The 132,822-nt window shown below is 46.5% G+C and overlaps 4 protein-coding genes and 5 non-coding genes across 13 annotated transcripts; 7 read left to right on the top strand and 2 right to left on the bottom strand.

Moving 5' to 3' along the window:
* Positions 1–9,014: 9,014 nt before the first annotated feature.
* Positions 9,015–18,568, bottom strand: SNRPB (small nuclear ribonucleoprotein polypeptides B and B1). Its single transcript, XM_045981771.1, has 7 exons — positions 18,445–18,568; positions 15,337–15,488; positions 13,085–13,196; positions 11,056–11,208; positions 10,421–10,559; positions 9,966–10,091; positions 9,015–9,294 (listed from the first exon to the last, which is right to left on the bottom strand). The coding sequence occupies exons 1-7, from the start codon at positions 18,445–18,447 to the stop codon at positions 9,284–9,286; spliced, it is 696 nt and encodes a 231-aa protein (XP_045837727.1). The 5' UTR covers positions 18,448–18,568; the 3' UTR covers positions 9,015–9,283.
* A 32,416-nt stretch (positions 18,569–50,984) lies between these two features.
* TMC2 (transmembrane channel like 2) lies at positions 50,985–111,555 on the top strand. Its single transcript, XM_045980555.1, has 20 exons — positions 50,985–51,018; positions 51,537–51,581; positions 61,448–61,769; positions 64,775–64,927; positions 73,692–73,782; positions 75,797–75,878; positions 76,188–76,294; positions 78,290–78,388; positions 81,041–81,183; positions 83,063–83,210; positions 86,383–86,571; positions 89,378–89,557; positions 91,060–91,209; positions 93,270–93,398; positions 95,911–95,978; positions 96,791–97,030; positions 103,978–104,103; positions 106,959–107,037; positions 107,892–108,009; positions 111,338–111,555. Exons 1-20 carry the CDS (start codon positions 50,985–50,987, stop codon positions 111,553–111,555), a joined length of 2,721 nt encoding a protein of 906 aa, XP_045836511.1.
* A 9,667-nt stretch (positions 111,556–121,222) lies between these two features.
* Positions 121,223–126,882, top strand: NOP56 (NOP56 ribonucleoprotein). The gene is made up of 12 exons (XM_045980974.1): positions 121,223–121,285; positions 121,484–121,573; positions 121,939–122,053; positions 122,977–123,138; positions 123,304–123,502; positions 123,863–124,050; positions 124,128–124,279; positions 124,454–124,554; positions 124,913–125,061; positions 125,295–125,416; positions 125,604–125,741; positions 126,437–126,882. The coding sequence occupies exons 1-12, from the start codon at positions 121,283–121,285 to the stop codon at positions 126,809–126,811; spliced, it is 1,794 nt and encodes a 597-aa protein (XP_045836930.1). The 5' UTR covers positions 121,223–121,282; the 3' UTR covers positions 126,812–126,882.
* LOC123927357 lies at positions 122,747–122,814 on the top strand. Its single transcript, XR_006815440.1, has one exon. It is a non-coding gene; the product is annotated as a small nucleolar RNA SNORD110 (small nucleolar RNA).
* Positions 123,616–123,746, top strand: LOC123927348. The gene has a single exon (XR_006815432.1). It is a non-coding gene; the product is annotated as a small nucleolar RNA SNORA51 (small nucleolar RNA).
* On the top strand, positions 124,617–124,702 carry LOC123927356. Its single transcript, XR_006815439.1, has one exon. It is a non-coding gene; the product is annotated as a small nucleolar RNA SNORD86 (small nucleolar RNA).
* LOC123927346 lies at positions 125,130–125,200 on the top strand. Its single transcript, XR_006815430.1, has one exon. It is a non-coding gene; the product is annotated as a small nucleolar RNA SNORD56 (small nucleolar RNA).
* On the top strand, positions 125,463–125,533 carry LOC123927345. Its single transcript, XR_006815429.1, has one exon. It is a non-coding gene; the product is annotated as a small nucleolar RNA SNORD57 (small nucleolar RNA).
* On the bottom strand, positions 126,876–132,079 carry IDH3B (isocitrate dehydrogenase (NAD(+)) 3 non-catalytic subunit beta). Of its 5 annotated transcripts, XR_006815309.1 has the most exons (13): positions 132,002–132,075; positions 131,797–131,877; positions 131,590–131,688; positions 131,367–131,487; positions 129,406–129,466; positions 129,197–129,329; positions 128,959–129,092; positions 128,765–128,867; positions 128,522–128,668; positions 128,191–128,285; positions 128,004–128,064; positions 127,125–127,327; positions 126,876–127,009 (listed from the first exon to the last, which is right to left on the bottom strand). XR_006815309.1 is itself a non-coding variant. In XM_045980979.1 (12 exons), exons 1-12 carry the CDS (start codon positions 132,047–132,049, stop codon positions 126,929–126,931), a joined length of 1,152 nt encoding a protein of 383 aa, XP_045836935.1. In that variant the 5' UTR covers positions 132,050–132,079; the 3' UTR covers positions 126,876–126,928. The 5 variants fall into 5 exon arrangements, 4 of the variants coding, with proteins under 4 accessions (XP_045836935.1, XP_045836933.1, XP_045836931.1 ...); XM_045980979.1 differs by lacking the exon at positions 127,125–127,327 and having other exon boundaries at positions 132,014–132,079; XM_045980977.1 differs by lacking the exon at positions 127,125–127,327.
* Between the last annotated feature and the right edge of the window lie 743 nt (positions 132,080–132,822).

Below are 132,822 nucleotides of genomic sequence, written 5' to 3'. Positions count from 1 at the left end.
GAGAAAGCCCCCAGGAAGAGCCCACTCCCCACCAAGGCTGAGACCTCACTTGCTGTAGAGGACATGCTATGGTGAGCACATCTGTGGAGAAGTGAGCTGTGTGCCTCTCTACTGGAAGTTGCTGGAAATCTGCCCTGTCAGATGCAAGGGAAAGCCATTCGTGGCAAGGTATCTCCCCAGGGGCGCTCTTACAAAACCGCGGGAGACAGGTGCCCCAGGGAGGCTGCTGGCCCTGGCTGATGGCGGGGGGTCGCAGGAGCCGGCGCTGACAAAGCCTTCCTCCGTGCAGAAGCTGGTGCTGCCGAGACCACCCGGGCTGTGGGAGCCGGGCCCCAGAGAAGCAGTGCAAGCTGCAGGAACCCGGGAGAACTCACCAGAGGCGGAAAGCAAGCCCTCAAACCCTGCCGTGTCTCTCCAGCGCCCTCTGCCGACAAACCATGACATTGCGCCCCTGATCAAAAGGCAATAAATGGGTAACTGGCGCCGAGACCTTGTTGATGTTTTGTGAAAAATAAAGAGCGCTCCCACCTGAATGCCTTTGCAGTTGCTGTACCCCCTACCCGGGATTCTTTTTGTCCATCCCCAAGCACACCTGCCAGGCTTACTCCCTTATTCCAATAGGTTTCTGCTCAGACTGCTCTTTATCAACAGGATCGTCACTGATGCCCTAATTAAATAGCCGCACTCACAGCATTTCACATCTCCCTTCCTGATTTACTTTCCTCCCTAGCATTTGTTACCATTTGACATAATATATTTACATGCATATTATTTACTGTCCATCCTCCCTTCTAGAATGAGGTTCATCAAGTGCAGAGAATATTTTGTTCATTCTTATACCCAGTAGAGTTGAACAGAACAGTTCCTAGTACACAGTAGGCATGCAATAAATACTTACAGAATGAGTGAATGAATGAGTGAGAGTAAATTAGGAACATACAGAAAGAGAAGGGGAAAAACCAGCCAGGGTCTCCTCCCCTAGACACCACCGCGGTCAGCATAATGGGAAGTTTCTTTTGCGATTTTCCCAGATGAAAATTTCATTTCCATTTTTATAAGGGCTTAACATGCATACAGAAATATATTCATATCAAAGGTGTGCATCCGTGAAATGAGCACTGGGTGTTAGCTGCAACCAAGGAATCACTCAACTCTACCTTTGAAACTGCTAGTACACTATGTTAATAATTGAATTTATATAAAATGCAATTTTTTTTTAGAAAATTGTGCAGTTTGCTGAATTCTCACAAACTGGACCCATTCAGGTAACCAGCACTCAGATCAAGAAATGGAACATTACCAGCACCCTAGAAGCTCCCTTTATGCACCCCACCCCCCGGGGTAGCCATAATCCTAAATTGTGGAAGCGAAGATTAGTGTTTGTGCTTTACATGAAGGGAATTACACATCCTTGTCACCGGACATTTTATTCAGAAGATTCATCTGTATTGCTGGGAGATCTTTCATATTCTTTGACCTGCAATATTCCAACGTGTGAGTATGCTACAATTTGTCTTTCATATCTTTCAAACTGTGTACTACCGTCTATCCATTTTCCTGATGGTGGATATGTAGGTAGTTTCCAGTTTGGGCTATTACGGATAGAGCTGCTATATACATTCTTGCATACATCTATTTGTAAACAGATGCCCAGCATTTCTGTTGGGGATACACGTAGGAGTGGAAATGCTGGATCATAGGACATGGCCATGTTCAGCTTCACCAGCCAACCTCCCCACCACCCTACGCCCCAGGGACATTCTCTTCCATTCATGTCAACTAGCCTTCCCTGACATAGCACGTGAGACGTGCACAGCACCACGCAAGGCCCTCACCATGAGGCATTCTGGAAACAAGCTCGTTCTTTCTTTGATTTCATGCAAAGCACTGTAACTGGGCCACTGGGATGAGATGGACAAGCAAACCATATCATAGCAGCAGACAAATCCTATAATTATATAGACCTTACTCCTGAAAAAAATATTCTAAGGTTATATTCAAAAGAAAAAACTCTCTCTTTACAAAGTTAGGATTGAAAGGCTCAAGAATAATAATAATGGCAAATATTCACTGGCTCCTTCCTTTGTGCTGACCTTATTATGTATATAGCATCATCTAATCTTCAGTGAGGCACTCTTCAATCACCCTGTAATCCGAAGCCCAGCTTCTTGTGTGTAAGTTTGCTGACAGTTTCAAGGCCATTAGAAAGCCTGTGGGTTCCCCTCCCTTAGGCACCTGGGGTCCCTCTCAAGGGCCCCTCAGCACAGCCCCACTCCCTAAGCACAATAAAATGGACCAGTCACCTCTCCCCGCTCTCTCAAGCCATTTTCAGACCTGCTTAGGAGCGTGCCTGCTCTGCCCCCAAAGCCACTTTATGTCAACAATAAATCTTTTATAATAAAGATACAATAAATCTTTTATAGCCCCTTGATGAAATGTGGAAGGTCATCAGCCCCCCTATCCAACCAAATTTGGGGGGTGTGGGGGGTCAGTATCCCAACAGGACAACACTCACATCTTACAGATCAGGAAACCAGAGCCTAGAAAAGTTATTTCCCATCCATTCATTCAACAAATGCTGAGTGCACAGAGCCATGGGGAAACAACAGAGAGGGATTTCCTGCGCTTGTCAGAGTGGGGAAGTCGCTCACAGAAAAATAAACGTAAGCTTCTTTGAAATGTATGAAAACATCACCAGCCTCTCTTATAATTAAGTATTTACTAATTAAAACAAGAGGTGCTTTTTTATTTTTTTTTTAAGATTTTATTTATTTATTTGACAGACAGAGATCACAAGTAGGCAGAGGCAGGCAGAGAGAGAGAGGGGGGAAAGCAGGCTCCCTGCTGAGCAGAGAGCCCCATGTGGGGCTCGATCCCAGGACCCTGGGATCATGACCTGAGCTGAAGGCAGAGGCCTTAACCCACTGAGCCACCCAGGCGCCCCAAGAGGTGCTTTTTTAAAACATATCAGATGGAACAAGATCTAACAATGTAACAATACACAGAGTTAGCAAGGATGTGAGGAACAGACCCCTACACACATACCCTGTTATAAATGGTGTAAGATGATACAGTTGGAGAGCTATTCACTTGGTGTATCTAGCAACATTTTATTTTATTTTTTTTTAAGATTTTTATTTATTTATTTGACAGAGAGGGATCACAAGTAGGCAGAGAGGTAAGCAGAGAGAGAGAGGCAAGCAGGCTCCCCGCTGAGCAGAGAGCCCGATGTGGGACTCCATCCCAGGACCCTGAGATCATGACCTGAGCCGCAGTGGCTTAAAGCGGCTTAACCCACTAAGCCACCCAGGCACCCTATAGCAACATTTTAAATATCCCTCATCTTCCTCAGTAATTCTACTTTTAGAAATTTGTATACATCATACAGAGATGTGGCCCCACAGCCAAAGAGGGGCAGGGCTTGACACTTTCTTCTTTCCTTAAATAAAGTGTACTTTATTTCTGTATGGGTCTTTGTGGAAAGTTAGAACAATACAGAAAATGAGGAATCAAAACTACAACCCACAATCCGAGCACCGGCGCCAGTCTGAGCTCATACATCAGCGGTTCCCTCCCTCCTGACGGAGCAATGCTGCCTCCTGGTGGGCTTTCTTTCTTTCTTTCTTTCTTTCTTTCTTTCTTTAATTCTTTCTTTCTTTCTTTCTTTCTTTCTTTCTTTCTTTCTTTTTTAAGTACATTTGGGAGGGGGGTGTGGGGTGGGAGGAATGGGGTGGCTGAGTGACGGACGTTGGGGAGGGTATGTGCTATGGCGATGCTGTGAATTGTGTAAGACTGATGAGTCACAGACCTGTACCCCTGAAACAAATAATACATTATATGTTAATTCAAATTTTTTTCTTTTAACTACAGATTGATGAAATTTTTTTTAAATACTGAATTTTTTAAACTAGGGAATGTGCTCACATGGTTCATAGTGTAAAAGTTCTAAATGGTATACAGTGGGAACTTCCTTTCCTGTTCCCCTCAAAGTAGATTTCCTTCTTTAAGTAGATTTCATTCTTTAATGAGCTTCCTATAATAAAATATTTTTGAAAGAAACAAGCAGAATACATAAACCACAGAAGAGTTTGCATGTGGGTCTGACCAAGCACAATTTGGATTTCAATTAGTTTTGAGCAGACAGTATTTTTACCTTGCTAATCACTAGGAAATGCATGACTACATTTTTCCTTTGTTGAGGAAAATGTGTATTATTTGTATGGTGAAAGAAGAGTCCATGCCTTTCAGCTCAGGCTAAGAGTACAAAATTCTTTTGGGTCATGTCTGACAAGCAAATGGGAGGCTTCCCGGAGAGGTGCCCCAGCCCTGCTTTACAGTTTGCTGCCCTGCTCGGGACATAGGTTCCTATGACATTGTCTGAGCCAGCTTTTCAATCTTCTGCCAAAAGCTGCCGCCAAGCTCACCTCCCTGATGTCCTTACTCCTCAGCCTTTTCCCCTGCTGAAATATCCTTCCCACAGTAAAAAGCCTTGGTAAACCTCTTTACATGAAGAAACTCTTTTTTTTTTTTTAATTAAAAAACTCTCTTTTCCCTTCTTTCTTTTTTAATTCAGGTGAAATCCCTTAACATGTAAGTAACTACTTTATTAACTTGAACGGTAGAACTCAATTGCATTTAGTTGTATTCAATATGTTACATGATAACCAGCTACCCATCTCTAGTTGCAAACCTTTTTTCATCACCACATATAAACACCATATATCCACTAAGTAATCCATCTCTATTCGACCTTGGCCCTGTCCCCATGCCCCAGTAACTTCTAATTCGCTGTCTCCATGATCTTACCTATTCTGGATGTTTCAAATAATAGAAATCCTATAATGTGACCTTCTGTGCCTGGCTTCTTTCCCTTAGCACAGTGTTTTCAAGGTTCATCCAAATGGCAGCATGTATCAATATTTCATTTCTTTTATGGCTGAATAATATTTTATTGAATATCATATCCCACAGTTTGTGTATCCATTCACCCACTGATGGACAGATGAGTTGTTTCCACTATGTGGTTTTTATGATTAATGTACTATAAACATTCACATACAAGTTTCTGCATAGACATAGATTTTGATTTCTCTTTGGGTATATACTTAGGAGTGGAATTGCTGGATCATATGGTATTTCTATGTTTAGCCTTTTGATGGACCGCCAAACTGTTTTCCATTCTGGCTGCACCATTTTATATTCTTGCCAGCAATGCACAAGGGGTCCTATTTTCCCACATGCTTGCAGCCAGCAGTTAGCCCCCTCTACCCAGCCCTTATTGTCCATGATAGCCATCCTAGTGGGTGTGAAATGGTCTCTCACTGTGGTTTTAATTTGCATCTCTTTAAGCCAGTGATGCTGAATCTTTTTCATGTGCTTGTTATTTATGTGTAGATCTTGTTTGAAGAAATCTGTTCCATTCCTTTGCTTTTAAATTGGGCTATTATCAGGGCTCCTGGGTGGCTCAGTGGGCTAAAGCCACTGCCTTCAGCTGGGGTCAGGGTCCTGGGATTGAGCCAGGGTCGTGGGATCAAGCCAGGGTTGTGGGATCAAGCCAGGTTTCTGGGATCGAGCCCGGGATCAGGTTTTGTGCTCAGAGGGGAGCCTGCTTCCTCCTCTCTCTCTCTCTCTCTGCCTGCCTCTCTGCCTACTTGTGATCTCTGTCAAATAAATAAATAAAATCTTTTTTTAAAAAAGTGCTGGGGCGCCTGAGTGGCTCAGTGGGTTAAAGCCTCTTCCTTTGGCTCGGGTCATGGTCCCAGGGTCCTGAGATGGAGCCCCGCATCAGGTTCTCTGCTCAGCGGGGAGCCTGCTTCCTCCTTTTCCTCTGCCTGCCTCTCTGCCTACTTGTAATCTCTGCCAAATAAATAAATAAAATATATTTTTTTAAAAGTGCTAAATTGGGCTATTATCTTTTTACAGTTGAGTTGTAAAAGTTCCTTATATGGTCTGGATATTAAACCCAAATCAGATATAGAATTTGCAAATATTGTTCTCTCACTCTGTAGGTTGCCTTTTCACATTCTTGATAACATCCTTTGATGCACAAAAGTTGTTTCATTTTGCTTGTGCTTTTGGTGTCAGATCTAAGAATCTATCACCAGACTCCAGGTCAAGATTTACCTGTTTCCTTCTAGTAGTTTCATCGTTTCAGCCTTCTATGTAGATTGTTGATCCATTTTGAGTTAATGAGTGACGTATGGAGCAAGGCAGAGGTCCAACTTCATTCTCCTGCACTAGTTAAATCCAATTGTCCCAGCACTGTTTGATGAAGAGACTTATTCCAATTAAAAGTTTTAGCACTTGTCAGACAAACCATAAATGACTCTTAATCTCACAAAACAAACTGGGGGTTGCTGGGGGAGGTGGGGTTGGGAGAGGGGGAGGGAGTTATGGACATTGGGGAGGGTATGTGCTATCGTGAGTGCTGTGAAGTGTGTAAACCTGGTGATTCACAGACCTGTACCCCTGGGGATAAAAATACATTATATGGGGGCACCTGGGTGGCTCAGTGGATTAAGCCACTGCCTTCGGCTCAGGTCATGATCTCAGGGTCCTGGGATCCAGCCGCATCGGGCTCTCTGCTCCGCGGGGAGCCTGCTTCCTCCTCTCTCTCTTCCTGCCTCTCTGCCTACTTGTGATCTTTCTCTCTGTCAAATAAATAAATAAAATCTTTAAAAAAAAATACATTATATGTTTATTAAAAAAAAAAAAGGATGAATACCCAACTTTTGTAGCAACATGGACGGGACTGGAGGTGATTGTGCTGAGTGAAATAAGTCAAGCAGAGAGAGTCAAGTATCATATGGTTTCACTTATTTGTGGAGCATAACAAATGACATGGAGGACATTGGGAGATGGAGAGGAGGGGGAAATTGGAAGGGGAGGCGAACCATGAGAGACTATGGACTCTGAGAAACAACCTGGGGGTTTTGAAGGGGCGGGGGTGGGAGGTTGGGGGAACCAGGTGGTGGGTAATAGGGAGGGCACGTGTTGCATGGAGCACTGGGTGTTGTGCAAAAACAATGAATAGTTACGCTGAAAAAATAAATTAACTAAAGAAAAGTTTTAGCACTTGTCAAAAATAAGTTAGTCATATAAGCAAGGGTTTATTTCTGGATTCTTAATTCTATTCCATTGGTCTGTATGTCTATATCACACTTTGATTACTGAAGGTTTGTACTGGGTTGTAAAATCAGAAGCGTGAAACATCCAACTTTGAACATTTTTTTTAAAGATTTTATTCATTTATTTGACAGAGATCGTAAGTAGGCAGAGCCAGGCAGAGAGAGAGAAGGGAAGCAGGCTCCCTGCTAAGCAGAAAGCCCGATACAGGGATCCATCCCAGGACCCTGAGATCATGAGATGGTGACCTGAGCTGAAAGCAGAGGCGTAACCCACCAAGCCACCCAGGCGCCCCGAACATTTTTCAATATCAATTGTGCTAATTGGGGCCTCTAACAGCTTCATAGGAATTTGGAGGATCCACTTTTTTCTTTTTTTAAGATTTTGTTTATTTATTTGACAGACAGAGATCACAAGTAGGCAGAGAGGCAGGCAGAGAGGAGGAAGCAGGTCCCCTGACGTGGGGCTCAATTCCAGGACCCTGGGATCATGACCTGAGCCGAAGGCAGAGGCTGTAACCCACTGAGCCACCCAGGCGCCCCGATCCACTTGTTTCTGCGGGTGGGGGGAAAGCCATTGGTATTTACACAGAGATTGCACTCGATCTATATATACATCATCTTGGAGAGTATTGCCATTTTAATATTGTCTTCCAACCCATGAGCAAGAGTGGTCTGTTTAGAGTTTTTTGGTTTTTTCCCCCAAGATGTTTTAGTTTCAGTGTACAAATCTTTCACCTCCTCGGTTAAACGATTCCTAGGTATTTTATTCTTTGGAATGCTGCTGTAAATGCAATGATTTAAATCTTTTCAGATTGTTGCTGATGTAGACACACAATTGATTTCTGTGTGATCCTGGACCCTGCAACTCTGCAGACTTGATCAGCTCTAGTTTTCTCATGGGTTCTTTGGGATTTTCTCTACATGGTGAATTAGGTCCAGTTTTACTTCTTTTCTAACCTCTGTATCTTTGTGTAGTTACCAAATTGTTGTGGCTAACTTCTGGTACAAGGGTGAACAGCAGTGGTTAAAGAGGGCACCTCCATTATGCTGGCTGTGGGTTTTTCAAATAAACCCGTTCGTCATGTTTACAAAGTTCCTTTCCATTCCTAATGTGCTGTTTTTAATCATGAAGGGTGTCAGAATTTCATTGAATGTTTTCTCTGCATCTATTGAAACGATCATGTGGCTTTTTCCATTAATGTATTCCATTATGCTGAACCACCTTTACACACTCCTGAAAAAATTTCTAACACTTCAGTACAACACGTTTTTAAGGTCTCCTTTGCTTTAGAACTGACTTGCCCCAGACAGTAACTTCAGAGTAGTGTCCGCTTCGTATTTCTGTACCCTTGGAAGCTTGATGTACTAAGTACTCGAGTACTGCTCAGTGACCATCTTATCCACTGAATGTAGACTTTAGGTGGAAGAAATCATGGAGATCCACAATTCAAAGGTTAGATTATATGCATGTGTGTGACGCTGGGAGAAAGTTATACGAAAACTGTTCCTCTCCAAGTGTGACTGGTTTTCATTTCCAGTGTCTGCCTTCTACTTTATCTTATGAAAACGAGTATCATCTGAAGTACTGCGTAAGAGGCTATCAAGATGAGTGCCTTCCAAAGAAGATTGCCAATTCACAACCATCACCAACACTGCATGAGTGTTTACTTCAACAAACTAATCTTTGCCAGTTTGATATGTGAAAACACCTCATAGTTCAATTTTGTGAATTCTCAGTATGAAGTTGTGCATCTCTGCGAATGTGTAGTAAAATATTTTATAAGGGAAGCAGCTGAGATTAGCACTAACTTTTCCAAGGCAACCTTTCTTAACTCTATTAAGCACCCCATTATCTAAAATTAAACAGACAAGCCAAATACACTTAAATATTCTTAAGAGTTTATTATAAACTAGTTTCACAGGCCACAGGGAAGTAAAAGGACTATGTACAGCCTTACGGGAAACAGGCAAGGGATCTGAGGAGGGCCAAGATGAATCTAGGGCCTTGGTGGGCGCATTCCCAGGGGAGGGGGCCCTGAAAGGGAAACCAGACAATCCCGTGAGACTCTGAGAACAACGGCATAGCAAACGAACAGGTCTGTGGTAGTCGGGCCCGCGCCTCTGTGGAGCTACTTCCATGACTCTGTGGCCAAGGGTCAAAGAAGGCCTGAAGTAAGAGTAAGAAGTTTAGTCAGTGCCTGATCTGCAACTCAAATCCCCACCCCAGCCTCCCACACACAACACCCCCCAAAAGTCACCAAGTGATCAGAGGGACATAACATAACTAGGGACTTCTATGGTAGGTATGGGTTCCTATGCTTATAAAACATAAACAAAAAAAACCCAAACTAGAGACACAGGGGTCACCCACTATGCCTTGGTGCAAAGAACAGCAATCTGGGACACAGCTCTTGGGGCCCGTTTCCTTATCTATAAAACAAGAGAGCTAATCTACATCAGCATTTCTCAAACTGGATTTAAATAGATATATATAAATAAATAGTACAGCAAAACCCAGGGGCCCCTCTTAATTACTAGACATTATCAAACCCAAGGGCATAAGACAATTCTGGGACCCTTGTTGGGGACTTTCAGAATGTATTATTTCACAGTTCCCTGGGTATAGGACCACTCTAACTGCTCTAAGAGGGAGGGAAGGCTGATTTTAAGAAATCCTTTTTCCCTCTTTCCTTTGTGGACAAAGTTGTCCTCTGAGAGTTCACTTCCCTCGGTTTAAGGCCTAGAAGCCCAGAGGGTTATGGTCAAAATCAAACCTTCCCTCCAGTTCCCATCCCAACATGCTCTAAGGGAAGCCAAGTCACTGCTGCTGGCACTTACCTCGCATGCCCGGGGGAGGGGGCCGCATCCCCGGCGGCGGCATGCCCATCGGAGTTCCTCGTCCAGGTGGGATCCCCATTGGGGGACCCATAGGAGGCCTCATGCCTGGTGGTGGGCCCATCATGCCTACAAGAGAAAAGACCCAAGAATACAGCTCAAGTGTCTATCTTGAGAAGGCAGCAGGAAACACAGCAAAGCTGTCCACCAAGTTCTGAGACAGATGGACCATTCCACCCTCCCAGTCTCTCCTAAGAAACTGGGCCTTGAGCCAGAGGTGGGGCTCCATTTGGCTCTTGTCCAGCTAGTTCCATGGTCAATCAGCGAGGCTGGATCTCAGAGTAATCCTGCTTAATTACACAAACTCCTCATCAGTTTCAGTCAACGTTATGTCTCATCATGAATCCAGCTCAGGCATCTCCCATCAGGTGGCCATGGTCTCCTTATGGGCTCCTCACCTGGAGGCGGTGCCCCCCGGCCCATAGGTGGGGGAGGACCCCCACGGCCGGGCGGGTACTGGGTCGGGGCCCCCGCAATGCTGGCGGTGGCAGCAGCTGCAGCGGCAGCCACAGTGCCTCTTCCTTGCGGGGTCATCACCTAAGAGGACACAGGAGCCAAGTAAGCACAGGACAACGCAGCATCTCTTCCTCACAACTCGGAGCAGACGCCCCACCCCCTAAGCTACAACTCGCAGCATCAGGCTATCTGAAACCACCTGCCAGAGAAGACCAAGCTTGCATGCTCATTCCCATCTTCCAGGCCTGAGCTGAGGTGGCCCAGTCCAAACGCGAGACGGCCTCCGCACTGTCAGTGTAACTGCGAACAGGCTGTAAGACAGCACAGCCCCTTTGCTGTCATGGAAACATTCTGCCCCAACACCTTCTATGCATCTCTTTACTTCAACAGCAACAAAATAATTTACAATGTTAAGTTTTCCTTCTCACTTGATTCTGGAACTACATACAGAGCATAATGAGATACTGCCACCCTGACAGTCAGAGGTCGGTTGTTCTGGACTCTTCCCAAACTGTGGGCCCTCTCTCTATCCTTCATTTTAACCAGGAGAAGTTGGTGCCCTTCCCCAACTCCTTACCTGTTGGGACGGCCCACCAACGCCTCGGACTGGGCCTGCAAGTCCTGCAGGAGCCTGGGGCATCGGAACACCAGCTGGGATTCCTCTGCCAGCAGCCCTGCCGATCCCCGGGCCCCCGGCAGCTCCAGCAAGCGGCACTCGGGCAATGCCAGTCTAAAATATAAAGAAATACGCTAAAATGCTGGGGGCCTAGAGAATCAGAAGTACACTTTGGAATACCACTGCCAAGACAGCCCCTAAGATTTATGGGGCATCAAAAGACCCATACACGTTAACACCATTCCTCTTCCACCCAAGATAATGTGTCTGTCACTCCTACAGCAGGCTAGAGCTTAAGAGGAAGTCCAGAGATTAACACACCACAACTCAACCTATATCCACTCCTATGAAAATTAAACCAACAAAAGGACAGGGCTCCATTCAGAAGGGTATAGCAGACAAGAGCACTTGACCTGGCCTCAAAGAGAAATGAGGTCCAGTCCCAGCTTTGACTCTCACCTGGAAGGTGACAGTGGGCAAGTAATCCTACAGCTCTGGGACTGTTTCCTCATCTGTAAATGATGAGGTTATGACAAAACCAAATGTGGTCATGAAGACTTACAATGATTTATGTAAGAGTAGTGTCTTCTACTACAGATCCAAGAGTTATAAATATAGACATATGCTTTAACCAAAAAATATGGTAAATTCCTTGCAGACATTTGTAACTGGAAAGGCTTCAATGTAAAAGTCCAAAAAGAAGGAAATGACTAGGATAACTACTCCATCATCACTTAAGACAAAATTTTTAACATTACTTTTAAAAAGTATACCACAACCAGAAAAATGTATACAATGTTAAGTGAAAAAGTAAAATAAAGTATTGCATACATATTATGCATTAAATAAAAAAAAAAAACCCAAATACATATGTGGTCAAAAGTAAAAATAAGATTATTCCTCTGATGACAATGCCTTAAAATGAAAATATGAAAACCTGGTTAGGTGATCTAAAGTCTGTTCTATTTCTAAATGTGGGCTGGTTTTTATGGAACCAAGAATGCCTGGGATCAAATGCCAGCTTCGCCACTTAATAGCTAGGACACTCAGGCATGTTACCAAAGCCCAGTTTTTTTAATCCATTAAGTGGGAATAATTTATCTCAATAAACTGTTTATAAGGAGTAACTAAAATGTTAAAGTGCTTGGCACACAGCAGATGCTTAATAAATATTAACCATTATTCTCTAACTTTATAAAATATATACCTTCTATTATTTGGACTTAGGATTTTTTTTTTTTTTTTTTTTAATTTGAGAGAGTGCTCATGAGTCAGAGAGGAAGAAGAAGAGAGAATCCTCAAACAGATTCCCCAGTAAGTGTGGAGCCCAACACCGGGTGGGATCCCAGGACCCAGAGATCATGACCTGAGACAAAATCAAGAGTTGACAGCTCAACTGACTGAGCCACCCAAGCACTGCCCCACAATCCAGCATTTTCAATTAATGTTCATGAGCCCTTTGGTTTCCTGATCCTTTCTTACGAGCTCCCCACTCCTTTTACAAAGATTTATTTATTCTGAGATAGAGAGCAAGTGAGCACACATGAACAGGGGTGGGCGTGCAGAGATGGCAGAAGGAATCTCAAACAGACTCCCTGCTGAGCATGGGCTGGGTGTGGAGCTCAATCTCACAACCCTGAGCTCCTGACCTGAGCTGAAATCAAGAGCTGGATACTTGACCAACTGAGCCACCCCGGCACCCCTTGCAGTTAAGAGTTTTTAAAGTCCAGCTAGAATGCCATCACATTAAAAAATGACCAGATGGCCACAAGTACCTTTTCTCCTGACTCACTATGTACATCAGTGATAAAAGGTTCCCCATCTCTACTTTTACTCGTGGGATAACCTCTTTGAGATTCTATTATCTGTAAAAGGAAGACAAAAATCAGAGGACGCCTGTGAGTAATGCAGTGAAATGCAGACAACCTAAGGCAGAGCCTGGCTCACAGCAGGGCTGCCCCCCTTACACTGGCCCTCTGCACGGACTTACATCTTTGGGAGGAGGTCCCTCCACTGTCATTGAGACCAGGTTTTCCCCCCGAAGCAGCACCAGACCAAGGACTCGCTTCTCTTCTCTTTCTGCTTGTTTTGAGTTCTTTGGCCTGAGGATGGGTTTAGGAAAATAAACAAGCAAGCATTAGAAAAAGGGTAATGCTCCCATTCACCTGTCTAGGGGCCTCCAAGACTTGTTTTACACTGTATCTCCCAACAAATGGTACAAAAACTTTCTCTAAGCTCCTCTGGATAGTCTTCACAGGCTAAACTCATTACCCCTTAGTGGTTATCTTCCATGCCAAGGGGATGTGCTGACCAAGACACAGGACAAGAATTAAGAAAGCCCAGCCCTGGCTCAAATGTTATTCCATAACCATCGGGAAGGCCTTTCCTTGGTCTAGTCTTCTTTGACATTACCCTACTCCCTCCCTTCAGCTTAAGGCCTTGGCATGTGAGGAGGCAGTCTGAACAACTTAAATCCACTGAACCCCTCAACCCTCTTGTACGCAGCATCCTTCCACTACGGCCCTTACCTCACCAGAGAAATAGAAACAGTGAAGGAATAACTACATGGAAAGTACAACTCTGTCCTCAAAGCACAAAAACAGATGTTCCCAGTGCAATTACCAGAAAAGGAGGAACAAAACATAGAGCTGACCTTTGAACAACATGGATTTGAACTATGCGGGGCCACCTGCATGGGAATTTTTTCTGATATGGTACTGTAAATATATTTTCTCTTCTTTACGATTTTAATAACTTTTCTCTATTGTACTTTATTGTAAGAATACAGTATATAATACATGTCACATAAAAGACACGTTCATCTGTTTAGGTCATTGGTAAGGCCTCCGGACAACAGCACGCTATCAGCAGTTCAGTTTGGGAGAGTCAAAAGTTATACATGGATTTTTGACTGTGTGGGGCTGGTGCCCCATCCTCTGGGTTATTCGAGGGTCAACTGTAAATGTAAACTGGGAAATAAAGTAACTGCAGCAAGACAGGGGAAGGGGAAAAAAAGTCAAAACTAATATTCTAAAACTAGAGCAAAGACAAAAGGCTCTGATTTTTAAAAACTTAAAGGTTTCCTTTTAATGGTATTTTTTTATATTAAATTAAAGGCACTTTTCTATGGGTAGACATTTCTTCCTTTTCCCTTATCTATATTTTTTTAAATAAAAGCATTTATTGCTCTTTCATAAAAAACAAATGAAACAAACAAACAAAAAAAAAAAAAAACCACACACACACACACACACACACACACAGAAAAACCCTTCTGGGTATTTAAATCTTTCTGCATATACTTTTACGTATTTTTAAAATATATTTTCCAATAAACATTTTTAAATTATCAGAATAGTTTCATTAAAAAAACAACAACAGGAGAGAACCATCTGGAATAGTTCTATGCTGATCAGCTGGCCCCTCTTTAATGTGTCCCTGGCACTTAGCCATCCCTACCACATCGTGTCCTGTACTTCTTGACCTCTTGCCACAAAAAGAAAAGGACAGCGCTCAAGGGAATCAGAAGGAATTCAGAGCTGCCAGCAACATAACACGGACCACTGGATGTGGCAGAAGAGCTGAATGATTATGGAAGTCACATAACTTCTCTGGGCCTCAGGATGCCTTGAATGTAATATGCACGGAGAACTATAGCCCACATTTTTAAACAGGCCAAAAGCTTAAGATCTGTGAGTCTTAAAACAAGGGAGTTATCCAATAATGTATGGAATTGTAGAAAAGTAGAAAATATCTCCAATTGTGTCTATAAATGCCAACAAAAATCACTGGCCCCAAACCCACACGGGAAGCTGAGCACTTACCCTGAAGAGGGTCAGAGGCTTCTTAAAGCAGTTCAGACCAGGCTGCCTTGGGAGAGCCCTTTAGGCTACAGCTTTACAAATAGGCAATGAGGCCAGAAAACCAAGCTCTCCCCCCTTACACACCTGTGGGGAGAACATGAGAGCCCTTTACCCCAGTACCCAGGGGCAGACAGAGTCAGAGAAACAAAAAGTCTAGCAGCCCTCCTGACAACTTGCACTCAGACTAGAGAGCAAGGCTTGCCGGGCTAGCAAGGAAGGAGAGTTCTTAGAGTCCACTGTCCCCTCTTACATCTGCCCTCTGACACAGGGGAGCAAACCAAGGAACCAGCTAACTACATCACCACCTGTCACCCCGCCCACCCACCCAATCCACTTCCCTCAAAACTCCCATCCCACCCCCACCCAGCCCACTTCTCACTTGATCTTCCTGAACTCGTCACAGTCACAGAGGATCAAATTCATATGCTTGTCAAAAGCCTTGAAGGTGCCGATGAAGATGCGGCCGTCTTGCAGGATGCACCTCATCCTGTAGTCGATGTGCTGCAGCATCTTGCTGCTCTTGCCCACGGTCTGCAAGACAAATCAGCAGGATGAGACCAGCTCTTTCGGACCTCTGTATCACTGGTCCTTCCTGAAGACCAGCTGTGGCCTTCTCCACCACATGCTGTCTATCGTTCTCACGATAGATTCTCAGCTCTGGCTTCTGGCCACAGCCCTTCCCCAGGAATTCTCCCACATCAACCTTCGTTCGTTCAGCCCTAACCTCTGCCCACAACTGTTATTTCCTTCCTTTAAAGTTGTCTTTTTCGGGCGCCTGGGTGGCTCAGTGGGTTAAGCCGCTGCCTTCGGCTCAGGTCATGATCTCAGGGTCCTGGGATCGAGTCCCGCATCAGGCTCTCTGCTCAGCAGGGAGACTGCTTCCCTCTCTCTCTGCCTGCCTCTCCATCTACTTGTGATCTCTCTCTGTCAAATAAATAAATAAAATCTTTAAAAAAAAAAAAAAAGTTGTCTTTTTCATATTAAAACTACCTGTGCCTGTGCTGTGTCAGTTTCAGGGGTGAGGGTGTAAAGTGTCTCTAAACTAATCCAATCCCCCCCATACCAGAAGAACAATCTGCCACTGTGCAGATTACAGGTGACTAGTGCTGTGACACCCACAGCCCATTTAAAAGACCAGGTGAAAGAGGAGCTGGAATGATTGGCAGTAAAGATCCAATCAACGAGAATTTGTCAACAGAAAGGAGCTGATCAGCTTGGAGGTAAGGAGAATGGAATCCCTAAACCAAAAATGTTAGTGAGCCTCCAAGACTACCTTTGGGTAGGGAAATCTTCTGGCGGCCAGGACACTAATCAGTTTGAACTCATGATGGTTTTTAAGAACATATATAACTTGGGAAACATGGGTGGCTCATTCGGTTAAGCAGCTGCTTTCGCTTGGGTCATGATCCCAGTGTCCTGGGATCAAGTCCCATATTGGGCTCCTTGCTTGGCAGGGAGCCTGCTTCTCCCTCTGCCTCTGCCTGCCTGTGCTCCCTCTCTCTCTGGCAAATAAATAAAATCTTGGGACACCTGGGTGGCTCAGTTGGCTAATCCACTGCTTTCAGCTCAGGTCATGATCCCAGAGTCCTGGGATCAAGTCCCACCTAGGGCTCCTTGCTCCACAGGGAGCCTGCTTCTCCCTCTGCCTGCCTCTCCCCCTGCGTGTGCTCGATCGCGCGCGCTCTCACTCTCTCTCTGACAAATAAATAAATAAATAAAATCTTTTTAAAAATAAAAAATAATAAAATCTTTTAAAAAAAGAACATAAATAACTTGGTATCTATTTCTTTATCAATCCAGCAACTTTTTCCAACTTGTAGCCTGGCTTCCAATGGAGCTTTGCTAAAAGGGAGACTAAATAGATCTCACAACGCAAGTTGTCAGGCGCCTTTGACAGTTATATCTCTCTAGAAATAAACAACCTGACATTGACTTGTCCATCAGCCTCCCGTCAGTGTGATGGGTGTGGGCCGATCATGACCCATCCAAGCGCCTTCTCTGTGCCAGGCACTGGGCTTGCTGTTCATCTCTGCGGGCTTGGACAAGAACAGGTTTTTGAATCTACCAATGTGTGGATCAGAACCTTGACTGACACCCTGGAGACACAGGGTATGTGGTTCACTCTCCCTCAAATGACCACGTTAACTGGCTTGTAATCACACAGCTTCTGGCCACACAGATGAACCTTTACGGCAACATTTACTGGTCTGTCCACCTTGTAATAGCTAAGTTTTCCTGGGTGCTCCCTGTGTACCAGGCACTGTGACAAGCACTAGAGATCTCATTTAATTCTAGAATCAGGCTAACTATTATTCCTATTTTACAAATGCAGCCTCTGAGGCCAGGAGAGGTTAAGTAGCTGGCCCTGTCTCACAGCCAGGAAGCTGGGTTGGAACGTGGACAGACTGAATCCAGCCAGCGCATACTCTTCCAACCAATCCCACAAACAATTCCCTGCTTTCAGTTCACCCAACACTACAGAACAGAATGCTCTTTCTAAACATCACTACGTTCATGTCATGTTACTGGCTCGATCCTTCAATGGCATGCCTCATCACCAACAGGATTAGGTGGCATGTAAAGCCTTTAGAAACCAGATTCCTGCCAATTCCTCCCATCTCTCCTTCCACCCCTTCATCCATCCCTTCCCCCTCCAGGAACTTTCAACAGTGCTACCCTTCATGCCTTGTTCTTGTAGTCCTTCCCATCTGTAACATTCCCTTCCATCTTCCCTGGGAAGACACCTCTAACAATATTTTAGGACTCTGCTCAGGAATCATCTACCCCAGAGAGCGCTCCTGTCCCGCCCCTCCCTCGCCGTTACTTTTACGTAATGCTTAATTACCACTCTGGATTACGGTATCTGTGTCCCCAACCAGAAAGTGAACTGGGTGAAGGAAGGAAGCATTTCATTATGTAGCCCCAGTGCCTGAAAAGTCAGACAAACTCATACACAAAGGCACGCTCAACAAATGAGTTGCACTCTTCCTCCAAACATACTCGTTTCCCCTCCCATTCCCTCCTCCCGTCTACTGGACCCAAGCACTCTCCCTGGTCTCGTCCACAAGTCCTCCCACCTTTCTCGGCTACAGCTCCTCAGACCCTCACCTCGTTTCACAAGTCCTCCTGAGGCTCTAATGCCTGCTCCGAACCCCAAACACGTATTTATTCTGCAAAAGTTTACTTAGTGCCCGTAGGATCCCAAGTACTGGGGCTACAGCGGCATGAAGACCCGCGGTTCTATCCTCGCCACCACCGAGCGACCCCGGCCTCCGTCCCTCGGTTCCAGCCTTCCGCTACCCCACCCCGCCGAATGGCCGAGGTCCGGGTCTCCCTTGCCCAGACGGGGCGGCCGCGGCCCGGGCCTTCGCCGCCATGAGCGGCCAACCCACGACCTCCCCTCCCCCCAGCCAACTCCCGATCAGTCGCGGTCCGCTCTCCACGACAGACTTGGAAGTTCCCGCGCCGCCAGCCTGCGCCTCCTCACCATGGTGGCGGTTCTGATGGCTCCGATTCCCGCCGGATTCCCTTCGGCCGAGGCCTAGACGCCCTCCCGTGCTCCGCTTCCCGCCGCCGCCACCGGAAGTGCGGCCGCGGATAAAATGGGGTCGGGTAAAAGCTACTTCCGGCCCGGCGTCGGCTCTTGAGTTCCGGCCAAAATGCGGAGCTGTGAGCCTAAAGCCCGCGGGGTCTTTGGGGGCGGGGCTAACGTCAAACTGAATTTTCCGGAGATACTCTATCATCTTCTTAGTTCCAGTTCGTCCCCGTCCCCAACCCGGGCCCATTACCTCTAGGTCATCATCTCCCGCCACTCTCCCCCGCCTCTCCTGCAACCACTATCCTTGCTTTTCCGCGAACTAGCTTGTCGTGCTCCTGCCTTAGCTCCTTTGCATTCGCTGTTGCCTCTGCCTGGAATGCTAATCGTCCAGCTATGTGCACGACTCATGCCCTCACCTCCTGCAGGATTTAAGCTCAAACATTTTCCTACCGAGGACTTTGCTGGCCATCCTGATTAAAACTGCAACCTTCCCACCCGTCCCCGCTTTATCTTTCTCCTTAACATTGATCCCTAATACACTGCATATTTCTGTTATTTTATTACTCCTCCCATTAGAATGGAAATTATGAGGGTGTTAATTTTCCTTTGTGTATTTTTCGTTACAGCAATGCCTGGAACACTGCTTAGCAAAACGTATTTGAATGAATGAATGAGTCAATCAACCAATGCCCTCCAATCCTGGGAATTGTGACTACTACCTAAATGCTCAGGAATTTCAGATTCATTCCTCTAACGATGGGCTCCTCATTTATCTCGTGGCCTTTTATCTCCAGCCGCCTGCTTGAGCTGGAGGTCCAATAAATTTAACATGATGAAAACTGGATTCCTGATTGTATTCACTCTTCTTCCCAAACCCACTTCTTACCAGCGTTCCCCGACTTGGGAGTTTCTCAGGTTAAAAAAGCAAAAAAGCAAAATGACAAACTTGGAAGCATCCTCGATTCCTCTCTTCCTCTCCCATCTCATAATTCACCCATCAGCCAGTCCTGTGGACCTCACCTACAAAATGTCTTGAATCTGACCGTTGTCCCTTGCTACACTACTACCGTGCTCTCCTAGCCACCATCAGCTTGTCAGTTTCCACAAACAAGAAAAAGGGGGTCATGAATTCATCTGGCCTTTGTTTGGCAAAGTGTTCCTGAGGTTCAGTCTAGATCAGGGCCTGGGAAACTTTTCCTGTTAAGGGTCAGCTCAGATAGCACTTTAGGGTTTATGGGCCACATGGTATCTGTTGCAATGACTCAATTCAACCATAATAGGCTGAAAGCAGCTCAAGAGAACATAACAAATATATGGCTGTTACAATAAAACTTTACAGATGCTATTCTTTGTTTTTTATTCTTTTTCAACCATTTAAAATATAAAAATCATTCCTACTCCACAGGTCTTACCAAAACAGGTGTCAGGCCAAATTTGGTCTTCAGACCTGTAGTTGGCCATCCCAGGGTCCAAACCATTGTATTTCTGTGTCTGAGTTCACGGCCATAGCCCCAGCTAGTATTATTAATAACTTTGACTTGCACTGTTTCTTTGGCTTGTCACTGGAGTCACTGAATAAACGCAGGTACAGAGTTCATGTCTTTGCCTTCATACAGAAGTTATATACATGCACATTCACTTCTTTGTCAATCTGGGTCCGATGAGGAAACAGAAACCACACAGTGATTTCAATGGGTAACTTAGCATGAAGAATGAGTATGCAATGGTAGGAGAGTAACTGTACATATTGAAAGAAAACCCTCAGCAGGAGAGTACTCAGAAGGGTAAACGTGGAAGGAAGGCTGCCTCCCTAAGGCTGGGGTTCAGCCTTCATGGGAGAAGACGTGGTTCCAGTCCATGGGATGGTGAAGTTGCAGGGGGAGTCCTCTGCACGGGCCAGAGCCGATCTATAGTCATCAGGCACACCAAAGCTAGGAGGCAAAGTCACAGAGGGAGTAGGATGTGCACAGGGAGCCAGGGTGATGTTGACACAAAGCACATACTGCATAGTATCTGCATCCAAAGGGCTGCAGCAAACAGACCTCTGGGGCACGAGTGGAGGCTGATGAGCTGGTGAGCAGAGCTCAAGGCACTGCCCTAAGTGCCCTTGGAAATGGACACTGGAGTGCTGCTGGAACCTGGTGCTCAGTGCACAGTTTGAGATAGGGCAGCTAAGAGTGGCTGTTGTGGCCCCAGTGGCCCATACATGCAAAACTAAGGAGAAGGTGTGGGAAACAGCAACCAGCAACCAGGTGTACAGGATCAAGGTCAAGTGATCTGCCTGCCAGCCAGCCCCCTAGGGCCCTAGGGTGTGTGTCCATGGGGCTGAATGGAGGGAACAGAAGTGACCTGGGCTGGGACTCTGGGATCCCGATTAAGCCACCACTGTCTGAGTGGAGAGCCAGAGAAAACATGGTGGCCAGTCGGTTGGAGAAAGCTGTGTCCTGCAGGCACTTAGCATGGGAAAAAACTGCACTGGCCGAGGAGCTTTCTAGTTCTCAGAGGAAGCGGGAAGTTGGAGAAAGAACTGGTGAGTAGCAGCAGCAAGAGTTTTATGAAGTCATCTCTGCCTCGGAGTCTGGTGAGCAGGGTGGCTGGGACTGCCCCGGTGATCTATATTAGCAGGGCAAAGCCTGTCCCTGTGTATCACCTGACTTTGCGAGATCTTCTGATCCTCGGCTGTTGCCCCAACACTCAGAGAGGGATGTTCTTATCTTTTAGAACACTGGTGGATGGAACTCTAGGAATCTGGCTATTTTTTACCAGGATTCTAGAATGTCATATTGCAACCTGTCCCAAACTTCTCTTTAAGTGCATGCTTGGCTAGTCTCCAAAACAATTTCTAGATTAAAATTAATGAATAGGGTACAGGGCTAGACATAAATCATCTTTATATAAGGAGAACATGGATTTTTATCCTTTATACATATTAGGGAAAAATAAAAATAGCGTAGCATGGTATTATATTACATTTCCATTAGGAAAAGGATTATGCGAGGAATCTCACAGCCAACGAACAAGGGCAGGTATATGGCTAGGTTGTCTTGGACCAGTGAGCAGAGGGCTGATGGAGGGGGTCACTAGGAGGACTGGACTGGAGGAACGGAGGGCTGAGAGGACAGGGTATCAAAGTTGTGTTTAGGGGTCTCTAGACCTATGAACTGACACGGGGGATAGCTAAGAAACCCAAAGTCGTGATTCATGGCTGGAGAACAGTTTGGGCATGGTTAAGCCTGAGAGGGAGTGTGGCTAACAGGTCCCTGGAATCGGAGAACGTGAACAGACCCTGGAGGAACAGTAGTGCTTCCAAGGGGGTGGAGAGGAATTCAACAGAGACCTGAAGAGAGTTTGGAAAGAAGGAAGGAAGGAGACCCTGGGAAAGGAGCTTTCCCAGAAGCCAAAAGGAGATCAGTTAAGAGAGGCGGCAGCCCTCCAGTGCTCGGGGACCTGGGAAGCCCTTCCCTTCGGCTGACATGTCTTCAGAACCTGGGTTGTCCTCCTCGCATAGAGGTTCAGCTTCCTCTATAAATCTATTAGATTGATTCGGGACTTGTTGTTTCTCGAGGGCTGAATTCATGTAGAAAATCCAGATTGTGGATTTGAATTCCTTTCCAGACAGGTACGCAGCCTGCGCTTATCAAAAAAGGTTTTATGGGATGCCTGGGTGACTCAGTCATTAAGCATCTGCCTTCGACTCAGGTCATGATCCCAGGGTCCTGGGATCGAGGCCCACAGCGGGCTCTGTGCTCAGCAGGAGCTCCTCCCTGCTTGTGTTCCCTCTCTTGTCGTGTCTGTCTCTGTCAAATAAAAAAAATCTTTAAAAAAAATTTTTTACTAGAACAAAAGAAAAAGAGAAACTGGGAAAGAATTGGTGTATGAAAATAAAACAACTAGAACATTCCTGGATTACTTAACTAAAGCCTTCTACATTTTTACTCCATCTGGTTACAAAAAGGGGGAAACCGGGGTCTCTGTAGTTGAGCGTGCCACCTTCCCCACCGTCAAGACTTCTGAAGGCCCCTCAGAGGTGAATGAGGCAGAGTGGTCTGCGCCAGCAAGTCTCTGTCCCCTGAAGTCTGTCAAGAAGATGGCAGGATAAAGCTGCAGCCACGAGTCTTCCCTGAGTGTGTCCTCTGGTGCCAGATGAGGCTTCACGTCCCACTAAAGCCTCCATTCCTGATGGATACTGAGACGTATTTTCCCATCCTTCCTGCCCATCCTTCCTGCACATGTGGAGCTTCCGTTCTGTATACTCCGGGGTTTGTCGAGGGGTGACTTACGGCTAAGACCCTGCTCCCAGCTCCTGCACACGTAAGTTGTCTCAGAGTAGATTCCCCGAAGACAATGAAATGGAGACTTGACTGGTCTATTGGGGAGGGAGGGTGAGACCTGGCTGAGAAAGCAGCCGGATTGCAACCCATTTGCAACCAAGAAGTCAGTCAGTCCGATGGGGACCTCTGGAATTGGGACAACCCTCTGGAGTTGTCCCAGCTGAGTCAAATGTTGAGGTTTTGTTCTCCCCAGATCAATGGGTCACTGGCCAGGAGCTACCTGTTGGGAAGGGGCAGTTCTCTGTGGCTGCAAGTCCTAGTGGGGAAGGCGTCTGTGAAGCCTCCAGTAGCAGTCATATGGAGCGGCCGGGGTGCCAACCCTGAAGAGGTTCCGTGGGCAGAGCTCCCCGGGGTGTCCACATAGGGATTATCCTTATGGTGTGTGAAGAAAGCAGGCTGGACGCAAGAGTCTTGCCCACACTCCCAGCAAGCAGCCAGCTCCTCCCTGAGGGCGCACCTCGGGGCCCCCTGCCTGCCTGTTTTTCTGCTCCCTGAGGTCTACCAGTTTCCTCTGAACCCAGGACCTGTCTCCCAAGTCTGCCACGGGGAGTCGGTAAACGCGGATCGCCCCACCCGCAGTCCCTGCCTCACACACAGCACTTCCCACCTAAGTGCATCCTTTTTGTGCAGTGAGAGTTGCACTTCCGGCTACCGAATCACCCACGTTCTGCATAGACAAGGCTCCTCTCCTGAAGGTGCCTCGAAGCCTGAGGAGGCCCCACACGTCTCTGAAGCTCTACTCACGCGCCACACACGGATAGGGATCCAACCCATGTGGCTCTCTGGTGCACGACGAGGCCTGGCTGATTGCTCAAGCCCTGGCCAGGATCCCAGCACACCGGAGGCTTCTCGCCTCATGGTATCCTATGACCTGAGCAGAAGGCAGAGGCTTTAACCCACTTAGCCACCCAGGCACCCCTCAAACAAGTTTTAAGAGGTACCATGTGGGCATCTGGATGGCCCAGTCAGTTAAGCATCTGACTTCAGTTCAGGTCATGATTTCGGGAGTCCTGGGATTGAGCCTGGAGTTGGGCTCCTCACTCAGCAGGAAGTCTGCTTCTCCTTCTCCCTCTGCCCCCTGCCCACCTTGTGCTCTCTCACAAATAAATAAAATCTTTAAGAAAGAAAGAAAAAAGAGAGAGAGAAAAAGAGGCACCATGTGGTCCTATCATTGCTCTTTGCCCTCTTGTTTAAGAACCCCATGACTCAAATGAGCCTGTTCCTTTTGTCTGAATTCCAGAACCGAGAGAGCTGAACCACACCTAAACTGAGACAACAGTTGGTATAGGAACATTTGCCATGACAAGCCACCAAAGTTTGAGATGGTTTGTTACCACAGCATTACTTAGTCTAAACTAACTCAAAAACTCCCCCTAGGGGATGCCTGGGTGGCTCAGTCATTAAGCGTCTGCCTTTCCCTGGTGTGGGTGGGGGTGGGGGTTATGATCCTGGGGTCCTGGGGTCCTGGGATCGAGCCCCCCCGCATTGGGTTCCCCCCTCCCCGGCTCAGCAGGAAGCCTGCCCCTGCAGTTCCCTCTTTCACTGCTGTTTCTCTGTCAAATAAATAAATAAAATCTTAAAAAAAAAAAAAAAAACCCTAGGAAAGCTTTAAAGATTATTTCAGTGGAAATTGGCCCACTTATGTCTAGCAGTACTCATGAAGAAGAGACATCATAACATGAATATGTGAAGAATGAGAGAAAAAGAAAAAGGCTGATTTTGGAAGAAAAACACTGTGATCTCAACTTTTGGCAAGTCTGAGAATAAATTTGTGCTGTCTTTTTTTTTTTTTTTTAAAGATTTTATTTATTTATTTGACAGACAGAGATCACAAGTAGGCAGAGAGGCAGGCAGAGAGAGAGGAGGAAGCAGGCTCCCCACGGAGCAGAGAGCCCGATGCGGGGCTCAATCCCAGGACCCTGAGATCATGACCTGAGCCGAAGGCAGCGGCCTAATCCACTGAGCCACCCAAGCGCCCCTGTGCTGTCTTTAAAAAAAAAAATTTTTTTTTTTAAGATTTTACTTATTTATTTGACAGACAGAGATCACAAGTAGGCAGAGAGGCAGGCAGGGGGCGGGGGGCAGCAGGCTCCCCGCCGACCAGAGAGTCCAATGCGGGGCTCGATCCCAGGACCCTGGGATCATGACCTGAGCTGAAGGCAGAGGCTTTAACCCACTGAGCCACCCAGACACCCCAATTTGTGCTGTCTTAACCTAATAGAAATATAAGCTAACTTGTGCTGTGTAACGTAATAGAAATATAAAGATAAAGCAGAGGTGACAGAAAAAATGGGTTTATCATGTGACGGGCAAAATTATTAAAGTTCACAAACTGTTTAAGGGTGTGAATATAGACACAGAAAAAAAAAAGATATAGGTGACGCTAAATGAGCCCACAAAAAGAGAAAGAAATAAGAGAAAAGCTCAGAAGAGCCCAGGCTGGAGAACTGTAGAATATTATGTGTTGAACAAAATAAAGGAATCAAGGCTTTCAGTATTGAGAATAATCTAAACCAGGTCATTTCAACATTTTCCTCTGAATCCATAAAATGCATTAACATAGAGGAAGAGAATAATAGGGCAAGAGGAAAGGAAAAATAAAGTCTAATCATGCTGACTAGCTAAGGCCAAATCGAAACACACAGAACCAGACTGAAATGGACGAAGCCATCCTTAGAACTCAAAATAGACGGAATCAGATCAGAACACATGGGACAAGATGGAAATGGAACAACAAAAATGTGATTAATTCATATCGGGGAAATAGCTATGCCATTTGAAGGGAACGGCTGAAGAAACTTCTGCTGAACTGGTTTATGTCTCCAAAAATGTGACTCTTCTCTCCACGATTTATCTAGAAATTTAGGAATATCCAGTATGGCACGCTCTAATACGGTAGCCACTAGTCACAGGGGTTTAGTTGAAAGGTGGGCTAGTCTGAATGAAGACATGCTCTCAGAGCACATTGAGATCTTAGTGTTTTTCTTCCAAAATCAGCCTTTCTTCCTCTCATTCTTCACATATTCAGTGTAAAATACACACCAGATTTTCAAGACTTAGTACCAAAAAGATCTAATTAACTTTTCTATATTGATTACATGTTGAAATTATAAGATTTTTGACATACTGTGTTAAAGAAAACGTTATTAAAATTAATTTCATCCATTTATTTTTACTTTATAGCATACAGTTACTAGGACATTTAAAATTCCCACCTGGGTCATAGGATATTCCTAGTGGACAGCGCTAACCTAGAACAAGGGGGCCCTCTGTTTCTGTCCACAACCTCAGAATGGTTTTTGAATTTTTAAATAGTTGGGAAAAAGTCAAAAGAATAACGATGGTGGAATTCAAAATTCAGGGTCCACAAATCAAGTCTCACTGGAACACAGCCTCACTCATTCATTTACATGTCTGTGGCAATTCAGCACTCCAAGGGCCCACCCCAGAGCAGTTAGAGACCATACAGCACACCAAACCTAAAACGGTTACTATGTGGCCCTTCAGAGAAAACACCGGCCAACTCCTGATCCAGAGTAACGTCCCAAATGAAAGTATTTACCAATCTAGGCTTAAACCACCAATGTAAGCTTCTAAGTAAATGAAAAAACAACAGCAAAAGAAATGACTTATGAAACCCAAAAGCCATACAAGTTCTGACATATAATTATACCTTCTGCGCCAAAAGGCATTGTCTTCCTCCTCTCCCCCTTGCCAACTGTGCCCCCGAGCCTCACTGGCCACCTTGCAGTTCCTTATGCCTGGCAGGCACATCCCTTCCAGAAGGTCTTAGCACCAACAAGTCCCTGCACCTGAAATCCTCTTTCCCCACATACCCAGAGTTCCGACTCCCTTACCGCATTCTACCTTTGGTCACATGGACCCTCCTTGTTGATTTCAAACCCTCAATTGCAAAACTCAGCCAGCCACCCACTCACACTCCACACTCCTTCATCCTGCTCTATTTTATTATGATTTTATACGCCGTGGAGTTCATCACTTTCTGACATACCACGTTATGATATCCCTGCATGTGAAGCTTTTGGTTTGCTGTCTATCATCACCTCCTGGAAAGTAAGCCCCCATGCACAGGGATGCCTATTTCCTTACTAATGTGTGCTAAGCGTCTAGCACACTTTCTGGCACATAGTAGGGGGCCAACAAGTCTCTACTGAATGAAGGAAAGGACACACCTTCACCCAACGAGAGCAGGTTCTCATAATTCTCCAGCATCACTTTTTTGTAGAGGCTCCTCTGCTCAAAGCTCAGCCTCTTCCATTCCGCATCCGTGAAGACCACGGCCAACCCCCCCGAATGTAACCAATACCTATAAAAACAAGCAGTAAGTTAATGCACAGCAAAGCCACTGTCCACGTTCCCAGTGTGAGGAGCATTTCCGGTGGCCCTGGAGAGCCTGGACGTGTGAGAAGTTGAACTCGTTCTTTTCAGAGTACACAGTTCTCTATGTCAGGTTCCTCTGCCCCCCCCCCACCCCCAGGTTTTGTGTTAAAATCTGAGGGGCACACAGCTGATACATAAAACCCATTCCTGGCCCTCAGACACTTGGGATTTCACTGGAGAAATGATCTGCGACTCCATCAGCAGACCTCAAGCAATGCTCAGGAAAGTGACCTTGAGGATGCGTTCTGGAGGAATTCTGAGACAGAAGCACAGAGGAGGGGCTGGATAAAGGAGGGAAGCACATGTATCCGGGGCTTGTGCTGGGCATCAGGGGCTGGTAGAGATTCAGAGGAGAAAACGGAACAATCTTCAACTGCAGAGAAAAGACAGGGTCCACACTGAGCACTTGTGGGGGAGGCAGCTTACTAAATCTCTCTTTGCCTGGGATTTTAAAATAAAGCCCCGAACGCTTCACTCGTCGGGTAGAGCAACATGTCACGTGTGCAAAACCATTGGCAGGGGAATGGCAGGGGCATTTACAGATAATCTGTTCTGCTTTTAAAGCCTGACACTTTATCAAGGTATACTTTGAAATTCACCGCTTTAGAAAATTCACCCCTTTTAAGCACCGGCACTCCTTGCACAACTCTCAATTGCCACGGTTTAGTTAAATAACATCAATCCCTGACCAAAATGGCTCAAACGTCAATTACTGCAGTGTATTAACAGCGGATAAGTGCCTCAAGCAGCCTCTGCGGCTAGCTCTCCAGCCCGCCGATCACTGTGTAAGTGACAGATGCACGTCGTGGCCAGTAACCAGTGACATCACTTCTTCTGAAGTCTACCTTCCCTCAACACACCACGGTCCTCTTTGCTATCACTAAGGTCACCGTCTCCGTGTGGTCTATTTCTGGACTCTCTTCTGCTCCACTGGTCCACCTGTCTGTCCTTACACCCCACCCCACTGTGTTAATGACCACGGCATCACGAGAGATCTTGGTATCTGATCAATTTCTCCAGCTTTGTTCTTCTCCAAGAATACCTTGGCAATGTGGGGGCCTTTCCATATCAAAACCAACCAAGTTATCCGCGGGGGAGACTCTCTGGAAGACTGGAAGGTTTACACGAGTGAAATGCTCTCTTTTGAGTGGCGGTGTTCTGTCTCTTGATCTGGGCTCTGGTTACACGGCCGTGCTCACTTTGGAGAGTCTCAGTACATTTTTTAACTACACGCTTTGTTATACGACTATGACACCTCAGTCAAATTTAAAACAAACAAAAATGCCTTAGCCTGGTCAGGTGAGAGTTCATGCTTTCCTAATATTTAAAGTGCTTCTTTCCCAGAAAACTGCTTACGATTTGCAATGTCTGCCCATGAGCCCTGGTATGTGATGAGGGCACTTTTTAGCTTACATGCTTGATCTTGAGAATAGTGGCAGCAGGTCAAAGGGCAAAAGGGGCAAAGGATGGGATCTACATACTTAAATACTCCATGAGCTGAGTGTCCACAATTTAGATTTTTGTAACAAGAAATTCAGTAGGTACTTAACTTGAAAATACTGGAGACACATTTGACCAGAATGTTCTTCCCTCCAAATGCTCCTGACATGGGTGAGGCCTGACGGGGACAGTAATAGCGGAGGCCGCATACAGTGTGTCACCACTTCAGCAGACATCACAGACGGAAGCACTAAGAGGAATTAGGGGTTTGCAATGTGTCTCCCTCCTGAAACTCAGAACAGGGCAAAGACTCCGCAGTTTCAAGTGTCCGTGAAGTGACTTCTTATCACCCAAGCAGTGGTGCTTTGTGATCACACGTTTGCCCAGGACCCCTCAAATGCCAGTGTATTTTAACTGTCAATACTAGGTGGGGCGCCTGGGTGGCTCAGTCACAGTTAAGCAACTGTCTTCAGCTTAGGTCATGATCCCGGGGTCCTGGGATGGAGCCCCGAGTTGGGCTCCCTGCTTAGTGGGAAGCCTGCTTCTCCCTCTCCCACTCTCCCTGTTTGTGTTCCCTCTCTTGCTGTTTTTCTCTGTCAAATAAATAAATAAATGATCTTTTTAAAAATCTTAAAAAAAAAAAGAAGAGAAAGAACGTAGCCAGTTGGTCTCATGGACAGCCAGCTTCCTCCTGACTGCTCACCACCGAAATCTCCATTGTTTTCCATGACTGTGGCTTCAACTTCCCTCTGCTCTGTCAGAGTCAGGCCTCTGAGCGAGCACCAGGGATGCTCAGTTCTTAGGCCTGCCTCTCCCCCTAGGCACCCAACAGCCCGTTTTTCTCTTTTCTCCTCAGCTTGGGGCCCAGGATCCCTGTGTTAGGAGCAAATTGCAGAAAAGGCAAGAAGCCCTCCTGATTCTTAACCTCCTGTGCCCAGGACAGAGCTTCTACCCTACAACAAGGGGCCGGTGGAGGAAGAAGACCCCAGACCGCTTGCCCACACTTGCCTGTAACACTGAGAACTGTGGGTGGCTTGCCCCTGCGGGGGATATGTGAGGTCCCAGACTGAGACCGGGGGCGAGAGTGCCCATCTTCTTGGCTGCACCCGCTGAGTACAGGAGGTAGCAGGCCATGGGACAAATGCCACACACACTTTCTTTTCTTACTGAGGTTCAGATTTTCTTGAATAAATGTTTCTCTGCTTGCTGTATATTCTTAGGACAATTTCCAGACTTTACATGGTTGTGCTTTTTGTCATTTTGGATGTTTTGCTGGGGAGAAGGTCCACCAAGCGCCTCACACCACCGCTGCAGAAACGCTTCTGTGTCCTAGGAATTTGTCAATCCACTGCAGGGGGCTGGAGCCTGCTCTGAAAGTCTTAGGCCAGCACTTGGCCAACACCTTTGCTGTACCATCATGCAGCCATTCCAACCACGACCATAAAAATTACTGTTACAGCCATCATTGCTGGTCTTCACACGTTTTTCCAAAGACCTCGGAGGCTCGAGAACAAGAATGGTGGATTTATCTACCTGTTGGTTGGGCTGGCAGCATCTCATCCCCATCCTCGTGAAAGAATACATTACATTTCTGGAAGAGAAGACTGTGGGCTGGAAATTTGGATTGGGGGGTGAGACGTTATTTCTAGGGAGAGCATTCTGTAGGAGAAATTCCTCAAATGATACAAACCTGGTCCCAAGGGTCAGAAAATATGCCCCCACATTTTCAGATGGGGATTTATATAAGAGCAAGAAGGCTATTCAGTACATTAGAAGGTGCAGCAGCTGGAGAGGCAGAGAGAGCCGAGTCTAACTGCCAGCTCCATGATGTGGAAGATGAGTGTGGCTGTGCACAGATCACACACTCCTCTGGGCCAGACCTCCTCCCTCTGAGACAAAGAGCATGACCACCATCACCATACTCTTCCAGCTATCGTCAAGAATTGTGGAGAAAATGTTACTATGTCTGAGACTTGTCTAAGATAACCCATGGAGGAAAGTGAGGCGTAGAAACGACATAAGACTGGCCATTATAGGTGATTCTTGAAGCCAGATAATAGGACCTGAGGGCCTATTATTTACTCTGCTTGCTACTTCTCTACATGTTCCAAAATTCCAGTGATAGATGAATGGATAAAGAAGATGTGGTGTGTAGATAAATGGTGGAATATTACGTAGCCATCAAAAAGAATGAAATCTTGCCATTTGCAATGATATGGATGGAGCTAGAGAGTATTATGCTGAGCGAAATAAGGCAATCAGAGAAAGACAAACACCTTATGATTTTACTCCTGTGGAATTTAAGGAACAAATCAGATGAACCCGGGGATGGGGAGGGGGGAGGATAGAGGGAAACAAACCATAAGAGACTCTTAAATATATAGGGTGCCTGGGTGATTCAGTCGGTTAAATGTCTGCCTCCAGCTCAGGTCATGGGGTCCTGGGATCAAGCCCCATGTCAGGCTCCCTGATCAGCGAGGAGCCTGCTTCCCCCTCTGCCTGTCGCTCTCCCTGCTTGTGTCCCACTCCCCTGGCAAATAAATAAAATTAATTTTTTAAAAAGTTACTCTTAATATTAATCTTGGGTATATTTTTCTTTTTTTTTTTTAAGATTTTATTTATTTATTTGACAGACAGAGATCACAAGTTTGCAGAGAGGCAGGCAAAGAGAGGGAGGGAAGCAGGCTCCCCGCTCAGCAGGGAGCCCGACGAGGGGCTTGATCCCAGGACCCTGAGATCATGAACTGAGCCAAAGGCAGAGGCTTAACCCACTGAGCCACCCAGGCGCCCCGGGGTATTTTTTTCAACAAAGAAAATCAAATACACAAATGACTAAGACAGTGTCTGACACAGACGGGAACAAATGCCTTTTCCCTTTTCAAGAAAGAGAATATAGGCTTATTCTCTGGGAAACAAGTCATCATTTCAGGCAAAAAAAAAAAAAAAAAAGGTAAAAGGAACCCAACTTACCAGCATTTGGGCCTTGCCCTCCTTTCCCTGGAGCCAGTCAGTAGTGTCAGAAGCAGCTCTGAGGGGCTGGGCCGCCCATGTGGCTCCTCCTCTAGGCCTTGGTAGGGAGAAAGGAGCCTCTGGGCACAGCTGTGCTCACTGAAACATTCTCGCTGAACCCCTGGTGCCTCCCCAGACCCACCAACTCCCACCTGCTCGGTGATTTTGAGTCCGTTCCTTCATGGTCTCTGTGTCTTCCCTGTCCTCCTGAGGCAAATCCTGCCCCCGGTCCGGCTCTCAGCAGGCAGAAGGACAGAGTCAGCCCAGTGCCTGCTGTGAAATTCAGCTAGAAGGGCCAGGTAGAAGTTACTTCCTCTCAGGATCAACTTCTGCCACCCAGGGGTACTTCTTGGAGCCTTATGAAAGCCCATCTTGCTTCCAAGCTGGGACCTGTGTGACGGAGAGACCACTGTTGCCAGGAGCTTTACTGTGGGCCCTGAGCCCAGGCCTCCTCTTCAGGAGCCCTGTCCTCTCACACCTCCTCATTCAACATGGCACCCCGGGCTCCAGAGCCTCCTTGGATTTCTTCCCTTCATCCCTTTCCAGCCTGTATACCCTCCAAGGCTGTCCCCTGCCCCACTTCCTTATCTGACACAATGTACAATTCCTTCAACCCTCTCCCTCAGACTCAAATTCCATGTGTCGTATCAGTCTCCGCTACATGGAGTTGGAGTCAGAGGGAAGACACAGCATAATGCCTGTGGAGAAAGAGACCCAGAATGTCTCCTTCCAGACCAATCTGGGCATCCTGACTCCTCTGGCCCTAGGTCCCAGCTGCCTTCCATCCCGTATCCCTGTCCTCTGAGGACTTGGGGTCTCAATGGAGCCCTTCTTCCTTTAGGTCAGACTCCAAGTCTCAGGATGACTCTGTGAAGGTAACCCCCACCTTCCTACCCACCTGGCCTTGTCAGAACTGTGCACTGGCATCTCCAGATGAACCCAAGTAAGAGTCCTTCACCCATGTGGCTCCAAAGGAGGCAGGTGGCCTTGGAGCTCAACCACCTTCAGAAGTACCTCAGACACCCTGTCCAGGATCTCAGCCCCAAGGACTGCAGTCATAGCATTGGCAGGAACCCTTATGAGGCTGGCTAGATTCCCCCAAGGAGCCCTTATGATTCATCCCCTAACTCCACAGCCAGAAGAAGAAGTCATTCCTTCTTCTGTCCAACCTGGGCATCTCACCTTACTCACGCTAGGTTGCAATTTTTCTCTTTATTTGACTATCTTTACTAGATTGACAGCTTCTGGTAAGAAGAAATAACATCTCAGTCATTTTGTTAACCTAATGACTAGGATGGAAGAGACCTTTGTGGTAGATTTTACCATGGTTCCCAATTATTTATTTCTCTATAAAAAGCCTATACTTCCCTACCCCTGACATCAGGTTTGGTCTTGTGACTTGCCTTGGGTGATGGGGTGTGACTGGAAGGGACAGTGACACTTCTGAGCAATGCATGATTCTACCAACGCTCATGTTCTGAGAGAAGCATGTCCCCAAGAAGGGCTCGGGCTCTAATGTAAAAAGTCACAGTGCAGGGGCACCTGGGTGGCTCAGTGGGTTAAGCCTCTGCCTTCAGCCCAGGTCAAGATCTCAGGGTCCTGGGATAGAGCCCCACATCGGGCGCACTGCTCCGCAGGGAGCCTGCTTCCCCCTCTCTCTCTGCCTGCTGCTCTGCCTACTTGTGATCTCTCTCCCTCTGTCAAAAAAAAAAAGAATAGAGAGATCATGTGCGTCTGGGGATTAATGAGTGGTGAATACAGTATCTCAACACAGCCAGGAAAGGATGGCCTCTTCCCAAAGGGTTGAGACAAGCTGCTATCTGACTGGAAGTTGGATTCCTAGTTCACACCTTACATAAAAATAAATTCCAAGCATGTAAGAGCTAAAGATTAGAAACAAAAAAATATAAACATTCAGAAACATAGAGGAGAATATACAGCGGACCTTGGGAAAAGACAGATCTTCAGAAAGAAGAAAAAAAAGAAAACATAAAATCCAGAAGCCATTAAGGAAAAAGGGGATAAATCTTACAACCTATCGATTAAATACTTCAGTTTAACCAAAGACACCTTTAGGAGAGGTGGGGTGGCAGAAACATGTATTGTGTGTGTTTAATCTTTGAGTGGTTTCATAAAAACAAAATCCTGGAAAGATAGATAGAAAATTAATAAAACTGATTATCTAAGGGAAATAGATGTGTCTGTAATTACATTGACATGAATGTGTCCTAGAATCCAAAAAATCAAAACAAAAATTTGAATAAATGAATTTAAATTTAGCAAAGTGGCAGGATATGAAGGGTCAACCTACAAACGTCAACTGTGCTTACAAATACTGGTAGAAACAATTGGAAACTTACATTCATCTTTTTTAAGGATTTTATTTAATTATTTGAGAGAGAGAGGGAGAGAGCATGCACGAACACAAGTTGGGGGAAAGGCAGAGGAAAAGAGAATCTCAAGCAGATGCCACACTAAGCATGGAGCCTAATTCGGGGCTCGATCTTAAGTCCATAGAGATCATGATCTAAGCCAAAATCAAGAGTCACATAAGTTGGGGTGCCTGGGTGGCTCAGTTGGCTAAGCATCTGCCTTTGACTCAGGTCATAATCCCGGAGTCCTGGGATCGAACTCCACATTGGGCTCCCTGCTCATTGGGAAGCCTGCTTCTGCTTCTCCCTCTCCCACTTCCCCTGCTTGTGTTCCTTCTCTCTCTGTGTCTGCCTAATAATAAATAAAATCTTTAAAAAAAAAAAAAAGAGTCAGATAAGCTTAACCAACTGAGGTACCCAAGTGCTCCTGGAAACTTACATTTAAAAAGCATTTCCTGAGGCACCCAGGTACTCCTGGAAACTTACATTTAAAAAGCATTTCCAGGGGCACCTCAGTGGCTCAGTGGGTTAAAGCCTCTGCCTTCAGCTCAGGTCGTGATCCCAAGGTCTTGGGATGGAGCCCCTTATCAGGCTCTCTGCTCGGCAGGGAGCCTGCCTCCTCCTCTCTCTCTGCCTGCCTCTCTGCCTACTTGGGATCTCTGTCAAATAAATAAATAAATAAATAAAAAGCATTTCCAGGGGTGCCTGGGTGGCTCAGTTGTTGGGCATCTGCTTTCAGCTCAGGTCATGATCCCAGAGTCCTGGGATCGAGCCCGGGTCAGGCTCCCTGCTCAGCAGGAAGCCTGCTTCTCCCTCTCCCTCTCCCCTGGCTTGTGTTCCCTCTCTCACTTTCTCTCTCTCTCTGTCAAATAAATAAATAAATAAATAAAATCTTTAGAAAAGGGAGCAGGCACCTGGGTGGCTCAGTCGTTAGGCCTCTGCTTTTGGCTGAGGTGGTGATCGCAGGGTCCTGGGATCAAGTCCCACATCAGGCTCCCTGCTCAGCGCGAAGCCTGCTGCTCCCTCTCCCACTCCCCCTGCTTGTGGTCCCTCTCTCAGTGTGTCTCTCTCTGTCAAATAAATAAACAAAATCTTAAAAAAAAAAAAAAAAGAAATCTTAAAGGATCTCAGCTAAGAAGATACTCTTTTAAAAAAAGAAAAGAAAGCATTTCCAAAAGCATCAAGAACACAGATGCATAGGAATAAACTTACAGAGAAATGTTGCTGGGGCAAGGATGGCAGCAACCTGGTCTGGGATAATATTCTCCGTAAAGACCCCTGTCCTTCTATCAGTCCTGGGATCCCAGGGAACCAAGAAAGGCCTCTGAGTCTGACGGGACACTGCAGGACACAAGATGTCAGAATAAGCAAAGGAAACACGCCTGTGGTTTGGAGTTCAGAAAGCACTGCAGCAATGCCAAAGGTGAGTGGTCTGCACTGGCAAGCGGGCTGTCAGGAGCCCAGAAGTCTTTTCTTTCTCCACCCAGTCCTCTCTGGGCAAACAGGGATATAGAAGTGGGTGGCAAGCATGAAAGAGACAGCTTCAGGACTGTCCCCTGGGCCCCAGATACCAGGCTAGAAATCCCCAAGTTCAAATGAGGGGTGTTCCTCTTCCTTTAAAGAAAAAAGAAAAAGAAAGCCTCAGATTGCTCCGAGAAGAATGTAGATAGTTTCCGCCAGGTGTGGCCATCCGAACATGACTTGCCCAGATATGCTCCTATTAAATAGGGAATCAATCCCTTTTAATGCCTATGGGTCTCAAGTTGCAATATTATTAGGAATAGTTAACAATTACTAAATTTTTACTATACACCAGAGACAATTCCAGGCACCGTACAAATTTTACCTCTCTAAGACTCCATAAGCTAGGTCTTGGGATACACGGAGGCAGTTATAAATCTTGCTCAAGTTGACCAAGCTAGAAAGTTCCTAGGTTTGAACTCTAGCTGTACAGTGCCAAGCCGGTTGGGCCAGTGGTAGTGTCAGCAGTGGTCTAGTCCTGTGGGAATGTAACAAGTGTTATCCGCACATAGGGTTGAAGGGATGTCTGTGAAACAACTGGCTGCCAATTGGTAAATGTTTAATATAATGATAGGTCCACAGGTGTCCATTGTACCATTCTACCCGTAGGTTAACAATTTGTCCTTACCAAGAAACGTAAAATAAAATAGAAGTCCTGACACCTGAACCCAGTCAGATGCCAGAAGTGATCTGGATTTGTGGCCAACAGTCCTCAAAGGTCCCCACCCTACCTAATCCCACTAAGTCCCAAGCCAGCTGTTTGACCCCCAACACACAAGGGAAAAACAGAGAAGTGGGAATCAGCCAAACTCACCACTCATTACAACCAAATCCAAGATCCTGGCCACAAAGCAGCATGCCAAGGCAAATCTTAGGACAACAGGTTCCAGAGAAGCAGACCAGCCCCTCCACCCCCCGCCCCCGCCCCTGGTCAAAAAACTGCACAGATGGGGCGCCTGCGTGGCTCAGTGAGTTAAGCCTCTGCCTCCCCGGATAGAGTCCCCCATGGGACTCTCTGCTCAGCAGGGATACTGCTTCCCCTCTCTCTCTGCCTGTCTCTCTGGCTACTTGTGGTCTCTCTCTCTCTCTCTCTCTCTGTCAAATAAATATATAAAAATCTTAAAAAAAACTGCTTAGATGCCAATCCCCAGCAGTGCAGTCCACCATCACTAGAGGATATCCTTCCCAGGACAAAACCTCCCCCACCCTAAAAACCCCCAGGGAGGAGCGCCTGGGTGGCTCAGTGGATTAAGCCGTTGCCTTCGGCTCAGCTCCTGATCTCAGGGTCCTGGGATCGAGCCCCGCATCCGGCTCCCTGCTCTGCTTCCTCCTCTCTCTCTGCCTGCCTCTCTGCCTACTTGTGATCTCTCTCTCTGTCAAATAAATAAATAAAATCTTAAAAAAAAAACAAAAACCCAGGGACTCCAGACACTCCGCCATAACCTCCTAAGTGTATTTCACTCACATCAAGCTCACCACCCACCCCCAACAAAATCAAGGCACAGCGGAGCCTGGGACGGTCCGCACACACCCCGATTATGGGCCCAGAGTAAGCCCCACCAAAAGCTTGACCTTCACGATCAGCCCTGGGTTTCCACAGCCTCACGGGGATAAAGACCCAAGTAAATGCTCCCTCGCCCAAACACAACTGGGCATTCAGGACCCGAGCCCCCCACCAGGGCGATGTTTGCTGTTTGACCCTGGCTGAACTCATCCCTACCATCAAATAAACCCTAAGGTTTATTTGGGGCACCCCATCCGTTAAACCGTTTGGCCCAGAAAATACCCACCCCTTCAGAAATAAAAAGTTATGGAGTTCCAAGTCATTCGACCCAGCCATGAAAGGCAGTTCTGCGCAGCCGCCAAGAACTTAGGGATTCCGGGCTGGCTGAGGGTCCCTCGGTTCCCTCGCCCCAAACGTGCGCCCCCTCCTCCCAACATGGAAGTCCCAGCCCCCCACCCGCCGGCCTCAGCAGCCACACTCCACACCTGCCGCAGTCTACCGGGTCCCTGACCCTAGGCCCACCCTTTGCTGACCCTCCTAACGCTACTGGAAGGACCTCGAGGTTGCCAAGGGCCGGGGCAGCCCTCGCTCACCGCAGCTGGCGGAATCCGCCCCGTCTGCCCTTGGCCATGGCGGGTCCTCGCCAGAACTACATTTCCCAGAATCCCCGCAAGCACCGCCTCGCGTTAGCAGCCAATGCGGCCGCTCCTCAGCCGTGTTCATTTGCTAGGACAATGGCTATTGTAATGACAGCCTACCCTTAAACCAGGTAGTGGTTTCTGTGTGAAATCTAGGCTCCCTCTGCCCCTTCTCTGGAAAGACTACTCCCCAGAAACCTCTGCGGCAGCTCCCTACACAACTTCTGGACCCTGATCTCCGTGGGAGGGCCAGGTCCTGCATCCCCAGGCAGTTCTGGATTGGCTTTCTGGGCGGAGTTTTTGCATTTCAGTTTTGTTTTCCTCCCGTGACCTAAGTTCAATAGACTTAGGCTCTACGACATACACAACACCCTCGTGAGTGCCATCAAACGTAATAAATGGTAATGGTACAGCAACTTTGGAAGACAGCTTGCCAGTTATAAAACTAAACGTACTCTCTAATCAAGTGATCCAGCAATTGTGGTCCTTGGTGATACGATGTGGGCCAGGAGGGAACTGTCCAGAAAGACTTCTTGAGATGTTTTCAGTGCAAAAAGGTGCTTTTATGGAAGCACAGGGACAGGACCGTGGGCAGAAAGAACTGCACTGTGAAATTGTGAGGAGTGATTGATTATATACTTTAAGTTGGGGGTGGGTGGTAGAGATAAAGGAAGTCTCAGGATCCCGAAGGTCTGGATATTGTCTAGCTGATGAGGGAGCAGAAGGCAAGCTGAGGGGGCGCCTGGGTGGCTCAGTGGGTTAAGCCGCTGCCTTCGGCTCAGGTCATGATCTCAGGGGCCTGGGAACGAGTCCCGCATCGGGCTCTCTGCTCAGCAGGGAGCCTGCTTCCCTCTCTCTCTCTCTCTCTCTCTCTCTCTCTCTCTGCCTGCCTCTCCATCTACTTGTGATCTCTCTCTGTCAAATAAATAAATAAAATCTTTAAAAAAAAAAAAAAAGAAGGCAAGCTGAGGACAAAGCACAGGCTGACACCCTACACACCACCCTCCCATCCCTGACCCCTACCCCACCCACACACCCCACTCCGGGGTGGGATCTGTGTGACACTCCCCCAGGAAGCTTCCACCTGTCTTAATGCCTTGCTAGAGGGAAAGACAACCTTAACTTGACAATGGCAAGGCCTCCAGTATCCTGTGAGTCTTTAACATATGAAAATCCTTTGAAACCTTCCTTTTCCTTACTTCCCCCGAACTCCCAAGTATATGATCAGCCACCACCACCACCCCCACCCCCACCAAGGGCTCCCCTCCCCCGGTGCAGCAGCTCTTTCTGCCTGCAGGTCCTGTCCCCATGCTTTAATAAAACCACCATTTTGCACCAAAGACATCTCAAGAATTTTTTCTTGGTGGTCAGCCCCAGACCCCACCCCACTGAACCTCACCTATATTCCAAAACTACATCAAACCTGAGTTTGCTTTTTGCCTCTAGCAAAGCAGTAACATTAAGGCAGTTCTAAATTCCTTGAGGAATGTGACACTATGACTGTCTCAGGTGATGGGGTCTTAGAATATAGGTGAGGTTCGGTGGGGTGGGGTCCGGAGCCAATGGCCCAGAGAGAATTCTTGAGACATCTTTGGTGCAAAATGGTGGTTTATTAAAGCACGGGGACAGGACGCCAGGGCAGAAAGAGCTGCTGCCTTGGGGTTGTGAGGGGTGGTTAATTATATACTATGGGGTTGGGGGGCTGATAAGTGTAAGGACCTATTTTATATTTTTATTTTAGCCAGAGGCTTCCATTGAGGTTAAACAATAACTTTGTTGTTTAACCCTTAAACTGTCCCTGCTCCCCTTCCCCCAGGGGACTTAAAAACAAGTCCCAGAAACCAGCCTCAGGTAACAAAACCCAAATTCAAGGGCGGGTCAGGCCAGGTGGAGACATCTGATCAGTGGGGGCGCATATTGTCTCCTAGCTACCAAGGTAATGGGCTAGTTTCCATGGCTACTGTGGGGTGAATTGTAATTCAATTAGCCACGGTGTGTGGCCCCGCCCAACCACATGGCCTTTGGTCTATAAAAGTTAGTCTGGAAAGCAGGGAGGGGTCGTCCTCTGTAAGGGGCATCCCCGACCCCTCTGTTTGACAGTCTGTCTGATTCTTGATGCTTGGTGCGAAATGAAGCTTTGCTTGACCTTCGCTTTGATCAGTCTTGCTCCTTTAATCACGGATCCATTATTGGGGTACCCATTTTGGGGGGGGGGACCTAACAATAAGGAAAAGGAAGGTTTTCAAAAGGATTTTCATATGTTAAGAAGGCTCAACAGGATACCAGAGGGCTTGCCGCCGTCACGTTAAAGTTGTTTTTCTCTCTAGCAAGGCATTAACAATAATATAGTTGGGAGCTTCTGAGAGGAACATCATACTCTGCCAGCTTCAAGTGTCTGTCAATGGGCTGCAGGTGAAAGGTCCCCCAGTAATGGGTCCGTGATCAAAGGAGCAAGACCGATACAAAGCGAAGGTCAAGCAAAGCTTTATTTTGAGCCAGGCATTGAGAATCAAACCGACCAGCCAGGGCCATCTCTTACAAAGAGGCGACCCTTCCCTGCCTTACGGTCTAGCTTTTATAGAGCAAAGGCCATGTGGTTGGGCCTGGCCACACACAGGTGGCCAGTGAGATTGTAACACAGAGAGAAAGCTGCACAGTCGTGCTAGGTCACACACGGGTGGCCAATTGAGTTACAATTTACCCTAGTAGATATTTGAACTAGCCTATCACCTTGGTCAGAATTGGTGCCCAAAAGGCGGGACCCACACTCCTTGGTAGCTAGGGAGACAGTATGCGCCCCCACTGATTGGATGTCTCCACCTGGCCTGACCCGCCCTTGTATTTGGGCTTTGTTACCTGGAACTTGCTTTTAAGTAAGGGGGGGGGGGGGGGGCAGGGTCAGTTTAAGTTTTACTGCATAAACAACAAAATCACTGTTTAACTGGATGGAATCGCTCTGGCTAAATAGGCCCTTACAAAGGTTATAGGGACGTTTAATTGTGACTGAAAATGATTGTGAGGGTCAAAGTAAGAGTCAGGTTTAGTGTGCAAGTCAGGGTCAAGGTCTGGGTCTAAACATGTTCTAACTCACAATAAGAAATTTCATTTGAAATGTTCCTGGACCTGAACCTGGACCTTAACTGAAAGTATGGTTTTCTGCCTGTTTTCAATTATTCCGCTTATTTTCATTTGGATTTTAGCTCAGTCACCATAAGAAGTTACCTTAGATATGAATGCACTTTGGTTCAGGAAGTGGGATATAGCCTGTGGGGCAACAGGTGACCCCTACGGCCAAAATGAGACTCAGACTTTCACCAGCAGGACATGTGGTGGGGTCTTTGCCTCTGTGTGGAAAAGTAGGGTCTTAGCCTCTGGCGTGAGGAATGGAATCTTCACTTCACTGCCCACAAATGGGAGATGGGGGCTTAGCTTCTGGAGCTGAAATCTGGACTCAGTCTCTGGAGGGGGAAGCAGAGATGTAAGTGCTGGTAGTCTCACTCAAAACTGTTTCTGTCTGGGGGCGCCTGGGTGGCTCAGTGGGTTAAGCTGCTGCCTTTGTCTCAGGTCATGATCCCAGGGTCCTGGGCTCTAGCCCCGCATCAGGCTCTCTGCTCATTGGGGAGCCTGCTTCCCTCTATCTATGCCTACTTGTGATCTCTCTCTATCAAAAAATAAATAAAATCTTAAAAAAAAAAAAAAAAAAAAAACTTGTTTCTGTCTGGGGGAAAGAGGGGCCTTTATACTAGACCTGAAGAGCTCCCCCTAGCAAGTGAGAGAAGCAGGAAATTTTGAGATGAATGTGTTCTGAGCTTGTTTGCACACATAAAGTTGTTTTTTTTTTTTAATTTTTATTTATTTATTTGACAGAGAGAGAGAGATCACAAGTAGGGATAGAGGCAGGCAGAGAAAGAGGGGGAAGCAGGCTCCCTGCCAAGCAGAGAGCCCAGTGCAGAGCTTGATCCCAGGACCCTGGGATCATGACCTGAGCCAAAGGCAGAGGCTTAACCCACTGAGCCACCCAGGCGCCCCTGCACACATAAAGTTTACAAAGTACTTATGAAGCTTAAAAGATTTTTTTGAAATGATTGAATGGTTTCGAGCTTGATTTCACACAAACTCTTAGATACACTCTAAATTACTCTAAGAATGCCCTTTCAAGAATGCTTGAATGGGACTTGTGTTAATATTAACTTTTACATATGAATTATCTTTAAGGGGCAATAAGGAGTTTCATTGGAAATGAATGAGTGATTTGGAACTTGATGTCACCGAAAGTGCCTTGTATTGAATCTATTTACTCTAATTCCTCCTAACAAGGTAGATTAAGGAATGATGACATATTCCCTAATACTACTGAGATTTATCTAAATTGGGTTTAACTCATTTTTATTTGCTCTTTTCACCATTGGATGTTTCCTTAGGAGGGAAATGTCTGATTCTTAGCTTGTTTACAGACCGATTGCTTGCTTATACACATAGTTTAGTTTCATTTTATTTTCACTAACTCAACATGTTACTTTTAATTTACTTTACATATAACTGTGATGTAACACTGTTTTTACTTAACCTACTTAATTTGCTCGAATTTGCACTAAACTTCTGATGTGACAGTGTGTTTCTGAGCTTATCTGCACATAAAGAAATTTTTACATCACACTTTAAAGCTCATACATTTGATCACAAATGCATGATTTTGAGCCCAATTTCACAGAGATGCAATGTATTCTAATTTCCTGTAGGAAGTTAGGTTTAGGAATACTACTTAGATTTATCTTAATTTGTTCTGACTTGCAATAAGATATTTAATTTGAGATGTGTCTTTCTGAGTTAATTTGCTAATGTGCCTTTCTGAGCTAATGTGCTCTGGCTCCTGACAAGAAGTCAATATAGCTTAGTCTTAATTTTAACATAAACTGCTTAATTACATTCATGTTTGTTCTAACTCACAGTAAGAAGCGACTTTTTTTTTTTTTTTTAGTTAGAGAGAGAAAGCATAAGCAGGGGAAGTGGCAGGCAGAGGGAGAAGCAGGCTCCCACCATGCACGAAGCCCGAAGCAGAACTCCGTCCCAGGACCGCAGGATCATGACCTGAGCCAAAGGCAGCCGCTCAACTGGCTGAGCCACCCATGCATCCCAAGAAGTGACTTTTACCACAAAAACAAAACATAGTTCTACCAGTCTGCATCAGACTTCCAACTTCCCAGCGAAAACCTGTTCTGCGTTCTTATGTCATGACCAAAGCCATAGTAAAATGTTGATTTTATTTATTTATTTATTCATTTATTTATTTATTTTTAAAGTAGGCTCCACTCCCAACGTGGAGCCCAGCATGGGGCTTGAACTCACTACCTTGAGATCAAGACTTGAACTGAGATCAAAAGTCAGACACTGGGGCACCTGGGTGCCTCAGTCATTAAGCGTCTACCTTCGGCTTCCTCCTCCTCCCCCTCAAGCCTTGAGCCCAGCATTTGGCTGCTCCATAGGTAGCCTTCTTGCCACTCCAACTCCCCTTACTTGTGTTCTCTCTCTCACTGTCTCTCCCTCTGTCAAATAAATAAATACACAACTGCACAAAAAAAAAAAAAAAAAGCCAGACACTTAGCCGACTGAGCCACCCTGGTGCCCCTAGAAAGTTGATTTTAGTCATCCACATAACTTGTTACTGTTCTGGGTTCTTCCTTTTGTTTTCTTATGAATTCTAAGGAAACTATATTTGGGGAACCGGATTTCTTTGGAAATACCTAGTAATCTAGCCCAGAAATCATGAGCTGAAATAAATAATCTTTGACTACAGCAGCCAATATTAATTGCAATCTTTACTAATGCCAACTATTCTGTTATCTTGAGAAATTCTAATGTTAAGAATAAAAAAGGGGGGGGGGGCTCCTGGCTGGCTCATTCAGAAGAGCATGCGATTTTTTATCTCAGGGTCATGAGTTCAAGCTCCATATTGGCTGTAGAGATTACTTAATAAAAACTTTAAAAATAAATAAAAATAAAAAGCTACTTTTGAGATCAAAGATCTGAGCCTCTTTTAAATTATACCGCTCAGAATCATCTAAAGTTGCCCTAACAAGAAATGCTGATCTTGGCAAACAATTGTGTGATTTTGAGGCTATTTTCACACATGCCGGTTAGTATCTACCCGTGCCGCAGCTCGCTCTGTCCCTCCAAGCCCCTTCCGGAGGCTGGTTCTGGTCCTGGCTGTAGGTCTGTCCCCGCGGCGTTCCCCTGCCCCTGAACTCTGAGATCTGCGCAATAGCCAAGTCCCGTCTTGGCCGACAGGGGGCGCCCGACGGACCAGCCTGTACCCAGCCAGGCCAACAGCTTCCCCTCCCAGGTGTCACGTCGGGGGCGGGCAGGTGGTAGAGGGGCCAGATTGGCTGGGAGCCCCGGGTGCAGGGCGACGCGAGACCCCACCCGGCTCCCCCGCTGGCTCGACAGCGCCCTCCCCTATCTGGTCCTAAGGAGGCCTAAGGCAGGGAGGATGGAAGGTGGTGGGGGCCTTTAGGGAGCACTTTCCTTACAGCTGGTCCCCGTGGCCAACTTTTCCATTCTCCATTCAGAAGCTGAGTCCCTTGCTCAAAGCCCACCTAGATCCCCTCCTGCCGCCCCCAGTGCTTAGGCAATAAAACAAACATCCAAAAAGTGAGGACTTAGGAGCGCTTACCCAAGTGATTAAGAGAGCTCAATGATGTCCCTGACAAACATATGCATCTCATCTGAAGTCCCTCGGCGTCCTTTCCAGCTTTCTTTGCCGTGGTCCATGCTCACCATGCAGCATTTCAACCAACTGGTCTGGTGGTTTCCCGGGGATCTTAAAAGAGAGAATTTCCGCTCAGTATAAGGACTTTTTTTCCATGTCAACCTGTGCATAATTACCCTGCCCTCCTAGTTTATCAGACCAGCCCTGTCTCACTAGCAAGAGGGAGCTCTAGAAACGAAGTGGCAGAAGAAAACATCTGCGGGATGGGGGCATTCCCGTGGCACAAGTGGCCAGGGATCTTACAGCTGTTAATTCCTCCCAGTTTAGGGTTTCCTGCCCTGGGCTCTGCTATAACGCCAACCAGTGACTCTCAAGTTGTGGACGAGAGTGGTTACACCCCAGAGCCTGGGCTTACTCTGCTCTGTGAAATAGAGTAGAAATTGCTCCCCTGCAGAGCCAAAGAGCAGGGGCAGAGAGAGATAGAGCGAGTTTGACCCTTCTGCCACTGTAGCCACCCTCCTGTGAAGCAGTTGCACACAGTAAAGGGCTTTGCGGCAGGTGCATAAGGAGCAGAGGAAAAGGGGTGGGTCTGTGCCTCCTAGAAGTGGCGCCTGCCATCCACCACGGATCCACCTAATGGGGTTTGGAATACAGGTGTGGAGTCTGGAGCCAACAGCCAAAAAAGAATTCTTGAGACGTCTTTGGTGCAGAATGGTTTATTAAAGCACCGGGACAGGACCCCAGGGCAGAAAGCGTTGCTGCCTTGAGCTTGTGAGTGGTGGCTGATTATATACTATGGGATTGGGGGAGGGGATAAGGAAAAGGAAGCTTTCAAAAGGATTTTCACACGTTAAAGAACACTCATAGGAGGGATGCCTGGGTGGCTCGTGGGTTAGAGCCTCTGCCTTCAGCTCAGATCCCAGGGCTCTCTGTTCAGCTGGGAGCCTGCTTCCCTTCCTCTCTCTCTCTGCCTGCCTCTCTGCCTGCTTGTGATCTCTGTCTGTCAAATAAATAAATAAATATCTTAAAAAACAAAACAAAACACTCACAGGATACTGGAGGCCTTACCCTTGTCAAGTTAAGGTTGTTTTTCCTTCTAGTAAAGCAGTAACAGTAAGATATTTGGGATCTTCCTGGAGGAACATTACACTCGGCCCACTTCAAGTATCTGTCCTTGGGCTGCAGATTATAAGGACCTTTAATTGTATCTACATTTCCTCCCAGAAGCTACGTGATTGATAGAAATGCTTTGTTCTTGTAGATCGCTAGGATATTTGTAAACGGAGGGAGACTCCCTTCCTGCAGGATTGTGATCTCTGTAAGTTTACTATTTGTTTTTCCTTTCCTTAGCTTTAGGGCAGCCCAGGATGCTTGGAGGAATGTCACATATATCCCACCTGAAGGGGAGGAGGGGTGGGGTGTCAGCTTCTGCTTTGTCCTCAGCTTGCCTTCTGTTCCCTCATCCCACGCACTGCAGCTGTGAGCCAAGTGACGGCCAAGTGACGGTACACAGGAATTCCAGCGACCCCTCTGGACTCCTCGGGGCGTCGAGATGTTCTGTCTGTAGCCGCATTGTCTCCCTCTATGCCCAAAGGACCCTTGTAGGAATTGTAGCAGAATTACCTCCACCCATCAGGTGAAGAAAAGGAGGGTATAGAAATCTCAGCAGCTTGCTTATGACCTACACCTGGTGGAGGGCCGAAAGAGGATTTGTCACCATCTGTAAATGGGGTTTGACTTTTGTCATTTAACACATTTGCTTGTGAGAGTTTTCCAGTTGTTAATAGCCCTTATGGCTGCAGGCAGAAGTAACAGAGCCCCGGAATCCTGGCTCCCAGCTCTCTTTCCCTGACTCTGCCTCCCGGGGTGGAGGCAGGAAGAAGCAGACACATAGAATCCCGTGGCCCATAGGCCCCACCTGGCAGCGGTTTTCTTCACGGGCTGTGTAGGAGATGTCTAGCTAGGGCTCTCCGTCTGTCTGGCTTTAACCGGGCAGGAATCGCCCCTGTTCTGGGACGAATGTCCCTCAAGTTATAAACCTCCCAGGTGTGAATCTCCCTTCCAAACTAAGAGCCCTAAATGGCAGAGACAACTCTCCCAGTTCCTTGCAAACAAGACCCTTCTGCCCCATCTTCAGTCCTCAATGAGAAAAGTCCAAGAACTGAGAAATACTCTGTTCAAAATATACACCCCCAAGTCTCAGAATGTGGAGGGGGGGCATGTGGCCGCTGGCCAGATCTTCTACATCTTCTCTGCTCCCCGGCATCACACGCAAGCCCAGCGTGGGTCTTTGCGGCAGGTTAGCAGGTGGACGACTGTGCCTGGCAGCCAATGCCCACTCACGCTATCCAGAAAGAGCATTACCGCCCGTCACCCGAGCCTCCACACTGCGCTGCTTTACAGCATCCACAAGCAACACTGGAGGTTTGGTAAGCAGATACCCAGAGCTAATTATATTTTTTAAATTAATTAATTTTAATTATTATTTATATTATATATAACAATATTGTTTTATTTTTAATTTACTATTTATATATTATATATTTTTATTTTTTATTTATTTACTTATTTATTTTTTAAGGTTTTATTTATTTATTTGACAGACAGAGATCACAAGTAGGCAGAGAGGCAGGCAGAGAGAGAGGAGGAAGCAGAGCAGGGAGCCGGATGCGGGGCTCGATCCCAGGACCCTGAGATCATGGCCTGAGCTAAAGGCAGAGGCTTAACCCACTGAGCCACCCAAGCGCTCCTTATTTATTTATTTATTTATTTATTTATTTATTTATTGATGAGATTGAGAAAGCAACAAGATGGCTCAAGAAGCTTCCCAATTAACAAAGCCTTTTGAGACAAAATCACCACTGGATTTAGATGCCCTGCAACTTTTAGTTGAAATTGTGCATTATTTTTGTGGTTGTCATGGATTTGAAGGTTTTATTTCCCGGTGAAATATTAGGAGCCACTCCAATATCACTACCCTTCAGAACAATGTTTATTTTTTTAAATTTTTAAAAATTTTTTTGCTTATTTTATTTTATTTTTAATTTTTTTCTACTTTTACATTTTTTTAATTTTTAAAAAAGATTTTATTTATTATTTGACAGAGAGAGCACAAGTAGGCAGAGCAGCAGGCAGAGGAAGAAGAAGGCTCCCTGCTCAGGGAGCCAGATGCGGGGCTCGATCCCAGGACCCCGGGATCATGACCTGAGCCGAAGGCAGCCACTTAACTGACTGAGCCACCCTGGCGCCCCCTGGGTCACATTTTTAAATGTCAAATGGGGGCGCCTGGGTGGCTCAGTGGGTTAAGCCGCTGCCTTCGGCTCAGGTCATGATCTCGGGGTCCTGGGATCGAGTCCCACATCGGGCTCTCTGCTCAGCGGGGAGCCTGCTTCCCTCTCTCTCTCTCTCTGCCTGCCTCTCTATCTACTTGTGATCTCTCTCTGTCAAATAAATAAAAAAAAAAAATCTTTAAAAAAAAAAAAAAATCTTTAAATGTCAAATGGCCAGTGTGCTGCAACAGCCTTCAGAGTTGTGCTCCAGGCAGAAAGGACAGTGGAAGCAAAAGTGAAAGGAAAGCATAGTCCCGGCCCCAGAGCAGGGTGTGTTGGTGGGTTGGAATGGGACTGAAATGCAAAGACAGAGGGGAGCTGGAGGAGCCCTGAGCTCTCTGGGTGGGGGGTGGGGGTGCTTAACTGGCAGGGTAGGGAGTCTGAGGCTGTGGGGTTCCGGGACATGGTGTTAATGCGGGTCAAAATGTGGTCAGACTTCTATTTGGGGGCTCCCCCCGCTGCCATGCTGGAGCGAGGTGGAAGGGGCAGGGCCAGAAGCCCGGGGCCCAGGTAGGAGATAAACGCAGGGATCTTTCAAAGGAAGGATGTGGTGCGGTCCAGATTTTTCCTGAGAGGTGAAGCATGTGGAGGATAGAAGCCTGGCCTAGGAGTGAGAGCAGTCACCAGGGCTGGTCCCTGTTCCTGGGGACTTTGGGGACATGTTACTTATCTTAACCTCGGGTTCCTCATCTGTTTAAAAAAAAAAGGAAGAAGAAGAAAAAGGAGGAGGAGGAGAAGATGAAACTATGAGCTTCAGATGGTTGGGGTGATACACCAGTCGTTTAAAGGGCTTGGCAAGTGCCTGACAGAAAGGAAAAGAGAAACGTTTCAGAGAGATCCCAGCGCCATACAACACACGTGCGACATGAATAAGAGTTATAAAATATTAATGTCATCTCTTTCTGTCACTCCTTGAGCGAGTGGCTCAAACCCAGGTCCCTGTGCCTCACAAGCCGGCTTCCCCACCCCCTGCTGCTGCCACCCTGTGGGGGTGGGGACTTGGAGATGAGGACAGACTCCCCTTCTCCCCTTGCTCCCTTCCTCAGGGCAGGATGATAGCGGAGGAGGTGTTTACCTCAGGAGTATTGGTGTGAGTGGGGAGCCACCAATAAAGCAGAATACTCAGTGTTTGTCTTGACTCCCAAACTTGGACTTTGAATTCTCTAGCAAGAGTTGTCGCAGGCTTTGTTGGGAGGAGACATTTCCGAATTCCCAGCTTTCCCCTGAGATGCCAAGGCCTCCCTCATGCAGCAGAGACAGCAGAAATAGCCTCACCCCGCAAGGCAGGGGTCTCTGCTTTAGTCACTGATGAATCCCCATGCCTAGAACTGAGTCAAGCCCTCGTAGGCGCTCACCATGCTCTGTGGGAAGCAGAGAAATGGTGTTTTCGCTAGTGTAGGCCAGGTGCTGACTTGCGAGGGCATTTCCCTCCAGCGGTGAAGGTGGTGTAGAAAGCCTTCCTTGAAACTTTTGTATCAACATGGACAGGACTGGAAGAGATTATGCTGAGTGAAATAAATCAAGCAGAGAGAGTCAATTATCATATGGTTTCACTTATTTGTGGAGCATAAGGAATAACACGGAGGACATGGAGAGATGGAGAGGAGAAGGGAGTTGGGGGAAATTGGAAGGGGAGATGAACCATGACAGACTGTGGACTCTGAGAAACAATCTGAAGGTTTTGGAGGGGAGAAGGGTGGGAGGTTGGGTGAGCTTGGTGGTGGGTATTATGGAGGGCACGTATTGCATGGAGCATTGGGTGTGGTGCATAAACAAAGAATTCTGGAAAACTGAAAAGAAATTTAAAAAAATAAATAAAATCTTAAAAAATAAAAAAAGAAAACCTTCCTCCTCAGACAATAGAGAACCGGGAAGGGCTGTCAACGGAGGCGGGCAGGTGAGCTGGGAGCACCTTCAGTTAGGGGAGGGGGGGACAGCAGGTTGCTGCAGTGGGCGCAGGGGGCCCTACAGGGGTTTGCTCTGGCTGCAGGCCCACTAGCCTCCCCCCGCCCCACCCAGTGCTAAAGCATGGAGGTCACAGAATGCAGCAGAATCCCCTCACTGCCCTGGAGTCCCGGGGCTGGGGGCTGCTGCAGGAAACTTCTGGATCAGGGAGGCCAGGTGACAAAGGAAAGTTTTAAAGCCTGAACTGAATCATGTGCATTTCAGTTGCTACCTCACGGGATGGTTCTTTTGCCCCTTCCCTTCACCAAGGTGGCCAGGCCACAGGCCCTCCTGATAAGCAAATAACAAGGTCTACAAGCAGGTTTATAACTATCATACTTTTGAAGTAGCAATATAAGCATAAATGATATTTTGAGAAGCCCTTCACGGCTTAATGGGCTGAGAAAATGTTTATGACCTCTCCTGGGGACAATATCACACATTTTTGAGGGAAATGCTGAATGTCCATTCAAGGACTAAGAAAAATAAAATTGTTATGTTCCCATCTTTCTGCTCACAGGGACCCCAGGTAAAGAACTCCATCCCTGAGGACCTGTGACTACCTTCCAGAGGGTTGACTCTGAGCCTCTGGTTTTCAAAGCAGCCAGATTTGCCCTTTGGGGAGATGGGCAGCAGTGGGAAGAGCTGCGAAGTAAGTGACAGGCAGCAGGAGGGGAGCAGCTCATCAGAGGGGACCCAGGACTCGGCATCGGGACACCCAGTGTAGATTCCTCGGGCGCTGCCCAGACCTACTGATGCGAATGCCCCATGTCAGTCCTGGGAATCTGCATTTTAAACAGAAGCCCCCGTGATTGATTTTCACCAATATCCTAGGATTTCCCTGGTGCCTTGTCCCGACTAGGGACTCAAGGTAGAGGGAAAGAGCCCTGGGAATGCTCCTCAAGTCTCCCGGGGCAGGTGGCGTCATGGCTGGGAGGTGAACTGGCAGCTCCCGGCCCCTCCAGGGCCCCTCCGTGTGTAAGCGATGCCTGAAACATGAGGCCACACTACCTCTTTGCTGGGGAACCTGAGCGGAGGAGTGTGTGGCCGGATTGAAGGGCTGGGAACTCCCCGCCTCTTGCCCGCCTCTCTCCCAACCTTCCCTATCCTCGGGTTCGGTCTCTAATAAGCCCAGGAGCTCTGGCAGCTGGTCTCTAACAAGTCCAGGAGCCCTGGCAGCTGGCAGGGCCCAGAAAGAGAGCCCGGCCACCATGAGGGAGGAAAGGCATCCCCGGCTGAAGGTGTGTGTGGACCAGCAAGCCGTGTGAGCAGCACTCGGAAAGCCCCGCTAACCATGAGCCGCCAGCTGAAGGGCCAGAGGGAGGAAGGTGAGTGGTCCTCATCTCTGAGGGGAGCACCCATGGGGTTCCTGGGCAGGAGTAGGGGACCAGGCAAAGCAGAGGGGGACTCTTGAGGCACAGGGATCAGGCTTGAGTCCAGGGCCTGCCACTTGCTCAATGAGTGACCCCCGTCTGCTTATCCAGCCTCTCCTGGCCTTAGCACCCATGCGGGGATCGAGTGGTAGTGACCCTCAGAGCGCACTGGGGCCTTCAACTTCCTGCTCTCTTGGCTAAAATCACCTTTCCTTAGCAATCCCCTCAGCAGACTTGTCTGTCTGTCTGTCTGTCTGTCTGGAGCAGCAGGGTTTGGGACGTTCTGACGTCATGTCTGCTGCAGGGTGTCAGAGCTACGTCAGGACTGGGGATGCTGGTTAGTAAAATAGTTAGGGCCAGGTCCTGGTCTGGGGCAGCAGCCCTCAGCTGAGGGTTCCCACTGTGAAATGGGGTGACCCAGTCAGGGGGCTCCCAGAGGTCAGCCACCCCTCACGCGTCATCTCTTCCAGCAGACGGTGGAGCCAGGGGGCGGGCGAGGAGCAGCTCTCCGGGCACAGGTGAGGCGGGGTGGTGCTTGAGGTGGTGTGTGTGTGAGATGAGTGGTGTATTCCCGGTCCGGCCACCATCCAGAGTTCTCTTCCATCCTCCTTCCTCTCTCCCTTCTTCTGTCCCTCCCTCCCTCACATGTAAGGAGCCCTGAGGGCGGGTGGTTCAACCTTGCGGGGAGGCCCAGAGAGGGCCTGCCCACAGCCCAGAGTTAGCGACACTGAGTTGAGCCTCGGGCAGCAGTGACCATTCATCAGCCTGGGGGGCAGGGAAGCTGGTGGGGCCAGGACTCAAACCAGGCCACAAGACTCCAGACGGCACACTCTTCACCTCCACAAAGCACCGGCAGGAGTGGGGCTAGGCCACCTTGCCATTAGGAATGTGGCCACAGCTCTTCTGTGAGGCAGAGAGGGATTTACCTCTCTGAGGTAAAGTGGGGAGACCCCAGACAGTGGGCCCACCTACTCCAGGAGGAGCTAGAGGAAGTCATATGGAGGAGACAAGACCCTCCACCGCCATGAGGTAGGCGGGAGCCATACCCACAGGTCAGGCCATCCTTACCCTTCAAGTCCTGAGACAGGATGGAGGTAGGACGCCATTTTCTCCTTCTTGACTTACAGGCGGGGCCTGCACACCCGCCAGTAAGTGAGGAAGCAGACTTTCAGGAAAGAATGGACTTCTGGGTTGGGGGTGGAAGAGAGTCCCCCTAGACAATTCCGAGGGGGAGGGACTTGTCCAGCCCCCATTCAGGCACACTGAGGTATGTGGGGGAGCTGACGAGAATCAGCCCTCCTCTGCCAAGCCCTTCCCTCTTGTCATCCACAGCTCCCCCACTGCCAGGGGCCCGAGTCCCTGCTGAGGCAGGTCTGTGACAGAGGGGGAGACCCAGGAGCAAGACTGGTGGAAAAGCCAGGATCCTGGACAGGAAGAAGGCCCACAGGGAAGCACCACTGGCATCTCAATACCCCTTCCTACCCCCAGAGCTGCCCCTCAGCCATGTCTGTCCTCCCTACAGCACCCACCATCCTGTCATTCTTTCCCTCCAGACATGGGGATGAGCGTTCAAAAGTGTGCCTGAGTGTGACTGGATGAGAAAACCCTTCCTCATGGGAGGGTTTGTGCTCTTGGTGACAGTTATCTAGACATAGGATGCTCAGATCTGGTTCTCCACATTCCATTCTCCTTGTAGTCCTCCAGTTGCTGTCCTTTCTGTACCCAACCTCACTCCCCTCTGCCCCAACCAAAGACGCTACTCTTAGGGGGTCACTTGTGGGCACATGGTCCTTTAAGCAGGACTGAAATGGGAAGTCATTCTGCCTAAAATACAAACCTTTTCTTCCTGAAATATGCCACTCACAGCCCCACCCTTAAAGAAAGAAGAATTTTCATTTCAGGGGTCCAGATGGTCAAGGAATACAGCAAAGTTAAATATTGGGAATCCACTAAATGAATTGAAACCCAATTACATAAAGATTTCCATTTTAAATCTCCTCTGGAGTCACCTCTGAGGGGACCTAATAGCGTATTCCTTCAGCTTATGATCTACAAAGAAAAAAAGTCTGAGAATACAAAGTTATTTTTTCAAAATAATTACAATTTGTTATTCTACTAGTTGACAAAAGGGGTCAGAACTCTTCCTCTCTCCAGATCATTTGCAAAATGTACTTAACAGGTTAAAATCATCAAGTTGGAGGGCGAGCCAGATCCACTGGGCCTTCCAGCTTCTCCTCGGCCTATTTTCACCTTAGGTCATGTGCGTACGCATGAGGAGGCCTATGACGTGTGAGGGAGAGTGTGCTGGGCTTGGAGGTCTTCCTAATGGAGCAGCTGCTTTTCTGGCTCCTAAATTATTCATTACATGGAGTCTATGGAAAACTGGCTGCAAAGAAAAAAAAACTAAAAAAATAGCTCATTTTCTGTTGCTCTCCAAGTTCCATATGAATTTCGTTCAGATGGGAAATAAGATTAAAACGGAAATCACAGCCTATAAAAAATGCATGAACCCCCAACTCCTACCTACAGTGTTTAAAAGAACGCCTGGTACATCTCATTACCAAAAAGAAGACCATTTGTTAGCTGATTGAGAACACACAGTGCTCACAAGAAGACGCAGACAGATGTTGACATTCTTACCCAGTTCTTCCAAGCAATATGGTGCCCGTAGTGTATGCAGGCCTAGGAGATCCTTCTCCTTCACCCCTTACACACACTCTTTGCTCTTCTGTCCTCTCTCTCAATTCTAGAACTTTCCTAGGGGTCACCGCAGCAGTGACACACACTTTCTCACACTTGCTCCTGGGTCTTTGGAGGGAGTGGATTTGTTTCTGTCTCCATCCCTCCTCCAAGATGGGGGCTAAAGCCTTCCAGAGCCATGGGGAAGAACATCTAGAGGACAAACCCACCTCTCACTGGCTGATACTGACCAGCTTCCTAACTTGGATGAGTTCTCATTACACTCAAATAATCCTGCTTTACATTTTCTGACTGAGACCAGGGCTGGTGTGGGCCAAGAAAACCTGTTCCTGCCACACACACAGACACACACAATCACCTCTCTTTCCATCCATAAACAGCACTCACTGTTTTTCAGCGTGCTTGCGACCAGTTAGCTCAAGCAGGAATTGCCCCAATTAGAACCGAGCCCCAGAGATTGTTAATGGTGGAGTCAGACTCTTGCTTGGTGTCCTTTTGTGCATTCACAGTGGGTGAAGCAGCCACAGCAAACACACTCGCACTTGTGGGGGGCAGGGGGAGCATTTCTCTGCAGTGACTGAGAGCTGGTGTCCATGTTCCATGACAGCCTCTTCCGTGTTGTTAGCATGATCCTTGGGTGCAGACCACATCTTGCAAAACAGGCTGCACTATCACACCCTCACCCTCCAGATTTCAACCCAGCTGCCCCACCAGTATAGCTCTCTGGGCGATCTCCCCTTAGTACACTCCCCATCCCCAGTGACCCGATCCCACCTGAGACTCATCTCTGCATTGATCACCCCAATCTCCAACCTCTTGCATTTCCACTGGGACCCCTCAGTCCCCTGCTTCCTCTGCCTAGAATCTCCTCACCCTCCTAGCACCACCCTCCTCCCCTTCTTCTCTTGGCAAAATCCTGTTCATCCTCAGCAATCAGAGTAAACATCTGTTCCAATTATACTCTGTCCCACTCTTTCTGTATTCCCATGGCTTTTTTTTTCCATCCACCATTTGTTCCCTCTTTTTAAAAACAAAAATATGTTTATCTGAGTTATTGTCAAAAACTGGCTTCCTAAGTATCACCAATCCATCTTATCAATAATACAAAGCTGTCTTGTTGCTTACAGCAGGCAAGGTCTCAGAAAGGGGAAGGTAAGGTCGGAATTTCTTGAGAATTGAGAGTTTGATTTAAGGCAGGACTTCCAAAATGGGGGGCTTGACTGGGATTGGGTGAGAATTACCGTACAACAGTCCACAATAAACAGCAAGGCCAGGGTTTTGAGGCAAAGCATTCAAGGAAACTTAGGGTGCAAATTGTCTGTGATGCTTTCCATTGAAGAGCTGATGAGTCTTGGGGGAAATCCTGCAATGACCAGACAAGCCACTTGCCTGGGCAGGAGACTCCTGGAAAAATATAGTCATGCCAATGAAGACAGAGATACAGCACAAAGTTCCATCTTAATGAAGACACGATGGTGTAGGCTGGGTTCTCCATGTCTGGGATGAATGTGGGATAGATGGTTTCAGTTCTGTTGGTCCTTGTGGTCATTATTCAGCCCAGACTGAAGAATGCCAACCCAGATCTTCACCACTGTTTGAGGAATCCTAATTGCATGTCAGTTAGAATAACTGTTTGGACTTTCAGATTTCCGGGGGAAATTGTTTCAACCTGCTCCCCTAAGCAAGTATATTTTAATAAAACTCCATAGGTAAATCTGATCTGTATTTCCAGCTAAAAAGCCCTGGCCTAAAAGATGCCAGATTCAAATTAAAGACTTGATACCAAGTAAATATTTTATTTTTTTTATAATTTTATTTTATTTATTTTAAAGATTTTATTTATTTGACAGATAGAGATCACAAGCAGGAGAGGCAGGCAGAGAGAGAGGAGGAAGCAGGCCCCCTGCCAAGCAGAGAGCCCGATGCGGGGCTCAATCCCAGGACCCTGGGATCACGACCTGAGCCGAAGGCAGAGGCCCCAACCCACTGAGCCACCCAGGTGCCCCCCAAGTAAATATTTTAAATGATAACTGAACTTTGATTATTACCCTGTTGCCTAACATCAAGCAAAGCACCTTCAGGACTCTGATTAATGGAAACAGGTCATGGACAGCAAGGGCAATGGCAAATCTCTAGGAACTGCCCACAGAGCTTTCAGTTGCTGAAATATTTAACATTCGACCTAAACCAACTTAACCTAGAAAAGGCTGAGCCTCTCTTCTGCAGTCAAATGCTCTACCACTGAGCTATACCCCCTGAGCCTCTCTTCTGATTTGACAGCTCTTCTCATGAAACTCTAACAGTAACATCAAATAATCCTGATTGTTTCTGGCACCTCTCTTTTTCATAAGGTGGAAGAGAAAGTTTTTGTGATTTTCTGGTACCTTCTGGGAAATCTCAAAGATCGTTTTAGACACAAAAGATATCCTAAAAGTTATTTTACTTCATTTTACACTTAGGAGTCAGTCTTGGAAAGAAGAAATCAAAAGTCGTCAGATATGAACACTTGAAAAGATCATGGGGGGACACCTGGGTGGCTCCGTTGGTTAGGTGTCTGCCTTTGGCTCAGGTCATGATCTCAGGGTCCTGGGAATGAGTCCTGCATTGGGCTCCTTGCTCAGAAGGGAGGCTGCTTCTCCCCTCTGCCTGCTCTCCCCCTGCTTGTGCTCTCTCTCTCTCTCTCTCTGTGTCAAATAAATAAATAAATCTTTTTTAAAAAAGTAAAAAAAAAAAAAAGATAGAATTGTGGGTGCCTTAGAAACAATATTTGGCTACTCATTTGTTTTATAGGCCAGAATGTAGTCTGTCTTGGTGAATGTTCCATGTGGGCTCAAGAAGAAGGTGTATTCTGGGGGCACCCGGGTGGCTCAGTGGGTTAAAACCTCTGCCTTCAGCTCAGGTCATGATCCCAGGGTCCTGGGATCAAGCCCCGCATCAGGCTCTGTGCTCGGCAGGGAGCCTGCTTCCCTCTCTCTCTCTGCCTGCCTCTCTGTCTACTTGTAATCTCTGTCTGTCAAATAAATAAATAAAAATTAAAAAAAAAAAGGTGTATTCTGCTGTGGTTGGATTAAGTGTTTTAGAAACATCAATTAGATCCAGGTGCTTGACGGTGCTGTTCCATTTAACTATGTCCTTATTGACTTTGTGCCTTCTGGATCTCTTGATTACTGACAGAGGGGGCTGGACTCTCCAGCTGTAATCATGGATTTGCCCATTTCTCCCTGCAGTTCTACCAGTTTTCGGTGTTCTGTTGTTAGGCGTATGCATATTAAAAAATGTTATGCCTTTCTGGAGAACTGATCTCTTTAACATTATGCAATGTGACGCTCTACGCTTTCCGTGATAATTTTCCCTGCTCTAAAATCTGCTTCGTCTGAAATTAGTGCAGTTGCTCCAGCTTTCTTTTGGTTCGTGTTAGCATGGCATATTCTCCTCCACCCTTTCCCTTGTCATCTGTATTTTTCTTCCTATTAAAGCGGATTTCTTGTAGACAATTTCTTGTTGGGCCTTTTTTGCTATCGACTCTGACAATCTCTTTCTTTAACTGGTGTAGTTAGACCGTTGCTGTTAAAGTGATTGTTGATATAGTTGGATTAATATTTGCCATAGTTGTTGCTGTTTTCTAATCATTGCCCTTGTTCTTTGTTCCTATTTTTTGTCTTCCATTCTCCTACCTCTGTGGTTTTGACTGAGCATTTCATATGATTCCAGTTTTTTAGCGTATCAGTTATAGTTCTTTTTTTTCCCCACTTTTCTTAGTGGTTTCACTAGAGTTCGCAGTATCGGTTTACAATTAATCCAAGTCCACTTCCAAAGAACACCATGCCACGCCATGGGTAGTGCAGGTGCATTATAACAGCGTGTTCCCAGTTCCTCCTTCGTGGCCCTTGAACACCGCGGCCATTCATTTCACTTTTCCATAAGCTACAGTCATCCAATACATTGTTGCTAGCGTTATTTTAAACAAACTCTTATCTATTGGATCAGTTAAGAATAAGATCTCAGGATGCCTGAGTGGCTCAGTCCGTTAAGCATCTGCCTTTGGCTCCGGTCATGATCCAAGGGTCCTGGGATGAAGTCCCACATCGGGCTCTTTGTGCAGCTGGGAGCTTGCTTCTCCCTCTGCCTCTCCTCTCCCCCCTGCTTGTGCTCTTTCTCTCTCACTGTCTCTTTCCGTCAAATAAATAAATAAATAAAAATCTTTTTTTTTTTTTAAAGATTTTATTTATTTAGTTGACAGAGAGAGAGATCACAAGTAGGCAGAGAGGCAGGCAGAGAGAGAGGAGGAAGCAGTCTCCCTGCAGAGCAGAGAGCCCGATGCGGGGCTCGATCCCAGGACCCTGAGATCATGACCTGAGCCGAAGGCAGCGGCTTAATCCACTGAGCCACCCAGGCGCCCCTAAATAAATAAAAATCTTAAAAAAAAAAAAGAAGAAGAAGAAGTTCTCAGATCCCAGCTTAAAAGTTTCTTCCTTTTGGGGCATCTGGGTGGCTCAGTTGGTCAAGCATCTGACATTTGATTTCAGCTCAGGCCATGATCTCAGGGTGGTGGGATCAAGCCCTGCCACATCGGGCGTGGAGCCTGCTTAAGAGTCTCTCTCCTCCTCTGCCTCCGCCCCTCCCCCCGCCTTGCTTGAAGTCTGGGTCAAGCCCACCCTTGTGCTTCTTGAATCATAGAACTGATCACATTGCCTCTTCCACTAACTCAAAATGTGCTGAGGGACAGAATCTTGTCAGTCTCATTTGTTGCTCTAGTCTCCGTAGCATCTAATCAATGATCAATAAATGTTTTAGTTTGGGTGAGTCAATTAGCAAGTACAAGCCCTTTGAGTTCTTGGCCAGCTCAGTTGGCCAGGCAGCCAGGCACCTTGTCCATATGAATGTGTCACCAGTATCCTAGTTTGAAACCCAGAAAGAGAACTTGGAGCAGTTTCTCCCTGAACCTCAATGCAAATCCCATTCACAAATCTAGCACGCTCCAGCTTCCATCACACTTGGACAGATGTTATCTCGGTTGGATTTCCCTGCCACACTTTGAGATAGGTGCCTATGGACTGGTCCAGTTCCCTGGAAGCAGAGCCTCAGATAGGGATTCTTGAGCATGTAATTTTATTAAGGGTGGCTTTCCCGAGGTAAGAAGTAAGGGAAGTAGGGCAGAGAAGGACAAGAGAAGCAAGGATGTGGCCCTGTTAGGTCCGTTATTAAACGAAACGAGCCTGAGACAAAGTGAAAGTTATTTAAAGCTTTATTTTATGATAAGTATTAGAAGTTAGACTGATTGGTCAGGGGAACGAGACTGAGACAAGGTGAAAGTTATGCAAAGCTCTATTCTATGCCAAGCATTAGAAGTCAGACTGACCAGCCAGGGCCATCTCCGAAGAGAGTGACCCCCTCCCCATCTTACAGACTATCTTTTATAGAGCAAAAGTCTGGCCATACACAGGTGGCTAATGAGATTGTAGTCATGTTAGGTCACACGCAGGTGGCCAATTGAATTACGATTTACCCTATAGTAGTTGTTTGACCTAACCTATTACTCTGGTCAGAACTGGTGCTCAAGGTTGGCGCCCAGAAGACGGTGGGGTTTACATTCTTTGGTGGTTAGGGAAAAAGTATGTGTGTTTCTTACTGATTGGATGTCTCCACCTGGCCCGACTCGTCCTTGTATTCTGGGCTCTGTTACAAGAACTGGCCGACCTGGCCTTGTATTCTGGGCTCTGTTATTAGGAACTAGCTGACCGTATTTTACTGGTTTCCCAGACTTGCTTCTAAGTAAGTTTCTCTGGGGGGGAGGGGGGCAGGGTCAGTTTTACTGCACAAACAACAAATTGGCTTTTCACCAAGATGGAGTCGCTCTGGCTAAATAGGTCCTTACAGCCCAGGTGGAGTCTAGCCAAGGCCTGATCCTGCAGGAAGCTCAGGAGTATGAATGAGCCACAGACTTGCCCAGCCTTGAGGCAGAGGACTGGATTTTGTGCCTCTGTATCAATTAGTAATTAGCTGTGGGCTGACTCAAGGAGAGGAATGGGCTGTCAATTTCCAGGCATTTTCCAGCAAGATGGTTCCCATCAACCAAGAAGGGAGAACCTGTGAGCTGTTAGAGCCACCACACACAGCAGCTAGGGGAGGACACAGTGGCCCGGTAATGGGGACCTGGGTAGACCACCACATGAGCTTACTAGACTACCTACAAGAAGGCTGACTCAGAAACAATAAGCAACCTGCCCAGAGTCACCCAGACAAAAACCATCAGAACCAGACATCAAGACCAGACGTCCAGACTCTGAATCCTCAGATCCAGCCCCACTTACCATGGACTAATTCTGGTTGCTGTTTGACAGGCTGGCGCTGGCTTTCTTCACAGAGTATAAAATCTCAAGGGCCAGAGAAGCAGAGAGGAAGGGTCTCTGGGGCCTCCGTATTGAATGCACAACTTTGAGGGGCTGGATAAGGAGGAGGGTAGGGTTGAGAATTTGGGAACGTTCCACCTTCCCAGACTCTATCGTTGCTGCTGGGAATGGCAGGTGGCAAACTTCTCCTCTGCTTTGCCCCAAGTTGGGCCTTTGGCAATGCAGCTGGGGAAATCTGCCTTCCCATGGTGGAAAAGGCTGGATGGGGGCCCATGTGGGCAATGGGAACAAGTGCCCTACAGAAGACTGTTTCCAGGCACTGCCCACTTGGACGCAGGGGCTCAGAGCACAAGAATGGCAAGGCAGGCTGGAGACAGGAGGGGAGGGAGCCTTTGCTGAGTTTTTCCCACAGGCCAGAACTTTTACTCCTGTTTTTAATCAGCACCCTGCCCCCAACCAAGTAAGGAAATGGGAGCTCCTAGAGCCGTTATACAGATGAGGAAACTGAGGTGCAGAAAAGTAATGTGTCTGTGGTCACAGAGATAAAAGATGGTAAAAATGATCTTTTCAGGCAAACCAGTCTAGCTCAAAACCTGTGTTTTTCCTATAAGCAAAAAATATTTTATTTCTGGATAAAAGTATCAGGGTAATGACATCCATCCTCAGATGTCAGTCACTGTCCGGTGTTCATTAGGAAGCTAATAGGGTAAGGATGAACATCGCCTGTGTTAGAGATGAGCTGAGACTCAGAGAGGTCAAGTGACTTGCTCAAAGACACCCAGCTAGTAAGTGGGAGAGAGGTTGGCTATTAATACCAGAACTGTATGATAATTTCCCTGCATTTGATTTGTAAATGCATATACAAAGAGTTGTAGTTAGCATAGTCGTTGGGCCATTCTGTTCAACCAGGTCATTTGTCAATGCCTTGAAGTCATGGTTTACACACACACACACTCAAACGCAAGAGGAGCTCATCAGGCAGCAGCCCAGCCCTTCCTGTGCCCGTGGTCCTGCCTTGCCAAACAGAGACCCGTGCTTGGCTGGCCCCGGGGGTCAGGAGATGACTCAGTTCTGACCCCAAGGAGCTACACCCAAAAAGAGGAAAGGCATGTGCCTAGATTTCTACCTAAGGTTTAGTCAAGAGCGTGGAAATGCCAGCTGGTCAGAAGAGGGAGACATTAATTCTCATCCCAAACCAGAGTTTCTGGAAGAGGTGGCCTTTGGAGCCAACAAGCTCCAGAAAGCATCTTGGACATCTGATTCCTCACAGGCTGGGGTACTTTCCTGTAGTGGAGGCCAGTGAGGCCAGAACTGTCCATTTCCTCTCCCTGCAGGTGACAGGTCCGGGAGGAGAGCCTCACGGAGGCAGGCTTCCAGAGCTGAGGGTGCTGCAGCAGGCAGGCGCGGAGCTCAACCTGGCCAGAAGGAGCCGGCTGGGGGCAGCCCAAGGCCGGGGTCTCCCCGGAGGAAGCAGGCAGAGCGCAGGAGACACGGAGAGGAGCTGGGGCAGCAGGGGCGGAGCTCCACAGAGAGGACCTGTGAGGGGAGGAGGAAGAGAGATGGGAGGGCTTCCCTCAAGGAGCAGAGAGCTCCCCCAAAGAAGGAAAAGGAGGTGCCAAGAAAGGAGGAGATGTGGAAGCGGCCAAAGAAACACAGGTATGTTGTGATTCTGATTCAGGTGCATTTTTTGATTGGCACCCTCCTCTCCTTTGGCCCTTCACACTGCCCTGATGAAGGGCTGAGGTCCCCTCCCCCCGTGTAGGGGGGCTGCTTCTGTTTGTCCCTGCCTTGTCCACTGCCCTGCCTTCCCCATCTGGGGCAGAAATGGGATGAGGGTCTTGGTCATTCCAGGCAGATTGGCCCCTGGGCACTCTCAGAGCCAATGCCCCCTGTCTGGCTGGTGTGAGTGGAAGCACTGGCAGGGGTGGGGAGGGTTGGGGGGGGGGGTGTGACATGGCAGCCAGGTGGGACAAGATCCCAAGTCTCCTGAATTTCAGCTGGTGACTCACCACAACTCCGGAAGAGGCACTGAGAGAAACTAACAAAATTGGACGCAACAGTCATCATAGGACTTAAGCATGCCATCTCCCCAGTCTGGACCTGTGTCCTCTTCTGTGATGTGTGGCATTGATCTAGAGGACTGTCGGGGATTCCAACAGCCCTAAAACTTGGGATTTGAGGGGAGGGGTATTGGTCTTGTTTCCTTTGTCTCATTAGCACTGGCACATGGAGGTCTGTGGACTAAGCCAGCTTATAGAATCAGCAAGTCAGGATTTGGTCCATTCTTTGCTATAAATTTTGATGGAACATCAACTTCTCCTGTCCTCCCTTTTTGACTTTACTCACTTCTTGGGATGTTTTAAGAATCCCTCTTGATAATGGCTGGGGAGGCTTTCGAAATACTTGAAGGAGTCGGGGTTATGGTGAAAATGGTGTTCCTACCCACAGGGCTCTAGGCTCTTCCACTGGACCTCTCCACCTTTACAGAGGGAACTGGGACCCTCAAAAGAGCCCACTGATTTCTTCTGTCACCGTGCCAGCCATTCCTGGCTTGATTGGGGCTTTTTTCTACTGTCTGACGGTCTTTGGACATCAGCTAAAGGGGTAAAGGTGCCGTTAGCAATTGAAAGAGAATTTAAAGCACACAGATTGGGCCCTGGAATGTCCTGAACTTTACAGGGAGGCTGCCCTCCCCCTACCCGGAAACAGACCCCCAGTGTCTGGATGGCAGATGCAAAGTAAGGGGTACAGACAGGGGCTCATTCATGTCATTCTCAGCTGAGTGCTGCGACAGGTATAGAGAGACGGAAAAGACTCAGTCCTGTTTCCCAGGTGCTGACAGTCTGGCAGGGGAGAGAGGCCTTGGGCAGCAGTCATCACAAGACAAGGCAGAAAGGAATATGATCTGAGAAAGGATTTAACAAAATGCCTTCCTGGGGGGTGCTGGGACATCAGGGTTCCTCCATGGAAAAGGTAAGATTTTCAGCCGGTCATGGAAGCCCAGGTGACATTTGAACAAGCAATAACTGAAGCCCCCCCTACCCCCAGGTTACGGGAACCCCTGTGGAAAAACTCAAAGGCAGGTAATCATGGGGTGTGCCTGAGGTGTGGCAAGATACTCCCATGCCCGAGTGTTCCTAGAAGTGAAGTGTCGGGCCCCTCCTCTCACGTCTGTCCTCTTCTGAGCTCCTCAGAAATTAAGCCTCATGGGGCTCCTGTAAATTGTTCTCTAAGTCGAGTCCACATCCTGGTGTTTCCATTTATGGAACTTGCTAAGAAGCAGCTGGGGCATAGACTTTTCCTGTGCCACCCTCACCTCGAGATGGCAGGGGGGCTGCTGTCCCTCCCAGAGTCACCGTGTCTGCGAGTGAAGGACGGTGTGAGAAGCACACCCAAGAACTAGGATTTTGTGGCAGCTGAACACATCATCTTGTCTGTGAGATGCTGAGGCTCCTCCCGTGGGGAGAAGGGTTCCTTACCTGGGGAGAAGGATTCCGGCTGGATGCTCCCTCCCCCTGTGCGGTCCAGAACCATCCCTGTCAGCCCCGTGCTGAGCCCTTGAACTGTGGTCCACGCAGACCAAGACACTGAATTTCTAATTTCCTTTCATTCTAGTTCAGTGTTATTACTACTGAGTTAACACAAGAGTTAGTGAATTTACTTAACCCGGAGAGACAGCTGTAGCTTTGAAATCAATTTAACTTTGAAGCCGGTGCATTTCAGATCTCTGAAAAATAAAAGGCGAACTGCTTTTGTCAATGCAGATGCAAACGTCAAAGGGAAATGGCATTTGGCTACTTGAGTCATTTGTTGGGAAACTTCTAAGTATGTCTGAAACAACCTGGGTATGTAAATCTGCCTTTTCAACTACCAATTTTATGAAATCCAGATATGGATGAAATATGTTCAAGGAAAATTTAGTGTCTGAATTGATATGCACAGTAGTTGTGGGAGGAACACCAGATTTTTGAAGACAGTACAAGAATATAAAATTTCTCATTAATAATTTTTTATATTGGTTACATGTTAAAATAACAATTTTTGACATATTGGAGTCAATGAAATGTATTATTAAAACTAGCTTGCCCATCTCCTTTTGCCACTCTTTTTTTTAGAGATTTTACTTATTTATTTGAGAGAGAGAGACAGAGTGAGAAAGAGTGAGCATGAGCGGGGTGAGAGGCAGAGGGAGGAAGCAGGCTCCCTGCTGAGCAGAGAGCCCGATGGGGGACTCAATCCTAGGACCCTGGAACCATGACCTGAGCCAAAGGCAGATGCTTAACGAATGAGCCCCCCAGGCGCCCCTTGCCATTTTAATATGGTTACTAGAAAATTTAAAATTACAACATGTGGCTGAGGTTACGTTTCTGTTGAGCAGCACTGTGTGGAGTCTGGTCGGTGGGGAGGACTCAGAGAAATGGAGTTGGGGGAGGCAACCCTCCTGGCGTTTTGGGCTACATAGCGTGGCCTCTTCTGATGGGCGGTGGCAGTCACTGAGGGCTTCTGAGCAGGCGCAGGCCTCTTAGGGGTGATCAGCACTGGGAAGGCCAGGGAACACAGCCCACCTGCTTTGCCTGTGGGTTCCTCTCCATTCCACAGATCACCTGAAGACACTTGCCAACTTTTCATTCTCTCCTGCTCTGCCCGCTTCTGCCTTCCAGATCACCCTCCTTGGCCTCCCGCGCCTCTGGAGTGGAGTCTCTCTCAGAGGAGGAACTGGCCCGGATCCTGGAGCAGGTAGAAGACAAGAAGAAGCTCATCGCCACCATGCGGAACAAGCCCTGGCCCATGGCGAAAAAGCTCAGGGAGCTCAGGTGAGCGGCTGGTGGTCAACCAGGGCCTCTAGAAATCCTAAGGGCACTAGTCCTTCCCATGGGCCCCAAGCCCCTTCCCCCTATCGGCCGCAAGAGGACTTGACAGGAAGGGGGATTCACTCTCCCACTCTGCTTTGGTCCCTCCGCTCGCCGGCACAAGCACAGTGCCTGAGTGGGGTCTGTTAGAGCCCAGACAAACAGGAGTCGTTACTGCTAACAGAGGGCCTGCGGTTGGCCAGCACCAAGCAGGGTCTGGGGACGAGATGAGGATCATGGTGCTCTTGCCTAGAGCCAACCCTGCCACTGCCTGATGTCCCTTCTGTCCCGTACCCCTTCACCTTCATGGGGAAGGTTCCTGCACCTTCCTCACAACCCAACACAGACATGCCTTCCTTGGGGGGCTCTCTGTGACCCTCCTCTGCCTCTGCAAGGTCAGAACTCCCTTCGTGTTCCTTAGGCACCCAGAACCTCTCCATGTGTAGCATACTCCCACTTACGTGTGGGGAGCAGGGACTGGGTCTGTCTCAGCTACTCCTGCAGCCTGAGAGCCTGACCCCGGGTCAAGCTCACCATCATGCTCCATGAATATTGTTCCGGCCTCCTCAGGCCCCAGCCCCTGACTCCTGTTTCCAGCTGGCCCTTCTCTGGCTTCCATAAAAAGGCCAGCACACCACACACGTTATGAGCCTCATGTCTCACAAGGGCAATAGTCACATTGCTTAACTTCTGGTTTTCTTTTTCTTTTTTTTTTTTTAAGATTTTATTTATTTATTTAACATAGAGAGAGAGATCACAAGTAGGCAGAGCAGCAGGCAGAGAGAGAGTGGGAAGCAGGCTCCCTGCTGAGCAGAAAGCCAGATGTGGGGCTCGATCCCAGGACCCTGGGATCATGACCTGAGCCAAAGGCAGAGGCTTAACCCACTGAGCAACCCAGGCACCCCAACTTCTGGTTTTCTACTTAAAAAAAAAAAACAAAAAACATCCAACATTACCATTTCCCCCCACAAGTACTCTCTTGGCTTTTCTGCTGCAGGGCTGGGCAGGGAATGCTCCCTCTCCCCTTCCCTCTTTGTGAAGCCCTTTTCCCTGGCTCCTCTCACACGTGCATTTCCCAGTGGCTCAAGTCAAATGCCTCATCCTCTATTGGGTAGAACAATCTGGCAGCTGTATTTGGACACACTGGGGCTCACGGGTTGCCCCTCCGAGAGGCACCACCGAGATGCTAGTTGCACAAACACAGGTCGGGCTTCTGGTGAACAGAGCTTACTCCGTGCCAGCAAATGATCACATTGTGTCCTACACAGCTGTGGGAAGAAAGGTGTCCCAGCGGTGCCCACCAGCCAGTGTGTCCCAACAGGACCTCTGGGGATGATGGGAGTGCTCTAAATCCATACTAATACTCCTGCCGCCAGCTACAGGTGGCCAGTAAGCTCTTGGAGAGTAGCAAGTGTGACTGAGACACTGATTTGGGGGTTTTAATTTATTTAAACTAAATCATCCCCTGTGGCTGGTGGCTGCAGTTCCAGCGGCAGGGACAGCTCTCAGCGGTGGCTGTCTTCCCACTCAGCCTCTTTTCCTAAGACTCTTCTCCCTAGTCCCTCAGGGCCAGCTTCTTCTTCCTGCAGGGGGGCACAGAACAGCCATCTGTCACCCTCACAGGACCTCACCCCCACTCAGGTGTCACCTGAACACATCTTTTATTAACAGTGGAAAAAGAGCAACCGAGGTGCTTATGGAAATGAGATCTCCAGGCAGCTGGAAGTCACGGGGACTAGGAGATTTCCTGAGGGGTGTCTAGCTGCCTGGAGGAGAAGTGTGACATCTCCTCCAGCCAGAGGGCAGAGCTCCTTCTCTTGGGATGGCTGACAAATGGCTAAAGCCTGGGGAGCCGAACAGGCCCATGTGTTTCTCCTTGGAGCAGGGATCTTCAGCCAATGCTGGCCTCCTTCCCTCTTCCCACTCCCAAGACTCCTTATCTCAGGCTCAAGTCCAAGGCTAGAGAGCCTCCAAGTCCCCAAGCAAGCTGGTGCCTCTGCCTCGATCTTTGCTTTCACCAGCGCACCTGGCTAATTCCCACATATCCTGCAAGACTGGGGCCAAGTGTCCCCTCTGGAGGGACACTCCCATCATTTCTCATCAGTAATGACGAGTTCCTACCCAGTCTTGGATGCCAAAAGGGGCCAAATGAGGAGCATGGACAGCCATCTGGAAGGAACCAGACAGTATCCTTTCCTTTTCACCCACTGAAGCAGCGTCAGAGGATCCCTGCTAAAGCAGAAGATTTAAACAAGATCCAGAGTCTTATAATATCCAAAGTGCCCAGGCTTCAACTGAAAATCACTCATCATACCAAGAACTAGGATGATCTCAAGCTGAATGATCAAAGACAACTAAAGATGCTAACACCAAGATGACATAGATGCTACAATTATCTGGCAAAATTTTTAAAGAAACTGTCATAAAAGTGTTTCACTGATCAATTATGAGGACATGAAACTAATGAAGAAGTAGAAAGTCTAAGAAAAGAAATAGAAGATATAAAGAAAAACAACCAGAAATTTTAGTAGTAAAAAATAGAACAACTGAAATTAAAAAAAAATGAATGAGTGGGCTCAACAGCAGAATGGAAAACACAAAGAATCAACGAAATTGAAGGTAGAACAAGAGAAATTACCCAATCTAAACAATACAGAGAAAATAACCTGGAGGGAAAAATGAACAGAACCTCAGGGACATGTGGGACTACAATAAATGTTCTAACATTAGTGTTTCTTCCATATCCCTTGCCCTGGATGTGAGAGGGTTAGGGGGAGGAGTCCCAGAAAAGAGAAGAGAGAGGGTGGGGCTGAAAAAACCTACAAAGAAATAATAACTAAAAATTTTCAAATTTGGCAAAACTTACAGACTCAAGAAAATGAAAGAAACCCTACATGGAATGAACCCAAAGCAATCAATGTCAAAATACATCATAGTCAAACTTCTTACCAGCAGTCAGAGAGAAATAATGCATTACCTATAGGGGAAAACAATTAGAATGAAAGCAAATTTCTTATCATAAGCCTGTCCTCTGGAGGACAGAGGAAGGTGACACAATTTTTCAAGTTCTAAATAAAAGAATTGTCAGCCCAGATTTCTATAGCCAGCAAAAAATATCCTTTAAGAAGAAGAAGAAATTGGGACACCTGACTTTGCTCAAGTTGTGATCTGAGGGTCCTGGGATCAAGCCCTGCATCGAGCCCCAGATTCAGTGATAAATCTGCTTACCCCTCTACCCCTCCCCCGGCTCACGTTCTCTCTCTCTCTCTCAAATAAATAAATAAAATATTTTTTTAAAAAGTAAAAAGGAATCAAGACATTCTCAGATGAAGGAAACATAAAAGAATTTGTTACCAGCAAACCAACCCTAAAAGAATGGCTAAATTCTCTAAATAAAAAAGAAATGATAAAACAAAGAATCTTGGAACATCAGGAAGGAAGAACATGGTAAGAGCTAAAATACCGGAAACTGTCATAGATTTTCCTTCTCCCCATGAGTATTTAAAATTATGTTTAATGGTTGAAGAAAAAATTATAACAACATCTAATGTGTTCTCAATGAATGTAGAGAAAATATTTAAGACAATTATAAATGAGAGGGTAAAGGGACATAAGGAACACACACACATCTTACATTACATATCACATTATATAGTAATATGTAGTAATACTTAGAGCAACTACTGAAAAGACCATACAAAGAGATAACACTGAAAAGCATCACAGATAAAACAAAATGGAATCCTCAAAAATGTTGAAGTAACTTGCAGGAAAAAGGATTAGAGAAATGAAAAACAGAAAGAATGAACAAACAAACAAAAGTAAAACAGTAGGTTTAAATCTTTTTTTTTAAGATTTTATTTATTTACTTGACAGAGATAGACACAGGGAGAGAGGGAACACAAGCAGAGGAAATGGGAGAGGGAGAAACAGGTTCCCTACTGAGGAGGGACCCTGATGCAGGGCTGGATCCCAGGACCCTGGGATCATGACCTCAGCTGAAGGCAGACACCTAACCAACTGAACCACCCAGGCACCCCAAGAAATTCACTTTAAATATGATGATATATATATAGGTTGAGAGTATAAAGATGACAAAAAAAAATATGCCATGCAAATGTTAACCAAAATAAAGTAGTAGATGAGACAGTGTAAATATCAAATAAAGTCAGCTTCAGAGTAAAGGAAATTAACAGGGACAGAAAGGAATATTATAGAGTGATAAAAGTTTCAATCCATTAAGACGAAGACATAGCAAACCTAAATGTGTGAGCACCAAGTGGTTTGGGTTCTGCAGTGTAGTATTTAGGGATGTGTAAACTTAGCAGTTTAAAACAGTAATGAGGGGGGCACCTGGGTGGCTCAGTGGATTAAGCTGCTGCCTTCGGCTCAGGTCATGATCCCAGGGTCCTGGGATCGAGCCCCACATCGGGCTCTCTGCTCTGTGGGGAGCCTGCTTCCTCCTCTCTCTCTCTGCCTGCCTCTCTGCCTACTTGTGATCTCTCTCTCTGTCAAATAAATAAATAAAATCTTTAAAAAAAAAAAAAAAACAAAACAGTAATGAGGGGTGCCTGGGTGGCTCAGTGTGTTAAGCCACTGCCTTCAGCTCAGGTCATGATCTCAGGGTCCTGAGATCGAGCCCCACACCGGGCTCTTGCTCAGCAGGGAGCCTGATTCCCCCCCTCTCTGCCTGCCTCTCTGCCTACTTGTGATCTCTTTCTGTCAAATAAATAAAATCTTAAAAAAAAAAACAAAACAGTAATGAACATTTACTGCCTTCTATGGGCCAGAAGATCAGGAGCAGCTTAACTGGGCAGTTCCATCTTGGAGTCTCTCACAAGTTTGGGTCAGGATGTTGGACAAGGTTGCTGTCATCTGAAGGCTTGACCAGGGCTGGTAGTTGTTAGAAATAGGCCTCAGTTTCTCTCCATAGGCTGCTTGAATTTCCTCATGACATGGCAGCTGGCTTCCCTCAGAAGAGGAGGAAGTCACAATTACCCTTTATTGTCCTAGTCTCAGAAGTCATAAATAGTCTGTTCTACCACTTTCTGTTCATTGGAGACAAGTCACTAAGTCTGGCCCACATTCAAGGGGAGGAGAATTCGGTTCTCCATTTTATTTATTTATTTTAAGATTTTATTTATTTATTTGAGAGAGAGAGAGAGAGTGCAAGGGAGGAGCAGAGGGAGAAGGACAAGCAGACTCCAAACTGAGTGAGAAGCCTGATACGGGTCTCAGTCCCACGACCCGGAGATCATGACCTGAGCCAAAATCGAAAGTCGGACATTTAACCAACTGAGAGCCCCAGGAACCCCCAGTTCTCCATTTTAAAGGGAAGAATAACAATTTGCTACCATATTTTAAACCACCACCCATGGAAGCCAGGCATTCTTGGTTAACCTCCACTGCCCTTGGACACAGATCCTCACCTGGCCCATCCAAATTTCTACTTAGCATGAGTTCAGCATTTATTTGATTCTTGTCTCCACAACTAAAAATGGAAATTGCCTGGGGGCATAGGGAGGCCCCAAACCAGCATAGCCCAGACCACCTTCAACCTCTGGCCACCCCCAGCCCCTAGCTACCTCCTTTTTTTTTTTTTTAATTTATTTGAGAGAGAGAGAGAGATCACAAGTAAGCAGAGAGGCAGAGAGAGAGAGAGAGGAGGAAGCAGGCTCCCCGCTGAGCAGAGAGCCCGATGCGGGGCTCGATCCCAGGACCCTGGGATCATGACCTGAGCTGAAGGCAGAGGCTTTAACCCACTGAGCCACCCAGGTGCCCCTAGCTACCTCCTTTTGACCATCAGGGCTTCTCTCCTATTTCCTTGAGATCCACACCCCTAAACTCTTCCTCAAAACAACAGATCCCTCCTCTCTTTGCCTTTTCACTGCATTTACCACATACCATCTGGTCTGAGGGAAAAAGGGAGACAAGTTTGCGGGAAGTTCCCTCTTCAAAGGACACTTGGTGACAAGGAAGGGACAGAAGTAAGATTGTAACAATCGAGAAGTATGGGGCAGGAGCCAATGTTTCTATAAACCAAATCCTCTCTGGTAAGGAAGAACAGGACAGTCTGGATTATAGGTAACGTGTTTAAAAAGGAGTTTTCTGCAAAAAGTTAGTTGTTACTATTTATGTATCTTCACTATATCCAGAAAAGCTCGCTGTGTCCACCAAAATTCTTAAACCAGGTGGGCTCTTCATAGTGAACAATCCTTGGAGTTTGCACCCACTGCCGGGCATGGCCATCTGATCTCCTGCGCGCTGTCTGGGGGTCTAGACACAGAGTCTGGATCTCAAGGAGAGAAGTATTTGCTGCCGGGCCCAACAGCTCAGGAACATGAGCTGGCTCTTACTTTGGGAAGTCTCACTTGAAGACCCCAAATCTTAAAAGCTGGCACATTTAAGGATTTATTTATTTATTCTACAGCGAGAGACTGGGGAGAAGGGCAGAGGGAGAAAATCTCCAAGCAGACTCCCCAGTGAGCACGGAGCCCAACCAGTTGGGGCTCAATCCCATGGCCCACAAGATCATGACTTGAGCTGAAACTGAGAGTTGGAAGCTCTACTCATGGGGCCACCCAGGTGCTTCAAAAGCTGGTGCATTTAAACTCACAAACTCCAAGTGCTTAGGAGCCTTTGTTCACTGTCAAATACAGGAAGAGAACAAAAATACAAATTTCACGAAAACATGTTTTTGTGTTGTGCCTAGTTGGTAGCCACAGATAGCTAACTGCCAGGACATGTCCTGCCTGAGGGAAAACAGGGAGCTGATCCCATTAAGGAGCCTTAATCCCCTACAGACCAGCTTTCGACCCTGGGGCTCCGGAGCTGGACAGTCAGCCTCATTAATATGGAGACATCGGAATAAAACCAGCTTCAGGATTAACCTGAGGTTAGAATGTGAGAATGTGACTTTGGCTTTGATCTGCCTGCAGTCGCCCTTTGGAGGTGGGATAGGGATTGTGTAGCGTACAGCGAGGGCTGTAGCAATAGCCGCCAAACACACAGCTCCATGACGCCTTCCCCCCATCCCCCGCCCCGGGGCCACCCCTGAAATGGACTTCATTCCTCATCCATTTGTGGTGCTCTATCCAGGGGCTGATAAAAAAAACTGGCTTTCTGGGGTCTGCGAAGGAGGGGGTCTGATTTGCAGCATTTGCTGATTTCCACCGTCTGAATACTCCCGCGGTGGCTAATTTCAAGCTACCAACAGTTTAACAGCTGGGTGGCCAAGTTCCTGAATATTTAACATTGGGTTCTCAGGAGCCATTCTCACCAGCCCCAGCACACCCCACAGAATACCTAATAGACAAACTGATCCATGTTGTTCTCATCCAACCTTCCTGGGTTATGCAGTCCCTCATTCAACATTCATGCAGTCCACAAATGTCTCTTGAATGCTGTATTCATTCTCCTTTTCTTTACTGAAGTATAATTGACATATAATATTATATTCATTTCAGGTGTGCAACAGCAGGATTCGATGTATGCATACACCGCGCAATGCTCGCCACTATAAGCCTAGCTACCATCTGTCACCATACAACATTATTAGTATTATTGGCTACCTTCCCTAGGCTGTATTTTGCCTCCCCATGACTTAGTTATTTTATAACTGGAATTTTTTAAATTTAATTTTATTTTTTTCAGTGTTCCAAGATTCATTGTTTATGCACCACACCCAGTGCTCCATGCAATACGTGCCCTCCATAATACCCACCACCAGGCTCATCCAACCCACTTCCTCCCCTCCAAAACACTCAGTTTGTTTCTCAGGGTCCACAGTCTCTCATGCTTTGTCTCCCGCTCTGATTTCCTCCAACTCACTTTTCCTTTTCTTCTCCTAATGTCCTCCACATTATTCCCTATGCTCCACAAGTAAGTGAAACCATATGATAATTGACTTTCTCTGCTTGACTTATTTCACTCAACATAATCTCCTCCAGTCCTGACCATTATAACTGGAATTTTTTTACCCTTTCATCTCCTTCAACTGTTTTGCCATGTCTGTTTCTATTGCTGCTACAACACACTGCCACAGTGTAACTGTTTGAGCTGCTACTCCCGTATCTACCAGCTCACAGCGCAGCTGGTCACAAGTCTAGCAGGACATGGCTGAATTCTCTCTCTGCACAGGGTCTCACCTGGCTAAAATCAAGGTATTAGCAGGGTTGAGGTTCCCATGTGGGGCTAGAGGTGTTCTTCCAAGCTTGCGGGTTTTGGCAGAAATCGCTTCCTTACCATATAGCTTCCTCTCCAGGGGCCCCAGCAACAGAGGGGGGAGAATTCTCTTGCTTCTAATTTCTCTGACTTTTCCTTTTGCTACATCTCTCTCTCTCTGACTCTCTGCCTTCTTCTATGTTTAGGGGCTCATGTGATTCTTCTGGGCCCTTCCAAGAATCCAGGATAATATATTTTAAATTCCAGAATTTTAATTATGTCTGCCAAGTCCCTTTTGCCATTCATGGCTGTGCCACCAGGGGGCTACCCCCATGGGGGCTCAAATTCTGCCTATGGGTCCCTACCATCTACTAAGCCGTCTTCTTAGCATTTGGGAAACTTCAATGAATGAAACAGACAAAGAGTCTTGCGTTCTTGGAGCTTACATTCTAACTAGGAGTATAAAAACCCTTCAGATTTCTTTTGGTTTGGTATTAATTGCAGTTCTGCTTCTATCCCCGCCTCCTTTTTTTTTTTTTTTTCCTTTTCTTTTTTTCCTAACCAGGGAGGCCCAAGAGTTTGTGGAGAAGTATGAAGGAGCCTTGGGAAAGGGGAAAGGCAAGCGACTCTACGCCTATAGGATGCTGGTTGCTAAGGTGGGTGGTAGAGAGACAGCCAAACCCTCGGAAGTGTTTGCTCAGCCTCTGAACCTGGGTGACCATCACAGGCCCTTGCCCAGCCTCTCTATTTCTGTCTAGCTCCCCCAAAATCCCTCCTGGGAGGTCCGGCTGACTAGCTGATTTGTCCAGGAATGGAGACCGTTTGTTGTCAGTTTCTCTACATTTATCTGTAAGGGCTTCGGTGTATCTGAGATTCATTTCCTCTCCAGTGAAGAACTATAAACTCACAAAACTGATGAGGTGAAAGCACTGAGATCATATTTCCGAAGCCCCAAATCCGGACACACTGTTTGATGCCCACAGCCCCGAGGGACTGTCAGATGGTGGCCAAGTGATCAGCTAACTAGCAGGCTGTCCCCAGGGGCCTCCCTTGGCAATGTTCATTACCCGTTTTGGCCCTCAGCCTTGCAAGTCTATATTCTGTACTGATATTATCAGCACCCGACAGGGGATCCCATCCCTCGGGGTGGAGGGGGATCACATTAATAAAGCTTCTGAGACTGATAGGTAAAACTAGGTGCTGGATTATTAATTTACAAGAAGAAATAACCATGAGAGAACTTGAAATATGAAGAATTCACATCAACAGCACCTTTTTTTTTTTTTTTTTGGATAGTAGAGTTACTTTATGTGGGTAGCTAACCATAATCCCAATTCCAATCTATTAACTTACAACCACAAATCATTACCATAGAAATCAAAATACTCACAGCCCAGGTGATGGGCAGTTTTCCTTATAGACAGACTTAAATAGAAAGCCAAGTAAACCACCAAAGATGAATTTTAAGTGTGGAATCAGAGCTAGGGAAGGTAGATAAAGCAGTGGGACTAGAATGCCCAATGCTAGTCTCCATACCCCTTCCTGTTGTAGGGATTGCTTTGCCATTGTTATCAACCAGACTTTTGCTTACACACTCCTCTTCTCTATTGCACCTGTGACCACCGTCCTTTTTGACAGGTGCTTCCTTGCTTGTATAGCAATCATCCCATCAGGATACATTCAAAGCCTACAGGTCTGGAAACGCACCTGATCCCTTCAGATAAATGTTCCTTTTGAGCCTTTAGTGACTTTACATGGGAAACCCCACTTCCTTTACAAACAAGTCCTTAGGAGGCCTTTGTTATAATAGAAATTGATCCTAGGGTCTTCTCCCCACTACCTCTTTGTCTGCTGTTTTCTATGAGGTGTTTTTTTTTTAATTCCAAATAGATGTATTTCCAGGGAGTATGGTTGTTGGAAGAGCAACCCTCTTGAGAGTTGACAAATTTTCACCCAGTCAGCAGACAGACAGCTACTCAGGTTTCCAGCTGGTACCAACTCTGAATGTTGGTGCTGAGAACAGACCTTGGAAAGAAGCAAAACACCTTCCTAACTCCTTTCAGAAAAAAAGAGAAGGTTGGGGGAAGAGGTGGTGGGTAATAGGGAGGGCACGTTTTGCATGGAGCACTGGGTGTTGTGCAAAAACAATGAATACTGTTACGCTGAAAAAATAAATAAAATGGAAAAAAATATATAATATATAGGAAAAAAAAAAGAACCAAAAAAAACAGGCTGTTGTTCTCACCAGGAGAGAATGGAAGCCACAGGTTGAGGTCCTACCAATTCTAGCGATACGAAGGTTGAGCAAAGTTCTTATCAGATTTATGCACTTGGCTTGGCTGTCTGCCAAATGTGGATATAAGCCTTGTGAGATTTTTTCCCCCTTTGAATGTTTAAGAATTAAAAAAAAAAAAAGTTGTGCCAGAGGTTGCTAACCCAATTTGATCCCCCAAACCAGAAGTATATACAGAATTCCTAAGTTCACATGTACAACGTCCAAACATGAAATTTTATCAGCAAACACAAGGCACTGTGCTGTGCTGGCTTCTCTCTCGCCCCACTCTTGACTTTGGTTTTGACATGTCAGCATCAACATGTCCCTGCAGTGTGTTCCTCCAGGCCCCAAGGCAGGATGTTAATGAACTGAGTGTATTACCTGTTTAATTTCAGAAGTGGGTCAAGTTTAAGAGAGACTTCCATAACTTCAAGACTCAATGTATACCCTGGGAAATGAAGATCAAGGACATTGAAAGTGAGTATTTTGGTGTAACTGTGTTGAGCTGGTTTCCTAACAAGTTTTCCAAGGGCTGGGATTGTGTTCTTGACCAGCTGATCAGGTTATTCCACAAAACCTGTGGTATTAGAAAACAGGATGGCCTTTGAGTGAGTCAGACCCAGATTTAAATCATTGGTTAGCCTCCCGGAGCCCCAGGTTATTTATCTGGAACATCCATTTCACAGACCGACATGAAAATGGAATCCATCACACACATGAAGAGTTCGGTCATGCTATCTTCCTCCTTCCACAACATTTAAACCCTGCTGCCTTTCCTTATGCCAGGTCACTTTGGTTCTTCTGTGGCATCATATTTCATCTTTCTCCGATGGATGTATGGAGTTAACCTCGTCCTTTTTGGCTTAATATTTGGTCTAGTTATCATCCCAGAGGTAAGACAAGAGCTTCCTAGATCTCTAGAGAGTGTGGAGGCTTATCATGACCACCATCCTCGTTTATATTAATCAAATACTCTCCGTTTTACAAAAAACCAGTCATTCATTTTAAGTTCTCTACTCCCATCCATTGCCCAGATAGCTTAGGACAAAAAATGGAAATAAATACTTGTATTCCTTTTTTTTTTTTTTCCCAGAGTGTTCAGCTTTATTGAGGGTATGGGATGTCTGCAGATAAGGTCTGGAATCAGCCTGGAAGGGCAGTGACCCGATGGGCAGCCAGGGATAGCGTCTCCATGACTTGGGTTTTTTCGAAAGTGTGACTCTCAGCTCCACCCCACCCAATGCCTTTGAGTCCAAACATGGCGTCATAAGAGGGATGATTATAGTAGGTCTTGCCTTCATGCTCAGCAAGGCCCCCTGACATCAGCATCTTTCCAAATTTCTCACACGTTGTCCCTCAAGGCTGATGCCAGTTCTTCCCCCAGAGAGCTCACCTGCTCAGCTATGTGGCCCCATGGTCCACCCAGGGTCTCAGCTGATCCCTGTGCCCCATGTGGGGAGGGAGCACCTCCAGTCCCCTAGGCCAATCCAACCAAACAAAGGGGGGGGTTCAAGATACTTGTGTTTCTAAATTAAGACACAGACCCTACATTTTTCTGTCTTTTGTTTTACTTAAAGATTTAAATTGTATTTAAGATTTAAATCGTATTCTTCACTATTCTCCCAGATATAATCTTATATGGATGTATGTGCATCCTTACCTATAGATGAGTAACTGAGAGACAGGAAAGGAATAAGCAACTTGTGTAAAGTCACACAGTAAGTTTGTAGTAAATGAGATCCCAGGTCTCCAGAGTATTGGCCTAGGATCTTTTCCAGGGGAAATCTGACAAATTAGAAGACTTCTGGGCAGAACACTGTCAAGCATTACAGGACCAAAATACAACTGAATACACAGGAGAATATGTTCTTGGAAGGGAAAACTTAATATTGTAAAATAAAAAAGTCAATCCCTCCTAAATCAATATGTAAACTTCATACAATTCTGATTTTTTTAGAATTAAGGATGCAAATACAGACATATATATTGGGTTATTAATAATATAACCATGTACATGTGAAGAACTGGCAATATTCTAATACCCAACAACAGGTGATTTGTTAAGTAAATTTATGGTAGATAGATGGGATTAAATATTCTGAAGTCATTTTATTCAGAGACATACCATATGCCATAGAGAATTTGTCATAAAATAATACTAAACTAAATAACCAGACTAAAATATAGATAAAACTCAGAAACAACCATAAGGAAATCTATGATTATCTAATGATCATTATCTTTGGGATATGGTGGTGATAGGGATTTTTTTAAAGATGTATTTATTATTGGGGTGCCTGGATGGCTCAGTGGGTTAAGCCTCTGCCTTCAACTCAGGTCCCAATCTCAAGGTCCTGAGATCGAGCCCCTCATCATGCTCTCTGCTCAGCAGGGGACCTACTTCCCCCTCTCTCTCTGCCTACTTGTGATCTCTCTCTCTGTCGAATAAATAAATAAAATCTTTTTTTAAAAAATGTATTTATTATTTATTTATTTGAGAGCGAGCAAGCACAAGCAGGAGGGGGCAGAGGGAAAGGGAGAGAGAATCTCAAGCAGACTCCATGATGAGCGCAGAGCTGGATTTGGGGCTCCATCTCAGGACCCTGAGATCATGACCTGAGCCAAAACCAAGAGTAAGATGCTTAAGTGACTGAGCCACCCAGGCGCTCCAGTGATGGGGAATTTTTTTAAATGCTCTTCTGTACTTTTTCACATTTTCTACAATGAGTATGTGATAGTTCTAAAACCAGGAAAGGGATTAATATTCTCTAAAGAAGAAAGTGGGTGTGTCCTGCTCTGAGAAGGGAGATATTTAACCCAGTATATTAATGTCTCCATGTGTTTGAATTTTCTCCATTCATCATGCTGTCGTTCTGTCCCTACACAAGGTACTGATGGGCGTGCCCTATGGCAGCATTCCCAGGAAGACAGTGCCTCGGGCTGAGGAAGAAAAAGCCATGGATTTTTCTGTCCTTTGGGATTTTGAGGTACCAACACTAACATGCCAATGCACTTCTACTATGTGATTGTAAGACCTAAAGTTTGCATGGATAAGTGTGAAATATTGCATTTAGTCATTGGAAAACCAGTGCTTAACTCAAATGAGATCCTTCTTATGCAAAATGAGCTAGCCAACTCTGTCCTCCTAAGACCCTTTCATAGGTTCTGCAGCCACACGTGGCTCATCTCTCTCTCTGCCAGATCCATGTAAGTGATCCTACAGGACAGTTTTCTCTTCCCATATTCACAGGAAGACTCCCGGGCCATCGCCAGCTCAGCCATTCCCAAGCTTCACATGGCATCCTCAAATTCAACATCTATCCAGCCAAACCCCCATTGCGTTTTCCCATCCCCTTTACTGGAACCACCATTCACCCAATCATTCAAGTGTGAGACCTGAAAGTCATCCTACACTTTTACCTCTTCCTCACTACCACCTCTCCCCCCAACACACACAACCAACCAACCACTAACTCTATATTGATTCAGTCCCCCTTTCTCTATCCCTCTTACCTCTTCTTTGGATAATGTCCCCACCATACCAGGATCATGTCAGAATCTTCTACCTCTGCTTCCTGCTTTGACTTGGCTCCTAAAAACTCCATTTGCTCGGCTGTCAGAGTGATCTTTTTGAAAGGCAAACCTGACCCTGTCACTCCCCTACCTTGGATATTCATTTATTCCCATTCCTAAATGGAATAAAATCCAGTGTTTTAAATCAGGTTTACAAAAGAACTGTTCATCACTGGGCTGCTCCCTCCCTTTCCAGCTCCATTTCTGTCTCAGACCTCATACTTTAATTTCCAATATTTATCAAGTTTGGGGGAAGTCCCTGAATACATCACATACTAGTGCCTCCCTACTCTTGCTCAGGAGATGGCCTGGAATACCCCTTCCTCTTTTTGAGTCTCCTCACCTCTATGCCTTTGTGGAGCTCTGTCTGCAACTCCAAAGAATTCCTGAGGCTCGGAGTTTCAGGCAACAGGTCATCGCTGCTGCCATCCTTCATGTTCATAGTCAGGATCAGGTTCAGGTCAGGTTCATACTTCTCAGGTACCTGTGGTAGTGTGTTGGAGTATTTTCCCAAGTCATTCAGAATAAGGGTGTTCCTAACAACTACTACATTTCTATACTACTAAGTATTATATACTACTACTACTACTGTGTACTACCACTAAGGATTTCCTTTATTCTTTATTTCACTCAAGGACCCCTAAGGAAACATCCTAGCTGCCCAAAACAAACTGAATTTGTTCAACAATAATCCTCTGTTTTGTTGTTGTTGTTGTTGTTACCAATGGTAAAAATTTTCTTCTCTTTTTTTGGAATGTGTTTTTTAAAAAATAATCTCTACACCCAGCATGGGGCTCAAACTCACAACCCCAAGATCAAGAGTAGTTGTGTGCCCCACCAACTGAGCCAGCCAGGTGGCCCTTAAATTGTATTTTTCAAGCTAAAATTAAAGCTTTGGAAAACTTATATCCATTACCATCACAGTGGCAGTTTCTCAATGATTAAATGCTTTTCTGATGAGATCAATGAAGATATTAACACATACGATTTTTTACATTGTGTACAAAGTGCCTCAACATTTGGCAGATTTTTATAACTCAGGGAACCATTATTTTCCACTTGACCAATCCATGATTTTACAGAATTATGTGTGGGTAAAAGATCCCACATCTTGATAGTACAAGATAGAGCAATTAAGCTTTAGAAACTTCAAATCTTGAGATAATTTTAGACTTACAGAAGAGTTGCATAAATAGTACAGAGATTCTCCCCCCACACACAAAAAATAGTATAGAGTTCTCGTATACCCTTCACCTGGCTTCACTTTATGATAACATCTTATCTACCCATAGAACAATTTTCAAAACTAAGAAATTAACCTTGATACAATATTATTAACTAAAGTGTAGAATTTATTTGGATTTCATTAATTTTTTCACTAATATTCCTTTTCTATTCCAGGACCAAATTAAAAATCTCACATTGTATTTGTTGTATCTCCTTAGTCTCCTCCAAATCTGTGACAATTCTCTTTCAGTGCCCTTGAGACTTTTGAGGAGAACTTGTCGGTTGTTTTAGAAAATGTTCCTCAATTTGGGTTTATTTGATTCCCTCATGATTGTAGTGAGATCATACATTATTTGGAAGCCTGTCACAGAGGTAAAGTGCCCTTCTAAGCGTGGCCAATTGGGGTTATACTATGTTGATACATGTTATGATTGGCAACATTGTGACCACTTGGGTAAAGTCATGTCTGTCAGGATTCCCTATGGCAAAGTTAGTATTTTTCTCCTTTCAATTACTCAGTATTTTTTTAAAGATTTTATTTATTTATTTTACAGAGATCACAAGTAGGCAGAGAGATAGGCAGAGAGAGAGAGAGGAGGAAGCAGGTTCCCCACTGAGCAGAGAGCCCGATGCAGGACTTGATCCCAGGACCCTGAGATCATGACCTGAGCTGAAGGCAGAGGCTTAACCCACTGAGCCACTCAGGTGCCCCAGAATTCCTCCTTTCACCCCTCAGATTCCCATTAAACCATGAGAAAGAAATCCCAGGTAAAATGAAAGTGTCTAGAGACCATCTGTGCTAAGCTTACAAACCAAGAACATTTGGACCTATCCCACAGGGTTACATCAAGTATTCTGCTCTCTTCTATGGTTACTACAACAACCAGAGGACTATTGGGTGGCTGAGGTACAGGCTGCCAATGGCATACTTTATGGTGGGGGTCAGCGTGTTCGGCTATAGCCTGATGATTGTCATCAGATCGTAAGTATGATGCCTCTTTTACAGGTTTTTCGTTTTCTTCACACAAACAACCCACTCCCATGGCCACTCTGTGCCTCCTTACCTTCTTATGGGGATTTAGAGAGAAAACAAGGAGACATATAAAGCAGATATGGATTGTCATATGTGATATGAAAGATATAAACAGGGTAATAAGGGAAGTTTTCGGAAGTGGAATAAAAACACCTTTACATGATGCTGAGAACTGCCAGTCACCTTGAAAGTCTGGGGCACAGTGTTTTACACAAAGGAAGAGCATGTGCAAAGGCCCTGAGGCAGCAAATATCTTAGTAAGTTCCAAAACCTGTCAAAAGGCCAGTGTGGTTTGAGAGAGAGCATGTACCTGGTAAAGTAAGGCTGGAGAAGTCTTCAAGTTCTGTTTTCACTTTTCCCAGAGCTCAGCTTCCTCAGAAAATCTTTTCTGCTACTCTGTAACTCTGGCTTTCATGTGAGTACTGAGCTCTGCATTTGTAAAGATATCAATAAAAACTGTGAAGGAACATATGTAGTGTGATTAACCATGGTGTCCTCTTGGCCCCAACTCTATCTGTCTCTGTGTTCAGAAACAACCTTTTTTTTTTTTTTGAAGATTTTATTTATTTATTTGACAGAGAGAGAGAGAAAGAGAGAGGGAACACAGCAGGGGGAGTAGGAATGGGAGAAGCAGGCTCCCTGCTGAACAGGGAGCCCAATTTGGACTTGATCCCAGAACCCTGGGATCATGACCTGAGCCAAAGGCAGATACTTAACAACTGAGCCACCCAGGCACCCAGAAATGACATTTTAATATGTCTGTGTCTCTTAATTTATGTTCTCTGAGGAAAAACTCTGGCCCATGAGTTGCCTTCTTCTAAGCCAGGGGACCCCAATCAGCAAAGGCTGATGTAGGGTGGGGGACACAGTCTCCTGCACAAACCTGACAACCGGGCCCCATCCACCCTTCAGCATTGCTCCGGGAAGAGCACAAGGAGCTGTGTCTGCAGGAGAGAAGTAGAGCCGGTGTTAAAAACTCCAAAAAGTTCAGTTGTTAGTACGGCTTTCTGTCACATCCTCTCAAGGGGAAATGCTGCTGCTCTCGAGGTACTGCCCAGCACAATAGTGACCATTTGGTGATGGGTGGCTGCCCAGCTGGATCTGTCAGGGGAGATAGGCTTGCTTTTATTCTTAGCCCTTGTGTTTGTTTCAATGTTCCCTGTTATTATCCCTGATGAGTATAGGGATATAGAAGGTTTTCCTGAGGAATCAAAAACCTAAGTCAACTAAGCCCATGGAATAGCAAATCCCAAAAGCTGACCCATAAGATAAAGAGGAACAAATTCTACTGTACACACATTGTATCTGAGAGAGGATCTGCTTGGAATTCTGATTCCCACAGCAAGGTTGAGGCTAGGTAGGAGAAAATGGGTGGGTAACAAGGCAGGTCCAAGGGACTTTCAACCGAGTTTGCTTAAGAGAAGGATGTACATGTCACTGGTTTCTGTAACAACTACCTCAGGGATCGTTGGGTTTTATATCAGAAAATAAGTATCTTTTCTGCTCAAGAAAATATGTGAATTAGAAGGGGATATTCTGGTTTGAGAATTGAGTTCCCACAAAGAGTTCTCAAACAACATTGGCAGATGAGTCTAGCCACAGGAAGTCAAATGACAGGGTAGAAAACATGGTTCAGTGGTTCATTGTCCAGATGATACCATGTGTGCTTGCTGTGGACTCTGAATCTGGGGGGAAGGCACCCTGGGTATAATTAGTTCAATTTGAATCATCTTGGCTCTTTCCTCTCATTGCATGTCTACTACCTGTCCCCCAGCCCAGCTGAGGCCAAGGTTCCCCTGGGCTAACAGCAGTGGTATGCACCCTACAGGATGGCCAGCAATACCCAGGGCAGTGCGAGTGAGGGGGAGAGTGCCAACTTCACATTCAGCTTCAAGATGTTCACCAGCTGGGATTATCTGATTGGGAATTCAGAGACAGCTGACAATAAATATGCCTCCATCACCACCAGCTTCAAGGTAGGTGTCCAGGGTTGTTCCCACTTCCTCAAAGAATTCTGGGTCCCTTTGCTCATTAGAAGACTTCACCAAGTTGGGGCATGATAGATAAGATCCCCAAGTAATTTGTGGAAAGGGCTTTACCAGAGGTGTGAGCCGAGGTCTCAAACCTTCAAGAAAGAATGCCCATGACTGGTACCCATATCTGTTTCCTAATATGGCAGAAAATCATGGTTGCTGGGACCTAGTCCTGACTGTTTCCTTGTGGAACTCTTTTCTGCCAGAGAAACTGGAAGGACTCATTTGGGGCTGCACTTCTCAACCTTTGATGCATGTTTGAATCACCTAAGCAGCTTTAAAAATCTTTTGGACCCAAACCCCCAGAGATTCTAGTATAATTGGTCAGGGGCTGGGGGGTTCCTGGCATTAAATACTTTAAAGGCTCCCTGAGTGATTAGAAACCCCAGAAAGAGTTGAGAACTCTGGTTTGTGTGGGTGGAGGGAGTCGATTAAATGTGCAGCAACTTCCTACTTAATTACCTCATAAATTTGTTCACAAAAGACATGTGAAGTGGCCTACACATCTCTATTTTTAGAATAAAAGCAAACCTAGGGGTAAACAAATGAATGAAGACAGAAGGTAGTATGTTGAAGAGCGGCACATCTTATTTTTTTCCTCCATGTCTATAAAAACCATTCAGAGTTCTTATAGTTCAATATGTCTCCCATCTAATCAGACTTTCTTTCCCCCAGGACCTGCTAAAGGTCAGATTTACAACACGCTTAATTGCCTTGTCTTCTTCCCTCTCCTCTCTTCTGGCCCTTCTGGCAGCTACCCACTCACCAATGCCTACAAAGGGCAGGTACACCCACCAGGGGCAGAGCTTGGGCTGAGCAGCTCACTACATGGGTTTCATGAGCCCACAGTCCTGACAGCTTGGCAGTGGGTAGTGCAGGGAGCTGACTGGGCTGTCCTCCCCTCCCTTCTCCTTCTGGCAGCAGTTGGGGCGGGGGTGCGGGCACTGGTGGAGCATCCAAGGGCAAAAGAGGGGTCAACAGAGGCTTTGCCTCTTCCTCCAGACCTACCCAAGAGAGAAAAAGAAGGTCAGTGCCTATGTATGAAGCCCTTTGAACATCTGGCAAGGTGAAGGCTTTTTCTCTGAGTCTATTAAAACCAGAGATAATAACCTTATATAACAGAGCATATATGAAAACTGCGGAGCTAAGGTATATTAACTGCTTGATAAACTAGTTAAACCTGGACCTGAATACAGTAACTGTTCATTGATTAGAAAAGTCTCCTTCCCAGTACTTTGGTAATCAGGAGACCTCATTTACTGTCTTGGGTGCACCATGAACTATTTCTGTCTTCATAGAGACTTACTGATGCAGGATGCAAAGTCTATAATAAAAAATCTAGGGGTGGGGCGCCTGGGTAGCTCAATGGGTTAAGCCTCTGCCTTCAGCTCAGGTCATGATCCCAGGGTCCTGGGATCGAGCCCTGCATCGGGCTCTCTGCTTGGCAGAGAGCCTGCTTCCTCCTCTCTCTCTGCCTGCCTCTCTCCCTACTTGTGATCTCTGTCTGTCAAATAAATAAATAAAATCTTTAAAAAAAAAAAAGAAAGAAAAGAAAAAAAATTCTAGGGGTGTCTGGTGGCTCAGTCAGTTAAGTATCTGATTCTTGATCTCAACTCAGGTCTTGATCTCAGAGTCATGAGTTCAAGCCCCGCACTGGATTCCATGCTGGGCATGAAGCCTACTTAAAATAAAAGTTAAAATTAAAATTAAATAATACATATGACTATTATATTTTTATATACAACAGCAAACAAGAAAATAATTTTAATCCCATTTACAATAAAATTCTTGAGAATAGAGTTAATAACAACAAATATAAGGCATTTCTGAAAGAAATTAAGAAACCCTAAATAAAGGGAGATATACCATGTTCATAGATTAGACAGGGATCAACAAATTCTTGTCCAGGGGTGAATCCAACCTGTTGCCAACTTTTGTAAATAAGATTTTATAGAAACAAATCAATGCCTATTTATTTCCATATTGTCAGTGGTTGCTTTCATGTATTATGGGGTAATTGAGTAGTTGTGAAAGAGACCACATGGCTTGCAAAGCCAAAACTATTTACTATAATGGCTCTTTAAAAAGAAAAAAAAAGGGGGGCGCCTGGGTGGCTCAGTGGGTTAAGCCTCTGCCTCCAGCTCAGGTCATGATCTCAGGGTCCTGGGATCGAGCCCCACATCGTGCTCTCTGCTCAGCAGGGAGCCTGCTTCACCCCCCCCCCACCCCTCAGCCTACTTGTGATCTCTCTCTTTAGAAAATAAAAAAGAAAAAAAAAGAAAAAAAAAAGATTTTAGGGGTGCCTCAGTGGCTCAGTCATTGGGCATCTGCCTTCTGTTTAGGTTATGATCCTGGGGTCCTGGTATTGAGTCCCACATTGGGCTCCCTGCTCTCCCTCTCCCACTCCGCCTGCCTGTGTTCCCACTCTCATTGTGTCTCTCTATGTCAAATAAATAAATAAATAAAATCTTAAAAAATTAATTAAAATTTTAAAAGATTTCATTTAAAAAAAAAGATTTCATTTATTTATTTATTTGAGAAAGAGAGTACAAGTTACTACATTGGTTTGTTATTGGGATTATGAGGGTGATACCAAACAGGTGTTTAGCACCACAACTGGCATACAGTAGGTATTCAATAAATCTAAGCTTTTGTTATCACATGTACCAAAATGGGAATAACAACAAGGTATATCTTCTTAAGAAAACAATTCTTGAGGCGCCTGAGTGGCTCAGCCGGTTGAGCACTGGACTTTTCATTTTGCTCAGGTCATGGTCTTGGGGTCATGGGATTGGGCCGCTTGTTAGGTCCCATGTGGGGCTCCATGCTGAGTGAGGAGTCTGCTTGAAATTCTCTCTCTCCTTCTCCCTTAGCCCCTCCTCCCCCACTTGTGTGCTCTCTCTCTCTCTCAAAATAGATAAATAAAACTTAGAAAGAAAGAAAGGAAGGAAGGAAGGAAGGAAGGAAGGAAGAAAGAAAATTCCCCATAGGGCAACAGTGCTCTGCATCACCTCCTCTGTATTATTTCATTTATGATAATATACCAAGTAGTCATTTCAGGAACTCAATTTGTTCCTAGCCTATCCTTACTCACATCCTTTTTCCACACATTAAGGAATCAATAGTGGATGAACAAGAGAGTAACAAAGAAGAAAATATTCATCTGACAAGATTTCTCCGGGTCCTGGCCAATTTTCTTATCATCTGCTGTTTGTGTGGAAGTGGGTACCTCATTTACTTTGTGGTGAAGCGATCCCAGGAATTCTCCAAAATGCAGAATGTCAGCTGGTATGAAAGAAATGAGGTAAAAAGGCCATCTCTATAGAAGTGAATATTGAGGGCAAACATGGAAAATTATACTGGTTCCTATGAAATTCCGCTGAATTATTGAAAATCTGGATTATAGGACATATTTTATTTTTTTTAAAGATTTTATTTATTCATTTGACAGAGAGAGACACGGCAAGAGAGGGCACACAAGCAGGGGGAGTGGGAGAGGGAGGAGCAGGCCTCCTGCAGAGCAGGGAGCACAATGTGGGACTCAATCCCAGTACGCCGGATCTTGACCTGAGCCAAAGGTAGACACCCAATGACTGAGCCACCCTATAGGACGTATTTAAAAAGTGAAATCACATCCCTTTCCAGTTAAGTAGCATGAACATTTGAAAAAAGAGTCACGTCTTATTAGTCTCTTATAGGTTATTAAAGCTGGATTATAATTAGCATGTCAGTCAACTGAATAATAAGTTGTCTTAGCACCAACTATTAAAAAGGTGATCCTTTCTTCACAGCTCTACAGTGCCATACATCATAAATCAAATATAAAGTTAAATCAAGTATCTGTTAATGTGTGAGTGTGATTCTGGGCTCTCTATTCTATACCACTGGTTTATTTACTTGTTCCTGCCCTAAGAAATACACTGATAAACTATACGTTTAAAGTATGTCTTGATATCTGGTAAAGTGAGTTCTCTCATCAAGATCCACAATAAAACTCATTAAAGTTTCATTGTGGTTATATTGAGTCCATAAATCTCTTTTGAGAACTTAACATCTTTAGTAGTTGGCAAAATGGCTACACATTTTTCCCCTTCTTATAGTCCTATATTTCTTTGCAATATGATTTTCTAGCTCCTCTCACAAAGAGGTAGAATCTGTTTCCCCACCCTTGGAATCCAGCTAGGTTAGCCATGTGAATTGCTTTAACAATGAGACAATAGCAACCATGATATAAGTAGACTTGAAAAATGCTTGTGTATTGGAACTTACCCTCTTGGAAACCCTAAGACCTCCACCATATGAACAGTTCCAGACTAGGCTGTTGAATTATGAGAGACATATGGCCCAGTTATCTCATCACTCTACATGATAGCCAGTCAACTAGCAGACATATGAATGAAGTCATCAACCATCTGACCATAGATATATGAATGAATCCACATGAGACCAGCAAAATACCACCTACCTAAGCCCAGAGAAAAAATATTGATCTACAGAATCATGAGCTAGATAAATTAAATAATAAAAAAGAATCTATCTCTTCCCATGAAGCAAAAAAGGATAGAAAAAGAAATGTGCAACTGGTAGGACAAATATAAAGCATAAAATCAGATAGATTAATGTCAGTGATTACAATAAATATAAATGGATTAAAGCTATGGTTTAAAAGCAATAATGGGGCACCTGTGTGGTTCAAGTGGTTAAGTGTCTGCCTTTGGCTCAGGTCATGATCCCAGGATACTGGGATCAATCCCCACACTGGGCTCCCTGCTCAGTGGGGATCTGCTTCTCCCTCTCCCTCTCCCTCTGTGCTCTCTCTTTCTTTCACTCTCTCTCTCTCTCTCTAGTAAATAAATACTTTTCTTAAAATAAAGGCAATAATCAGAATGAATGTTTTTAAGCTACATGCTTTTACAGTTAACTTATCTAAAACATCAGATCACTAAGGTACAAGAAGAGGGATACAAAAGATGCCTGAGGTGGAGTCTGCCCTTAAGCAGATTGCAGTTTCCTTAGGAAGCAGACTTGACAAGAATAAACCAAAACAGGAACAGCAGTGGGCAGGAATAGTGATCAACTAAGATGTTTTGGTTTACAGATGTGTGCCAGGTGGAGAGTTCTATGTGAGCTGGAGAGGCAGGGGGACTTTGTGGGAAAGGCAGGAATTAGGCTATGCATGTGAAGAAGGGCGGTGGTGGATGTGGTGCAGTGATGCACCACAGTGATGGCTGTCCAGGTGGGAAACATTGCATGAACAGGTGTGAAGGTTATGAGTAGCCAAGCCAACAGTCAGTGTGGTAGAGTATATATAAGGGAGTCAGAACTAGCCCGGAAGAGTCGACCCACCTGCACTTTGGTCAGCAGTTCAAAGATTTACTCTCTACTAGATGAGCAGTTTTATTTGAAAAAAAAAAAAATATTCTACCATGGTCATGTTCAGTTATACAAGTCAGGATTCTCCCAAAATTGGAGCCAAATTTAGTGCTTACCAGGCTCCAGGCTAGCAGACTTATGTCCACAATCTCATCTGACTCTCACAATAAAAAAATGTCATTCCCACTTTACATGTGAAGAAGTAAGAAACTCAGAGACATTATGTAACTTGTCCTAAGTTACAGACCCAGCAAGGGATAGAGCTGGAGCTCAAACCCAGAGAACTGACTCCCGATGCCATACTCTTTACCACGTCCCTCTGCTGTTAGTTCCCTTCTATGATCTCAGCTTCCTGTCTTCCGTGCTACTGAGATAAAAGCTACCACAGTGACTCTTGCCCAGCTCATGACTTTTACTGAATGAAAAGAAATGTTCCATATGTTAACCCATTTTTTTCTCCAAGAAAATTTGCCATTTTTATCAATACTAATAGCAACAATCATGATGGCATCCAGTCACAGAGCAATTATGATGTCTGGGACATAGGCTGACAGTTCCAGGCATGTTGGCAGCTTAGTCACAGTCACACAGTAAGTTGTGGAGTCCTCAGGGCATCTCCCGAGGCAGAAGAGGGGGCAAGAAGGAGATGGAGATGCATGGCCCTAGGGAGTACAGAGATGGTGACCAAACAAGTAATACAGATGACCCAAGTAATCCAGGCTTTCCTGATTTCTCAGGTAGAAATTGTGATGTCCCTGCTTGGTATGTTTTGTCCCCCTTTGTTTGAAACCATCGCTGCTCTGGAGAATTATCACCCGCGCATTGGACTAAAGTGGCAGCTGGGACGCATCTTTGCACTCTTCTTGGGGAACCTCTACACATTTCTCTTGGCCTTGATGGATGATGTTCATCTCAAGGTAAAGACCACAAACTCCTCTAATCCCTGGTGCCCATGAGATTTCCTTTTTCAGCTATATTTTACTCATGCATAATCCCTATTAATTAAAGAAATTTTGGAAAATTGAGAAAAGTAAAATGAAGAAAAAAGTATCCCCAGAATCCTATTACCCAAATACAACCATCGTTAATATTTTGTTGCAGGTCATTACTGTCTTTTTCTTAGGTAGTCTTTTTACATCATATGCATGTCATTTGGTATCCTTAATAGTTTATCTGCAGCCTTTCCTATATTGCATCATAGCTGCTATAAATATTTACCAGCCAGGTAAGTGTCTATTGACATGATATCTCATGGTTGACCCCACCTTCCATCGCTGCTCACTAGACGGTCACGGAGCACCCACTATATCGGGCCTTGAGGGTACAGTAGACAGGAAGACACAGTCCTGTTCCAAGGATATTTACATCTAGGCTGGGAGACAGACTCATTCAGCACAGCATATTGTGGCATGTGCTCCAGTGGGGGCAAACCCAGGAAAGCATGACAGTCCATAGGAGGGACTCCAGAATTCCCCCCACCCAACTTGGGGAGTCTTACCAGACATTGGAAAAAGCAGAGGGAACAGCTGGTGCAAACAAGGAACTGTAGGATGGCAAAGAATAGAGTGGAGGGAAGAAGGGGAAATGAACCTAAGGCAAGGGTCAGATGATGATAGTCCTCTTCCCCACCCCTTCCTCCTCATTACTGAGCTGTATGAACTTTTACCTGAGTTTAACAGAAAACTATTGGAAGATTCTAAGCATGGAAGTAATTGCCTACCCCTCCTCCTTCATCTCTGGCTTTCATCCTACCCCAGTGAACTCTTCCACTCCCTTGAACCTCACATTTCCTCCATGGGACAGAATTTTCTCTTGCCTGTCTCTCCACCCTTCTCCTCATGTTTAACTCATTGACTAATCCTCCCTGAGGTTTTTGCCTCAGATGTCATTGCTTCCAGTAAGTTCTCTGTGGCCCCATGGTCTGATGTGGATTTCCTCGGTCCCTGGGGAATATTTCCCATAGCTCTTATCACTCTATTCTATAATTGTGTGTTCACCTCTGTCACCTCCAGGCTGTGAACTTTCTGAGGGAAGCCCGTCTCTCTTTTTCACTCTTGTGTCATTTCTACCTTACATGCTTAGAATAGACCCTGAAAAACATTACCCTCAAAAGAAGAATGAATGACTGGATGATGGATGGATGGATGGATGGATGGATGGATGGATGGACGGATGGACGGATGGACAGACAGATAGTAACTTAGAAAAAATCTCATGGAAAAGACCCAAGGACTTCAGCCAAATGCCCCCTCCCCAGACTGAAAGGCTGGGAAGGGCATTTCTGTAGAGACTGCTGACGGATAGGGCAGAGGCTAGGTGGTAGACTGGTGGCATATTCTAGCTTTTATTGTTGTTCCCTTGGAAACAATTGAACCATCCCTGGCTCCTTCCAACCCCACATTTCCATCTTCCATTCTAGCTCTCTAATGAAGAAACAATAAAGAACATCACTCACTGGACTCTGTTTAACTATTACAATGCCTCGGGTTGGAACGAGAGTATCCCCCGGCCACCCTTGCACCCCGCAGATGTGCCCCGGGGTTCTTGCTGGGAGACAGCCGTGGGCATTGTGAGTAATTATGCTGTCTTGCGAAAGTGATCCCTGTTCTCAGTTCTTTGTTATTTCTTTCTGGATGTTTCTATTTTTAAGCCACCAAAATGTCAAGCTAGTATTTCCTAGGAAACTTTAACCTTTTCTCTTTCCCTTTTTATTTTTTTTCAGCATCCCACATACTTTTCTACATGCTCCATTCATCGGTCTAATACTACTTGGATTCATTTAGAGTCTCACTGCAGATTTCACTGAAAGCCTGAGGTTCTCCATCTCAAATAAGGAGTAAATACTCCTAAAAACTGGGGGCAGGATTTGTGTCCATATATGCATCTGGGCATTTTTGTAAAGAGAATTAATGGTTTTTGTTAGTCCCAAATATTAACAACTACCATTTCACCTTATGCACTGTCACCACCATTCCAGTTAGCTTGCATAGTATGGACTTCAAAGGCTAATGTCCTTTGCCTTCCTGGGCAGAAACTTGAAGGATTTTCAGGTAACACAGGGATTAGCTGTCTTCTCTTCCTCAACTCCATCTCCTGCCCAGGACTTTCTTTCCTATGCCACCACACTGAGATGCAGAGTTTATTACTTCTTCATGGGTTCCCTGAAGAACCCAATCACACAGAGCATTAGACAGCAGTGTTTTTAACTGAGGGTGGTGAAGTACAATGAAGGAAGGGATGTATCACATAGTCCATCAAACATTGCCTATAAATCCACCAGCAGATATTTTCCTGTAGCAGAGTTTCCTTCCCGTGGGGTCCCGGGAGCCTTTTTTCCCCAGTTCCTCCATGGAGGGCTCAGATTCACCATTTCTTATCTCTTCTAGTCCAGATTCCTCCCATACTCTTGAAATCCTCCTCCTTTGTACATTCATGTACAAAGCAATCCAGCTTCCCAATCTTCTGCATTTCTAAAGCCATCACAGGGTATAACAGAGAAAGAGTCTTCAAGTCAATAAAACCCACCTTCCTTAGAAGGCAAAAGAGAGTCCATTACCTACGTGGTTCCTTTGGAATACTCTGCAATAGAATTTCTCATGTCCTGTCTCATGCCCTTGGAAGATGTCTCTCTTGCCCTCCTCCCTGAATGCCCATCACTGTTCCCAACACTGGTTAAATCTTGTCTCTTTCTGAACATGTCAGTAATGATGAGTTTGAGCTGTTACATCCTGCTCACCTGTATCCTTCACCGCCTCCACCCCAGGTCCCAGAGCATCACCTTGCCCAGAAGTGGAGACCTGATACATGTTGATTTGTCTATTACTTAGGAGCATTAACTTGAATTCTTATTGAGGAATAATCCTGAAAACTCATCAGCTGTTCATCCAGCAAACATTCATTAATCATCTTGAAGGATACAAAAATGAATAAAGCAGACCTTGTGCCTCCAAGGAACTCCAAGGCTATTAGACATATGTCTTAAAGGTTGTGATGATGCCTGGTAGATCTTTTCCAATTTTTTAAATTAATAAATTATATACACTCTGTAAAGCAGAGAAAAACTTTGCTTTTGGCTCTTCTACTATGTGCCTCATGAAAAAACCTGCATTATTATCTCTGTATAACAAGCCAAAAATCCAATTAGCAGGAGATGAAGAATGCTGGCTCTTGTCCCCAGGGACGATGGTCAGATTCAGTGTTCGCTGGGGGCAGCTACATTTCAGAGGAGGTGCAGGAAGCAAGGAGGGAGCCTTCAGATCCTCTCGCTGTGCAATAGTGCTGATAACTGCCATACCCTGGGCATTGCCAATGTCCCAGGCAATTTGCATGCATAATTGCTAAGCTTCCCAATAATCCTGCAAAGTTGATATCACTATCAGCTTCGAGAGGCTCAGAGACTATTCCAAAAGCAAAAGATGATTGGTAACTTGTAGAGCTGGGAACAAAAAATAAGGATTTTCAAAAGCCTGGGGTCCTTTTTCTGTACCGCCTCTGTGCCACCACGAACCAGCAGGTCACAGAAAAGATTCAAGTGGGTAGGGAAGACTTTGCATAGCTGCAGTCAGCTGGGAGAAATGGACAAAGTTTGACCCTGACCATGCCTTTTTTTTCCTGTGCTGCCCCTTGCAGGAATTTATGAGGCTGACGGTGTCCGACATGCTGGTAACGTACATCACCATCCTGCTGGGGGACTTCCTGCGGGCTTGTTTTGTCCGGTTCATGAACTACTGTTGGTGCTGGGACCTGGAGGCTGGATTTGTAGGTCACCGTTTCATGAACACCCCACAGAGAGGGGTCTCAACCATCCTATCTGATATAGTCAGATGCATTCTTGGGCATTTATTTGGATAATTGATGCCAGTCTCTGCTCTGCAAAATAGTGAAGCATTTCATCTGTATTTCCTTTAAGTGACTGACCTATTTGCCTTCCGAGAGGAAACTCCACTTTTCCCCCACGTAATTAACAATATGACCTTCCTATCTGGCACATGCTTTGGTACTGAGCAGATGATAGTAGAGAAATGCCAAAGTGGCATCAACTCTCATTAGGGAAGGCAAAGACCACCATCCTTTGGAGTTCACACCAAGCAAGGTATAGGAATGGTAACAGAAGTGAATAAGACAAAATGGCAGTTTCTTTTTTTTTAAGATTTTATTTATTTATTTGAGAGAGAGAGAGCAAGAGCAAGCACAAGGGATGAGCAGAGGGAGAAGCAGACTCCCTGCTGAACAGGGAGCCGGAAGCAGGGCTTGATCCCAGGATCCTAAGATCATGACCTGAGCCAAAGGCAGACACTTAACCAACTGAGCCACCCAGGCGGTCTAGAAATGGTAGTTCTTAATTTTTGAGACTGTAATGAAATCCTGGGGTGGGAGAGGGCAGGTGGACGTGAATGTTTCAGAAAGTCTTGGAACAAACCAAGAACATAGTAACCATTGGTGCTATCTTCTGGATTATGCTTTGATAAACCTCTTTGCACTCATTCCCTCTACCTGAGATCCTCTTCTTCCTCCCCTACCTGGGAAACTGCTCCTCCTAAATGTGTGTCATCTCCTCTCCCGTAGTGGCCTTCTGTGATAAGGCAGAATGTCTGGCTTCCTCTGTCCTGTGTGTGTCTCTTCCACAACACCTCTCTCGCTGTCCCTATAAGTCACTGTTGTTGGGGGGTGGGAGGGGTACAACCCCTTAACTGATCTCCATATCTTGTTTACCAGTGTCCTCTTGATCATGACCTGCAGTAAGGTACCTGGCTTAGGTAAGGGCTCCAGTACAGGTTTCTGTCATATTTTTTTTCTTTTAGTCACCAGCCACAATTTTGCACAAGCCTACTCAACTTCTCTTCACAGTGAGGAAAACTTCATAATCTCATCCAAGAGCAAGGGTGAAAGAACCTCATGCTCAAAGAAGATGCCATCTTTAATAGGACAAAAGGAAACTGCTAAGATGTCATTGCCCTCAAATTAACTTATAAGTTTAACAAGGTCCCCAAATAATACTAAATTTCATTCTAAAAATAAGCATGTAGAAATAGACAGGAAAAATATTAAGACAGCAAAATGAAAGGGACTATACCTACCATTATGTTAAAACATATTATGAAGCTATAATAATTAAAACTAGTATTAGGGAACAGCCAAAGTTATCAATGGAACAGAACAGAAAATCCAGAAATACAATCTATATGAAATAATCTATGTGGAAATTCAGTTTAAGATAAATGCAGTCTTTCAACCCAGTGGGAAAGGATTTTATAACAAAGGGTGGAGACAACTGGTTGACCACTGGGGGAAGGGACTATATCTCTCACCCATTTCACCTACATACATAAATGGTAGGTAGATCAAAATTTTCATCGTCAAAAAATTAAATCATAAATTCTAAAAGAAAGCATATATAAACTTACAATCTTGGGGTGAGGACAATTTTTCTAACCAGGACACAAAACACAGCAGATGAGAAGTTTTCAAAAATATTTTTAAACGTTTCATTTTAAGGTCCCAAGACTAAACCATCATGTATTTGGAAAATGCACATTTCCTCTTCCTCCTTTGATCCATGCCTGACCCTCCTTTCTCTCCTAATTTCTTCCTCTTCCTCATCTCTGTCTCTCTTGACCTCCATTTCCAGAGGACACATGGGGAAGTTGGTTTAAGCATGCTGCCTGAGGACTCCTCACTCCCCAGGGCTCACACAATCTGCAGTCTTTCCAATAGTTGAAAAATCTCCAAAATTCTGAAAATCAGTGTCTGGCTGAGCTCTTTCCTTTGCACGAACTACTCTCAGACTAGAGCAAAATGAGGAGAAAAGACAGTTGGAGGAATGGTTTAATTATTGTGTTTGCTTGTTTGCTTTTAAAACTATCATTTGACCTCTCATTTAATTATTTGCATTTGGTTACCTATTAGATTTATTCCTTGATTATAATTTTAAGGTAAATTTCTGGTTAGAGCATTGATAAAATGTTCTCGTTGGGGCCAGGGTCCTCCCAAGAATACACAGCTGGCCTGCAGGCCCTAAAAGGTTAAAAACTCTCACTTCTTTAATGGAAAAAGTCACTGGAAAAACTTTCAACTTTGAGAATTTCAAAACTTTCCTTGAAACGTGGAAAATGTGTTAATTAAAGAAACAGAACCATGAATCCAAGACTCCTCTCAGATCACCAGAGCAGGCTCTTTGAGATGGAGTGTCCCTGGCTTAGCCAATTGGCTGGTCATGGAGGCTGGCTAATGCCTAACAACTTCCTTTCTCTCTGTCTGCCTCCCCCTGCAGCCATCATATGCTGAGTTTGATATTAGTGGAAATGTACTTGGTTTGATCTTCAACCAAGGAATGATCTGGTGAGCTATGCGTTTTATTTGGGGACCACCTCATCAGGGAAGTCAGAAAACTGGAATCCCAGGCTTGGCCTCCCAGCTAGCTGGGCCAAGAGGTTAGACAAATCCTCAGGCCTCTCTGAACTGCCTCCTTTCAGATGACAAATAGAGGACAGGACAAGATGAGAACCAGGACCATATCTGGCCTACTCATGGGCTACCACGCACAAAGAGGAAAGGAGAGGAACAGAGGAAGACTGAAGGGGAATGAGAAGGAGGAAGGAAAAAAGGATGAAGTAGAAAAGGGAGGAAGGAGGAGGCAAAAGGGAGAGAGGAGGAGAAACAGAGGAGGAAAGGGAAGAGGGAGGAGGGAGAAAATAGGTAGGAGAGGAGGAGGAAAGGAGCAAAGGGTCTTCCTCCTCTGAGGCGGGGATTAGAAGAAAAGGCTGAGTAATTTCAACCAAAGACTTTTAAGAGACTGAGGGCTCACTGGAAGCCAGTGTCCCATTCTCTTCATTTAAGAACTTCAGATACTTTTCTGAGCAGCGCCATTGTTTTAGGAGAACCACAGAGAAAGAGACAGGAGGCCAAATAATTTGTTAGGTGCCTCATGGTCAGAACCCAAGCCAGTAGTGCTTGGAGATCTCCCTCTCCTGAGGAATGGCTATGGCTTGGCAATAAAAGTCGGCTTAAATGGGAGACCACTGCCTTCAGAACCTGCGGGGAAGGCAGTGAGGCCTCATGCTCCTAACCCATCTATCCCATTTCCTCCTGTCATCCTTCCTTGGCTTCACCTGCTGGGGGGCCAACCGAGTATGCGATTTCTGCCCTTCCAGGATGGGCTCCTTCTACGCTCCGGGACTGGTAGGCATCAACGTGCTGCGCCTGCTGACCTCCATGTACTTCCAGTGCTGGGCAGTGATGAGCAGCAATGTGCCCCACGAACGCGTGTTCAAAGCCTCCCGATCCAACAACTTCTACATGGGCCTCCTGCTGCTGGTGCTCTTCCTCAGCCTCCTGCCAGTGGCTTACACCATCATGTCCCTCCCACCCTCCTTCGACTGCGGACCATTCAGGTGCATAGTCCCAGTTGCATGGGAGCAGCTCCTCCCCCAGAGCAGTCTGTTCGGGGAGCACTAGCTCAGAAGTCCTCTTCTAGCCTCTCATCAGCCTGCAAAAGGCCATGGAGCTCTGTGCAAATCATCAGAACCATTCAATGGCATTTTCTGCAAGGATGGAAATGTTCTATCTTTGCGTGATCCAATATGGTAGCCCCCAGCCACGTGTGGCTCTTGAACATTGGAATGAGGAAAAAGAAACTGAATTTCTTTATTTCATTATCATTCACTGTAATTTAAATAACCTCCCATGGCTGATGGCTACCATATTGGACAGTGCAGCTCTAACCTTTTAACAAGTAGATAGTCTACTGCCCTGGATTATCTTACCATAGGATGAGTAAGGGGATGGGAGGAATAGTCTGAAGATGAAATAACCATACATTTATAAGTGCCATTCACATGGGAAGCAGCAACTGAGACTTTTGACTGGGTCCCAATCCCCTGCAGAGCATTTGTCAGCACTGTGGGTTCAGGGTATAAGTCAGACCAGTTTAGGAGACTGGGCATTGTATAAAGAATGTATAAGTAATGAGGGAAGGAGGTACATTGAGAAATAATATGCATCTGCTGCTCTCTTTCCAAGCATAAGACCCTCTGAAAATAAAGCCATCTCTCTACTCCATAAGAAGGGGTTCTGTGGTTCAAGCAGTTTGGAACATGCTGACCATTTTATCTGCCACCTTCTGACTTAAAAATGCTTGGGGCACACTCTTTATTAATGTATCAGAAGAATCATGCAATAAGATAATGTGTGCAAGCCAGCATTTCTATCCTTCTTGACCACAGACTCTTCATGGAACACTCATCCAGGGCCAGGAGTGGGGTGAGGTGGATGAGGCACCGATTCTGAGCTTGCACGACACTACAAGTGAGTAGCTCCTTCCGTTGTGCGTCCCAGGGCCTGACCCAGCTCACTCTGGTCCTGGCTTTGGGCCTACCATAGTGGATCAACACATGGGGAAATGCTGCTCTGGTACTTTTCCGTTTAGAAGGGACTTATGTAGCTAAAGCCCTGTGGTGTGTACCCCACCCCCCACACCCCAGCGAGTGCTGTGATGCTCAGAGGCATTAGTGGCGTGCTCGTGGCAGAGTGAGATCTGGCTGCACAGAGGTTCAGGTGGAAGGAATGGAGTTGGGGTGTGACTAGATCTAGAGAAGAAGAATTTGCTGAGCTGTAGAAGGCCTGGGATGCCAGGCTGAAGGGAGAGCCACACGATAGGAATGGTAGAACCCTCTCTTGACTTCTTCGTAAGCAAGGTTTGGAGGGCTGAGCTCTAGATACAAATGCCAGTGCTTCTTTGTTCAGGCTGCCTACCTGCCGCCAGGAAGGAGGCGCATGGGCAGGCCTAAGCCATGCCTGGCCCTTGCCCCCTGCCCCACCCTTGCTTTGTCTACTACCCTGAGAGGCCCTGACAGCCTACAGCCAGAGAGCAGGGAAAGGAACCTGAAAACAGAACTCAGAAGGAAACATGGCTGCCACTGCCTTCCTGTCACCCTTCTCATCAAAACCCACCAACAGTTAATTCATTCCTCAGATATTTCTACAGCTGTTCTCTCTCTCACTTGCTTCAGGTGTTTTCTCAAAGGTCACCTTCTCAGTGAGACCTTCCCTGGAGAGCCTAACTAAAATGTCATACACGCACTCTTCTTATCATTGTTTCTGCTTATTGTATCTCCTGATCAACATCTAACAGTCCAGGGTTTTTGCTTATTTGTCTATCTCCTTCACCAGGACATAAGCTTCAGGAGGGTGTGACTTTTGCTTCCTTTCTCACTGCCTTATACCCAGTGTCTAGAAGAGAATGCCTAGTTTATGGTCAGTGTTCAAACTAGACACTTCACATCACAAAAATTCACTTTTACCTGGAGGGACTTGGGGTTTCACCCAGATCCAAACAGACAACATCAACAGATGAGACATAGAGTTTGTAAACAGAGTTTCATTGGAGCACAGCCACACCCATTTGCTTACATATAATCTGTTGCCACAGATTTCTCACTACAACAGCACAGTGAAGTCACGTCAACAGAGACCATCTTGTTCACAAAGCCTAAAATCTTTATTATTAGCTGTTCCGAAGAAAAAATTCTCAACTCCCTAACTCTAGAGTCAGCTCAGTCAGTTGCCAGCTGGGTCATCTCGAGAAGTTACTTAACTCCCTACACTACAAGTTAATTGCCTATAACACGGAAATAATTGTAGTGCTTCTGACCTAATGTTGTTATGAGGATTTAGTGTATTATTTGCAAAACACTTAAAGGAGGGTGGTAATTTCCATGGTAAGGTGTATATACGAGTTTGTGAAGCCTGAGCCCTGCCCAAGTTGGGGGTAGTTGGTACACCTAACAAGGCTATGAGGTGGGAAGCATCATCAACACCAGGGCTCAGCTACCTTTTTCTGGCAAGAGCCTGACAGTAAATATTTTCAGCTTGGGAATCAGGAGAAAAAAAGTCAAGAATATTATGTAAATACTTCTATAATTAGAGAAATAAATGGCCACAAAGTTTATATTATTGACAAAACTCAGGATATGATAATAATAGAGTATAATTTTTGTAATATAGGTCTACCAATGAAAAGAATGGAGTTCTTGAGGGGAAGGCTATGATAATATCTCAGATAACAGGGGCTCAAAGTCACTGTCCCTTGTCATCAATGTCAGTTTTACTTCTTAGAGAGCAGTACAGTCCATCATTGTACCAGACATGACAACACATCTCCTACCCTAGAAGAAAAATTCCCCTAAAGATTTACTACTGCTAAGCCATTGAATTGCTATGCAGTTGGGCAAGCCAGAATCCTCAGTTTCCATTTCTGACAAAAATGTACAGTTCAGAAAATATTTAACTTATGAGAGCAGATGAAATTCACTATTGACGTTATTGATTGATTTCAGTAGCACATGATAGATTCAAATATTTTCTGCAAATTACCCACTGATGAGTAAGACAGTGAATAACCATAGTCTGTCCACACCTAAAATTTCACAAGCTTCATAAATTTGTCCAGCTAAGCCTTCTTCTGCCCTATATATATTTTGACCATTGTCAACTGTAGCATGCCATAACAGATCCCACATCAGTTGCACCAATTTCCATTCCATTCAGTTGTACTGAATTAACGTATTCTCAACTTCTTTGAGAAAATTTCATCCATATTTGTTCCACATGGTGTATTCATAGAAATCAGTTCTTCAGTTGCTTCAAACTTGGCATTCATTCCTCAGTTAAACAACTGAGCAGCATCAGTAACATCTACTGACTCATCAAGGGCCAAAGAAAACCACTTGACATCATTTACCTCTCTTGGAATACACCCTTGTTCTCAATGTCCTCAACTCTTTGAGCAGCTGCTTTTGCTGGAAATTCTCCAAGTTTTGAGCAAGTTTATTTCCTCCAGATACATTTCTTCAGCTCCTGCAATCAAATACAATTTAATCACTTCCCCACTGGTCAGTGAGGAATGTGATTTTGGGAAGTGGAGGAAAGGGGAGTCCTTGCTATAGAGAGAACAGAAAGCTTAGCTGAATGATACCCTACAGGTATATGGAAATCTGAATCTGTAAATAATGAACTTGGATGTTTGGCTAAGGAGATTTCTAAGCAAAGTATTGAAGGTGCAACCTGGTTTCGTCCTGCTGTCTTCTACTAAAATGTGAGAGGAAAGAGACAAATTGAGAAAAGAACTGATAAACCAAAAGGAACCACACCTGATGATTTGGGAAATGCTCAGCCTGTCAGATTGCAAAAGACACTGCAAACAGATTTACTGTCAGGAAAGCATGCTCTAAAGAAAAAAAACAACAACAACAAGGGGCAGGCTGAGCAACTTTTGCGAATGCCTCTGAGGGATCAAAAAACCTAAATATTCGTTCATGCAGAGGATTTTTTTTAAGCTTGTTACTGGGATACTCTCAACCATCTCAGCAGAAGGCAAGCATAGAGATAGAATTCTCCAGTAAAGATCTGTGTGGGACCCTCTTGTCTAATGGACCGAATTCCCATAACACACATGGAAGACCCACCAGATATTTAAGAATGTCATATGAGCAGTAACACTGCCATCTTTTACTGTTATCTTAGGGCTGACACACCACTGTATTGGGGGAGTAAATAACTCATTTTCTAGTTTTATGGGTCCATAGAGAGAAGAATTTTGCCCCAAGATGGATCATACCCAAGGTCTCACCTATATGTAATTTAGATGGTGAGATTTGGGACTTTTGTGCTGATGATATTTAGATGAGATTTTGGACTGTGGGTTGATGCTCTAATGGGTTGCAACTTTGGGGGATACATGGATGGCGATGAATGTATTTTGCAGGTGAGATGAACATGAATCTTCAAGGACTAGAGAGCATAATGTGATGGGCTGAATAATGGCTCCTGAAGATATTTGCTTCTCATCCCTGGAACCTGTGGACCTTATTTTACACAGCAAAGTAACCTTTGCCAATGTGATTAAGTTAAGGATCTTGAGGTGGAGAGATTATCCTGGATTATCCAGATGAGCCCTAAATCACAAGTGTCCTTATAAGAGGGAGGCACAGGGATATTTGACTACAGAAGAACAGAAAGTGATGTCGCCATGGAAAGAGAGGTGTTACCAGATTTGAAGATGGAGGAAGGAGCCATGAGCCAAGGAATGCCAGGAATAAAGCATGAGATGCTGGGAAAAAAGCGAGGAAACGGATTCTCCCCTAGCACCTCCCTCTGAAGGGGGTGCAGCCCTGCCAACACCTTGGTGTCAACCCAGTGAAACAAGTCAGACTTCTGGCATGCAGAACTATAAGACAACAAATTTGTATTGTTTAAAGTCACCTGTGTGGCAATTTGTTATAACACCCACTGGAAACTAATATATCATCTAATACATCATGATTCAAGGACAAAATAACCCATACTTAACTGTGATTTAAAAGCATAACAGGTGAAATTCACTTTTCTTGTTTTTACATGACAGGTACGCATGAATAAGAATAAAAAATGAATTAATTAAATGTCATAATACAATACACATGGCACTTAAAAGCGCTAAGCATTGAGATGGCCATGAGTGGTCTCTGACACAACTATTTCTTGTCAGCCATTAGAGCACAAAAATGACCACAGACCATATATAAATAAACAGGCGTGGCTGTGTTCCAATAATATTTTACTTAGTGACACTAAAGTTTGAATTTCCTACTTCAATTTTTATATATCACAAAATATTCTTCTTTTCCCCCAACCCCAACCACTGAAATACGTGAAAACCATTCTTTGTTTTCAGGCCATAGGAAAACAAGTCATAAGCCAAATCTGGCCCATGGGCCATTATTTGCCAACCTTTGATCAATACTTTACAGAAGAGAAAGATGAAGCTTCTGGCTGCAACATATTGGAGGGCACTTATCATTTGATGACCCCATACATAGTGTTTTATATAAAGTTGTATCTACACCCTCTAAACAATTCTCTGAGGCAAATACAATTATTCTACTCATAATACCGTATTATACTGTATCATTATTATGCTATATTATACAGATGAGGAAACTAGGGCAGAAAACTTTGCAGTATCTTGGCCAAAGATATCAAACCTCTACAGCACTGTCCGATAGAATTTTCTATGTGATGAAAAAAATTCCAATCTACTCTTCGAAAATAGTAGCTACTAGTCCCATGACTACTGAGCATACTTGAAATGTGAGACTAAAAAACTGAATTTTTAATTTTACTTAATTTTAATTAACTTTTTTTTCGATTAAAAGAGTTGTTTAATAATGAAAAGGGAACTGGTCCAATAACTAACTAATAAACATAAACAACATAAAGGATGCTGGATGTTGACTTCTTAGTGCTCATCATTTTCAGCCATCAGCTGCAGCTGTCCGTGTTTGCTGTTTTCCTCTGTAGAAAAGGGAAAAAAGACAGACCTAGAGCAAATCAGAACGAAAGACTAAGTGCTCTGGTATAGATCTGCCAGAGAAAATACCGGATGCCCTGCTGAGTTTAAATTTTAGATAGATAATGAATAATTTGCTCTATGAGACATTCTTATACTTCTGAAATTCAAATTTAGCTGGACATCTTGTATTTTTTTAATTAACTTTTAAATTGATTTTTATTTTATTCTTTTTTTTTAATAGCTACACTGAACAACACAGCTCTAATGGGGAGACCGAGGGAACTGAAACAGGCAGAAAGAGAATAAGTAAATTATCCCGTGTGTCCCACAGCTAATAGATGAAGAAGCAAGGATTTGAACCAGATTTCAAGCCCTAAAGTCCATTTCTTGGCCCTGAAATGATTAACCATAGACAGCAAGGGACTGTAGTCTCTGGGCAGGCATTTGTGGAAGTCAGTCTGCATAATAGTTCTTGGGTATTTGAAGAAAATCAAAATTACCACTGTGACCTGTCCAGGATCCTGTCCTAGGTGATCCAATCTCCTGAAACTATCATCTGAAGACAAATTGTAGGTATTTCTGAGCAGCCGCATGAGGTTGTCTCCCACATAAGCCTCTGGAGAACTCTTTCTTTCCCTGGGGCCCAAAGGGAGCTCCATGTTGATCTTACAACTATCTGGCAGGCAATTTTCTCCCAGGAGAGTAGAGCAGAAAATCCATTTTCATCTTGCTGAGGAAGATGTCAGACACCCAGGAGACCCATGCAGGTTGAGAAGTTCTGAGGTTCCAAGGACATAACGTTGGCCAGGGGGTTGACCAGCTATAAGACAGAGCCAAATGGCAGCCCTTCGTGGGGCATGTTTTACGTGCAATCCCTTTGGAGCAGAGCTCTGGTTCTTCTGGGAAAGCAGTAGTGAGTGGCAGCTTGGGACCCATGGGGACACGGGCACAGCTGTATTTGCCACACAGGCTTCGTATAGTGAGCTATCATGTGTTCTCTCTTCTTCGCAGTGGGAAAAACAGAATGTATGATGTCATCCAAGAGACGATTGAAAATGATTTTCCAACCTTCCTGGGCAAGATCTTTGCTTTCCTCGCCAACCCTGGCCTGATCATCCCAGCCATCCTGCTGATGTTGTAAGTTAGGGGCTCTGCCTCCCGGCAACATTCCCCTTACACTTGAGACTTCCCAGGCAGGTCCTTCTCCCCCCACCCCCAGCCCTCTTCCTTAATCTGCATTTCCCAGAAGCAGATCCTGAGACAAAGATGCAAAGGCAAATAGTTCACTGGGGAGCGAGGGTAGGAAATGAGATGGGGAAGGGGACAGCAAGGTCATTACCACTGGGTGACTTTAATCCTTCTGGGGAACACTTTCCCATTCTGGGAAAGAATGGGTCACAGATTTATCCGGCTCAAGGGTCAGGGATGGGGCATCTGTAAAGCAGCACCCATCGCTCACTAGTGGGTTGGACTGGGAAACCTAAAAGGGGAGCGGAGTGGCTTAGTTCCCTGGCAATCTGGGTCAGCTGCATTCCTGGGTCAAAGGGTTTCTGCAGGGGATGGAAGGGAAGCTCCAGGCACAGAGGTAAAGGAACTGCTAGCCGTAAGTCTTTCAAGGAGCACTCTGAAAGACGGGGCCCAAGGGATATGGATGGCCACTGCCAGTATCTGTAACACTCTCCTAAACACCCCTTAGAAATATCAAAGACACCTGGGCTCTGGGTCTCTGAGAAAGCAGAGGGTCTGATTCAGCCTGTCCCTGGGTGCGCTGGAACCTTTGGTTCATTCCCCACTCTCCCTCCCACCAAAGACCGAGAAACCCGTGAGAATGGTGAGTAGGTTGGATGATCTCTGGGCCCCCAACACCAGCCCCAGGCCTAGGGCAGAGGAGGCAAATAACACACGTTCAAGGAAGGAGCAAGGGAAGAAAGAAAAGAAGAAGGTGGGAAGTGAGACTCCTGAATTTGAATTATGGTCATCAAAAATGTACTAGTGAAAATATTAGGGTGTTTTTTTTTCTTTACAAAAACCCATTTTAGCATGCTTTTTTTTTTTTTAATTGTGAAATATTCCTAACATACAGAAAAGTACAGACAACATGAACGGGATCACAAGAGTAAACAGATGTTCCTAGTTTGCATTATTTGCACCAATCTGTCCTTTACAAGAAATAAAATATTACAGATACACTTCAAGCCCTCTCCCACCCAATCCAGCTCTCTTCTTTCCTCCCCAAAAGTAACCACTGTGGGAATTCATTGTGATCATTTTTACACAGTCAGGTGTTTTCATCAGGCACGGGTGTGCTATCCTTTTCTGGGCTTTAAATTTTTTCAGGAATGGTTCACTTTCTCACTCAACATGATGTTTGGGGAATGTATCCATGTGGATCCAGGAGCTCTATTCCTCTATGAACGGCTCTACTCCACTCTTCAGTGAATTAAACCACAGTTTCTCTGTCCCTCTGCAGAGAGGTGGTTAGGTTTCCAACTTCTTTGCTCTTGCAAATGTGGTCCTGGTGCAGATGTGTGAGGGCTTCTCTTGGACAGCCCTCTGGAAGTAGAAGTGCAGAGTCATAGGTATGTGTTTTCCCAATCCTTCTAGAGAGTGCTGAATTGTTCCCCCAAATAGGTGTATTTCCTTACATCTTTGACTAGAACCTCTTCTGTTCCTAGTTGAGGCCTAAGAACGGACTGGCATGATAGTGACCACCTGTACTACCCCTTGAATGCCTGAGGAAATTCTGGAACCCAGACCTGACCCCTGCAGGCAGCAAAAGGAAATGCTGAATTTGGGAATGGAGGGACACAGCCACCCATGAGCATTTCCTCCTCTCTGACCTCCAGTTCCTTCCTAAAAGATGGGTGGTTAGTTAGGAGAGAAGGTGAGGTCTGGCTTTCAGGTAGGAGCCTTACAAAACAGGTCCTGCTGCCTCCCACTGTCCTCCCTGACTCCCCCTGAGTCTCTGCTGCCGGGGGCTCATGTGATAGCCTCTGACCCACACTCTGCCCTAAACAGAACGGGATTCCTCCTCTCTGGCTGGAGAGAGCTCGTGGACTCAATGAATTGGCTCTGGGTGTCCCCACCTTCTGAGAGGAAGGCTTAGAAGACCCAAGCTGGAGCAGCTAAGACTTGAAATCTATGGAGAAAAATGACAAAGAAGGATGAACCTCAGAAGTTCCCAAGTAACAGGATGGCAAGGCACCCAATCCACGTGGTACCTTGACTTTTGTGGCCCCTCCCTTCTCAGGTGGTGCACCTGAGGTACACCTCGACCTTAGGTCCTGTGAAAGGGAAGCTTCAAAGGACACCAGGTGAGAGCTGGACTCTGAAAACCAGCCCAGGACCAGACATCCCCACCAGTGCTCCCTAAGCAGGGACCTCCAGGCCTTCTGCACTTGTGCTTCTAGGCAAACTTGGAGCAGGCACCGAGCACCCAGACCTTCCTCTCTTAGCCCTTGATGACTGGGGAAGGAGCTTTGGCTTTAAATGTTTGGCTCCAAAAAGTACTGATAGATGGGGTAACCTTCCACAAAGTAATTAACCTCTCTGAGTTCTAGGAGACTGATTTGGAAAGATGGGAGACATCCTTTCAACTTCATGGGGTTTCCGTGAAAACCACAGATGTGGAGTGGGACACACATGACACAGAGCCTGACCCAGGGCAGCTCCCCAGGAAGTATAAGCAGCTTCTTCTGCTTTTAAGAACCCCCGCCCCTCCCCCACCTCTTCAGATTTCCAAGAAGACTGATTCCCTTAGCCAACATTTACTGAGCACTCTGAGAGCTTAAAATGTGTATGTCATTTCCACTTTTAATAAAATAGAAAATAGGGTGTCTAGAACCTTCTCCGCATTAAGTCGGGAGCTTAATCTCTCCACCCTGCCCAGAGGCAACCTACTCCAGGAAGCCTGCCTTGATTCCTCCAGAAGGGGTCCAGCTCTTCATTTTCCAAGACTGCCTTATCACAGGAGGCTCATTTTTCTCTTGCAGCCTGGCCATCTACTACCTGAACTCAGTTTCCAAAAGCCTTTCCCGAGCTAATGCCCAGCTGAGAAAGAAAATTCAAGCGGTGAGTCCGTCGGGAGTTTTCATTTGAAAAGATGTCATGGTTTTGTTTTTTGCTAATTTGCTCTGTGAGCCCAGTTGTATTAGCTAAATGGCTTCCTTCCAAACCAGATCCCAAAGTATCTGTGTTATAGGAAGCCTTGTAAGATTGAACAACATGCATTTCTATTTTGAGGTTATTCGGGGGGCACACAATAATGATGGCTTAAATTTGGAGAGGCTGTTAAAGAACAGGAGAAATTCAATGGACTCAAGCAATGTTCATACATAGTAAAACCAGTACCCCCAGTAATATGTATAGATTAAAACTAATACCATAAATACTAGAGAAAATATTGTCAGAATGACATAGTGCTTGTGCACACAGCCTAAGAGGTCTCTTAAGTCCCTGGCTGCACACAGACAGCCTCTCTCCCCACCAGCTGAGTTCTGACTACTCTCTTGTCTTCCAGCACCCCTCCCCCACCAAAGCGGTGAAGGGCAGACCCCACCCCGCTCTAAGCCCTGTCCTCCTTGTTCCTTGCTCCCTCTTTTGGAACTAATCTTATCTGCCTCGCAGCCAGCTCCCCCTCTGCATCTCCCTCTGTTAACCTCACTGTCCTCCTGCCCAGATACAGAGAACCTTGAAATGCAGGATTGGCAGGGTTTTTGTCCTCCCCTGGCCAGATGTCCCTTCAAATACTATGCAAAGCTGAATCTTGGGCTCCCCTGTCCAACCAGCGGCAAGGACCAAGACCTGGCAATTTAAGGTAGTCACCAAAAACCGAAGATGGAGTCCTTGTCCCCTAGACCTCGCCATCATGGGCTCTGATCCTCAAACACCCATTTCCCCGAGAACCGTTCATTCTTTTCCTGCAGCTCCGTGAAGTTGAGAAGAGCCACAAATCTATCAAAGGCAGAACCACAGTCCAAGATTCAGAGGACACAGCTAAAGACACCTCCAAAAATGCCACCCAGCTCCAATTCACCAAAGAAGGTAAATTCTATTTCATGACGATTCCTTCTTCATGGGGCCACATGGGAGGGTGTATAGAACATCAGCTGAGAAATCAGATGGAACTGGGATGAAGTCAGAATTCTGATAATTAGCTGTGCGAAGCTGGGCACATTAAGCTAAGAATGGGTCATGGGTCCTACCTCATGGGGTGGGGAGAATGAGATGGGATTCTGCAAGAGGTGAGCTTCACAGAGGCCTGGCACACAGAGAGAGAACCCATGACTATGAGCCTGGGAGGGGCGTCTGTGACATGGGGAAGCATCTCCACTTCTCCCCTGGGGCTGTCTCCCTCACCTCTACCCACCAAGTCTCGCTGCATTTTCTATGGTGACTGTTGACTTTCGCCACAAGTGAGCCTTCTTTTCTGAACCGATTTCGTCTTCTTCATTTTCTCTCTTGAGTCTGACAGTCCCCCTCTGATATCCTCTTTCTATCTGGCTCTTTAGCCCAATGGAGGGGCACTGCAGGTGTCCTACCCAGATGCCTCTAAGATGCCCTGAGGGTTGGCTGACAGGGGGTCACAGTCACCTGGGGATGGAGGAGGTATTTGTTCTCTGTGTTGTCTTGAATGTTTTCTTTTCTTTTTTTTCTTTTTTTTTAAAGATTTTTATTTATTTATTTGACAGAGAGATGACAAGTAGGCAGAGAGGCAGGCAGAGAGAGAGAGAAGCAGGCTCCCTGCTGAGCAGAGAGCCTGATGCAGGACTCTGTCCCAGGACCCTGAGATCATGACCCGAGCTGAAGGCAGCGGCTTAACCCACTGAGCCACCCAGGTGCCCTTGAATGTTTTCTTTAGAAGGAAAAACAGATTTGAATCTGGTAATTGCTACTCCTACCAGAACCAATTTGTAGTCACTTAAAAAAGAGAAACACTGGAATATCTAGAATGGAAGGATGAGAAATGACCACATGTGTTCCAAAGAAAGTGTCATAGGACTTCAACAGGGATTGGTCACAGACCATCTCCACCTTGAGAGAGGAAATGTCAAGCCAAAAGAGACCATCTCCTAGGTGACCCCATGTCTGAAAGCTTGTCCCTATTGTAAAATTAAACCACATCAGCGCGCTGTGATTTTGGCCTCTGATGCCGGAAGTGAATAAGATGCACAAGAAATGGCTGACAGTTCAGGAGTTCAAATTTTTAATGCAGAAATTGTACTTTTTATTTGATGACTTTATGACATATAAACAAGACCACAAAAAATAGAAACAAAGAATTTAAACCGCACAGTATTATCTCCCTGCAAGGCAAACGTCCTCTGTTGGCGTATTTTTCTTTTTCTTTTTCTTTTTTTTTTTAAGATTTTATTTATTTATTTGACAGACAGAGATCACAAGTAGGCAGAGAGGCAGGTAGAGAGAGAGAGGGAAGCAGGCTCCCTGCTGAGCAGAGAGCCCCATGCAGTCGTGATCCCAGGACCCTGAGATCATGACCTGAGCCGAAGGCAGAGGCTTAACCCACTGAGCCCCCCAGGTGCCCCGTTGGCGTATTTTTCATTCTTGAGGTCCAACTGTGATGGAAGTGGCTGTGGAAGCAGGTCAGGAAACTTTTGCATCCCTGGCAAACCCTGTGTTGGTATTGGAATACTTGTCAGTATCAGTATTGACATTGGAATAGTAATGAATTACTACGGAATGGTTGGTAGCAAGTAAACAAGTGGATGTTGCAGAAAGAAGACAAGAAGTCTGTGTCACCATAGAACCTGTCCCTAGCAATTCTCCCAAAATAAATGGAAGGCATTTCAAAGCTACAGACCTCCTTGTCGGTCAGATCGGCTGGCAGTCTTTCAATGCTCTCCAAGACCGGTTCAGGGTTGAAATGTAGAAGAGCGACTGGCTAGCAGCTTATCATGACACTGAAGAAAATATTTGAAATCACCTAATTGTCCCACATGGGGCAGGAAATGAAGTACATGCAATGTTATATTGTAGTATCACCAACCAAAATGAGAAAATGGGGGGCACCTTGGTGGCTCGATGGGTTAAAGCCTCTGCCTTTGGCTCAGGTCATGATCCCCGGGGTCCTGGGGTCGAGCCCCGCATCGGGCTCTCTGCTCAGCGGGGAGCCTGCCTCCCCCTCTCTCTCTACCTGCCTCTCTGCCTGCCTCTCTGCCTACTTGTGATCTCTGTCTGTCAAATAAATAAATAAAATCTTTAAAAAAAATGAGAAAATGGAATGGGCCTATTTGGACACCGATGGACTTAAGTATGGAAGGAAAACAATAGGTGTACAAAATGTTTTCTGTGAAAAACTGAGGAACTTACACTAGTTTGACAGTGGTCAGCTCACGTCCTCACAGTCCCAATGTGCCTGTCTCCCTGATGCATTTCTTCCCTGCCTTGCTCTGCTAGGCCGCTGCTTTAAAGTTTGCCCCTCTCCAAATGTGAGTTTTTAGTATGGATCCAAAGTTCTTCTGATTTTGTACTGCTTACCTCGGTACTGCAGTGTTTGATTTTTAAAATTATTGTGACCTGAACACATCAGTGGGAGTAGGCTATGGGGGGAAGCCTGGGAAGATGGCCGCCAGTGGCCTCCATGGCTGCCCTCACTTAGCTTCTCTTCTCAAAGTAGTCACTAGAATGATACCAGTTACTGTAACAAATAGGCCCAAACAAGTAATGACTCAAGCACAATGAAAGTTGACATCTCACTCAACGTAAAGTCTAAATTGTGTGTTTCCACTTGACGGCAACTTTCTTCTCAAGGGACGCTGCTGCAAGGATGGTGGTTCCTTCCACCTGGTGACTCCACCTACCCCCAGACAGGCATAAGGGGGAGGGGCAGGGAAGAAGTGGGGCACGTCAAAGCCTGGACTTCAGTCACAGGCCACATTCACCCACTAGGGAAACCTAGTCCATTTCTGTGTCACAGGAACTGAGGTTAGTGAAGAGCAAGCCAGTAATCACCCTGAGGCCAGAGTTAGGGGAAGGGCAGGAGACAAGTAAACAGGAGCGCTGGAAGTTGGATATGATTCCATGCAGGTCACACAGCCCCTGCCAGCATCATATGTTACTGTTGTCCCAGCTTTGTCCTCCAGAAAACCAAGGCTCAGAGAATCCAGTGTAAGGCCAGTGTTCAAAACCTAGCTCTCCAGCCAGCAGACCATATTCTTCCAACAAATCTGTTTATGCCAAGGCCGGGCCAAGGTGCCCCCAGACACCCAGAGACATCTGACCATTCTTACTTTGCCAAATGGGACTGAAATACACACACACAGCAGGGCAGCTCCAGAGGGCTCCCGTTTGATACCCGGAAACTGAAGCAGGTTCCCCCACATCCTCATTCTTATCTTGGTTCCTTTTCCAGGTACCACATCTCACCCTGCCAGCCAAAACCGGACCCCAGACAAGAAGGTCCAGGATCCTGGGACCTCCAGTTCTGCCAGTGGGACCACACTGCCTGCCTCCCGGCACCTCTCTGGAGCTCGGCTTACTGGTGTCAGACCAGATTCTAGCCCTGCTCAGCCTCAGACTCATCCTTGGAGGTCAGCCACTGGAAAGAGTGCTCAGAGACCTTCCCACTGACAGCCGGGACTCACAGAAGCACCATTCTGGGGCTGATCCATCAGCCCCACGAGCTCACACACCTAAAAAGATACTCTCTGTTCCTCTCTCTCTCTCTCTCTACACACACACACACACGCACACACATGTTCTCTCACCTGTCATTGTGGGAATTTCTATTATATATTCTCAGGCACTTGTTGGCTACCACAATGGGAGGACAATGGTTTCGTCCACTCTTCAGGGGAGCTGAGTCTCTCCCCACTCCCCATAAACTGCCCTTGCCAGTATCTTGGCTCAGGCAGCTCTAGACCTTATACTCACTGTGGTTCCCTCTGCTCCAGACTTTGGGAGGAGGGGGTGGGACCACAGTCACCACCATAGAATTTTTCATGGCCGCCATGTTGGGACACTGGTTTCTGCTAACCTTACTAACTGGGAGGAAGATGTGAGACAGAGCAGCCCCCATTCCTGACCATCACCTCTATCCAAAGGAGATGAGGTGGTTTAAATGAAAGGTACAAGAAGCCACTGAATATAAAGGTAGTAAACCAAAGTCCAGCCATGGTGAATAGGAAGATGATTGTCCCCCAGAACTCAGCCTGAGGGGAGCTGACTCATTAAGGAGCAAAAATGCATGGGAGCCTTCTAGCTGTAAGGCAAGGAGCAAGTGTTTCTTCTAACTAGAGACAACTTAGATTGCTCAGGGCAGAAGAGTCCTTCTCAAGCACCAAATCTGAAAAGGAATTTGATAGTCTGCTTACTGTGTAAGGAATGTTGAAGATGGCTTCTCTGAGGAGTTTGGCAAATGGTGCGACGCAGACCCTTGTCTCCGGCGACTCTGTGTTCAACTAGTGTCATGGTGTGATTCTAGGCAGAATGTCTCCTGGGGGGCACAAGTCAGGGAGGTCAGACCATTGAGAGGGCCTTGGCAACAAGGACAAAGGCTCAGCAGCATCCGAGTCACAGTCTCAGACTCTGAAGTTGCGGGAATCCTGTAGGTGGTTTCCTCCTCTCCTCTGCCCCATGTTCCCACATCCCAGCTTCAGGATCGTCTCATGCCATGTCTCTGAGTGTTCTAAAGGGAGTCCTCTCCCCTGCCCACTGCCCAACCATGGCCCTGGGGATTCTCAGGAGAATCTCCCACACCCTGGAAGTCAGGCAAAGTCCTGGTGGGGAGATGGAGATTTTACAGAGACTTCATAAACTATGTGCTAAAGTATTTCCCAGGTTCCTTCCCAATTCCTTCCCCTTCCCAACCCAGCACCAGCACTTCACACATGACCTAGAATGGAATGGGAATGGGGACGTGTGACCAGGAGAAACAGATCAGTCCTTTTGCCCCCGTCCATCTCCAGGTGAGACTAAAAAGATGTTTCATGGGCCTCCTATCCGTGAAACTCAGGTCAAACCCCCAATCCCAAATTAAGGTGTGTCTTATGCCTTCTTCTGAGAGGACACACATTGGCCTGAGCTTACATGCCTGACACTCTGCCACCAGGATCCAGGCAATCTAACCCAACCAAGCAGGACTGGGAGGCCCAAAAATGGCCACCACATGACCCCTGGCCTTCAAGACTACCTGCCTGGGTAATGCCAGCCCCTAGGGAGGGACAGTGATTACTGTCAGGCTTCCAATGGCTACCAACATGCCTGAACACCCACCATAAACACAAAACATGATCCTGTCCTGGTGATGCACAATTTATGTGAGGGAATGTCTTCGTTGTCTATTTCTGCACAACAGATTATCCCCCGAACTTAATGGCTTAAAGAAAGAAACACTGATCATCTCGCACAGTTTCTGTGGGTCAACAACTTGGGAGTGGCTTTGCCAGGCAGTTCTGGTTCTGGGTACAGCTCAAGATCTCAGGTGGGACTACCAGCCCTGGAAGAGTTGACTGGGACTGGAAGATCTATTCTCAAGCTGGTTCATACACATGGCTGTGGATAGGAGGATTCACTCCTTACTAGCTGTTAACAGGAGACTTTGATTACTGCCCACGTGGACCTCTCCACAGGGCTGCTGGGGTGTCCTCACAACTCAGCAGCTAGTGTCCCCCAGAGCTAGTGACAAGAGAGAGAACAAAAAGGAAGCCATGTGCCTTTTATAACCAGTCTCAGAAGTTACACCATCAATCCTACCGCTTTCTATCCATTAGAACTCAGTCACTAAGTCTAGCTTCCACTCAAGGAAAGGAGATTAGGCTCCATCTCTTGAAGGTGCTTATCCAAGAATTTATGGAAATAATTTAACAGGAGGTTTCCTAATTCAAATAGTTGCAATACCACTCTCAAGACAACTCAAAGATTTTCCAAGAGATGTCCATCAAAGAATTAGCTCATGGTGCCTCCCAGGACCCTCAAGCAACAGGAAACTTCCAGTGAGCTGGGAAACAGGCAGAGGAAGAAGACATGGGTAAGAGAGGAAGGGTGCTGCTCTGGCTTTAGAGCGGGGACGTGTTATTAGAAAGCAGTCCTATCTTCTCTGCATTCTTGGGTTTGACCTGCCAGCTCATTCTATCTTAACACTTAGCTTCAGCCTATCCAGGAGCCATCAGACATGAACATCATTCTTTCTTCTTTCCTCCCTCCCTCCTTCCTTCTCTCCTCCCCCCGTCTCTCTTTCTTTCCTCAGCTCTCCTAAGAATGATTTAACAATAAATTTAACAATTTATCCGGAGAACTACAACCGTTGTCTTACTGTTATCACCCGAGTTTATACATTTCGTATTGGGGGGAAAATGAAAGAGACACTGGATTTTCTCTGTCAGAATGCCCATAGAGAACAACAATTCCACTGGACACAGACTCACATAGGTAGAAATACACCTTGGGTGAAGGTCAAAGGAAACACCTGACTGTCATACTCACAGAAACTGGAGAGTGAGACACCAGCCAGTAAGGGGAGCTGGGCCAGGTACCAGCATGGTATGCTATGCTGGTGACCCTCCGTTTAGTAAACTCCCTTCAGATATGCTTCAGATATGCTCTATAGAGGTCCACCCAATAATATATATATTATATTATATATAATAATATAATTCCTGTAAGGGATTATAAGAAAAAACGTGCATTGCAGAAAGGGACACTTGTCTCCTTTGACCTTGGCAGAAAGTGGGGAGAAAAAGTCTCCCTTGAGAATTTATATCCACAAGGCAACCCTCACACAGAGGATCTAAATTCCCACACCACCTGTGTGCTTCAAAAACCTCAAATGGGAGATTTTAATTTAAAGTACTCTTAGAGGGGCACCTGGGTGTGGCTCAGTGGATTAAAGCCTCTGCCTTCAGCTCAGGTCATGATCCCAGAGTCCTGGGATTGAGCCCCGCATCCGGCTCTCTGCTTATCGAGGAGCCTGCTTCCTCCTCTCTCTCTCTCTGCCTGCCTCTCTACCTACTTGTGATCTCTGTCTGTCAAATAAGTAAATAAAATCTTTAAAAAAATAAAGTACTCTTAGATTAACAGTCCCTCCCAGAAAGGGAGGGGGGGAGGAAAGCAAAGCAACAAAAAACAACACAGCAAAGAGAATGTGTATAATGATAGAAAAAGAATATATCAGGAATCAAAATAAATGGAAACGGACTAAGTTCGGCAGATTGAAGACAGAGAGGATCAGACGAATATTTTATAATCCCATGCACTGTTTCCAAGAGATACGATTAAAACCTACAGAGTCACTAGGGATTTTATCCCCTTTTGTTCCTAGGGAACAAAACTAAAACACAATCTTCAAGGGCAAAGTCCCCAGGTGTGTGAGTGCTGTCCAATTTTGTAAGTTGGGCTTCTTTTTGAGTGTTGAGGATTGCTAATTAAAGACAGCTCTCTGCAGCATTGTGCCAGATAATTCTTTGATGCTGTATTAGTTTGGAAAATGCAAAGAAAGGCCCAAGATTGTGGTTGGGGTTGGTGAGGGATACAGAGCATACAGACATCTTTATCACTGAACCACATCTGAGTGATGAGCCATGTAAACCTCACCCCCCAAATTCTATTATGAAGATTCTACGAGTGGACACAGGTAAGACTAGTGTCAAGCCCCATGCTCTGTGCTCATAAGTGAGAGATATGATCACAGGCACGGGTAAGATCAAGTATTCCTCAGGCTCAGATTCTGAATGCCAACAGCACCGGCTGAACGAAACGTTTACCCTACAATCCTGATTACACTGGACTTCACAAGCTGCACCCAAAAAGACAAGGAACGCTGAGCTCGCGGACCGTCCTTGGATGCTTTTCATTCTTCTGTTTATGGGAATAATTATTGTATATATGTGTAACTCATGACTGTTGCAGGGGTTTTTTCCATGATTGAGAAATGGGCCAAGGAATTCCTAGAAGTCTTTCAAATTCTAAGGGAGGGTTTTCCATTCTAGAAATGAGTGTAGAGTGTCGCCATCTTGTGGTACTTTCACACAATTTCCTCTCCCAAAACTCTCTACAGCCTGAATTTAAAAGCCCATTCCATTTCCACAGGTGCCCATTAGCGTTGCCACAAGTGAAAACTCTGGGTTAATTTACACCAAGATGACACAGTGAGCCACAGGCTGGTCTAAATGAAAGAGGACTAGATGCTATAGAGTATGATCCTTCCCAGTGAGTGGACAGTTCCATCTACACGGAGAAAGAAAAGGCCCCAGGTGCCACATGACTTTCAAGCTTGAACCCAGAACACGCCCGGGAAACCCTCAACCTATCAGACCTGCTGCCCATGCAGGACACTTTTTCAGCTGGAACTTTCTGGGAAATCGGTCTTGCATCTCACTTCCAAACTAGTCTCCAATCAAACTTTGTGCGAAGGAAAACAAGAGTCTCATCTGGAAAAAAAAAGAGTCTCATCTGACCCAAGCCACCCATCCTGGCTTTCCTTCAAGTCTTCTTAGGTTCTGGGTCTTACATACTAGATCCTCCAGTCTTTTGTCCAACTACTGACCAGGATGAATCTTACATTTCTAGCAATTCCCTCTTCACTGCTGGCTTTTGCTTCCACTCTCATCCCATCCTAGATCTCTAGATGACCTACACGTTCTACACGTGACTACCTAGAACTACCCTAACAGCTGTGAAGTCTTCCCCAGGAACACTGGCCCAAGTGGTCTTCCACTCAGCTTCCCACACTACTGCACCTCAGTACTTGCTCACGTCCAGTGTCCCAGGATCAGAAAGTCCCTGGAGTCAGAAGTCACAGGTTAGTATTAACACTGTGTATATTACTCTCCCAGAGCTCTGCATTGCTGACTTCCTTGCTTCAGATCTCGGCTCAGTGTTGCCTCTTCGCTGAGCACCTGGGTAACACCACGCCACCTTCCGGAATACATCAGCACCTGATGCGCTATATATTTACTTGATGGTTTTATCTTCGAGGATGTGAACTCCGTGATGGCAGTGACTTACTTGCTTTGTTGACTACTGTATCCCCAGCACCTAGCTTTCTAGGTGGCATGCATATGTACCTGGGATGTTACAGGCTCACAAAAACCCTTCTCTTTTTTTTAAGATTTTATTTATTTATTTGACAGACACACAGAGAGAGAGAGAGAACACAAGGAGGGGGAGTGGCAGGCAGAGGGAGAGGGAGAAACAGACTCTCCTCAAAGCAGGAAGCCAAATGCAGGACTTGATCCCAGGGCCCCGGGATCTTGCCCTGAGCCAAAGGCAGATGCTCAACGACTGAGCCACCCAGGTGCTCCAAAACCTTTCTTTCTTTTTTTTTTTAAACAAATGGTAGAATTAACTGATTCTATAGCGTCGTGAATACCCAGATCCCTCAACCTGACTCCTGAACATCCTGATTCCTCACCTGTAAAGGATGCTGGATCACACAGTGTCCAACGTGCTCACTAATTCAAAACTTACCTATGTTCCCAGGGGACCAAAAAAGACTAGCTGGATTCAGTTGTTTAGTTTGGTTCTGAGAAAATGAGTGGAGGCAGCTTTGGGCTCATTTCTCTGCTCCTCCTCCCAGCCGCTGTCACCATTCCGTCTTCATGTCTGTGAGGTGTCTGCAGACTAAAAGGAGGGCCTTGGGCCCAAGGCACATATAATGATGCTAGTTATTGGGGCCACATGGGAACCTGTAAGACTGAGCTGGAACGATACACTCGGGGTAGTAAATCTGAGGTTAGGAAGCTCTCCAGCTTGGGGCACCCCAAACTTTTTCATCACTAGCATCTTGATTCCTTACCCAAAAGGTAAGAAATGTCCTTTGCAAGGCAAAATCAGACACTACCAAGCAATGATGGGTGGCCAAGGTTTTTCAAAGAAAAGGAGAAGGAAATAATGCTTAGAAAGCAGCAACGAGAAGCAAGGACAACAGCCTTTATCACCAGCCCAAACAATGTGCGGGTCATAACAGCATACATAGCAGAAACCAGAATTCCCGTGGAAGTGAATTGGAAGGAAAATATTGCACAGGAAAATTTGCAGACTATCACTAAAGCAGTATTTTGAGGGCAATGCATATGTAAGAAGAAAAGTTTAAATTAATGAGCCAAAGGAGGTACAAATAATCAGCAAGCTTACGTATTTTCCAGGTTCCAGCAATGTTTCATCGGGGGAACAGATGATGAACCGTCCATCTACTACCACCGGCAGTAGAAAAATGGAATGCATCCCTCTTTTACCATGTGAAACTAAACTGTGCTAGAGGTGATCTGTCTACACGGTTAAGTTAGTGGCTGAAGTGGTAGAATTAAGTTATGGCAGCAGGGTGTATAAAAAAATACAGTTATGGTAGATTCTATGGGAGGCAATGGGAGAAGTGGGGCTCACCTGAGAACAGGTGTAAGGATTATGTCATCAGGCTATTTATCACCAAGGTACAAAAGAAGAAGATGAAAGACCACTAACTTTTGTTGAGTCCCTACTATCTGCCCAGTACCACCCCTGTGTCATACCCGGCCCCTAGGAGATGGCCAGTAAAATGTTTGTTGAAGGGATAAATGAATCTTCAGTGTTCATTCTGCAGAATAAATGAAAGCTCAGGAAGGTGATTCACTTAGGTCACATTGTAAGTAGTAGGACTGGGGTCTGAACCCAGGTTTATGGTCGGATTCATATTTATTACAGCTTAACAAATCATCCCAAAATTTAGTGGCTGAAAACCACATGTATTATTTCTCACAATTCTGTGCATATGTGGGGCTCAACTAGGTGGTTCTTCCGCTGGTCCTGTTTCTGGTTGCTCACATGGCTGCAGTCAGATTTGGCAAGGACTGGGAACACACAAAATGGCTTTATATGTCTCCTTTCTTGGGACAGCTACAAGGCTGGGCTTAGTTGAGCTGCTGGGAAAGGTGGTCCTGTCCGTGAAGCATCAGGGCCTTTCCTCCTCTATGTGGTCTTTCCAGCAGAGTAGCTGAATTTCTCATAAGGTAACTCAAGGCCCCCAAGAATGCAAAAGGCTGAGGCTTGGAAAGGGCACAGAATCACTCCTGCCACGTTCTATTGCCAAGAATTTATCACAGACCCAGCCCAGGTCATTGAATCACTGGGGGTCATTTTTGGACACTAGCTCCCACAGGTGATTCTGAGACACCAAGCCCTTAATCTTCCTATGACTTCATGCCATGATGAGCACCTGCAAACCGAACATGAATGGGTTTAAGAAGATCATCCCGGCAATGAAGACGAGGGTGACTTGGAGAAGGGAAAACCAAAAGTTTTGGAAAAGTCTGCTTTGGTGGTGAAGAACAGAACCTCGGTAGTTATGAACCCAGCCCAAAGGGAAGGAAGGTATGGTTTCTAATATCGCACGCTGTAGAAATGCCCATTGCGGATAGAATCATGAAGTATTGGGGAGATAGCTTAGTACAAGAGGTGGAGGTGAGGAACCCAAAAGAATATTTTCAGTGTTTACCCCACATCCCATCTAATCATGCGTTTGTATCTCACCAGTGGAAGTGCAATTTTCTTCCATCATTTCTGAGTTAGCATCTGTCCCAGTACAGCTCCTATGTAACCAGAGGACTCAACTCTTTCCCAAGCATGACTGTGGCTAACTTCCAGCTCCGTGACCCTCCTTGTATTTAATCCACAGAAATGTATGTTTATGTAACATATATATACTATTAAATTTGTATGTGTACACATGTGTTTTACATACATGTGTTTAGCTAAAGCAAAAAGCTTTACAGATCAATATGGTATGTAACATACTCTTATTTCTATTCTCTTTCATCCTATTTTTCTTAATGCTGGCAAAGAATGTCTAAATTAATTCTGCGATCCATTAATGGATTCTGACTTGTTCTTTGAAAACTCCTTTAGTAGATAAGCACCTGAAACCCCAGGAATATTTAGCATTAAGTACAGAAATAATGAAAAAGAATCGGTCATAAAATTAATATTTCCCATTACATTTTGGGATCATCTGCTTAATTTGGTATTTATAATTTAAGAGAATCTAACATACTGATGTATGTTAACAGATTAATTTTGCAATTCTACTTTAAACTGTGAGAATAAATGATTCAAACCCATGACCCATTTAAATATATGTAACAGAATTCCATCACGTTTTAAGCGATACTGAGATTATGAGACTTTAAGATTCACTGTACTAAATTTTAAGACTGAGCTTGCTACTTGGATTTTGTAACTGAAGTAACTGAATTGTTTAAGAAGAAAATATGTTAAATGTATAAAGGCACTTCAGTTATAAGACTATACAGAATAAAAATCCTCTTAATGATTTTATAAGGGGCGCCTGGATGGCTCAGTCATTTAAGTGGTCTTCAGCTTAGGTGACGATCCTAGGGTCCTGGGATAGTGACCTGCCTTGGGCTTCCCGTTCGGCAGGGAGTCTGCTTCTCCCTGTTACTTTTCCCCTGGCTTGTGCTCTTTACCAGTGCATACACCACTTTAGGATAAACAAGTTTGGGGTTTATCATTCTAATATTAATTATTAAAGCAAAGGTAATTTCAAAATAATCGCCAAAATGCACAGAACCCGCCGTCTAGGACATGAAAGGAGCTCCAGTTCATTTGGAGCCAACTGAGGGTTCCACGGGGCGAGCAACACGTGGCCCTTCAAAAGGAGCTGGTTCTTCTTGTAGAGGAACCAGAAACCGACCTAGGAAGCGGTGAGATCGTTATTTTCTACTTTATCGCCTGTGATAAATATTTAAAAAAATAAAATACAACCGAAAAGCTTGAAGCACGGCATAAGAAGCCGTTCCCTCCCGGTCTGCGCCGACGCGCCCCAGGCCCCGCTTCGGTCGACGGGAGCAGGATGGGTCCCGAGTGGGAATCGGGGACGCAGAGGTCCCGGGGGCTGGGGGGCGCAGGGATTAGTCCCCGGGCCCAGGTCACCCCCGCCGCGGAAAGCGGGCTCCGCAAGCTTCTGCACGGGAATGGTGGCCGCGACCCGTGCGGGGCCTGCCGCCCGCGACTTCCGAGCTCCGCCATCCAGAACTTCTACGATTGAAGACCTGAGAGGTTGTAATATTATCCGGGAAAGCAGCCCCCAGAAGCCCCATGCGGCCTGCAGGGCCGGGCCCCAGCCCGCGCGTCCCCGTCAACCACAACGGCGGGCGCCGCAGTAGAAGCCGGAAGGCCTCCAGCACCCCCGCGCTCCCCCTCCCGCGCTCCGGACGGTACCACCGCGGCGGACCCCTCCAAGGGCCCCGCAAAGGTATCGTCCCCGGCCTGTGATTGGCCGGCGGCGCGGGAGGCGTGGCCTCTGGAGCCCCGTTCCGCGCGCCAGAGCCCGCTCGCCGCATTGCGAGCCGGGCCGGGAGCGGGCGCCATGGTGAGGAGTGGTTGTGGTTGCGGGTGTGATGAAGGCCGAGCTTTGGGCCTGGGTGCGGGCGGGAGCCCGGGCCGGGGCTGGAGCTGGAGCCGGAGCCGGAGCCGGAGCCGGAGCCGGGGCCGGGGCCGGATCCTGCCCTGGGAAACGGCGGGCGAACGCGGGGACGGCGCTGATGCTCGCGCCCCGGCTCTCTTGCAGGTGCTGCTGCACGTGCTGTTCGAGCACGCGGTCGGCTACGCGCTGCTGGCGCTGAAGGAGGTGGAGGAGATCAGCTTGCTGCTGCCGCAGGTGGGTGAAGCGGCGGGCTCACCCGCCGCGCCGCAGCCCCTCGGGCCCCCGGGCCCCAGCATGCACCGCGCCCTCCCACGTGGCCGGCCGCGCATCAGGGGTTGCACTGGGCCCGAAAGCCCCAGAGCTGGGGGTCCATACCCGCTTTCGCGACTAGAGTCACGTTAGGAGCATTTAGAAGTAAGACACCGGACTCCACCCTGTACGGTGAAGCCGACCGAGATTTAGGGCCTGCCTATAATCGGCCCATTTACGAAGCATGCAGTTGCTTGGTACCTGTGACCGGGCTTGGAAACCGCTGCTGTACTGCGCCCTAGAGGCAAGAGCGAGGAAAGAAAACCGCTTATGCTCCTTTCTCCCCCAAGGTAGAGGAGTGCGTGCTCAACCTGGGCAAGTTCCACAACATCGTCCGTCTCGTGGCCTTTTGTCCCTTTGCCTCGTCCCAGGTTGCCTTGGAAAATGCCAACGCTGTGTCCGAAGGTGAGTGGGCCACAACCAAGTATTTTAGGAAGAAGAGCGGAGGTTCACTTGCTGCTGCTTTTATCCTCATGGGGAGTTTGTGATAGCATTTTTATTTCCTTGGCTCATTTGTTCTAAATCTGATGTATGTTGGGCAGTATTTGGCGGGTACAGGATGTGGCTTAAAACAGCCCGAGGTGGGCTCCTGGGTGGCTCAGTTGTTAAAGCATCTGCCTTCAGCTTAGGTCCTGATCCCAGGGTTCTAAATTGAGCCCCACATTCTGATCCCTACTGGGGGGGAAGCCTGCTTCTCCCTCTCCCACTCCCCCTGCTTGGGTTACCTGTCTCTTGTCTCTGTCAAATAAATAAATAAAATCTTTAAAAACAACCAAAAAACAGCCCAAGGTCTGGGGAATATGATACACTAAATATTTTAGGGGCACAATGCAGGCCTAGGCTTTGTGAGTGATCACCGATTAAGTGAAATCTGGTTGGGAGGGATGGTTTAATGCTGAAGGTGGTTCTTTGGTCATTGTTGAAGTAATTGGAAAAGGCAATTTTGGTACAGAAGAGCCAAGAAAAAGGTTTGGCCCCAGAAGGCAAATCAAATACTAAATACTCGTCTCCATAGTACCCCTGGGGATGTTTAAGGTTTCTGTTCTATATTTAACACACGTGCTGTTAGTCCTGTATATCCTGTGGTTAATGCAGGCTTTGCAATGATGACTTGAGTCTGTCAATCCCCTGAATGCAGTCACTGATGTCTCCATGTCTCTGAGCAAAGCCTGAAGCAAGGAAGGATATAGAGCATGCCAACTCCGCATGCTCTGTGGGACCAGTGTAGGATCCGTTTGTCACTTAATCACCGGTTAAGGGGCAAGGATTCCTTATATGATGTAAGCATTGTTCAGCATGTTAGTGGGAGCTCTGTTCTTTGCCTTGAGGTGTTGTTCATGAGGACCTCCGCCTGCTCTTGGAGACTCACCTGCCATCCAAAAAGAAGAAAGTGCTCTTGGGGGTTGGAGACCCCAAGATCGGTGCTGCTATACAAGAGGAGTTAGGGTACAACTGCCAGACTGGAGGCGTGATAGCTGAGATCCTGCGAGGTGGGACCACCTGTTAGCATTCTTGACATCTTTGAGGAGGGGGATCTGCAAACTTAATCAGGATGCTTAAGGTTGCTTTTGGGAAGCCTGTCTGCTTGGCTGGCACCCACGGGTGCCAGAGGTGGCTTAGAGCCTTCTCTAGCTCACTGTCTTGCCCTCCTCCAGGGGTTCGTCTGCATTTCCACAACCTGGTGAAGGGTCTAACAGATCTGTCTGCTTGTAAAGCCCAGTTGGGGCTGGGACACAGCTATTCTCGTGCCAAAGTTAAGTTTAATGTGAACCGGGTGGATAATATGATTATCCAGTCCATCAGCCTCCTGGACCAGCTGGATAAGGACATCAATACTTTCTCCATGCGTGTCAGGTAAAGTGCCCAAGAAAGCCCTGAGAAATGGTGTCTTTGCCCTGTGGTTTAGCGAATTTGGAATGCTAAAATCAGGACTAGCTCCTGTGGGTAGAACAACATGGGGTGGGGCAAGCCTCCCAGTGCTTACCACAGGCTGTGTTCTTACACTGACTGTACAGAAAGAGGAGGCAGAGTAAATCCACCCATATACACCCCAGTCCAGGCTCTTTGCCTGGACTGTATTGTGAATGGGGGGACATGGGAGTTGAGGTTTTGCACTGGTCTTGATCCCTTTTCTCTGGGTAAAGAATAGCTATGGAGAGGGCTGAGGCTTTGAGACCTACCCTCTTGGCTGGGAGTGACTGTGGCCCTTTGCAGGGAGTGGTATGGGTATCACTTTCCTGAGCTGGTGAAGATCATCAACGACAATGCTACATACTGCCGCCTTGCTCAGTTCATTGGCAACCGGAGGGAGCTGAACGAAGAGAAGCTGGAGAAGCTGGAAGAGCTGACGATGGATGGGGCCAAGGCTAAGGCTATTCTGGATGCTTCGCGATCCTCCATGGGTCAGTACAGCCTGGTAGTCGAGATAAGTTTGGGGCTGTGAATATCTGGTCCTGCGTTCACACTGGGTGTCCCTTAGGCATGGACATATCGGCCATCGACTTGATAAACATCGAGAGCTTCTCCAGCCGTGTGGTGTCTTTGTCAGAGTACCGCCAGAGCCTGCATACTTACCTGCGGTCCAAGATGAGCCAAGTGGCCCCCAGCCTCTCGGCCCTCATTGGGGAAGCGGTGCGTCACAGGGAGCAGAAAACAGGGCCAAGGAGTGTTACCACATAGGTCCATACTGCTGTGTTTCCTGACCCCCTGTTATGTTCCCCAGCTGTACTTGATGGGGTGAAGCAGAATTAGGCAGTTGGTAGATGGGCAGTTTCAGCTTCTCTAATTCCTCGAATCCTTTTCCAGGTAGGTGCACGTCTCATTGCTCATGCTGGCAGCCTCACCAACCTGGCCAAGTATCCAGCGTCCACAGTGCAGATCCTTGGGGCTGAAAAGGCCCTGTTCAGGTACCAGTGAGGGCACCTGCCCACACTCAGGTGCCACTTCTGGTGCCCACTGCTTGTTTGGGGATCACGGTGATGGCTGACCAGGGCTCCCTGACCTGTACAGACCTCTGCTATGGGGGTGATGGCCAGTCCTGGTGTCTGAGTGATTCCCAGGGCCCAGCAAAGGGACCAGATTTCCAGGTCAGCGACATTGGATGCCTTCCCTCTGCTTCTGGGAGCTGTGGGTTGGCGTGAGGTGGGGTCACCGGCCTAAGGCTCGCTCTGGACACTGAGGGTACAGGGGAGGGGAGGAGCTGCCTTGGCTAGCAGGGTTGGAATTTCTGATCTTAAAACTCCCCACTAAATATTCTTCTCCCAGAGCCCTGAAGACAAGGGGTAACACCCCAAAATATGGACTCATTTTCCACTCCACCTTCATTGGCCGAGCAGCTGCCAAGAACAAAGGCCGCATCTCCCGATACCTGGCAAACAAATGCAGTATTGCCTCACGAATTGATTGCTTCTCTGGTATGGGTGGCGGGGGGCTTGGAGGAGAAGGGGCTGGGAGGGAGGGAAGGCTGACTGCCTAGCAGCTTCTACGATGATGGCAGTATTTTTCGTCAACAGCAGTTCACCTAGTGAGTGTTGATACCTTGGGTCTGAGTGAAGCTGAGGGTAGAGGGGAAACCGGGTGGGGAGCAGCTAGCCCTTTAGGGGCTGACAAGCTTTGTTTATCCACACACACACACACACACATCTAGAGGTGCCCACAAGTGTATTTGGGGAGAAGCTTCGAGAGCAAGTTGAGGAGCGGCTGTCGTTCTATGAGACAGGAGAGATTCCACGAAAGAATCTGGATGTCATGAAGGAAGCAATGGTTCAGGTCAGTTTGGACTTTGCTGGGTGGGGGGAGGACCAGAGCTGGCCGTTGGAAGTGATGAGCTGGCTCAGCCTGACCTTGTAGAGTGGAGGCAAAAAACTGATTTAATGAGCCTGATCCAGGGAGGCCAGAAGGGAAGCCTGGAAAGCATGCAGTCTTCGCGGCCTCTTTAGCACCTTTCTTTGGCCAGGCAGAGGAAGCGGCAGCTGAGATGGCTAGGAAGCTGGAGAAGCAGGAGAAGAAACGGCTGAAGAAGGAGAAGAAACGGCTGGCCGCCCTAGCGCTTGCGTCTTCTGAGAACAGCAGCAGTACCCCGGAGGAGTGTGAGGTCAGTAGGCAGGCCGGCCCTCAGCCCAGGGTGAAGACCCTGGAGGTAGGGTTCTTCACAGCAGAGCAAAGGATGTACTACCTCAAGCCATGGTCTTGGGTCCAGGCTTTTGGACTGAAAGAAGGACCTGAAACATCTAAACTACCTCTTGATTCTATAGGAAGGAGATAGGTGCTGAGAGAACTGGCTCAGGAGCCCAGAGAGCTGGTTGTAGCACACCGGGTCCCTGGGCAAGTGTTCTGTCCTCGGCTGCCTCCCAGGAGTCCTCAACCGGGGGTAGTGTAAATCCCTGCTCTGCGCGTTCTCAGCCGTGTGTCCGGAGGCGGTGCCATTTCCTAGTGGGGCTTGGGGCAGGGGTCTCCATGGTGCAACGTCAGGGTCCCTCCGCCCCTGGGATTTTTCATGGAGTGCCCAGTTTGTCAAGTAGTTTTTCAGGGTCCCCTTTGCAACATGGCATGATGGTTCTGTTGTGGGTTTCTCTAGAAGCTATTTCATGGGCTTAGGTGACCCATTCTCCCTAAGTGGGAGTCACCTTTGGGGTGGATTTCTAATGTCTGTTAAACCATCCCAGAAACACTGGGCGATTTTCACATCATTTCCGCGTCTTTATGCCCCAACTACTTAGTTGCTGCAGTTTTAATAGGCGTGTGTGTTCATACGATGAATGATGGTTTCATACCCATTTCATTCTTTAGGAGACAAATGAAAGACCCAAAAAGAAGAAAAAGCAAAAGCCCCAGGAGACTCCACAGGAGAATGGAATGGAAGACCCATCTGTCCCTGTCTCCAAACCCAAGAAAAAGAAATCTTTTTCCAAGGAGGAGCTGGTTAGTAGTGATCTTGAAGAGACAGCTGGCAGTGTAAGTCTTCCCAAGAGGAAGAAATCTGCCCCCAAAGAGGAACCAGTCAGTGATGCTGAAGAGGCAGGAACCAGGAGCATCCCCAAGAAAAAGAGGAAATTCTCTTCCAAGGAGGAGCCACTCAGCAGTGGGCCTGAGGAAGCTGCTGGCAGCAAGACCAGCAGCTCCAAGAAAAAGAAAAAGCTCCAGAAGCTGGCCCAGGAAGACTAGGTGGGAGGCATAGCCCCCATGCCCTTTCCCAACCCACCCTTATATCCCAATAAAAACAACTTCACAAGAGTCAATAATGTGTTTTTATTGAACACCTTACATGGGTATGGGTGGGACCTATGGTTGAGGCAGAGCACCAATGACCGCCTCAGTGAAGTCCTGGCAGGTGGCATAGCCACCCATGTCAGAAGTTCGAACCTGTAGGGGAGAATTGGCATCATCCCTGTGGCCTAGGCCCCATCCCTAACCTCTCCCCCGCCCCCCACCCCCACCCGATAACACCGTTCCCTAAGGAAGCCAGCCCCAGGACAACCTAGGCTCCGCCCAGATGATTATAGTCTAAAGGTTTAAGAACTCTTCTCTGGTCCACTGTACTGAAGGGAGGTGTAGGTAGTATGGTCCTTGTGAGGTTGGAGGGAATAAAGGGGTCTAGCCCCCATGGGGGTGCAGGTGGCCGATGACAGACTTGATGAAGTCGGTTGTGGTGCTGTAGCCGCCCATGTCTCGAGTCCGCACCTACAACCACCACCGGCAACAGCCGTGGGGAAGAAGAGAAGAGAGCCCATGAAGGGGGGATAGGGCAATGTGATGGAAATGGAATCCAAGAAAGGATGGCAAGGCCAGGAAGAAGATGCAGTGCGGCAGTCGCAAGGATGCGGCCAGATGTGCGGAGGGCCAGAGCCCCTCTCGGAGCTGTGCTGCAGCCGGGGCAGGATGGGAGGGAGGCTGAGCGTGAAGTGAGATGGAGAATGCGAATCAGAGACAGGACGAAGATGCCTTGGAGAAAATCAGACCAGGTGCGGGGAAAGGCGGCCAGGGATGCAGACGGGAACAGGCTTCCAGGTGTGGAGAAGGTGCCACCTGGGCCTCATCCTGCCTGCTATGTCCCTCTGCTCCTCCATCCTCTGGGCTCTCTCCCGGGATAAAGAGCTGCAAGTGCTACATTCAGATGGCCATAAAAGAGCCAATGGATGGAGCAGGAAAGAGGGAATAGCAGACGGTAACCAAGAGGCAAACAAGAGCCAGAGGATCAAACAGCCAGGAGAAGGGAGGGGAAGAACAGCCCTGAGAGCCACAGGGGAAGATCAGAGAGTAGAAGATGTTCTGGGGACCTGGAGGGAAAGGAGGCCCCAATTCAGGTTCCCCAAAGAGGAGTGCCAAGGCCCTGAAACCCAGAGCCTCCCTAACTCACCTTGCCAACTTTGATCACCTTCTTCACCGCATCCGCAATCATGTTGGAGTGATACTCGAGACTGTCAATGTGGACAGGAAGGAACTGAGATTCTCCCCACAGCATTCCCAATCTCCTCCACTGTGCTCCCCCTTAACAACACCCTGCCTCCTGCCCCAGCCCTCCAGAACCTTCTTGAGATACCCACTTCAGATGCCGCAGCATGTTGGAAGCGGAGAGCAGCATGGCTGTGGGGTTGGCGATGTTCCTGCCCACTGCCTGGGCAAACGGGTGCCGGGCTCCCTGTGGACAGAGGGCAGACTAGAGTCACTGGGGGCAGACGTTATGCAGAGTCTGAGGTCAGGGAAAGGCATGAGGGAAGAGAGAACGGGCCAGGGACACTGAGAAGAGGCATGGGGGAGGGGATGGAGCACAGCAGTCACTTAGGAGGGGAGCACGTTGGGAGGCAGCTATCAAGGGACCTCAAGTCAGAAGACAGGCATGCAGAGAGAGCTGGGGGAAGTGGGGACCTCACTCACCGTCTCAAACACTGCGTATTCTGCACTGTAGCTCTCACCAGGGACCACACCAGCTCCCCCAACCAAGCCAGCAGCCAGATTGTCGATAATGTTCCCATAGAGATTGGGCATCACTAGCACATCAAACTGGTAAGGATTCTGCACCAGCTAGGGGGTAAAATGTGTGGCATGGACAAGAGAAGTAAGTTCTGCTCCCGGCCCCTCCCCTGCACCATAAGAGCAGAGACATGGGGAGGACAATACCTGCATGCAGCAGTTGTCTATGATCATTGTCTCAAACTTGATTTTGGGGTACAATTCAGCAACTTCCTCACAGCACTGCAGGAACAATCCATCCCCAAGTTTCCTGTCCGTGAGGACAAAGGGAACAAATTCAGTCAAGTGTGCAACGGGCTACCTTCCCGGGAGCCTATCCCATGCAAAGCCATGTCCCTCACATGATGTTGGCCTTGTGGACAGCCGTGACCTTGCCTCGCCCCTTCTTGGTGGCATAGTCAAAGGCAAACTTTGCAATCCGCTGAGATTTGGTTCGAGTGACAATCTTCAAGCACTCAATCACACCTCTTGCACTCTGTGTAAGAAGAGAGAAGCAGCCAGGTGACCCTGAAAAGAATGGAAGGAGCTATGCCACTCTCCTACCTTCACCCCTGGCCTCCCCAATTTCTAGGGCCTCACCTCATGTTCCAGGGAGCTGTATTCTCCTTCTGTCTGCTCTCGAATGATCACCAGATCTAGATTGTTGTGTCGAGTCTTGTACCCAGGAAGTGATTTCACATGGACTACATTGGCAAACAAGTCCAACTTACGCCTGGGGGTGGGGCAGAGCCATTAGCACCATGTCTGGTGCTCCAGGACTCCTCTGACCCATGGCCCCCACCACCTACCTCAGCCGCATATCGTAGGAGGCTAGCTCGCCCTTATATTCCATCGGGGTATGGATCTTTCCTGCATAAACAAAGGGGTCAGCGCCGGGCACAAACCAAGCCCAAGGGAAGCCAGATCAGTGTCTGATCCTCTCAGTGACAAGATGCAACCCAGACTCTTCTCCCACTCCCAAATTTGTGACTTTTAAGTGCTTCTGGAGGCAAAGAAAAATGCAGTTAAAACCAGTGTTTTACAAGACGAAACCAGAGAGGGAGACAAACCGTAAGAGATTCTTAATCTCAGGGAACAGAGTTGCTGGAGTGGAGGGGAGTGGGAGGGATGGGGTGGCTGGGGGATGGACATGGGGGCTATGATGAGCGCTGTGAATTTTGTAAGACTGATGAATCACAGACCTGTACCCCTGAAACAATACATTATATGTTAATTAAAAAACAAAACAAAAGTGTTTTATTTTCAGTTACTATATTTAATTTACATTGAAACTTCAAGGTGACCTAAAAGGAGGACAGAAAACATTTTCATGTGATCAAAGAGCCTGGGTTTAATAGGCTGAGAAACAATGCTAAGGAACCTATGACCTTTCTTGATGTATGCCTGTCTACCTACTTAACATTTTTTCAACTGATACTTACTGAATATTGACCATGTGTCAGGCACTAGGGATTTCAACCAAAAAACACAATACCCAATTCCTGTCCTCAAGGGGCAAACAATACATCGGGGAAGACAAATAATACGAAACACATGATAAATACCATGGGCAAGGTATTAACGTCGTGCACAGGAACCCTGAGTAGAAATTCCCTCTGGTAACATCTAGAAATGTTGGCATTTTAGCCAAGCCTTTACTTGAGTACAGTAGGTTGAATAGTGACCCCAAAATGGTATGTCCATTACCATTTACCCTAACTCCTGGATCTTATTTGTGACCTCATTTGGAAATATGTAATGTGACCTTATTTGGGAAAATAGAGTTTGTAGACATAATTAAGGATCTTGAGATGAAACCAACTTGAATTCGGGTACCTTAAATCCAGTAAGTCTTTCTACAGGAAAACAAAGAGAAACAGATACACAGATACAGAGAGGGAAAAGCCATATGAGGACTGAGGCAGAGATCGTAGTGATGCATCTCAAAGTCAAGAAAGAAACACCAGGAGCCACCAGGAGCTGGAAGAGGCAAAGAAGCATTCTCCCGGAAGCCTTCAGAGGAAGCCCTTCCAACAACTTAATTTTGGGATTCTGGCCTCCAGAACTGTGAGAACAGATTTGTTATTTTAGGCCCCTAGCTTTGAGGTAATTTGTACAGTAACCCTAGGAAACTGTAATACAGTAAGTGAGAATCAGTCTAACAGGTAGCATCTGAGAAAGAACATTCTGGGCAGAAGTAATGACTAAGTCAAGATAGTCAAGATAGTACACATATTTGGAAACTAATGGTCCAGTGTGACCAAAGCACAGAACAAATGTTATGGAAATAAAGGCAGAAGAGGTGACAGTCAGCTTATGAAAAACTCACTTTCCTAAGCTAAGGCTGGGCCTGACAAAGTCATGTTGGTCTTTCCAAAAGAAGAGATGCAGATGGAGGATTGTAAGGGCAGGACCCGAAGCCCCCAAAACAAACAACGAACAAACAAACGAGATTAAAGCAAAGCAGCAGAGGGGAAGACAGAAGAAAAGAAGCAGCTGGCAGCGGCATTCTAGAAACAGAATGAACAAGATTTGATGACCCATGATGGAGCCCCCTGACAGACTTCAAACCGTTGATGCCTTCCTGCAAAAGCAGCTCACATGATCTCTCAACTCCTGAGTTAACAGACAGAAGAAACAAATGGCCACAAAATGGTGATGGGAGCTTGGGGCACTTAATGTGTTAGCATGTGCGGAAAGAAGCTTAAAGAATATTTGCTCACATGACTTTAAGGGGCACATGGGTGGCGTAGCAAGGGAGCACACATACCAATGATGGCCACCTTGTTTTCCTTCATTGAACTCAACACCTGCTCCAGCTTCTCCTCAGATGCCATATTCTGCACCTCGCTCAGGTGATGCTCCTGGAACTCCACTGGGACAGAGGCAGCCTTTGGGGACAAATACCAAAAATCTCTGGGTCAGGATCGAGTAAGCAGTCCTTTCCAACCCATGCCATAGTCCATGCTGGGTGATTCCCCCAGGGCACGCACCTTAAACACCTCCTTGACAGCGTGCATCAGTTCGGGCCCCACGCCGTCTCCTGGCAGCATAGTCACGGGAAAGGCTCCCTCCGCCCTCATGTCCTCAGCCTGGAAGCAGTGCCGTCAGAGCTAGAGCTCCGGCGGGGGCACAGACTCCCGGGGAGAGGGAATGAGGGGTCAGGGGAGTGGGCAGGCAGGAGTCGGACCTGCCCTTACCTGGCTCCGCGAGGCGGCGTGCGCCACGGCCGAGGTACACAGGCTCCTCCATGCCCCGGGGTTCGGGGCGGCGACCAGAGCCTGCGACACAGACGCACACGCCTGTGAGGTCGGGTATGGGAGTCCCAGCCCCCGAGTACCGCAGTGAACCCGGTACAATCCCGCCGCTCCCCCACCCGCCCGCCCGTCCTAGGCCCGACCTGACCCCGGGCCTCACTCGGGTCAAACAGCGGACACCTATGCGAGCTGCCATGTTTTCAGCAGGAAGTCCAGGGGAAGTGACGCCGGAAGCCGGCGTGGCCCGGCACCCCGACTTCCGGTCCGCGGACTAAGGGGGTGAGGGGCAGCGGGCCGTTCTCTCTTCCTTCCACCAGCGCCACCTGTCCTCTCCTGCGTCTCTGGCTCCTTCCTCGTCTTCTGCTTACCCCTTGCCCTGGAGCCTGACGGGAGACACAAGCGCTCTGTCTCTTGCTTGGTTTTCAGGCTCCATATTTATGTTGAAACTAACACTGAAGAAGAATATGCGATTTCATGAGAGTACCTGAGTTCAACGGGTTGAGAAACAACAAGGAATCTGGCTTTTCTTCATGTTTTTGTGTCTGTGTTTCTCTCTTAGCCCTTACTCGCTGAACATTCTTGTGTGAGGCACTAAAAGAGTACATGAACACAATACTGCCCATGGGGGAAGGTGTCTGTCTGGTTTCTCCTGCAGTCTCCTAGCCGGCCCAGTTACTCTGTATTAATCAAATTTCTTGGTTTTTTCCTATGTGGCCTTGTTCTTTGCTCTGATAGTGTGTCCCAGGCCTCAGCTACCCTGGGCAGGACCATTAACTGGAGACAGAAATTACCTCAAGCATGGAAGTGTGACCAAAGGGGAATTTTAAACTGATTTTTTTAAAGATTTTTTTTTAAATTTATTTGACAGAGATCACAAGTAGGCAGAGAGGCAGGCAGAGAGGAGGAAGCAGGCTCCCTGCTGAGCAGAGAGCCCAATGTGAGGCTCCATCCCAGGACCCTGGGATTATG

Source organism: Meles meles, chromosome 16 (assembly GCF_922984935.1).
Source record: "Meles meles chromosome 16, mMelMel3.1 paternal haplotype, whole genome shotgun sequence".
In the NCBI taxonomy this organism is placed as follows: domain Eukaryota; kingdom Metazoa; phylum Chordata; class Mammalia; order Carnivora; family Mustelidae; genus Meles; species Meles meles.
Note: the sequence above shows the minus strand (reverse complement) of the source record. Positions and strands in the feature narration are given on the sequence as shown.

Bases quoted from the DNA above. Each gene is read 5' to 3' on its own strand.
- SNRPB (XM_045981771.1), bottom strand. The intron at 13,197-15,336 runs GTGAGAAGTGGG...ACCCATCCTCAG, and splicing joins GACGAGTTCAGGAAGATCAA to GCCAAAGAACTCAAAACAAG. The intron at 10,560-11,055 runs GTAAGGAGTTGG...GTGTCCTCTTAG, and splicing joins TTGGTGGGCCGTCCCAACAG to GTGATGACCCCGCAAGGAAG.
- NOP56 (XM_045980974.1), top strand. The intron at 122,054-122,976 runs GTGAGTGGGCCA...CTTTGCCTTGAG, and splicing joins TGCCAACGCTGTGTCCGAAG to GTGTTGTTCATGAGGACCTC. The intron at 123,139-123,303 runs GTGGGACCACCT...GCCCTCCTCCAG, and splicing joins GATAGCTGAGATCCTGCGAG to GGGTTCGTCTGCATTTCCAC.
- TMC2 (XM_045980555.1), top strand. From the start codon at position 50,985: ATGAGCCGCCAGCTGAAGGGCCAGAGGGAGGAAG. The intron at 107,038-107,891 runs GTGAGTCCGTCG...CTTTTCCTGCAG, and splicing joins TGAGAAAGAAAATTCAAGCG to CTCCGTGAAGTTGAGAAGAG. The intron at 108,010-111,337 runs GTAAATTCTATT...TTCCTTTTCCAG, and splicing joins GCTCCAATTCACCAAAGAAG to GTACCACATCTCACCCTGCC.
- IDH3B (XM_045980975.1), bottom strand. From the start codon at position 132,049: ATGGCAGCTCGCATAGGTGTCCGCTGTTTGACCCGAGTGAGGCCCGGG. The intron at 131,488-131,589 runs GTGCGTGCCCTG...TTGTCCCCAAAG, and splicing joins CTGTCAAGGAGGTGTTTAAG to GCTGCCTCTGTCCCAGTGGA. The intron at 129,467-131,366 runs GTATGTGTGCTC...TTGTTTATGCAG, and splicing joins AAACAAGGTGGCCATCATTG to GAAAGATCCATACCCCGATG.